At 43.9% G+C, this 144,179-nt stretch overlaps 1 protein-coding gene across 1 annotated transcript; it reads left to right on the top strand.

Moving 5' to 3' along the window:
- The first annotated feature begins 88,456 nt into the window (after positions 1-88,456).
- On the top strand, positions 88,457-136,884 carry pax4 (paired box 4). The gene is made up of 6 exons (XM_060903504.1): positions 88,457-88,595; positions 88,742-88,807; positions 106,346-106,476; positions 107,072-107,287; positions 107,682-107,751; positions 136,655-136,884. Exons 1-6 carry the CDS (start codon positions 88,457-88,459, stop codon positions 136,882-136,884), a joined length of 852 nt encoding a protein of 283 aa, XP_060759487.1.
- The last annotated feature ends 7,295 nt before the right edge of the window (positions 136,885-144,179 follow it).

Genomic DNA, 144,179 nt, shown 5'->3' with positions numbered 1-144,179 from the left:
ATTTTTGTCTCATTTGTTTAACTGGGTTCTCTTTATCTACTTTTAGGACTTATGTGAAAATCTGATGTTTTAGGTCATATTTATGCAGAAATATAGAAAATTCTAAAGGGTTCACAAACTTTCAAGCACCGCCGTAAGTATGAAAAACGAGAATGTTCTGCGAGCAATAGGCTGAAGCACACTATCGCTAAAAGGAGCTGTGTTGGGCTGGAACGGTGGGTTAAATAGCCGCTCACATTAGCGCAGAGAGCTTTCACACTGTCCGCGGTCTCAAAAGTAGCCGGTCACCGGTGGCAAATCGCCGTCTGTGGCTTGTTATGCCGCCGGCTATTGTCAGTTGAGTCACAAAATTTAATATTAAATATTTCTGACGGCAAAAAAAGTTGTGAACGTAAATTACATCCACTATGTCATGTATGTCCGTTGCCGCGTCAACTTTGTTTACATCCTCGACAAGAGTGCAGCCATTACTGCCCTGTGTTGCCAGATTGGGCGATTTTAAGTGCATTTTGGCGGGTTTTGAACATATTTTGGGCTGTAAAACATCAGCAGTATTTTTTTTTACTTAATACAAGAAATTAATGGCTGCCAACGTTTTTGCCAAAATGGTATTTTATTTTCCATTGTTTAGGCAGCTTCAGCATCATACTGTGAGATTCTGTTCAAATTGTTTTTTTTCTTCTATGAAGCCTGAGCCATTTATTTTATTAGTTTATAATTATTGTTTAATTTAGTCTTCAGGAGAGACTGCCTGCACACAGTACTAGTATTAATAGTTTTTTTTTTTCTTACATGAAAGCTGAGGCATTTATATTATATTTTAAGGTAACTTCATGTTGTGCTGTGAGGTTCTCTGCACTTTAAGTTTTGAACCAACAGGTGCATTTGGATAAGTAAAGCCTATTTTTCTGCATGTTTGTAGTCCTGGTAATCTTTTATATTGGTAAAGTTGTTTATAGGACCATTTCTCAGTGTCTTTTGTTTTTTTAATCAATAGTTTTTCAGTAATAACTTAATATTTAACATTATCACTCAATTTTAAACACCCCCCCCCCCCCCCCCCCCCCCCATGGGCTGCCCCCAATTTCTGTGGGAAACACTGGCATGCGTAACAACGCTAATCAAGCTTAAGCTAGACGACCCGCCTCAAATACCCGTCCCGGGTAAATGTTATCCCAATTTTAGACGACCTGTTCCAAACCATCCCGCCCCATGAAAAATTCGTACTTGCATCTCTCTCTCTCATATATATATATATCCCTGCACGCTTTGTGTGCATTATGTCTGCCACTGGCAGACATTTTACCATTTTGCACCCTGCTGTAAATTATTTGTACCCTGCTATTCTCCCAAACTTTGAAGCCCCTGCACTGTAGACAATCTTAGCGTGCACATTACATGTCGTCAACGTTACCATGACATGGAGCGCATGAGTCCAGTCAGCGTATTCAGCTTTCTAACAGTGCTCTTTTTATATATATATATATATATATATATATATATATATATATATATATATATATATATATATAAAATTCTCTCCCCAATGGTGTGTCTTTCCTGGCTTTATTATTTAGTTTTTATTAATTTTGCATTCATATTTTGCAATGATTTTACACCTCTGTCTCAAATGGCCCCTATTTGCTCCGCTACTGCTTAAAAACCTGCTGTCTCTCTTGTATACCTCTCGCAAGGTATGACTTGATTTCATTGGTAAATCGCTTACAATGTTCACCTGTTGATAGAGAACTTCAGATAGTATTTCCAGCACTCACTCTTTTTCTTTTCTGTTCAATTCTTTAGCATATCAAGGCAGAGCTACCCAGAAGAAAATGCCCTGGCAGCAGAAAGAGGTACAGGCGGTGGAAAGGCATATGAAGCGCTTCATCACATCTTGCATTGTACCAGCAAAGAGCGACTGTATGAAGTGTTTGAATGCTGAGCCAGAAGCTCTTAAGAACCGAGAGTGGCAACACGTGAAATTCTACATTTACAACTGCATTACATCCTACAAAAGGAAAATGCAATGCAAATAGTGTGAAGATTACCAACTTTATGGTATGGCAGTTTTTGTTCACTTTCATATGCCTCTGCAAAATCCACATTGAAGGATGCCTTTGTATTTCATAAAGGGAATGCCCTTTTTGTTTACATGTTAACTGAGTGAACAGAGTTATGTATTTGTTTACACTAGTGTCAGTAAAGACACACTGAATATTGTTTTTACATTTTTCATAAGTGACTTTCCTTTTTTAAACTCAGGTAGTTAAACATTCAGAAGATTGATGTTACCTCAACTTCAATTGTTCATGTTTGTAAAGTTAAACACATTAAAAGTTGACATGAGCAATACAAATTTGACTTGAATGCATTTGATAGTACTGTGTTATGTGTATTGTGACTGCAATTAGTGTGCCTAAATCATATTATTTTGGAAAACACATGATGAGTAGATGTAATTTCATGTATTGTAAGTCAAATTCTACCTTTCTGTGTGCAAATTATTTTGACCCAATTGTGTCAGGAGTCCAGCTCAGACTGATTATTGGGATTTAACTTGGTGATAGATACACTTAGGTAGCATAAATCATATATTTCTGGAATGCTCATCATCAGTAGATGTGAGTTAATGCATCATGAGTCATGCTACACCTTTCTGTGTGCAAATTATCTTGATTCAACTGTGGCAGATATTCATTGTAACTAAGGGATACATACATCTAGGTAGCATAAACCATATATTTCTGGAATACTCATGATGAGATGTGAGTTAATGTATCATAAATTATACTCCAGCATTCTATATGGCAAATACCTCCATTCACCTATGTTGGGTGTTTGTTGGAAATTGTCAAGCACAGCTCAGAGTCAGTGTTTATTAGGCTGTACTTTTGGGATGGATGCACGAAGGTGACCTAAATCATATATTTTTGAAAAGCGTAAAATGAGGAGATGTGATTTAATGTATCATAAGTCGTGCTACACCTTTTCTGTGTGCAAATTATCTTGATTCAATTGCATCGGGCGCCATTGCAGACTCAGAAACACAGGTCAGAGTCAGTGGTTATTTGTGTATAACTTAGGGAAAGATATACAATTTGGTAGCATACATATATTTTTGAAAAACTCATGATTAGATGTGATTTAATGTATCATAAGTCATGCTACACCTTTCTGTATCCAAATTATCTTGATTCAATTATGACGGGTATTCATTGCAGACTCACAAGCCCAGCTCAAAGTCAGTGATTATTGGGGTTTAACTTGGTGATAGATACACTTAGGTAGCATAAATCATATACTTCTGGAATTCCTATCATCAGTAGATGTGAGTTAATGTATCATAAGTCATACTCCACCTTTCTGTCTGGCAAATACCTCCATTCACCTATGTTGGGCGAAAATTGTCAAACACAGCTCAGAGTCAGTGTTTATTAGGCTGTACTTTTGGGGTGGATGCACTAAGGTAGCCTAAATCATACATTTTTGAAAAGCTCATAATGAGATGTGATTTAATGTATTGTAAGTTATGCTACACCTTTCTGCATGCAAATTGTCTTGATTCAGTTGTGTTGCGTGCCATTGCAGACTCTCAGACGCTGGTCAGAGTTATTTGTTATTTGGTTGTAACTCAGGGATAGATATATTTAGGTAGCCTAATTGATGTATTTTTGTAAAGCTCATGAGTAGATGTGATTTAATGCATCCTAAGTCATAATACACCTTTCTGCATGCAAAGTATCTTAATTCTCTTTTAACAAACATGGATGATGAAAATTTGAAGACAAAAATGGCATCATAGCAGTAACTGATTCAGTTACAGTTCTTGTTGGCCAATGCAGAGTGGCTGATCATGATTAAAAACATGAAAAAGAGCTGTAATGGTGTTAAAATAAAGAATGAACAGCTCCAAGAGTGGAAAGTTTCAAAGTTGTGGACTTTCACTTTAGATGATATCCAGTCAATAATTAACAAACCATTTACTGTTTTATCTATGTACACTTCAATACTAAGAAAGAAAGAAAGAATTAAACATAATTTATTCTATATTGTTATAGGACTGTATGCACAGCACTAGGTCCCCACTAATCACAATCACATCAGTGTGAATTATGGAAATTATATGTTAATGAGGTCCCCATGAGTCACGTTTATCCGTCATTTCACAGGTCCCCATTGAACACATTAGAAACATTACTTCATCAATTCAAATATTTAAAGTTGTGTATAAGCTAACAAAGCTTTGGATAGTCTACCTGATTTTTTTTCAGACCTCCAGGACCTTTAGAAATGGTGGTCCCCGCAAGTGATGTTCAAAAAGTCAGTCCCCATAAAACATATTAACCAGTATGTGTGTGTGTATGAGAGAGAGAGAGAGACTGGGAGGGAGTCATTCATTCATTCATTCATTTATTTATTTATTTATTCGAATACTCCCTGCAGCAGCGGCTCTCATCAAGGCATGAGGCACGGAGCGGAGCTCGCCTCGGGGGGTATGGGGGGAATAACGTCCCCTGGCTGGGAGCTGATGGGCCCTGGCAGTGCTGGTTTGTTCGGGAGAGGGCAGGGGTCGCTGGCTGCCAAGTCTGGGGAGGCTGGGACCTAGGGTTAGGGTTAGGTGAATTACGTCCTGAGGTGCGGAGCTAGCCTGCCCAGGGAGCAGTCTTTCGTTCGGGAGAGGGCAGAGGCTGCTGGCTGCCAAGTCTGGGGAGGCTGGGACCTCCCCTGCCCGAGTTACAAGCGTGCAAAGTCGGGCTGGAGCCGCCATTAGAAACAAAACTGATGCGGAGCACCGCACCATGCCTCGGGGCGAATTACGTCCCATGGCGCGGAGCTAGCCCGCCCTGGGAGCACTCTTTCGTTTGGGAGAGGGCAGAGGCCGCTGGCTGCCAAGTCTGGGGAGGCTGGGACCTCCCCTGCCCGAGTTACGAGCGTGCAAAGTCGGGCTGGAGCCGCCATTAGAAACGAAACTGATGCGGAGCACCGCACCACGCCTCGGGGCGAATTATGTCTCTCTCCTCACGCTTACTTCCCATGGGTGGTCACAAGCCAAGGTGGGCGAGGCCATGAATACTAATTTTCGAAGTGACGTAACTTCATATGGCTTTTCCTGATCCGCTCGCTTTTCCAACTATTTTCTTTCATAAGCTAATACAGGGAATGGGAGTAGAATTACATTTTCACATGCAGCATGCGTATGCAACTCGGAGTGAACTATGGTATTTCAGAAAGAGCCAGTATTAAACGTTTTTGGTGGAAGGGCACCTTTAATCTTTTATGTCGGCTTTTCCACTGTGTGAGACTGAAAATGTGTACTTGCAGTGTGTGCAGAATGCAGTACTTTCATAGCCGGCTACTTCACAAAGAAATGGATGAGTCTTCTGGAGGTGTTTAGAAAAGTCTGACTTTCTCTTTGGCATGATAGTGTCAGTAACGGCTCAGAGAACACAAGGTTAGAGTGGCATTCAAACATGGCCGCTCTGAACTACAACACCCAAGAACCACAGCGCCCTCTGTCATCTGACTATTAAATCACACCATCTGCAGGTCATGTCACAATCAACCACTCACCTACTGTATATAAACCCCACTATCCAACCAGCCTGTTGCGAAGTACCATTTGGTGTTCTTTCCCACTCGTGCCAAGCCATTTGTTTTCTGATAGCCCTTCCAGTTTATTGAGCTGGTTCATTTCTGTTTCTTCTCTACCTCCTCCTTTCATTCTTTCTACACTGCCCTGTTTGTTGATCACCTGACCCTTGCTAGTTTACTGACATTGCTTCCTGAATGCTGATTTGGATACCTCTGACAGTTTGCACGACCCCAGTCTCCCCTGCGTCTGCATCTGTAAGTGCCTGCACTCTAACAGGATACTTCGCCACAGCATGGATGCAGCAGAGGAGGCAAAGCAAACTGCTCTCAACACATAAGGATGCCTGTTGGGGGAACAACAGCAAATGCTGTGTAACTTAAGCACCAAGATGGCTCAGCTTACTGCTTTTGTGATGCAGGCCCTCTCATCACATGTCCCCACTCCTCCCACAGCTCATTCCGCTACCTGAAAAGGTTTTGGGCGAAGTTTCTCAATGCAGAGGATTTCTCCTCCAATGCTCCCTGTATTATTACCTCACTTTCTGGCATCTCCGAAGGTCAGAAGATTGCCAAGTTTATCTCTTTCCTCACAGGCAAGGCACTCAAGTGGGCATGCGCAGTATGGGAGCGCAGTGGCGAGCCCACCACCTCTTACAGCTGTTTCTTAGAGTTGTTCAAGAGAGTGCTTTATCATGAGGCCGAGGGAATTGAGATCAGTAAGAATCTCCTATCCATAAAACTGGGGGACTGCAGAGTAGCTGACTATGCACTGGACTTTCTCGCACACACCGCCAGCAGCGGATGGAATGAACTAGCAATCAAAGTTACATTTCACCAAGGACTACAAGCTGAAATATTGAGCAAATTGGCATGTCATGATGAACACTTGTCCCTCTATGCCCTCATCGACCTTGCCATTTGCTTAGATCATCTCATTGCCAACTGTTCATCTTTGGCATCTTCCGCCCCTCCTCTTCAGGTCATAGGTACATCTGTACCCATCGAAGTACCTTGCACTAAGTTACAGCAGTCAGAGCCAGAGAGGAGGAGAAGAGAGTGGTTATGCTTTTATTGTGGCAATCCCAGTCACATTATCACCCAATGCCCGGTTCATCCACCCAGAGGAGCTCCAGAGTGTCTTGAGAACAAATCTCCCAGCCCGGTGAGTTCCACTTTTAACTCCACGAATCACTCTCTGAAATTACTGGTCCTCTTGAAACTACCACATGTTCTCTCTGCACTCATAGACTCAGGGGCAGAAGGGAATCTCATTAACTGCACAGTCATCAAGAAATTTAACCTGGGCACCAAAACCTTGCCAAGATCCATCAATGGGGGCCCAATTGGAGATGCACTCATCACAGCACATACAACTCCTCTCCAAATACAGATGGGTCAAATGTAAAGCATGTGGTCTACCTCCTCACTGCCCATATGATTGCGCCATACACCTCCTCCCAGGCACCACACCACCTTGTGGCAGAATCTACCCACTTTCCCAAAAAGAACATTCAGCAATGGAGGAGTATGTTCTGGAGGCCCTGAAACAGGGCTATATTAGACCATCCACATCCCCTGCATCTGCCAGATTCTTCTTTGTGGAAAAGAACGGAAGGGGCCTCAGGCCATGCATCAATTACAGAGGACTCAACCAGATCACTGTAAAACATCCTTACCCATTGCCACTCGTGCCATCTGCCCTAGAGCAGCTAAGATCCACAAAGGTCTTTTCTAAATTAGACCTTTGCAGTGCATACAACCTGGTCTGCATCAGGGAGGGAGATGAGTGGAAAACGGTGTTCAGTATCGCAACAGGCCACTTTGAATACCTGGCAATGCCTTCTGGACTTTCTTCAGCACCAAGTGTTTTTCAGTGTCTGATTAATGATGTATTGAGGGATATGTTGGGGAGACTCATTATAGCATACATAGATGAAATCCTGATCTACTCCCCAGATATGGACAGTCATCAGACTCATGTGAGGTCTGTGCTTACCCATCTGCTTGAGAATCACCTCTTTGTCAAAGCTGAAAAATGTGAATTTCACATTAATCAAATCTCATTCTTGGCCTATGTAATCAACTCCAAGGGAGTAAGCATGGACCAACCTAAGGTGGCCACAGTCACATCATGGCCAACCTCAACATCAGTCAAAGAACTACAATGCTTCCTTGGTTTCACCAATTTCTACAGAAGCGTCATCAGAGGTTTCAGGACCATTGCCAGCCCATTGACCTCCCTGCTAAAAAATGGACCACATTGGCTTAATTGGAGTCCAGCAGCAGACAACAAGCTCAAGTCAGCTTTTACCTCTGTCCCAATTCTACAACATCCAGATCCCACCAAACCATTCATTGTGGAGATTGATGCATCTGAGACTGGCATAGGAGGGGTTTTGTCACAGCATCATGGGGAAAAGAACAAGCTACACCCAGTGGCCTTCTTTTCTAAGAAACTCACACCAGCCAAAAGAAATTATGACATTGGGAACCATGAACTCTTAGCCATCAAACTGGCACTTGAAGAGTGGAGACACTGGCTGGAGGGTGCCACACAGTCTTTTACAATTCTCACAGACCACAAGAACTTAGAATATCTGAAGACTGCCAAACAACTGAATCTACACCAAGCCAGGTGGGCCCTATTCTTCACATGATTCTAGTTTACCATATCGTACCATCCCAGCTCCAAGAATACCAAGGCAGACGCCCTCTCTTGTATCCACAATGCCTCATCCCACAGCGCTGAACTCACACCCATCCTACCCACTGAGTGCTTTGTACAGGTTATCTCTTGGGACATCAATAAGGGCATTCAGTAGTCTCAGACCCAGAATCCACCTGAAAACTGCTCCTCAGGACTCCTCTATGTCCCACCAGAGATCAAGGGTAGACTCCAGTGGTGGCTGGTGAAAAAAAAATATTGGTGGGGCTGGTGTGCCAATAGATTTCCCTGCCTAGTCCAGTATAAGCATTCAAATGAACAGTCAGAAAATGACAATTCCACAATAATAATTTAATTTCCTTTTCAAAATCAGCAGTTTCATAGATAAAGTAAATTAACAATTTACAGCTATATTAGGATCCATTTATGCTTTGGAAAGAAACGGTATCAAATACAATACAATACTCAAATACCTCTTCATTGTGCCTTCTTACAGCAATACAGTGCCCATCGTCTAGCTGTGCTGCTATGCTAATCCTTCCGAGCACAGCTAGCTTTATGCAGTTTTTCATGTGAACTCTTGATCTTTCATGCTCCTTGATGCATTCGGAGAGGTGCTTTAAGTCAGTTTGTCCAGACTGTGTCCATGTCAGATCACACCTGTCACTTTTGAAAAGGATGCAGGGGAAACAAAAAAGGGCATTGGCTGTTCCATGGCCTGTCAGCCACAACTTACGCTGGAACCAACTCCTCCTGCAAAAAGTCCTGTTGTAGGCTTTAACTTTCTCATTGGTTGGCTGGGTGATGTTTATTTCGGGCTTGTCGGGTCCCAGCTCCTTAACGTGGATTTTTTCCACCATCGTCCTTCTCGCAAAAGGGTAGTTCAACAAAGATCTCACCGAACTTGGTGGAAGCTGCCCCTCAACTGTCATTGTCACCATCATCTCTCTGACTGACTGACCTGAGACCTCAAGTTTATCACCATAGCAATCCAAAACTTTCCCACATTTTCTGTAGCAGGGGCAAAATTTCCAGTGCCCCAAAACCATTAAATTCGGTGATGCTGATTGGCCAAATATTTATTATTTTTCCCTAGCAACCATACACAATTGGTTATTTTGCTGCATTTCTGGGGCGCTTTGACGAGCGCCCAAGAAGAGAAATGATACGAGTCTGTTGGTGGAAATTCAATGTTGAATGACAGTCAGTTGGTGGAAATGTTGTTTAAATAATTCAGATTGTATGTAGGCATACATTATTAAGTAAAACTGACATTGATAATAAAATTTGAAAAAAAATATATATATGTTTTATTTTTTTTCCCCTCCACATCTGGGAGGGCGGCGCCCGAGCGCCCCCTATGAGCCAGCCACCACTAGTAGACTCATCACCTGGGTCCACTCCTCACCCACCACAGGTCACCCTGGCAGTCAGCGCACTTATCAGCTAATAAGGAACAAATACTGGTGGGAAAACATATCAGACATAAACCATTTTGTGTCCTCAAGTGTGCCCAAGCCAAGGAAAGTTATGTCCTCCCCAAGTGCCTCAGAGACCCTGGTTGCACATAGCAATAGACTTCATCACCGATTTACCACCCTCTCAAGGCAACACTGTCATCATGGTAGTCATAGATCATTTTTCCAAAGCACTTTGACTCACCCCTTTACCAGGTCTACCTACGTACAGCCTTCCAAACAGCTGAACAGTTGTTCAACCACTATTTTGGTATTCCTGAAGATATCATAAGTGACTGGGGTCCCCAATTCATCTACTGATTATGAACTAATTTTATGAACAGAATCGGCATATCCATAAGTCTTACATCCGGATATCATCCACAATCTAATGGGCAGGTGGAGTGTGCAAATCAAGAAATAGGATGTTTTCTATGTATTTTCTGCATGAGAAATCAAAGGGACTGGGCACAGTTTCTCCCATGGGCCGAGTATGCACAGAACTCTCTCAAGCACTCTGCCACACTATTAACACCATTCCAGTGCATGCTCGGCTACCAACCCCCCGTTTCCATGGGACAACACGACTTCTCAACTACCAGTAGTAGATACATGGTTTAAGAAACATCAATATGTGTCGGAGGAAATACATCAAAGACTTGAACAAATAAATACCAAGTATGCAGACAAACATAGAGGCAAGAATCCAGAATACACCCCAGGAGATCAGGTATGGGTCTCCACAAAGGACCTCAGAGAACTGAACAATTGTAAGAAATTACAAGCACGATACATCGGCCCTTACAAGGTGATATGCAGAATCAATGAATTTTCATATAAACTAGAACTCCCACCACACAGCAGAATGGCACCAACATTTCATGTATCCTGCCCGAAGCCTGCCATACAGGGTCCCCTAGCTGCAGAAAGACACCCCCCCCAGACTCTGAGGAAGAACCCATCTACCAGGTAAAGAAGATTCTAAACTCTCGCCGCAGGCAAGGTCAGCTGAAATACCTGGTGGATTGGGAGGGCTACAGCCCAAAAGAACATAGCTGGGTAAACCACAAGGACATACTAGACCCACTATTCACACCAGTGTTGTTTTCATTAACAATGACGAAATGATTTCATTAACGCACCTTTTTTCATGACTAAAACGAGACAGTGATGAGCTAAACATAACTCTTTGATCACGAAAATATAACGAGACATATCTGTTGTTTTCATTGACGAGACAAGACAAAAATGTTAGTGGGTTGTATACTGTGGCAGTGGGGGCGTGGTCAAGCGTCGGTCTGTTACCGCGGGGCGGAGTCAGGGAAGGTAAGTGGCAGAATCACTACACCTGATGTGAATTAACCTATGTTTGTGTGTCTTCCCAGCAACCACGCCCTATATAAGGAGAGAGAGGGCAGAGGAAGGGAGCTCTCTCCCGCACCAGAAGACTTGTTGTGTGTTTGTGTGCGCGTGTGCGACTGGGAGAGTGTGAAGTTAAAGCTGAAAAGCAAAAATTAAAGAGTTTTGGAGCTCAGTTCTGGCCTGCCGTACTTCTGTGCTCCACCCACCCACTCTGACCTCTACAGTGGTGCCGGAACCCGGGAACGAGCACAGAAGAGAACAGCCCCATGGAGTCCTCCCCTTCGCAGACCTGATCCACGCCCTCACCACGGCCCAACAGAGCCAGCACCAGGTGCTGCTCGCCCTCCGAAAGGAGCAAGAACAGTGGTTCGAGGCCCTGGTGCTGGCGCAACAGGAAGATCGTCAGGCGTTCCGGCACCTCCGGGAGCCACCATCTCCACCACTGCCGGTCCACTCCACCTCACCCTGACGAAGATGGGCCAGCACGACGACCCCGAGGCCTTCCTCACGCTATTTGAACAAGCAACAGAAGCCTCGGGGTGGCCGGTGGAACAGCGCTCAGCGCGCCTCCTCCCCCTGGCCGCACTACAGCTCCCCGCTGACAGCCGGCTAGTCTACGCGGACCTGCACCGGGCCGTCCTCCAGCAGGGTGCACCCCCGAACAACATCGTCAGGGCTTCTGCGCCTAGAGGAGGTCAGCCGCCCGTTCGCGTTTGGCCAGCAACTCCGGGACGCTTGTAGGCGGTGGCTGAGGGCTGACAACCGCGACGCCGAGGGAGTCGTCGACCTGGTGGCACTGGAGCAGTTCATCACACAACTTCCCAAAGGAACGGCGGAGTGGGTCCAGTGCCATCGCCCGGCATCGCTGGATCGGGCCATTGAGTTGGCGGAGGATCATTTAGCGGCTGTTCCCGCGGCAGGATCACAGATCCCCTCTTCACTTCTCTCTCTCTCTCTCTCTCTCCCCCCTCCCCTTCTGTGTCTCGTCCTCGCCCCATTCCCCCTCCGTGGAGGTGGGGGCCAGCTCCCTCACAGCCGGTCTGCCGCACCTGCGGTGTCCTCCCATTTCCCACTTCTGTGTCTGTCTCTCCCCCCCTCAGGTGAGTGAGCCCCAGAGTACTGGTGCAGAGAGAAAACCCGGGCCGGTTTGCTGGTGCTGCGGGGAGCTGGGCCACCTCCAACAGCAGTGCTCGGTGATGGAAGTGGGCGCGGTGGTTCGGATCCCCGACGTGCCAGGAGCCGCCCACCATCGGGCCGGAGTGTATCACATACCGGTGAGTATCCAAGGGGATACATATCAGGCTTTGGTGGACTCTGGCTGCAATCAGACCTCAATTCACCAAAGCCTGGTGCAAGACAAGGTATTGGGGGGAGCACAGAGGGTGAAGGTTCGGGGCATTAATGAGTCATTTAGTAAAGAGTGGGTCCTGCCATAGTTCAGCAAGGGGAGGTCCCGGTGTCGCTTTGGTGGGAGCAGCTGTCACAGAGCCATCTACGTCATCTCCGCGTCAGAGTGAGGAGCCGCCGGCTCCTCCTCCCTCTCTCAGGGAATCCCTCGCAGATTTCCTGTTAGAGCAGTTGCGAGACAAGACTCTGCGGCATGCGTTTGACCAAGTGAAAGTAATCGATGGTCAAACGCTCCAGCCAAACGCCACCCCGTCCTTCCCTTATTTTTCGATTATGAAGAATAGATTATACCGAGTGATGCAGGACACTCAAACTAAAGAACAAATCATGCAGCTCTTGATTCCAAAAAAGCCACCGGGAATTGGTATTCCAGGCGGCTCACTTTAATCCCATGGCTGGACACTTAGGGCAGGATAAAACACTAGCCCAAATAATCGCCCGGTTTTATTGGCCAGAGATTCGCGGCGATGTCCGTAGGTGGTGTGATATCCCGAGAGGCTGCGTCGTCGAGGGGTGCTACGTCACACGCAGATGGCTCCAACTTCTGGCAGCTATAACTCCATCTGGTGGTGGAGTTAGGAACTGCACCCCTCAGCACACAACACGGCAGCACACCTGTGGCCAATGAGGGCCTAATGCTCAAGAGGGCTTTGTGAGAGCTCAAAAGCTCTCAGTGTGAAGGTGGCGGGGAGAGGAGCGAGGTTCATGGACTCCTGTTGCTGAGTGGAACCTGCTGGGCAGAGTATTTGTTGGAAAGCTCACCTGGACTTCTTACCTGAAGGATTTTGCACTGAAATACTTTCCTGTGTTATGGACGCCTGCTACTGGGCTGCCATCGGGCTAAAGACCACAGGGATTGTTAACTGGACTCAAAGTAAGGCAGAAGATTTTGTTTGTTCTGGGAAAAGGATATTGGACTGAAGGAAACCTGCATATAATTTCGTTGTTCTAAAGCTAGAGACATTATTTGAGTTTGACTTTTGGGAATCCATTTTCGTTTGACCATTGGACTTTGAGATACCTTTATGTTTAACTTCCTGGCATACCATTAAAAATCTTGATTTATTTTAACCTTTTGTGTCCTTGCACTGATTGAAGGGTCCCGCCGAGAGTCAGCCCACCTCTCGTGATATCACATATGGTGGAGAATGCGGGCATTTCAATCATCGATAATAGTGCATGTACGAGGAGGACACTGAACATTTGATTGCTCAATTTTCCCAATTAACCATAGGCCCTCTGCACAACAAGATGGAGGAAATTTTGAAGGCTCTTATTGCAGGCCAGCAAGCCCAAATGCAGGTGAGCGCGGCCCTCCTGGAGGAACAAAGAAAAGCCAACCAACTGAAGGCAGAGGAATTGCAACTACAGAAGAAGATGGTGGTTCGGAGCGCTGGCCCAATAAAGGCAAGTGATTTCATCGCCAAAATGGGGGTTACAGATGATATTGAGGCATACTTGCACACCTTTGAAGCCATGGCCACTAGGGAAGGGTGGCCCAAGGCGCAGTGGGTTGGACTGTTGGCCCCATTCTTGTCGGGAGAATCGTTGAGCGCTGTCCGGGACCTACCCCCTGACAAGACCATGAACTATGATGCACTAAAGACTGAGATCCTCAGCAGACATGGGCTCACCAAGTTCGGTATGGCTCAACGCTTCCACAGCTGGACCTTCCAAGCAGACCAGGCTCCCCGTGTGCAGATGCACAAACTTTCCAGAATCGCAAGGAGATGGCTGGAACCTGAGAAAACTACAGCGGCTGCAGTAGTGGAGGCCATTGTCGTGGATCACTACATTCGAGCCCTGCCATATGAGGTGAAGCGCTTCATCAGCCAACAAGCCCTAACCACAGCTGAACGGACTGTTGAAGTGGTGGAAAAGTACCAGGCCACAACAGAAATGCCCCGTGCTTCCAGGAAGGACCCCAGAACTGCGCCCCCACTGCCGATAGAGGGAGGCTGCCCCAAAAACCCCAAGGGGTCCAGCCCAGCCACAGCAGGACCTGGCTATGCTCCAGGGGGAGCCAGAAGCCAGCCGGGTCCGGTTAGGATTCCCTGTGATGGTGACACCCAACAATGCTTCTGGTGTGGGGGCAGGGGACACATGTCTTGGCAGTGCAGGAAACCGGTGGACGAGCCTATGCCCACTGCAGGGTCCTCCAGCTCACCCTCTGCCCAGCTGTTTGCATCACTCGTCGGGGCTGCAGACGGGCCCCCAGATTGACCCCCCACCTGCCCAGTGATGGTGAATTGCTGTGATGTCGAGGCATTGTTAGATTCGGGTAGTCGGGTCACCTTGGTGCGTAAGGACCTGGTGGATCCATCGTGGCTGAACACGGACAAAGTTCTCCCAGTTTCCTGCGTCCATGGGGACACCAAAGAGTACCCCACCGCGGAACTCAAAATGACCACCACCAGGGGGACTATACACACGAGGGTGGGAGTAGTTGATTCCCTCCCAGTTCCTGTTCTGATTGGGTGAGATTGCCCAACCTTCCACCTGCTGTGGAGAGAGGCCCAGCAGAGGCCAGCCTGGGTACCCCACAATCAGAGAGGTAAGACTCCTCCTGGAGCCACACAAGCGCAACCCGCACAACCCTGCACCCCTGCTTTTGCCCTCGCAGGGATGACAGACACCCAGGCTGACACAGAGACTGGCCCGGAGACTGGAGAAGAGAATGGGGCCCCGGAAAGCCCTCTAAGCTCTGACAAGGAAGATGCCCCAGGCATTGAGGAGCTTCCCCCTCTCACAGGCCAGTATAGCACTGTCCAGTTGCAGGATCCCACACTTGCAAATGCCATAAGAAATGTGCAGGTGCTAGAGGGTGTGCTGGTAGGGGGTAGAGCAAGCCCTACATACCCCCATTTCGCCATTATACAGGGCCTACTGTATCAGGTGGTGAAGAAAGATGACAAAGTGCTTGAACAGCTCCTTGTACCACAACCCCACCGGGCGACTGTGCTCAATCTGGCACACACACATCCCCTGGGGGCCCACCTAGGTGGAGAAACGAAAGAAAGGATCTTACAGCGTTTCTTCTGGCCGGGAGTGCACAAGGAAACAGAGAATTACTGCCGTAGTTGCCCAGAATGCCAGAAGGTGGCGCCCAAACCTCCATACCATAACCAACTCATCCCCTTGCCAATTATCGAAACACCTTTTGAGAGGATTGGACTGGATATAGTTGGGCCTTTACCAAAAAGCTCCAGGGGGCATCAGTACATTCTGGTCATCCTGGACTATGCGACCCGGTACCCTGAGGTCATCCCCCTGAGGAAGGCTATCTCTAAACAGATAGCCAAGGAGCTGTTCCTCCTCTCCACCAGTCCGGGGATTCCGAAGGAAATACTGACGGATCAGGGCACTCCATTTATGTCCAGGGTGATGAAAGAACTGTGTGCCCTGTTGAGAATCAAACAGTTGCGAACATCCGTCTAGCACCCCCAGACAGACGGCTTGGTAGAGCGGTTTAACCGGACTCTGAAGTCCAAGCTGAGGAAGGCGACAGAAGAGGATGGGCGGAACTGGGACCAGCTGCTGCCATACCTGCTGTTTGCAGTACGATAGTGTGGCAGCGGGGGCATGGTCAAGCGCCGGTCTGTGACAGGAGGGCGGAGCCAGGGAAGGTGAGTGGCAGAGTCACTACACCTGACGGTAATTAACCTGTGTTTGTGTGTCTTCCCAGTAACCGCGCCCTATTTAAGGAGGCAGAGGGAGAGCAGAGGGGATGCTCTTCCCCGGACGAGAACACAGTGTGTGTGTGTGTGTGTGTTTCTCTCCAGTGTTTATTGTTAGACTGAAAAGTGTGGCAATAAAGCCTTCTAGTCACCTTAATCTCTGTCCTGCCGTCCTCTGTGCTCCACCCACACCTAAGGGACATTCTACAGTGGTGCCGAAACACAGGACAAAGGTGGAGCACCAACCCAGCAGCCCCATGGAATCCTCCCCGTTCGCCGACCTGGTCCACGCCCTTGCCACGGCTCAGCAAAGCCAGCACCAGGTGCTCGTCACTCTCCGAAAGGAACAAGAGCGGCGCTTCGAAGCCCTGGTGCTGGCCCAGCAGGAAGATCGCGAGGCATTCCGGCATCTCCTCGCGTCAGCGGGGTCCACCAGCGCCCCGGCCGCGGGCCCGTCTCCCCTCACTGTCACCAAGATGGGCCCGCAGGACGACCCCGAGGCGTTCCTCACATTGTTTGAACAGGTCGCCGAAGCCTCGGGGTGGCCGATGGAGCAGCACGCGGTGCGCCTCCTCCCCCTCCTGACGGGAGAGGCGCAGCTGGCCGGGCTACAGCTCCCCGCCGACCGCCGGCTGGCCTACGCGGACCTCCGCCGGGCCGTCCTCCAGCGTGTGGGGCACACACCAGAACAACAGCGCCAGCGCTTCTGCGCGCTGTGATTGGAGGAAGTCGGCTGGCCGTTTGCGTTCGGCCAGCAGCTCCGGGATGCCTGCTGGTGGTGGCTGAGGGCCAACGATCGCGACGCTGAGGGAATCGTCGATCAGGTGGTGTCGGAACAGTTCATCGCCCGCTTACCAGCAGGAACCGCGGAGTGGGTCCAGTGCCACCACCCGGCGTCACTGGATCAGGCAGTCGGACTGGCGGAGGATCATTTGACGGCTGTTCCGGCGGCAGAACAGCTGACGACGTCTTCTCTCCTCTTCTCTCTCTCTTTCTCCCCTCCCTTCTGTGTCCCATCCTCGCCCCATTCCCCCACCACGGAGACGGGGGCCGGCTCCACCCCAGCCGGCCCACTGCACCCGTGGTGCCCTCCCGTTTCTCCCTTCTGTGTCTGTCTCTCCCCCCACTCAGGTGGGTGAGCCCCAGAGCACCGGTGCAGAGGGAAAGCCCGGGCCGGTTTGCTGGCACTGCGGGGAGCCGGGCCACCTGCAACAACAGTGCACAGCAATGGAGGTGGGCACGGTGGTATGGATCCCTGATGCGCCAGAGGCCGCCCTCGATCGGGCCGGAGCGTATCGCATACCGGTGAGTGTCCAAGGGGCTACATATCAGGCATTGGTGGATTCTGGTTGCAATCAGACCTCGATCCGCCAAAGCCTGGTGCAAGACGAGGCATTGGGGGGAGCACAGGGGGTGAAGGTGTTGTGTGTGCACGGGGATGTTCACAGCTACCCTTTGGTGTCGGTCCACATATTTTTCAGAGGGGAAAAATCTATAGTGAAGGTGGCGGTTAATCCTCGCCTTACCCACTCTTTAATTTGGGGGACTGATTGGCCGGGATTTCAGGATTTCATGACGCACTTAGTCAAGAGTGGGTCCTGCCATTTAATGGGGGGAGGTCCCGGGGTCGCTTTGGCGGGAGCAGCTGTCACAGAGCCGTCTACGTCATCTCCGCGACAGAGTGAGGAGCCGCTGGCTCCTCCTCTTTCTGTTGGGGAATCCCTCGCGGAGTTCCCATTAGAACAATCACGAGACGAGACTCTGCGGCATGCGTTTGACCAAGTGAGAGTAATCGATGGTCAAACGCTCCAGCCGAACGCCACCCCGTCCTTCCCCTATTTCTCTATTATGAAGGATAGATTATACCGAGTGACGCAGGACACTCAGACGAAAGAGCGAGTCACGCAGCTTTTAATTCCAAAGAGCCACCGGGAATTGGTATTCCAGGCGGCTCACTTTAATCCCATGGCTGGACACCTAGGGCAGGATAAGACACTAGCCCGAATAATGGCCTGATTCTATTGGCCGGGGATTCGCGGCGATGTCCGTAGGTGGTGTACAGCGTGCCGCGAATGCCGATTAGTAAATCCAGCGGCCATTCCAAGAGCGCCTTTGCACCCTCTACCTCTAATCAAGACCCCGTTCGAAAGAATTGGGATGGATCTCGTCGGGCCATTAGATCGGTCAGCACGAGGGTACCGCTTTATATTAGTCCTGGTGGACTATGCAACGTGATACCCGGAAGCAGTGCCTCTGCGCAATATCTCCACACGCAGTATTGCGGAGGCACTCTTCCGCGTCATCTCCCGAGTTGGAATCCCGAAAGAGATTCTGACTGATCAAGGCACTACATTTATGTCACGGACACTGCGCGAACTGTATGGGTTATTGGGGATTAAGCCGATCTGCACCAGTGTGTATCACCCACAAACGGACGGTTTAGTAGAACGGTTCAACCGCACCCTCAAGAATATTATTAAAAAATTCGTAAGTGAGGACGCACGTAATTGGGATAAGTGGCTCGAGCCCTTGCTGTTCTCAGTGCGAGAGGTCCCCCAAGCCTCCATGGGGTTCTCCCCGTTCGAATTGTTATATGGGCGTAAGCCGCGCGGCATCCTAGACGTGCTGTGGGAAAATTGGGAGGAGGGACCTTCACAAAGTAAAAACGAAATCCAATACGTTATGGACCTGCACGCAAAACTCCACACTCTCACCCACCTAACTCAGGAGAATTTGCGGCAGGCCCAGGAACAGCAAGCCTGCCTGTACAACAAGGGTACGCGCCTTAGAGAGTTCACTCCGGGAGATAAGGTACTCGTACTGTTGCCCACGTCAAGCTCCAAATTGATCGCCAAGTGGCAAGGACCCTTTGAGGTCACACGGCGAGTCGGGGACGTCGACTATGAGGTGAGGCGAACGGACAGGGGTGGGGCGCTACAGATTTACCACCTCAATCTGCTTAAACTCTGGAACGAGGAGGTCCCCGTGGCATTGGTGTTGGTAGTTCCGGAGAAGGCGGAGCTGGGGCCGGAGGTTCAAATAGGGACATTGGTATCACGTACCTCTCCGGTCCCCTGTGGAGACCACCTCTCCCCGACCCAACTCATGGAGGTCGCCCAGTTGCAGGCCAAGTTTTCGGATGTGTTCTCGCCCCTGCCCGGTCGCACTAACCTCATAGAGCACCACATAGAGAAGCCCCCGGGGGTGGTAGTGCGTAGCCACCCTTACAGGCTACCCGAACACAAAAAAAAGGTGGTTCGGGAAGAACTTCAGACCATGCTCGAAATGGGCATCGTCGAGGAGTCCCACAGTGACTGGAGCAGCCCAGTGGTCTTGGTCCCCAAGGCCGACGGGTCGGTCCAGTTCTGTGTAGACTATAGAAAAGTCAACGCGGTGTCTAAATTCGACGCGTACCCAATGCCTCGTATTGATGAACTGCTCGATCGACTAGGCACGGCTCGCTTTTATTCGACACTGGATTTGACGAAGGGATATTGGCAGATCCCCTTGACTCCACTATCCCGGGAAAAACGGCCTTTTCCACTCCGTTCGGCTTACACCAATTCGTCACACTTCTTTTGGGCTGTTTGGGGCGCCCGCTATGTTTCAGCGGCTGATGGACAGGGTCCTCCGGCCCCACGCCACCTACGCGGCCACATATCTGGACGATATAATCGTTTATAGTAGCGACTGGCAGCGGCACTTGCAACACCTGAGGGCCGTCCTTAGGTCGCTGAGGCGGGCGGGTCTCACTGCCAACCCGAAGAAGTGTGCGATTGGGCGGGTGGAAGTACGGTATCTGGGCTTCCACTTGGGCAATGGGCAGGTGCGTCCCCAAATTAATAAGACAGCAGCGATTGCGGCCTGCCCGAGGCCCAAGACCAAAAAGGGGGTGAGACAGTTCCTGGGGCTGGCTGGCTACTATCGTAGGTTTATACCTAATTATTCGGACGTCACCAGCCCGCTGACTGACCTCACTAAAAAGGGGGCACCAGATCCGGTCCAGTGGACAGAGCAGTGCCAGCGGGCTTTCTCTGAGGTAAAGGCTGCACTGTGTGGGGGGCCACTATTACACTCCCCTGACTTTTCTCTCCCTTTTGTGTTGCAGACCGACGCGTTGGACAGAGGGCTGGGGGCAGTGTTGTTCCAGGAGGTGGAGGGGGAGGACCGCCCCATCCTGTACATTAGCAGGAAGCTGTCGGTGCGTGAGGGGCGCTACAGCACTATTGAAAAAGAATGTCTGGCGATCAAGTGGGCGGTCCTCACCCTCCGTTACTACCTGCTGGGGCGCTCTTTCACCCTCTGTTCAGACCACGCGCCTCTCCAGTGGCTCCACCGCATGAAAGATGCCAACGCGCGGATCACCCGTTGGTATCTGGCACTCCAACCTTTCAATTTCAAGGTGGTCCACAGGCTGGGGGCGCAGATGGTCATGGCGGACTTCCTCTCCCGCCAAGGAGGGGGGGAGTCGGCTGCGGGCCAGATGGCTGCCCGGCCTGATTCGGGCGGTGGGGGTATGTGGCAGCGGGGGCGTGGTCAAGCGCCGGTCTGTGACAGGAGGGCGGAGCCAGGGAAGGTGAGTGGCAGAATCACTACACCTGACGGTAATTAACCTGTGTTTGTGTGTCTTCCCAGTAACCGCGCCCTATTTAAGGAGGCAGAGGGAGAGCAGAGGGGACGCTCTTCCCCGGACGAGAACACAGTGTGTGTGTGTGTGTGTGTGTGTGTGTGTGTGTGTGTGTTTCTCTCCAGTGTTTATTGTTAGACTGAAAAGTGTGGCAATAAAGCCTTCTAGTCACCTTAATCTCTGTCCTGCAGTCCTCTGTGCTCCACCCACACCTAAGGGACATTGTACAGAGAGGTACCCCAATCTTCTACTGGCTTTTCACCTTTTGAACTATTGCTTTCTTACAGACCCAGAGGGCTGCTGGACATTGCCAAGGAGGCTTGGGAGGAGCAACCCTGCAGACAGCGGACCCTGATTGAGCATGTCGGGGCCATGAAGGAGAGAATGAGGGCCGTCTACCCGATAGTGCGTGAACACATGGAGACTGCTCAATGGCAACAGCAGGCCTCCTATAACCGACCTGCCCAGCCGAGAGAGTTTAAGCCGGGGGACAGAGTGCTAGTCCTGGTGCCAACCGTGGAGTGTAAGTTCCTGGCAACCTGGCAAGGACCGTATGAGGTCATTGAGTGGGTAGGAGAAGTGAATTATAAGGTGAGACAGCCTGATAAAAGAAAACCTGAGCAAATATATCACGTTAACCTCTTGAAAAAATGGCACGCCAGGGAGGCATTGTTCAGTTGTTTGCCCCCGACAGAGTCCAAAGAACCTGCCAGAGAGGAGGTTCAGGTGGGGCCGGGCCTATCCCCACACCAGTGACAGATGACCCTAGAGCTGGTGGACCGCAACCGAGATGTCTTCTCCTCACTCCCTGGGCACACAGAGGTGGTCCAACATGAGATCCGCACCGTCCCGGGCTGAACAGTGACCCAGCATCCCTATAGTGTGCCGGAGGCTCGCAAGGTGGCTATCCAGGAGGAGGTGAGAAAGATGCTAGAGCTGGGAGTCATCGAAGAGTCCAAAAGTGCCTGGGCAAGCCCCATCGTCCTGGTTCCCAAACCAGACGGGTCGGTGAGATTTTGCAATGATTATAGCAAATTGAATGAGGTGTCAGAGTTTGATTCATACCTCATGCCCTGTGTTGATGACTTAGTAGACTCCTTAGGACACGCCCGGTTCCTCACCACTCTGGACCTTACCAAAGACTACTGGCAGGTGCCCCTGACCCCGGCGTCAAAAGAGAAGACGGCCTTTGCCACACCAGAGGGTCTCTACCAGTACACACAGCTCCCATTTGGTCTGCATGGAGCGCCGGCCACGTTCCAGCGCTTAATGGATCGGGTCCTGGCTCCCCACAAGAGGTATGCAGCAGCATTTTTAGATGATGTGGTCATTCAAAGTCCGGATTGGGACAGTCATTTACCCCATGTACAAGCTGTGCTTGATTCCCTCAGAGATGCAGGCTTGACGGCAAACCCAAAAAAATGCAGACTGGCTTTTAGTGAAACCAATTACCTGGGGTACACCCTTGGCCGGGGACTAGTCAAGCCCCAGGAAGCGAAGCTGCGGGCCATACAGGACTGCCGCAACCCCTCACCAAGAAGCAGGTGAGGTAGTTTTTGGGCCTAGCCGTCTACTACTGGCAGTTTATTGCCAATTTTGCCTTCATCGCTGCACCCCTGACAGATCTGACCACCAAACGGCACTCAAGGATGGTGAAGTGGAATCCCGCAGCAGAAGCAGCCTTCACCAACCTGAAGCAGGCTCTCTGCTCCAGTCTGGTTCTGGTAGCACCCAACTTCAAGAGGGAGTTCATGGTGCAAACAGACGCTTCAGAGGTGGGGCTGGGGGCTGTACTCGCGCAAGTACATGAAGGTGAGGAACATCCCATCCTGTATTTAAGCAGAAAGCTACTCCCCAGAGAGAAGAACTATTCTACGGTTGAAAAAGAGTGTCTCACCATTACCTGGGCCCTGGAATCCCTGCGCTATTACCTCCTGGGCTGGCGGTTCACGGTGATCTCGGACCACGCCCCTCTGCAGTGGATGGCCAAGAACAAAGAGACCAACAGTAGGGTTACCAGATGGTTTTTAAGCTTACAAGTGTTTAACTTCTCTGTTGTTCACAGGGCTGGCAGGCGCCATGGCAACGCGGACGCCCTGTCCCGGCGAGATGTCCGCTTCGCAAGCTTCAGCCCGACGAGGACGTCTGTCCCGAAGGGGGGGATATGTGATATCCCGAGAGGCTGCGTCGTCGAGGGGTGCTACGTCACACGCAGATGGCTCCAACTTCTGGCAGCTATAACTCCATCTGGTGGTGGAGTTAGGAACTGCACCCCTCAGCACACAACACGGCAGCACACCTGTGGCCAATGAGGGCCTAATGCGCAAGAGGGCTTTGTGAGAGCTCAAAAGCTCTCAGTGTGAAGGTGGAGGGGAGAGGAGCGAGGTTCATGGACTCCCGTTGCTGAGTGGAACCTGCTGGGCGGAGTATTTGTTGGAAAGCTCACCTGGACTTCTTACCTGAAGGATTTTGCACTGAAATACTTCCCTGTGTTACGGACGCCTGCTACTGGGCTGCCATCAGGCTAAAGACCACAGGGATTGTTAACTGGACTCAAAGTAAGGCAGAAGATTTTGTTTGTTCTGGGAAAAGGATATTGGACTGAAGGAAACCTGCATATAATTTCGTTGTTCTAAAGCTAGAGACATTATTTGAGTTTGACTTTTGGGAATCCATTTTCGTTTGACCATTGGACTTTGAGATACCTTTATGTTTAACTTCCTGGCATACCATTAAAAATCTTGATTTATTTTAACCTTTTGTGTCCTTGCACTGATTGAAGGGTCCCGCCGAGAGTCAGCCCGCCTCTCGTGATATCACAGTGGTGTACAGTGTGCCGTGAATGCCAGTTAGTAAATCTAGCGGCCATCCCAAAAGCGCCTTTGCGCCCTCTACCATTAATCGAGACCCCGTTCGAAAGAATTGAGATGGAGCTCTTCGGGCCATTAGATCGGTCAACATGAGGGTACCGCTTTATATTAGTTCTGGTGGACTATGCAACGCGATACCTGGAAGTAGTGCCTCTTCGCAATATCTCAGCACACAGTATTGCGGAAGCACTCTTCCGCGTCATCTCCCGAGTTGGAATCCCGAAAGAGATTCTGACTGATCAAGGCACCTCGTTTATGTCACGAACACTGAACGAACTGTATGGGTTATTAGGTATTAAGCCAGTCCGCACCAGCGTTTATCACCCACGAACGGACGGTTTAGTTGAACGATTCACTCGCACCCTCAAAAATATAATTAAGAAATTCGTAAGCAAGGACGCACGTAATTGGGATAAATGGCTCGAACCCTTGTTGTTTGCAGTGCAAGAGGTCTCACAAGCCTCCACGGGGTTCTCCCCGTTCGAATTGTTATATGGGCATAAGCCGCGCAGCATTTTAGACGTGCTGTGAGAAAATTGGGAGGAGGGACCTTCACCAAGTAAAAATGAAATTCAATACATTATTGACCTGCGCGCAAAACTCCACACAATCACACACCTAACCCAGGAGAATTTGCGTCAGGCCCAAGAATGGCAAACCCGCCTGTATGACAAGGGTACGCGCCTTAGGGAGTTTGCACCGGGAGATAAAGTACTCGTACTGTTGCCCACATCGAGCTCCAAATTAATTGCCAAGTGGCAAGGACCCTTTAAGGTCACACGGCGAGTCGGGGACGTCGACTACAAGGTGAGGGGAATGGACAGGGGTGGGGTGCTACAGATTTACCACCTCAATCTACTCAAACTCTGGAACGAGGAGGTCCCCGTGGCATTGGTGTCGGTGGTTCTGGAGAAGGCGGAGCTGGGGCCGGAGGTTCAAAAGGGAGTATTGGCATTGCATACCTCGCCGGTCCCCTGTGGAGACCACCTCTCCCCGACCCAACTCGCGGAGGTTGCCAAGTTGCAGACCGAGTTTTCGGACGTGTTCTCGCCCCTGCCCGGCCGCACCAACCTCATAGAGCACCACATTGAGATACCCCCACGGGTGGTAGTGCGTAGCCGCCCTTACAGGCTACCCGAACACAAGAAAAAAGTGGTTCGGGAAGAACTCGAGGCCATGCTGGAAATGGGCATCGTCGAGGAGTCCCACAGCGACTGGAGCAGCCCGGTGGTCTTGGTACCCAAGGTCGACGGGTCGGTCCGGTTCTGTGTAGACTATAGAAAAGTCAACGCGGTGTCTAAATTTGACGTGTACCCAATGCCTCGTATTGATGAGTTGCTCGATCGACTAGGCACAGCTCACTTTTACTCGACACTGGATTTGACAAAGGGTTATTGGCAGATCCCCTTGACTCCATTATCCCAAGAAAAAACGGCCTTTTCCACACTGTTCGGCTTACACCAGTTTGTCACACTTCCTTTTGGGCTGTTTGGGGCGCCCGCTACGTTTCAGTGGCTGATGGATAGGGTCCTCCGCCCCCACGCCACCTATGCTGCCACATATCTGGACGATATAATCGTTTATAGTAACGACTGGCAGCGGCACTTGCATACCTGAGGGCCGTCCTTAGGTCGCTGAGGCGGGCGGGTCTCACAGCCAACCCGAAGAAGTGTGCGACTGGGCGGGTGGAAGTACGGTATCTGGGCTTCCACTTGGGCAATGGGCAGGTGCGTCCCCAAATTAACAAGACTGCAGCGATTGCGGCCTGCCCGAGGCCCAAGACCAAAAAGGGGGTGAGAAAGTTCATGGGGCTGGCTGGCTATTATCGTAGGTTTATACCTAATTATTTGGAAGTCACCAGCCTGCTGACTGATCTCACCAAAAAGGGGGCACCAGATCCAGTCCAGTGGACAGAGCAATGCCAGCGGGCTTTTTCTGAGGTGAAGGCTACACTGTGTGGGGGGCCACTGTTACACTCCCCTGACTTTTCTCTCCCTTTTATATTGCAGATGGATGCATCGGACAGAGGGTTGGGGGCTGTTTTGTCCCAGGAGGTGGAGGGGGAGGATCGCCCAGTGCTGTACATTAGTCGGAAGCTGTCAGTGCATGAGGGGCGCTACAGCACCATAGAGAAGGAGTGCCTGGCCATCAAGTGGGCGGTCCTCGCCCTCCGTTACTACCTGCTGGGATGCACTGTCACCCTCTGTTCGGACCACGCGCCCCTCCAGTGGCTCCACCGCATGAAAGATGCCAACGCGCGGATCACCCGTTGGTATCTGGCACTCCAACCCTTTAACTTCAAGGTGGTCCACAGGCTGGGAGCTCAGATGGTCGTGGCGGACTTCCTCTCCCGTCAAGGGGGGGGAGTCGGCTGCGGGCCGGACGGCTGCCCGACCTGAGTCGGGCGGTGGGGGTATGTGGCAGTGGGGGCGTGGTCAAGCATCGGTCTGTGACCGGAGGGCGGAGTCAGGGAAGGTAAGTGGCAGAATCACTACACCTGATGTGAATTAACCTGTGTTTGTGTGTCTTCCCAGCAACCACGCCCTATATAAGGAGAGAGAGGGCAGAGGAAGGGAGCTCTCTCCCACACCAGAAGACTTGTTGTGCGTGTATGTGTGTGTGTGTGCACGCATGCGACTGGGAGAGTGTGAAGTTAAAGCTGAAAAGCAAAAATAAAGTTTTGGAACTCAGTTCTGGCCTGCCATACTTCTGTGCTCCACCCGCCCACTCTGACCTCTACATATGCACACTAGACAGCGTTTATTTAGAGAGCATGCACACTAGACAGCATTTATGTAGAGAGCATGCACACTAGACAACGTTTATGTAGAGAGCATGCACACTAGACAGCGTTTATGTAGAGAGCATGCACAATAGACAGCGTTTATATAGAGAGTATATACACTAGACAGCGTTTATGTAGACAGCATGCACATTAGACAGCGTTTATGTAGAGTATACACACTAGAAAGCGTTTATTTAGAAAGTATACACACTAGACAGCGTTTATGTAGAGAGCATGCACACTAGGCAGTGTTTATGTAGAGTATACACACTAGACAGCGTTTATGTAGAGAGCATACACACTAGATAGCGTTTATGTAGCGAGCATACACACTAGACAGCATTTATGTAGAGAGCATGCACACTAGGCAGTGTTAATGTAGAGTATACACACTAGACAGCGTTTATGTAGAGAGCATAGACACTAGATAGCGTTTATGTAGAGAGCATGCACACTAGGCAGTGTTTATGTAGAGAGTATACACACTAGACAGCATTTATGTAGAGAGCATACACACTAGACAGCGTTTATGTAGAGAGCATACACACTAGACAGCGTTTATGCAGAGAGCATGCACAGTAGACAGCGTTTATATAGAGAGCATACACGCTAGACAGCATTAATGTACAGAGCATGCACACTCGAGAGCGGTTATGTAGAGAGCATGCACACTAGGCAGCGTTTATGTAGAGAGCATACACACTAGACAGCGTTTATGTAGAGAGCATACACACTAGGCAGTGTTTATGTAGAGTATACACACTAGACAGCGTTTATGTAGAGAGCATACACACTAGATAGCGTTTATGTAGAGAGCATACACACTAGACAGCGTTTATGTAGAGAGCATAGACACTAGATAACGTTTATGTAGAGAGCATACACACTAGACAGCGTTTATGTAGAGAGCATGCACACTAGGCAGTGTTTATGTAGAGTATACACACTAGACAGCATTTATGTAGAGAGCATACACACTAGACAGCGTTTATGTAGAGAGCATACACACTAGACAGCGTTTATGCAGAGAGCATACACACTAGACAGCATTTATATAGAGAGCATACACGCTAGACAGCATTTATATAGAGAGCATACACGCTAGACAGCATTAATGTACAGAGCATGCACACTCGAGAGCGGTTATGTAGAGAGCATGCACACTAGGCAGCGTTTATGTAGAGAGCATACACACTAGACAGCATTTATGTAGAGAGCATACACACTAGACAGCGTTTATGTAGAGAGCATACACAATAGACAGCGTTTATGTAGACAGCATGCACATTACACAGCATTTATGTAGAGAGCATACACACTATACAGCATTTATGTAGAGAGCATACACACTAGACAGCGTTTATGTAGAGAGCATACACACTAGACAGCATTTATGTAGAGAGCATACACACTAGACAGCGTTTATGTAGAGAGCATACACACTAGACAGCGTTTATGTAGAGAGCATACACACTAGACAGCGTTTATGCAGAGAGCATACACACTAGGCAGCATTTATATAGAGAGCATACACGCTAGACAGCATTAATGTACAGAGCATGCACACTCGAGAGCGGTTATGTAGAGAGCATGCACACTAGGCAGCGTTTATGTAGAGAGCATACACACTAGACAGCGTTTATGTAGAGAGCATACACACTAGGCAGCGTTTATGTAGAGAGCATGCACACTAGACAGCATTTATGTAGAGAGCATACACACTAGACAGCGTTTATGTAGAGAGCATACACACTAGGCAGTGTTTATGTAGAGTATACACACTAGACAGCGTTTATGTAGAGAGCATACACACTAGACAGCGTTTATGTAGAAAGTATACACACTAGACAGCGTTTATGTAGAGAGCATGCACACTAGGCAGCGTTTATGTAGAGAGCATGCACACTAGACAGCATTTATGTAGAGAGCATACACACTAGACAGCGTTTATGTAGAGAGCATACACACTAGACAGCGTTTATATAGAGAGCATACACGCTAGACAGCATTAATGTACAGAGCATGCACACTCGAGAGCGGTTATGTAGAGAGCATGCACATTAGACAGCGTTTATGTAGAGAGCATACACACTAGACAGCATTTATGTAGAGAGCATGCACACTAGACAGCATTTATGTAGAGAGCATACACACTAGACAGCGTTTATGCAGAGAGCATACACACTAGACAGCATTTATATAGAGAGCATACACGCTAGACAGCATTAATGTACAAAGCATGCACACTCGAGAGCGGTTATGTAGAGAGCATGCACACTAGGCAGCGTTTATGTAGAGAGCATACACACTAGACAGCATTTATGTAGAGAGCATACACACTAGACAGCGTTTATGTAGAGAGCATGCACACTAGACAGCATTTATATAGAGAGCATACACGCTAGACAGCATTAATGTACAGAGCATGCACACTCGAGAGCGGTTATGTAGAGAGCATGCACATTAGACAGCGTTTATGTAGAGAGCATACACACTAGACAGCATTTATGTAGAGAGCATACACACTAGACAGCGTTTATGTAGAGAGCATACACACTAGACAGCGTTTATGTAGAGAGCATACACACTAGACAGCGTTTATGTAGAGAGCATACACACTAGACAGCGTTTATGTAGAGAGCATGCACACTAGACAGCGTTTATGTAGAGAGCATACACACTAGACAGCGTTTATGTAGAGAGCATACACACTAGACAGCGTTTATGTAGAGAGCATACACACTAGACAGCGTTTATGTAGAGAGCATACACACTAGACAGCGTTTATGTAGAAAGTATACACACTAGACAGCGTTTATGTAGAGAGCATGCACACTAGGCAGCGTTTATGTAGAGAGCATGCACACTAGGCAGTGTTTATGTAGAAAGTATACACACTAGACAGCGTTTATGTAGAGAGCATGCACACTAGGCAGTGTTTATGTAGAGCATACACACTAGACAGCGTTTATGTAGAGAGCATAGACACTAGATAGCGTTTATGTAGAGAGTATACACACTAGACAGCGTTTATGTAGAGAGCATACACACGACAGGGTTTATGTAGAGAGCATACACACTAGACAGCGTTTATGTAGAGAGCATACACACTAGACAGTGTTTATGTAGAAAGTATACACACTAGACAGCGTTTATGTAGAGAGCATGCACACTAGGCAGTGTTTATGTAGAGCATACACACTAGACAGCGTTTATGTAGAGAGCATAGACACTAGATAGCGTTTATGTAGAGAGCATACACACTAGACAGCGTTTATTTAGAGAGCATGCACACTAGGCAGTGTTTATGTAGAGTATACACACGAGACAGCATTTATGTAGAGAGCATACACACTAGACAGCGTTTATGTAGAGAGCATACACACTAGACAGCGTTTATGCAGAGAGCATACACACTAGACAGCATTTATATAGAGAGCATACACGCTAGACAGCATTAATGTACAAAGCATGCACACTCGAGAGCGGTTATGTAGAGAGCATGCACACTAGGCAGCGTTTATGTAGAGAGCATACACACTAGACAGCATTTATGTAGAGAGCATACACACTAGACAGCGTTTATGTAGAGAGCATACACACTAGACAGCGTTTATGTAGACAGCATGCACATTACACAGCGTTTATGTAGAGAGCATACACACTAGACAGCGTTTATGTAGAGAGCATGCACACTAGACAGCGTTTATGTAGACAGCATGCACATTACACAGCATTTATGTAGAGAGCATACACACTAGACAGCGTTTATGTAGAAAGCATACACACTAGACAGCGTTTATGTCGAGAGCATACACACTAGACAGCGTTTATGTAGAGAGCATACACACTAGACAGCGTTTATGTAGAAAGCATACACACTAGACAGCGTTTATGTAGAGAGCATGCACACTAGGCAGTGTTTATGTAGAGTATACACACTAGACAGCGTTTATGTAGAGAGCATACACACTAGACAGCGTTTATGTAGAGAGCATACACACTAGACAGCGTTTATGTAGAGAGCATACACACTAGACAGTGTTTATGTAGAAAGTATACACACTAGACAGCGTTTATGTAGAGAGCATGCACACTAGGCAGTGTTTATGTAGAGTATACACACTAGACAGCGTTTATGTAGAGAGCATACACACTAGATAGCGTTTATGTAGAGAGCATACACACTAGACAGCGTTTATGTAGAAAGCATAGACACTAGATAGCGTTTATGTAGAGAGCATACACACTAGACAGCGTTTATGTAGAGAGCAGGCACACTAGACAGCGTTTATGTAGAAAGTATACACACTAGACAGCATTTATGCAGAGAGCATGCACACTAGACAGCGTTTATATAGAGAGCATACACGCTAGACAGCATTAATGTACAGAGCATGCACACTCGAGAGCGGTTATGTAGAGAGCATGCACACTAGGCAGCGTTTATGCAGAGAGCATACACACTAGACAGCGTTCATGTAGAGAGCATACACACTAGACAGCGTTTATGTAGAGAGCATACACACTAGACAGCGTTTATGTAGAGAGCATACACACTAGACAGCGTTTATGTAGAGAGCATACACACTAGACAGCGTTTATGTAGAGAGCATACACACTAGACAGCGTTTATGTAGAAAGTATACACACTAGACTGCGTTTATGTAGAGAGCATGCACACTAGGCAGTGTTTATGTAGAGTATACACACTAGACAGCGTTTATGCAGAGAGCATACACACTAGACAGCGTTTATGTAGAGAGCATACACACTAGACAGCATTTATGTAGAGAGCATACACACTAGACAGCGTTTATGTAGAGAGCATACACACTAGACAGCGTTTATGTAGAGAGCATACACACTAGACAGTGTTTATGTAGAAAGTATACACACTAGACAGCGTTTATGTAGAGAGCATGCACACTAGGCAGTGTTTATGTAGAGCATACACACTAGACAGCGTTTATGTAGAGAGCATAGACACTACATAGCGTTTATGTAGAGAGTATACACACTAGACAGCGTTTATGTAGAGAGCATACACACTAGACAGGGTTTATGTAGAGAGCATACACACTAGACAGCGTTTATGTAGAGAGCATACACACTAGACAGTGTTTATGTAGAAAGTATACACACTAGACAGCGTTTATGTAGAGAGCATGCACACTAGGCAGTGTTTATGTAGAGCATACACACTAGACAGCGTTTATGTAGAGAGCATAGACACTAGATAGCGTTTATGTAGAGAGCATACACACTAGACAGCGTTTATGTAGAGAGCATGCACACTAGGCAGTGTTTATGTAGAGTATACACACTAGACAGCATTTATGTAGAGAGCATACACACTAGACAGCGTTTATGTAGAGAGCATACACACTAGACAGCGTTTATGCAGAGAGCATACACACTAGACAGCATTTATATAGAGAGTATACACGCTAGACAGCATTAATGTACAGAGCATGCACACTCGAGAGCGGTTATGTAGAGAGCATGCACACTAGGCAGCGTTTATGTAGAGAGCATACACACTAGACAGCATTTATGTAGAGAGCATACACACTAGACAGCGTTTATGTAGAGAGCATACACACTAGACAGCGTTTATGTAGACAGCATGCACATTACACAGCGTTTATGTAGAGAGCATACACACTAGACAGCATTTATGTAGAGAGCATACACACTAGACAGCGTTTATGTAGAGAGCATACACACTAGACAGCGTTTATGTAGAGAGCATACACACTAGACAGCGTATATGTAGAGAGCATACACACTAGACAGCGTTTATGTAGAAAGTATACACACTAGACAGCGTTTATGTAGAGAGCATGCACACTAGGCAGTGTTTATGTAGAGAGCATGCACACTAGGCAGTGTTTATGTAGAGTATACACACTAGACAGCGTTTATGTAGAGAGCATACACACTAGACAGGGTTTATGTAGAGAGCATACACACTAGACAGTGTTTATGTAGAGAGCATACACACTAGACAGTGTTTATGTAGAAAGTATACACACTAGACAGCGTTTATGTAGAGAGCATGCACACTAGGCAGTGTTTATGTAGAGTATACACACTAGACAGCGTTTATGCAGAGAGCATACACACTAGACAGCGTTTATGTAGAGTATACACACTAGACAGCATTTATGTAGAGAGCATACACACTAGACAGCGTTTATGTAGAGAGCATACACACTAGACAGCGTTTATGCAGAGAGCATACACACTAGACAGCATTTATATAGAGAGCATACACGCTAGACAGCATTAATGTACAAAGCATGCACACTCGAGAGCGGTTATGTAGAGAGCATGCACACTAGGCAGCGTTTATGTAGAGAGCATACACACTAGACAGCATTTATGTAGAGAGCATACACACTAGACAGCGTTTATGTAGAGAGCATACACACTAGACAGCGTTTATGTAGACAGCATGCACATTACACAGCGTTTATGTAGAGAGCATACACACTAGACAGCGTTTATGTAGAGAGCATGCACACTAGACAGCGTTTATGTAGACAGCATGCACATTACACAGCATTTATGTAGAGAGCATACACACTAGACAGCGTTTATGTAGAAAGCATACACACTAGACAGCGTTTATGTCGAGAGCATACACACTAGACAGCGTTTATGTAGAGAGCATACACACTAGACAGCGTTTATGTAGAAAGCATACACACTAGACAGCGTTTATGTAGAGAGCATGCACACTAGGCAGTGTTTATGTAGAGTATACACACTAGACAGCGTTTATGTAGAGAGCATACACACTAGACAGCGTTTATGTAGAGAGCATACACACTAGACAGCGTTTATGTAGAGAGCATACACACTAGACAGTGTTTATGTAGAAAGTATACACACTAGACAGCGTTTATGTAGAGAGCATGCACACTAGGCAGTGTTTATGTAGAGTATACACACTAGACAGCGTTTATGTAGAGAGCATACACACTAGATAGCGTTTATGTAGAGAGCATACACACTAGACAGCGTTTATGTAGAGAGCATAGACACTAGATAGCGTTTATGTAGAGAGCATACACACTAGACAGCGTTTATGTAGAGAGCAGGCACACTAGACAGCGTTTATGTAGAAAGTATACACACTAGACAGCATTTATGCAGAGAGCATGCACACTAGACAGCGTTTATATAGAGAGCATACACGCTAGACAGCATTAATGTACAGAGCATGCACACTCGAGAGCGGTTATGTAGAGAGCATGCACACTAGGCAGCGTTTATGCAGAGAGCATACACACTAGACAGCGTTCATGTAGAGAGCATACACACTAGACAGCGTTTATGTAGAGAGCATACACACTAGACAGCGTTTATGTAGAGAGCATACACACTAGACAGCGTTTATGTAGAGAGCATACACACTAGACAGCGTTTATGTAGAGAGCATACACACTAGACAGCGTTTATGTAGAAAGTATACACACTAGACTGCGTTTATGTAGAGAGCATGCACACTAGGCAGTGTTTATGTAGAGTATACACACTAGACAGCGTTTATGCAGAGAGCATACACACTAGACAGCGTTTATGTAGAGAGCATACACACTAGACAGCATTTATGTAGAGAGCATACACACTAGACAGCGTTTATGTAGAGAGCATACACACTAGACAGCGTTTATGTAGAGAGCATACACACTAGACAGTGTTTATGTAGAAAGTATACACACTAGACAGCGTTTATGTAGAGAGCATGCACACTAGGCAGTGTTTATGTAGAGCATACACACTAGACAGCGTTTATGTAGAGAGCATAGACACTACATAGCGTTTATGTAGAGAGTATACACACTAGACAGCGTTTATGTAGAGAGCATACACACTAGACAGGGTTTATGTAGAGAGCATACACACTAGACAGCGTTTATGTAGAGAGCATACACACTAGACAGTGTTTATGTAGAAAGTATACACACTAGACAGCGTTTATGTAGAGAGCATGCACACTAGGCAGTGTTTATGTAGAGCATACACACTAGACAGCGTTTATGTAGAGAGCATAGACACTAGATAGCGTTTATGTAGAGAGCATACACACTAGACAGCGTTTATGTAGAGAGCATGCACACTAGGCAGTGTTTATGTAGTGTATACACACTAGACAGCATTTATGTAGAGAGCATACACACTAGACAGTGTTTATGTAGAAAGTATACACACTAGACAGCGTTTATGTAGAGAGCATGCACACTAGGCAGTGTTTATGTAGAGCATACACACTAGACAGCGTTTATGTAGAGAGCATAGACACTAGATAGCGTTTATGTAGAGAGCATACACACTAGACAGCGTTTATTTAGAGAGCATGCACACTAGGCAGTGTTTATGTAGAGTATACACACTAGACAGCATTTATGTAGAGAGCATACACACTAGACAGCGTTTATGTAGAGAGCATACACACTAGACAGCGTTTATGCAGAGAGCATACACACTAGACAGCATTTATATAGAGAGCATACACGCTAGACAGCATTAATGTACAAAGCATGCACACTCGAGAGCGGTTATGTAGAGAGCATGCACACTAGGCAGCGTTTATGTAGAGAGCATACACACTAGACAGCATTTATGTAGAGAGCATACACACTAGACAGCGTTTATGTAGAGAGCATACACACTAGACAGCGTTTATGTAGACAGCATGCACATTACACAGCGTTTATGTAGAGAGCATACACACTAGACAGCGTTTATGTAGAGAGCATGCACACTAGACAGCGTTTATGTAGACAGCATGCACATTACACAGCATTTATGTAGAGAGCATACACACTAGACAGCGTTTATGTAGAAAGCATACACACTAGACAGCGTTTATGTCGAGAGCATACACACTAGACAGCGTTTATGTAGAGAGCATACACACTAGACAGCGTTTATGTAGAAAGCATACACACTAGACAGCGTTTATGTAGAGAGCATGCACACTAGGCAGTGTTTATGTAGAGTATACACACTAGACAGCGTTTATGTAGAGAGCATACACACTAGACAGCGTTTATGTAGAGAGCATACACACTAGACAGCGTTTATGTAGAGAGCATACACACTAGACAGTGTTTATGTAGAAAGTATACACACTAGACAGCGTTTATGTAGAGAGCATGCACACTAGGCAGTGTTTATGTAGAGTATACACACTAGACAGCGTTTATGTAGAGAGCATACACACTAGATAGCGTTTATGTAGAGAGCATACACACTAGACAGCGTTTATGTAGAAAGCATAGACACTAGATAGCGTTTATGTAGAGAGCATACACACTAGACAGCGTTTATGTAGAGAGCAGGCACACTAGACAGCGTTTATGTAGAAAGTATACACACTAGACAGCATTTATGCAGAGAGCATGCACACTAGACAGCGTTTATATAGAGAGCATACACGCTAGACAGCATTAATGTACAGAGCATGCACACTCGAGAGCGGTTATGTAGAGAGCATGCACACTAGGCAGCGTTTATGCAGAGAGCATACACACTAGACAGCGTTCATGTAGAGAGCATACACACTAGACAGCGTTTATGTAGAGAGCATACACACTAGACAGCGTTTATGTAGAGAGCATACACACTAGACAGCGTTTATGTAGAGAGCATACACACTAGACAGCGTTTATGTAGAGAGCATACACACTAGACAGCGTTTATGTAGAAAGTATACACACTAGACTGCGTTTATGTAGAGAGCATGCACACTAGGCAGTGTTTATGTAGAGTATACACACTAGACAGCGTTTATGCAGAGAGCATACACACTAGACAGCGTTTATGTAGAGAGCATACACACTAGACAGCATTTATGTAGAGAGCATACACACTAGACAGCGTTTATGTAGAGAGCATACACACTAGACAGCGTTTATGTAGAGAGCATACACACTAGACAGTGTTTATGTAGAAAGTATACACACTAGACAGCGTTTATGTAGAGAGCATGCACACTAGGCAGTGTTTATGTAGAGCATACACACTAGACAGCGTTTATGTAGAGAGCATAGACACTACATAGCGTTTATGTAGAGAGTATACACACTAGACAGCGTTTATGTAGAGAGCATACACACTAGACAGGGTTTATGTAGAGAGCATACACACTAGACAGCGTTTATGTAGAGAGCATACACACTAGACAGTGTTTATGTAGAAAGTATACACACTAGACAGCGTTTATGTAGAGAGCATGCACACTAGGCAGTGTTTATGTAGAGCATACACACTAGACAGCGTTTATGTAGAGAGCATAGACACTAGATAGCGTTTATGTAGAGAGCATACACACTAGACAGCGTTTATGTAGAGAGCATGCACACTAGGCAGTGTTTATGTAGAGTATACACACTAGACAGCATTTATGTAGAGAGCATACACACTAGACAGCGTTTATGTAGAGAGCATACACACTAGACAGCGTTTATGCAGAGAGCATACACACTAGACAGCATTTATATAGAGAGTATACACGCTAGACAGCATTAATGTACAGAGCATGCACACTCGAGAGCGGTTATGTAGAGAGCATGCACACTAGGCAGCGTTTATGTAGAGAGCATACACACTAGACAGCATTTATGTAGAGAGCATACACACTAGACAGCGTTTATGTAGAGAGCATACACACTAGACAGCGTTTATGTAGACAGCATGCACATTACACAGCGTTTATGTAGAGAGCATACACACTAGACAGCATTTATGTAGAGAGCATACACACTAGACAGCGTTTATGTAGAGAGCATACACACTAGACAGCGTTTATGTAGAGAGCATACACACTAGACAGCGTATATGTAGAGAGCATACACACTAGACAGCGTTTATGTAGAAAGTATACACACTAGACAGCGTTTATGTAGAGAGCATGCACACTAGGCAGTGTTTATGTAGAGAGCATGCACACTAGGCAGTGTTTATGTAGAGTATACACACTAGACAGCGTTTATGTAGAGAGCATACACACTAGACAGGGTTTATGTAGAGAGCATACACACTAGACAGTGTTTATGTAGAGAGCATACACACTAGACAGTGTTTATGTAGAAAGTATACACACTAGACAGCGTTTATGTAGAGAGCATGCACACTAGGCAGTGTTTATGTAGAGTATACACACTAGACAGCGTTTATGCAGAGAGCATACACACTAGACAGCGTTTATGTAGAGTATACACACTAGACAGCATTTATGTAGAGAGCATACACACTAGACAGCGTTTATGTAGAGAGCATACACACTAGACAGCGTTTATGCAGAGAGCATACACACTAGACAGCATTTATATAGAGAGCATACACGCTAGACAGCATTAATGTACAAAGCATGCACACTCGAGAGCGGTTATGTAGAGAGCATGCACACTAGGCAGCGTTTATGTAGAGAGCATACACACTAGACAGCATTTATGTAGAGAGCATACACACTAGACAGCGTTTATGTAGAGAGCATACACACTAGACAGCGTTTATGTAGACAGCATGCACATTACACAGCGTTTATGTAGAGAGCATACACACTAGACAGCGTTTATGTAGAGAGCATGCACACTAGACAGCGTTTATGTAGACAGCATGCACATTACACAGCATTTATGTAGAGAGCATACACACTAGACAGCGTTTATGTAGAAAGCATACACACTAGACAGCGTTTATGTCGAGAGCATACACACTAGACAGCGTTTATGTAGAGAGCATACACACTAGACAGCGTTTATGTAGAAAGCATACACACTAGACAGCGTTTATGTAGAGAGCATGCACACTAGGCAGTGTTTATGTAGAGTATACACACTAGACAGCGTTTATGTAGAGAGCATACACACTAGACAGCGTTTATGTAGAGAGCATACACACTAGACAGCGTTTATGTAGAGAGCATACACACTAGACAGTGTTTATGTAGAAAGTATACACACTAGACAGCGTTTATGTAGAGAGCATGCACACTAGGCAGTGTTTATGTAGAGTATACACACTAGACAGCGTTTATGTAGAGAGCATACACACTAGATAGCGTTTATGTAGAGAGCATACACACTAGACAGCGTTTATGTAGAGAGCATAGACACTAGATAGCGTTTATGTAGAGAGCATACACACTAGACAGCGTTTATGTAGAGAGCAGGCACACTAGACAGCGTTTATGTAGAAAGTATACACACTAGACAGCATTTATGCAGAGAGCATGCACACTAGACAGCGTTTATATAGAGAGCATACACGCTAGACAGCATTAATGTACAGAGCATGCACACTCGAGAGCGGTTATGTAGAGAGCATGCACACTAGGCAGCGTTTATGCAGAGAGCATACACACTAGACAGCGTTCATGTAGAGAGCATACACACTAGACAGCGTTTATGTAGAGAGCATACACACTAGACAGCGTTTATGTAGAGAGCATACACACTAGACAGCGTTTATGTAGAGAGCATACACACTAGACAGCGTTTATGTAGAGAGCATACACACTAGACAGCGTTTATGTAGAAAGTATACACACTAGACTGCGTTTATGTAGAGAGCATGCACACTAGGCAGTGTTTATGTAGAGTATACACACTAGACAGCGTTTATGCAGAGAGCATACACACTAGACAGCGTTTATGTAGAGAGCATACACACTAGACAGCATTTATGTAGAGAGCATACACACTAGACAGCGTTTATGTAGAGAGCATACACACTAGACAGCGTTTATGTAGAGAGCATACACACTAGACAGTGTTTATGTAGAAAGTATACACACTAGACAGCGTTTATGTAGAGAGCATGCACACTAGGCAGTGTTTATGTAGAGCATACACACTAGACAGCGTTTATGTAGAGAGCATAGACACTACATAGCGTTTATGTAGAGAGTATACACACTAGACAGCGTTTATGTAGAGAGCATACACACTAGACAGGGTTTATGTAGAGAGCATACACACTAGACAGCGTTTATGTAGAGAGCATACACACTAGACAGTGTTTATGTAGAAAGTATACACACTAGACAGCGTTTATGTAGAGAGCATGCACACTAGGCAGTGTTTATGTAGAGCATACACACTAGACAGCGTTTATGTAGAGAGCATAGACACTAGATAGCGTTTATGTAGAGAGCATACACACTAGACAGCGTTTATGTAGAGAGCATGCACACTAGGCAGTGTTTATGTAGTGTATACACACTAGACAGCATTTATGTAGAGAGCATACACACTAGACAGCGTTTATGTAGAGAGCATACACACTAGACAGCGTTTATGCAGAGAGCATACACACTAGACAGCATTTATATAGAGAGTATACACGCTAGACAGCATTAATGTACAGAGCATGCACACTCGAGAGCGGTTATGTAGAGAGCATGCACACTAGGCAGCGTTTATGTAGAGAGCATACACACTAGACAGCATTTATGTAGAGAGCATACACACTAGACAGCGTTTATGTAGAGAGCATACACACTAGACAGCGTTTATGTAGACAGCATGCACATTACACAGCGTTTATGTAGAGAGCATACACACTAGACAGCATTTATGTAGAGAGCATACACACTAGACAGCGTTTATGTAGAGAGCATACACACTAGACAGCGTTTATGTAGAGAGCATACACACTAGACAGCGTATATGTAGAGAGCATACACACTAGACAGCGTTTATGTAGAGAGCATACACACTAGACAGCGTTTATGTAGAGAGCATGCACACTAGGCAGTGTTTATGTAGAGAGCATGCACACTAGGCAGTGTTTATGTAGAGTATACACACTAGACAGCGTTTATGTAGAGAGCATACACACTAGACAGGGTTTATGTAGAGAGCATACACACTAGACAGTGTTTATGTAGAGAGCATACACACTAGACAGTGTTTATGTAGAAAGTATACACACTAGACAGCGTTTATGTAGAGAGCATGCACACTAGGCAGTGTTTATGTAGAGTATACACACTAGACAGCGTTTATGCAGAGAGCATACACACTAGACAGCGTTTATGTAGAGAGCATACACACTAGACAGCGTTTATGTAGACAGCATGCACATTACACAGCATTTATGTAGAGAGCATACACACTAGACAGCGTTTATGTAGAAAGCATACACACTAGACAGCGTTTATGTCGAGAGCATACACACTAGACAGCGTTTATGTAGAGAGCATACACACTAGACAGCGTTTATGTAGAAAGCATACACACTAGACAGCGTTTATGTAGAGAGCATGCACACTAGGCAGTGTTTATGTAGAGTATACACACTAGACAGCGTTTATGTAGAGAGCATACACACTAGACAGCGTTTATGTAGAGAGCATACACACTAGACAGCGTTTATGTAGAGAGCATACACACTAGACAGTGTTTATGTAGAAAGTATACACACTAGACAGCGTTTATGTAGAGAGCATGCACACTAGGCAGTGTTTATGTAGAGTATACACAATAGACAGCGTTTATGTAGAGAGCATACACACTAGATAGCGTTTATGTAGAGAGCATACACACTAGACAGCGTTTATGTAGAGAGCATAGACACTAGATAGCGTTTATGTAGAGAGCATACACACTAGACAGCGTTTATGTAGAGAGCAGGCACACTAGACAGCGTTTATGTAGAAAGTATACACACTAGACAGCATTTATGCAGAGAGCATGCACACTAGACAGCGTTTATATAGAGAGCATACACGCTAGACAGCATTAATGTACAGAGCATGCACACTCGAGAGCGGTTATGTAGAGAGCATGCACACTAGGCAGCGTTTATGCAGAGAGCATACACACTAGACAGCGTTCATGTAGAGAGCATACACACTAGACAGCGTTTATGTAGAGAGCATACACACTAGACAGCGTTTATGTAGAGAGCATACACACTAGACAGCGTTTATGTAGAGAGCATACACACTAGACAGCGTTTATGTAGAGAGCATACACACTAGACAGCGTTTATGTAGAAAGTATACACACTAGACTGCGTTTATGTAGAGAGCATGCACACTAGGCAGTGTTTATGTAGAGTATACACACTAGACAGCGTTTATGCAGAGAGCATACACACTAGACAGCGTTTATGTAGAGAGCATACACACTAGACAGCATTTATGTAGAGAGCATACACACTAGACAGCGTTTATGTAGAGAGCATACACACTAGACAGCGTTTATGTAGAGAGCATACACACTAGACAGTGTTTATGTAGAAAGTATACACACTAGACAGCGTTTATGTAGAGAGCATGCACACTAGGCAGTGTTTATGTAGAGCATACACACTAGACAGCGTTTATGTAGAGAGCATAGACACTACATAGCGTTTATGTAGAGAGTATACACACTAGACAGCGTTTATGTAGAGAGCATACACACTAGACAGGGTTTATGTAGAGAGCATACACACTAGACAGCGTTTATGTAGAGAGCATACACACTAGACAGTGTTTATGTAGAAAGTATACACACTAGACAGCGTTTATGTAGAGAGCATGCACACTAGGCAGTGTTTATGTAGAGCATACACACTAGACAGCGTTTATGTAGAGAGCATAGACACTAGATAGCGTTTATGTAGAGAGCATACACACTAGACAGCGTTTATGTAGAGAGCATGCACACTAGGCAGTGTTTATGTAGAGTATACACACTAGACAGCATTTATGTAGAGAGCATACACACTAGACAGCGTTTATGTAGAGAGCATACACACTAGACAGCGTTTATGCAGAGAGCATACACACTAGACAGCATTTATATAGAGAGCATACACGCTAGACAGCATTAATGTACAGAGCATGCACACTCGAGAGCGGTTATGTAGAGAGCATGCACACTAGGCAGCGTTTATGTAGAGAGCATACACACTAGACAGCATTTATGTAGAGAGCATACACACTAAACAGCGTTTATGTAGAGAGCATACACACTAGACAGCGTTTATGTAGACAGCATGCACATTACACAGCGTTTATGTAGAGAGCATACACACTAGACAGCATTTATGTAGAGAGCATACACACTAGACAGCGTTTATGTAGAGAGCATACACACTAGACAGCGTTTATGTAGAGAGCATACACACTAGACAGCGTTTATGTAGAGAGCATACACACTAGACAGCGTTTATGTAGAAAGTATACACACTAGACAGCGTTTATGCAGAGAGCATGCACACTAGGCAGTGTTTATGTAGAGAGCATGCACACTAGGCAGTGTTTATGTAGAGTATACACACTAGACAGCGTTTATGTAGAGAGCATACACACTAGACAGGGTTTATGTAGAGAGCATACGCACTAGACAGTGTTTATGTAGAGAGCATACACACTAGACAGTGTTTATGTAGAAAGTATACACACTAGACAGCGTTTATGTAGAGAGCATGCACACTAGGCAGTGTTTATGTAGAGTATACACACTAGACAGCGTTTATGTAGAGAGCATACACACTAGACAGCGTTTATGCAGAGAGCATACACACTAGACAGCGTTTATGTAGAGAGCATACACACTAGACAGCGTTTATGTAGAGAGCATACACACTAGACAGCGTTTATGTAGAGAGCATACACACTAGACAGCGTTTATGTAGCGAGCATACACACTAGACAGCGTTTATGTAGAGAGCATACACACTAGACAGCGTTTATGTAGAGAGCATACACACTAGACAGCGTTTATGTAGAGAGCATACACACTATACAGCGTTTATGCAGAGAGCATACACACTAGACATCGTTTATGTAGAGAGCATACACACTAGACAGCGTTTATGTAGAGAGCATACACACTAGACAGCGTTTATGTAGAGAGCATACACACTAGACAGCGTTTATGTAGCGAGCATACACACTAGACAGCGTTTATGTAGAGAGCATACACACTAGACAGCGTTTATGTAGAGAGCATACACACTAGACAGCGTTTATGTAGAGAGCATACACACTAGACAGCGTTTATGTAGAGAGCATACACACTAGACAGCGTTTATGTAGAGAGCATGCACACTAGGCAGTGTTTATGTAGAGTATACACACTAGACAGCGTTTATGTAGAGAGCATACACACTAGACAGCGTTTATGTAGAGAGCATACACACTAGACAGCGTTTATGTAGAGAGCATACACACTAGACAGTGTTTATGTAGAAAGTATACACACTAGACAGCGTTTATGTAGAAAGTATACACACTAGACAGCGTTTATTTAGAGAGCATGCACACTAGACAGCGTTTATGTAGAGAGCATACACACTAGACAGTGTTTATGTAGAAAGTATACACACTAGACAGTGTTTATGTAGAAAGTATACACACTAGACAGCGTTTATGTAGAGAGCATGCACACTAGACAGCGTTTATGTAGAGAGCATACACACTAGACAGCGTTTATGTAGAAAGTATACACACTAGATAGCGTTTATGTAGAGAGCATGCACACTAGACAGCGTTTATGTAGAGAGCATACACACTAGACAGTGTTTATGTAGAGAGCATACACACTAGACAGTGTTTATGTAGAAAGTATACACACTAGACAGCGTTTATGTAGAGAGCATACACACTAGACAGTGTTTATGTAGAAAGCATACACACTAGACAGCGTTTATGTAGAGAGCATACACACTAGACAGTGTTTATGTAGAGAGCATACACACTAGACAGTGTTTATGTAGAAAGTATACACACTAGACAGCGTTTATGTAGAGAGCATACACACTAGACAGCGTTTATGTAGAAAGCATACACACTAGACAGCGTTTATGTAGAGAGCATGCACACTAGGCAGTGTTTATGTAGAGTATACACACTAGACAGCGTTTATGTAGAAAGCATGCACACTAGACAGCGTTTATGTAGAGAGCATACACACTAGACAGTGTTTATGTAGAAAGTATACACACTAGACAGCGTTTATGTAGAGAGCATACACACTAGACAGCGTTTATGTAGAAAGCATACACACTAGACAGCGTTTATGTAGAGAGCATGCACACAAGGCAGTGTTTATGTAGAGTATACACACTAGACAGCGTTTATGTAGAGAGCATACACACCAGACAGCGTTTATGTAGAGAGCATACACACTAGACAGCGTTTATGTAGAGAGCATACACACTAGACAGTGTTTATGTAGAAAGTATACACACTAGACAGCGTTTATGTAGAGAGCATGCACACTAGGCAGTGTTTATGTAGAGTATACACACTAGACAGTGTTTATGTAGAAAGTATACACACTAGACAGCGTTTATGTAGAGAGCATGCACACTAGGCAGTGTTTATGTAGAGTATACACACTAGACAGCGTTTATGTAGAGAGCATACACACTAGACAGCGTTTATGCAGAGAGCATACACACTAGACAGCGTTTATGTAGAGAGCATACACACTAGACAGCGTTTATGTAGAGAGCATACACACTAAACAGCGTTTATGTAGAGAGCATACACACTAGACAGCGTTTATGTAGCGAGCATACACACTAGACAGCGTTTATGTAGAGAGCATACACACTAGACAGCGTTTATGTAGAGAGCATACACACTAGACAGCGTTTATGCAGAGAGCATACACACTAGACAGCGTTTATGTAGAGAGCATACACACTAGACAGCGTTTATGTAGAGAGCATACACACTAGACAGCGTTTATGTAGAGAGCATACACACTAGACAGCGTTTATGTAGCGAGCATACACACTAGACAGCGTTTATGTAGAGAGCATACACACTAGACAGCGTTTATGTAGAGAGCATACACACTAGACAGCGTTTATGTAGAGAGCATACACACTAGACAGCGTTTATGTAGAGAGCATACACACTAGACAGCGTTTATGTAGAGAGCATGCACACTAGGCAGTGTTTATGTAGAGTATACACACTAGACAGCGTTTATGTAGAGAGCATACACACTAGACAGCGTTTATGTAGAGAGCATACACACTAGACAGCGTTTATGTAGAGAGCATACACACTAGACAGTGTTTATGTAGAAAGTATACACACTAGACAGCGTTTATTTAGAGAGCATGCACACTAGACAGCGTTTATGTAGAGAGCATACACACTAGACAGTGTTTATGTAGAAAGTATACACACTAGACAGTGTTTATGTAGAAAGTATACACACTAGACAGCGTTTATGTAGAGAGCATGCACACTAGACAGCGTTTATGTAGAGAGCATACACACTAGACAGTGTTTATGTAGAAAGTATACACACTAGATAGCGTTTATGTAGAGAGCATACACACTAGACAGCGTTTATGTAGAAAGCATACACACTAGACAGCGTTTATGTAGAGAGCATACACACTAGACAGTGTTTATGTAGAGAGCATACACACTAGACAGTGTTTATGTAGAAAGTATACACACTAGACAGCGTTTATGTAGAGAGCATACACACTAGACAGCGTTTATGTAGAAAGCATACACACTAGACAGCGTTTATGTAGAGAGCATGCACACTAGGCAGTGTTTATGTAGAGTATACACACTAGACAGCGTTTATGTAGAAAGCATGCACACTAGACAGCGTTTATGTAGAGAGCATACACACTAGACAGTGTTTATGTAGAAAGTATACACACTAGACAGCGTTTATGTAGAGAGCATACACACTAGACAGCGTTTATGTAGAAAGCATACACACTAGACAGCGTTTATGTAGAGAGCATGCACACAAGGCAGTGTTTATGTAGAGTATACACACTAGACAGCGTTTATGTAGAGAGCATACACACCAGACAGCGTTTATGTAGAGAGCATACACACTAGACAGCGTTTATGTAGAGAGCATACACACTAGACAGTGTTTATGTAGAAAGTATACACACTAGACAGCGTTTATGTAGAGAGCATGCACACTAGGCAGTGTTTATGTAGAGTATACACACTAGACAGCGTTTATGTAGAGAGCATACACACTAGATAGCGTTTATGTAGAGAGCATACACACTAGACAGCGTTTATGTAGAGAGCATAGACACTAGATAGCGTTTATGTAGAGAGCATACACACTAGACAGCATTTATGTAGAGAGCATACACACTAGACAGCGTTTATGTAGAAAGTATACACACTAGACAGCATTTATGCAGAGAGCATGCACACTAGACAGCGTTTATATAGAGAGCATACACGCTAGACAGCATTAATGTACAGAGCATGCACACTCGAGAGCGGTTATGTAGAGAGCATGCACACTAGGCAGCGTTTATGTAGAGAGCATACACACTAGACAGCGTTTATGTAGAGAGCATACACACTAGACAGCGTTTATGTAGAGAGCATACACACTAGACAGCGTTTATGTAGAGAGCATACACACTAGACAGCGTTTATGTAGAAAGTATACACACTAGGCAGCATTTATGTAGAGAGCATGCACACTAGGCAGTGTTTATGTAGAGTATACACACTAGACAGCGTTTATGCAGAGAGCATACACACTAGACAGCGTTTATGGAGAGAGCATACACACTAGACAGCATTTATGTAGAGAGCATACACACTAGACAGCGTTTATGTAGAGAGCATACACACTAGACAGTGTTTATGTAGAAAGTATACACACTAGACAGCGTTTATGTAGAGAGCATGCACACTATACAGCGTTTATGTAGAGAGCATACACACTAGACAGTGTTTATGTAGAAAGTATACACACTAGATAGCGTTTATGTAGAGAGCATACACACTAGACAGCGTTTATGTAGAAAGCATACACACTAGACAGCGTTTATGTAGAGAGCATACACACTAGACAGTGTTTATGTAGAGAGCATACACACTAGACAGTGTTTATGTAGAAAGTATACACACTAGACAGCGTTTATGTAGAGAGCATACACACTAGACAGCGTTTATGTAGAAAGCATACACACTAGACAGCGTTTATGTAGAGAGCATGCACACTAGGCAGTGTTTATGTAGAGTATACACACTAGACAGCGTTTATGTAGAAAGCATGCACACTAGACAGCGTTTATGTAGAGAGCATACACACTAGACAGTGTTTATGTAGAAAGTATACACACTAGACAGCGTTTATGTAGAGAGCATACACACTAGACAGCGTTTATGTAGAAAGCATACACACTAGACAGCGTTTATGTAGAGAGCATGCACACAAGGCAGTGTTTATGTAGAGTATACACACTAGACAGCGTTTATGTAGAGAGCATACACACCAGACAGCGTTTATGTAGAGAGCATACACACTAGACAGCGTTTATGTAGAGAGCATACACACTAGACAGTGTTTATGTAGAAAGTATACACACTAGACAGCGTTTATGTAGAGAGCATGCACACTAGGCAGTGTTTATGTAGAGTATACACACTAGACAGCGTTTATGTAGAGAGCATACACACTAGATAGCGTTTATGTAGAGAGCATACACACTAGACAGCGTTTATGTAGAGAGCATAGACACTAGATAGCGTTTATGTAGAGAGCATACACACTAGACAGCATTTATGTAGAGAGCATACACACTAGACAGCGTTTATGTAGAAAGTATACACACTAGACAGCATTTATGCAGAGAGCATGCACACTAGACAGCGTTTATATAGAGAGCATACACGCTAGACAGCATTAATGTACAGAGCATGCACACTCGAGAGCGGTTATGTAGAGAGCATGCACACTAGGCAGCGTTTATGTAGAGAGCATACACACTAGACAGCGTTTATGTAGAGAGCATACACACTAGACAGCGTTTATGTAGAGAGCATACACACTAGACAGCGTTTATGTAGAGAGCATACACACTAGACAGCGTTTATGTAGAAAGTATACACACTAGGCAGCATTTATGTAGAGAGCATGCACACTAGGCAGTGTTTATGTAGAGTATACACACTAGACAGCGTTTATGCAGAGAGCATACACACTAGACAGCGTTTATGGAGAGAGCATACACACTAGACAGCATTTATGTAGAGAGCATACACACTAGACAGCGTTTATGTAGAGAGCATACACACTAGACAGCGTTTATGTAGAGAGCATACACACTAGACAGTGTTTATGTAGAAAGTATACACACTAGACAGCGTTTATGTAGAGAGCATGCACACTAGGCAGTGTTTATGTAGAGTATACACACTAGACAGCGTTTATGTAGAGAGCATACACACTAGACAGCGTTTATGTAGAGAGCATACACACTAGACAGCGTTTATGTCGAGAGCATGCACACTAGATAGCGTTTATGTAGAGAGCATGCACACTAGACAGCGTTTATGTAGAGAGCATGCACATTAGACAGCGTTTATGTAGAAAGCATACACACTAGACAGCGTTTATGTAGAGAGCATACACACTAGTCAGCGTTTATGTAGAGAGCATACACACTAGACAGCGTTTATGTAGAGAGCATACACACTAGACAGTGTTTATGTAGAAAGTATACACACTAGACAGCGTTTATGTAGACAGCATGCACACTAGGCAGTGTTTATGTAGAGTATACACACTAGACAGCGTTTATGTAGAGAGCATACACACTAGATAGCGTTTATGTAGAGAGCATACACACTAGACAGCGTTTATGTAGAGAGCATAGACACTAGATAGCGTTTATGTAGAGAGCATACACACTAGACAGCGTTTATGTTGAGAGCATGCACACTAGACAGCGTTTATGTTGAAAGTATACACACTAGACAGCATTTATGCAGAGAGCATGCACACTAGACAGCGTTTATATAGAGAGCATACACGCTAGACAGCATTAATGTACAGAGCATGCACACTCGAGAGCGGTTATGTAGAGAGCATGCACACTAGGCTGCGTTTATGCAGAGAGCATACACACTAGACAGCGTTTATGTAGAGAGCATACACACTATACAGCGTTTATGTAGAGAGCATACACACTAGACAGCGTTTATGTAGAGAGCATACACACTAGACAGCGTTTATGTAGAGAGCATACACACTAGACAGCGTTTATGTAGAGAGCATACACACTAGACAGCGTTTATGTAGAAAGTCTACACACTAGACAGCGTTTATGTAGAGAGCATGCACACTAGGCAGTGTTTATGTAGAGTATACACACTAGACAGCATTTATGCAGAGAGCATACACACTAGACAGCGTTTATGTAGAGAGCATACACACTAGACAGCATTTATGTAGAGAGCATACACACTAGACAGCGTTTATGTAGAGAGCATACACACTAGACAGAGTTTATGTAGAGAGCATACACACTAGACAGTGTTTATGTAGAAAGTATACACACTAGACAGCGTTTATGTAGAGAGCATGCACACTAGGCAGTGTTTATGTAGAGTATACACACTAGACAGCATTTATGTAGAGAGCATACACACTAGACAGTGTTTATGTAGAGAGCATGCACACTAGATAGCGTTTATGTAGAGAGCATGCACACTAGACAGCATGCACATTAGACAGCATTTATGTAGAGAGCATGCACACTAGACAGCATTTATGTAGAGAGCATGCACACTAGAGAGCATTTATATAGAGAGCATGCACACTAGAGAGCGTTTATGTAGAAAGCATACATGCTAGACAGCATTTATGAAGAGAGCATGCACACCAGAGAGCATTTATGTAGTGAGCATGCACACTAGACAGCATTTATGTAGAGAGCATACACACTAGACAGCGTTTATGTCGAGAGCATGCACACTAGATAGCGTTTATGTAGAGAGCATGCACACTAGACAGCATGCACATTAGACAGCATTTATGTAGAGAGCATGCACACTAGACAGCATTTATGTAGAGAGTATACACACTAGACAGCGTTTATGTAGAGAGCATACACACTAGATAGCGTTTATGTAGAGAGCATACACACTAGACAGCGTTTATGTACAGAGCATACACACTAGACAGCGTTTATGTAGAGAGCATACACACTAGACAGTGTTTATGTAGAAAGTATACACACTAGACAGCGTTTATGTAGAGAGCATGCACACTAGGCAGTGTTTATGTAGAGCATACACACTAGACAGCGTTTATGTAGAGAGCATAGACACTACATAGCGTTTATGTAGAGAGTATACACACTAGACAGCGTTTATGTAGAGAGCATACACACTAGACAGGGTTTATGTAGAGAGCATACACACTAGACAGCGTTTATGTAGAGAGCATACACACTAGACAGTGTTTATGTAGAAAGTATACACACTAGACAGCGTTTATGTAGAGAGCATGCACACTAGGCAGTGTTTATGTAGAGCATACACACTAGACAGCGTTTATGTAGAGAGCATAGACACTAGATAGCGTTTATGTAGAGAGCATACACACTAGACAGCGTTTATGTAGAGAGCATACACACTAGACAGCATTTATATAGAGAGCATACACACTAGACAGCGTTTATGTAGAGAGCATGCACACTAGGCAGTGTTTATGTAGAGTATACACACTAGACAGCATTTATGTAGAGAGCATACACACTAGACAGCGTTTATGTAGAGAGCATACACACTAGACAGCGTTTATGCAGAGAGCATACACACTAGACAGCATTTATATAGAGAGCATACACGCTAGACAGCATTAATGTACAGAGCATGCACACTCGAGAGCGGTTATGTAGAGAGCATGCACACTAGGCAGCGTTTATGTAGAGAGCATACACACTAGACAGCATTTATGTAGAGAGCATACACACTAGACAGCGTTTATGTAGAGAGCATACACACTAGACAGCGTTTATGTAGACAGCATGCACATTACACAGCGTTTATGTAGAGAGCATACACACTAGACAGCATTTATGTAGAGAGCATACACACTAGACAGCGTTTATGTAGAGAGCATACACACTAGACAGCGTTTATGTAGAGAGCATACACACTAGACAGCGTTTATGTAGAGAGCATACACACTAGACAGCGTTTATGTAGAGAGCATACACACTAGACAGCGTTTATGTAGAAAGTATACACACTAGACAGCGTTTATGTAGAGAGCATGCACACTAGGCAGTGTTTATGTAGAGAGCATTCACACTAGGCAGTGTTTATGTAGAGTATACACACTAGACAGCGTTTATGTAGAGAGCATACACACTAGACAGGGTTTATGTAGAGAGCATACGCACTAGACAGTGTTTATGTAGAGAGCATACACACTAGACAGTGTTTATGTAGAAAGTATACACACTAGACAGCGTTTATGTAGAGAGCATGCACACTAGGCAGTGTTTATGTAGAGTATACACACTAGACAGCGTTTATGTAGAGAGCATACACACCAGACAGCGTTTATGTAGAGAGCATACACACTAGACAGCGTTTATGTAGAGAGCATACACACTAGACAGTGTTTATGTAGAAAGTATACACACTAGACAGCGTTTATGTAGAGAGCATGCACACTAGGCAGTGTTTATGTAGAGTATACACACTAGACAGCGTTTATGTAGAGAGCATACACACTAGATAGCGTTTATGTAGAGAGCATACACACTAGACAGCGTTTATGTAGAGAGCATAGACACTAGATAGCGTTTATGTAGAGAGCATACACACTAGACAGCATTTATGTAGAGAGCATACACACTAGACAGCGTTTATGTAGAAAGTATACACACTAGACAGCATTTATGCAGAGAGCATGCACACTAGACAGCGTTTATATAGAGAGCATACACGCTAGACAGCATTAATGTACAGAGCATGCACACTCGAGAGCGGTTATGTAGAGAGCATGCACACTAGGCAGCGTTTATGTAGAGAGCATACACACTAGACAGCGTTTATGTAGAGAGCATACACACTAGACAGCGTTTATGTAGAGAGCATACACACTAGACAGCGTTTATGTAGAGAGCATACACACTAGACAGCGTTTATGTAGAAAGTATACACACTAGACAGCATTTATGTAGAGAGCATGCACACTAGGCAGTGTTTATGTAGAGTATACACACTAGACAGCGTTTATGCAGAGAGCATACACACTAGACAGCGTTTATGGAGAGAGCATACACACTAGACAGCATTTATGTAGAGAGCATACACACTAGACAGCGTTTATGTAGAGAGCATACACACTAGACAGCGTTTATGTAGAGAGCATACACACTAGACAGTGTTTATGTAGAAAGTATACACACTAGACAGCGTTTATGTAGAGAGCATGCACACTAGGCAGTGTTTATGTAGAGTATACACACTAGACAGCGTTTATGTAGAGAGCATACACACTAGACAGCGTTTATGTAGAGAGCATACACACTAGACAGCGTTTATGTCGAGAGCATGCACACTAGATAGCGTTTATGTAGAGAGCATGCACACTAGACAGCGTTTATGTAGAGAGCATGCACATTAGACAGCGTTTATGTAGAAAGCATACACACTAGACAGCGTTTATGTAGAGAGCATACACACTAGTCAGCGTTTATGTAGAGAGCATACACACTAGACAGCGTTTATGTAGAGAGCATACACACTAGACAGTGTTTATGTAGAAAGTATACACACTAGACAGCGTTTATGTAGACAGCATGCACACTAGGCAGTGTTTATGTAGAGTATACACACGAGACAGCGTTTATGTAGAGAGCATACACACTAGATAGCGTTTATGTAGAGAGCATACACACTAGACAGCGTTTATGTAGAGAGCATAGACACTAGATAGCGTTTATGTAGAGAGCATACACACTAGACAGCGTTTATGTAGAGAGCATGCACACTAGACAGCGTTTATGTTGAAAGTATACACACTAGACAGCATTTATGCAGAGAGCATGCACACTAGACAGCGTTTATATAGAGAGCATACACGCTAGACAGCATTAATGTACAGAGCATGCACACTCGAGAGCGGTTATGTAGAGAGCATGCACACTAGGCTGCGTTTATGCAGAGAGCATACACACTAGACAGCGTTTATGTAGAGAGCATACACACTATACAGCGTTTATGTAGAGAGCATACACACTAGACAGCGTTTATGTAGAGAGCATACACACTAGACAGCGTTTATGTAGAGAGCATACACACTAGACAGCGTTTATGTAGAGAGCATACACACTAGACAGCGTTTATGTAGAAAGTCTACACACTAGACAGCGTTTATGTAGAGAGCATGCACACTAGGCAGTGTTTATGTAGAGTATACACACTAGACAGCATTTATGCAGAGAGCATACACACTAGACAGCGTTTATGTAGAGAGCATACACACTAGACAGCATTTATGTAGAGAGCATACACACTAGACAGCGTTTATGTAGAGAGCATACACACTAGACAGAGTTTATGTAGAGAGCATACACACTAGACAGTGTTTATGTAGAAAGTATACACACTAGACAGCGTTTATGTAGAGAGCATGCACACTAGGCAGTGTTTATGTAGAGTATACACACTAGACAGCATTTATGTAGAGAGCATACACACTAGACAGTGTTTATGTAGAGAGCATGCACACTAGATAGCGTTTATGTAGAGAGCATGCACACTAGACAGCATGCACATTAGACAGCATTTATGTAGAGAGCATGCACACTAGACAGCATTTATGTAGAGAGCATGCACACTAGAGAGCATTTATATAGAGAGCATGCACACTAGAGAGCGTTTATGTAGAAAGCATACATGCTAGACAGCATTTATGAAGAGAGCATGCACACCAGAGAGCATTTATGTAGTGAGCATGCACACTAGACAGCATTTATGTAGAGAGCATACACACTAGACAGCGTTTATGTCGAGAGCATGCACACTAGATAGCGTTTATGTAGAGAGCATGCACACTAGACAGCATGCACATTAGACAGCATTTATGTAGAGAGCATGCACACTAGACAGCATTTATGTAGAGAGTATACACACTAGACAGCGTTTATGTAGAGAGCATACACACTAGATAGCGTTTATGTAGAGAGCATACACACTAGACAGCGTTTATGTACAGAGCATACACACTAGACAGCGTTTATGTAGAGAGCATACACACTAGACAGTGTTTATGTAGAAAGTATACACACTAGACAGCGTTTATGTAGAGAGCATGCACACTAGGCAGTGTTTATGTAGAGCATACACACTAGACAGCGTTTATGTAGAGAGCATAGACACTACATAGCGTTTATGTAGAGAGTATACACACTAGACAGCGTTTATGTAGAGAGCATACACACTAGACAGGGTTTATGTAGAGAGCATACACACTAGACAGCGTTTATGTAGAGAGCATACACACTAGACAGTGTTTATGTAGAAAGTATACACACTAGACAGCGTTTATGTAGAGAGCATGCACACTAGGCAGTGTTTATGTAGAGCATACACACTAGACAGCGTTTATGTAGAGAGCATAGACACTAGATAGCGTTTATGTAGAGAGCATACACACTAGACAGCGTTTATGTAGAGAGCATGCACACTAGGCAGTGTTTATGTAGAGTATACACACTAGACAGCATTTATGTAGAGAGCATACACACTAGACAGCGTTTATGTAGAGAGCATACACACTAGACAGCGTTTATGCAGAGAGCATACACACTAGACAGCATTTATATAGAGAGCATACACGCTAGACAGCATTAATGTACAGAGCATGCACACTCGAGAGCGGTTATGTAGAGAGCATGCACACTAGGCAGCGTTTATGTAGAGAGCATACACACTAGACAGCATTTATGTAGAGAGCATACACACTAGACAGCGTTTATGTAGAGAGCATACACACTAGACAGCGTTTATGTAGACAGCATGCACATTACACAGCGTTTATGTAGAGAGCATACACACTAGACAGCATTTATGTAGAGAGCATACACACTAGACAGCGTTTATGTAGAGAGCATACACACTAGACAGCGTTTATGTAGAGAGCATACACACTAGACAGCGTTTATGTAGAGAGCATACACACTAGACAGCGTTTATGTAGAAAGTATACACACTAGACAGCGTTTATGTAGAGAGCATGCACACTAGGCAGTGTTTATGTAGAGAGCATTCACACTAGGCAGTGTTTATGTAGAGTATACACACTAGACAGCGTTTATGTAGAGAGCATACACACTAGACAGGGTTTATGTAGAGAGCATACGCACTAGACAGTGTTTATGTAGAGAGCATACACACTAGACAGTGTTTATGTAGAAAGTATACACACTAGACAGCGTTTATGTAGAGAGCATGCACACTAGGCAGTGTTTATGTAGAGTATACACACTAGACAGCGTTTATGTAGAGAGCATACACACTAGACAGCGTTTATGCAGAGAGCATACACACTAGACAGCGTTTATGTAGAGAGCATACACACTAGACAGCGTTTATGTAGAGAGCATACACACTAGACAGCGTTTATGTAGAGAGCATACACACTAGACAGCGTTTATGTAGCGAGCATACACACTAGACAGCGTTTATGTAGAGAGCATACACACTAGACAGCGTTTATGTAGAGAGCATACACACTAGACAGCGTTTATGTAGAGAGCATACACACTAGACAGCGTTTATGTAGAGAGCATACACACTAGACAGCGTTTATGTAGAGAGCATGCACACTAGGCAGTGTTTATGTAGAGTATACACACTAGACAGCGTTTATGTAGAGAGCATACACACTAGACAGCGTTTATGTAGAGAGCATACACACTAGACAGCGTTTATGTAGAGAGCATACACACTAGACAGTGTTTATGTAGAAAGTATACACACTAGACAGCGTTTATGTAGAAAGTATACACACTAGACAGCGTTTATTTAGAGAGCATGCACACTAGACAGCGTTTATGTAGAGAGAATACACACTAGACAGTGTTTATGTAGAAAGTATACACACTAGACAGTGTTTATGTAGAAAGTATACACACTAGACAGCGTTTATGTAGAGAGCATGCACACTAGACAGCGTTTATGTAGAGAGCATACACACTAGACAGTGTTTATGTAGAAAGTATACACACTAGATAGCGTTTATGTAGAGAGCATGCACACTAGACAGCGTTTATGTAGAGAGCATACACACTAGACAGTGTTTATGTAGAGAGCATACACACTAGACAGTGTTTATGTAGAAAGTATACACACTAGACAGCGTTTATGTAGAGAGCATACACACTAGACAGCGTTTATGTAGAAAGCATACACACTAGACAGCGTTTATGTAGAGAGCATACACACTAGACAGTGTTTATGTAGAGAGCATACACACTAGACAGTGTTTATGTAGAAAGTATACACACTAGACAGCGTTTATGTAGAGAGCATACACACTAGACAGCGTTTATGTAGAAAGCATACACACTAGACAGCGTTTATGTAGAGAGCATGCACACTAGGCAGTGTTTATGTAGAGTATACACACTAGACAGCGTTTATGTAGAAAGCATGCACACTAGACAGCGTTTATGTAGAGAGCATACACACTAGACAGTGTTTATGTAGAAAGTATACACACTAGACAGCGTTTATGTAGAGAGCATACACACTAGACAGCGTTTATGTAGAAAGCATACACACTAGACAGCGTTTATGTAGAGAGCATGCACACAAGGCAGTGTTTATGTAGAGTATACACACTAGACAGCGTTTATGTAGAGAGCATACACACCAGACAGCGTTTATGTAGAGAGCATACACACTAGACAGCGTTTATGTAGAGAGCATACACACTAGACAGTGTTTATGTAGAAAGTATACACACTAGACAGCGTTTATGTAGAGAGCATGCACACTAGGCAGTGTTTATGTAGAGTATACACACTAGACAGCGTTTATGTAGAGAGCATACACACTAGATAGCGTTTATGTAGAGAGCATACACACTAGACAGCGTTTATGTAGAGAGCATAGACACTAGATAGCGTTTATGTAGAGAGCATACACACTAGACAGCATTTATGTAGAGAGCATACACACTAGACAGCGTTTATGTAGAAAGTATACACACTAGACAGCATTTATGCAGAGAGCATGCACACTAGACAGCGTTTATATAGAGAGCATACACGCTAGACAGCATTAATGTACAGAGCATGCACACTCGAGAGCGGTTATGTAGAGAGCATGCACACTAGGCAGCGTTTATGTAGAGAGCATACACACTAGACAGCGTTTATGTAGAGAGCATACACACTAGACAGCGTTTATGTAGAGAGCATACACACTAGACAGCGTTTATGTAGAGAGCATACACACTAGACAGCGTTTATGTAGAAAGTATACACACTAGACAGCATTTATGTAGAGAGCATGCACACTAGGCAGTGTTTATGTAGAGTATACACACTAGACAGCGTTTATGCAGAGAGCATACACACTAGACAGCGTTTATGGAGAGAGCATACACACTAGACAGCATTTATGTAGAGAGCATACACACTAGACAGCGTTTATGTAGAGAGCATACACACTAGACAGCGTTTATGTAGAGAGCATACACACTAGACAGTGTTTATGTAGAAAGTATACACACTAGACAGCGTTTATGTAGAGAGCATGCACACTAGGCAGTGTTTATGTAGAGTATACACACTAGACAGCGTTTATGTAGAGAGCATACACACTAGACAGCGTTTATGTAGAGAGCATACACACTAGACAGCGTTTATGTCGAGAGCATGCACACTAGATAGCGTTTATATAGAGAGCATGCACACTAGACAGCGTTTATGTAGAGAGCATGCACATTAGACAGCGTTTATGTAGAAAGCATACACACTAGACAGCGTTTATGTAGAGAGCATACACACTAGTCAGCGTTTATGTAGAGAGCATACACACTAGACAGCGTTTATGTAGAGAGCATACACACTAGACAGTGTTTATGTAGAAAGTATACACACTAGACAGCGTTTATGTAGACAGCATGCACACTAGGCAGTGTTTATGTAGAGTATACACACTAGACAGCGTTTATGTAGAGAGCATACACACTAGATAGCGTTTATGTAGAGAGCATACACACTAGACAGCGTTTATGTAGAGAGCATAGACACTAGATAGCGTTTATGTAGAGAGCATACACACTAGACAGCGTTTATGTAGAGAGCATGCACACTAGACAGCGTTTATGTAGAAAGTATACACACTAGACAGCATTTATGCAGAGAGCATGCACACTAGACAGCGTTTATATAGAGAGCATACACGCTAGACAGCATTAATGTACAGAGCATGCACACTCGAGAGCGGTTATGTAGAGAGCATGCACACTAGGCTGCGTTTATGCAGAGAGCATACACACTAGACAGCGTTTATGTAGAGAGCATACACACTATACAGCGTTTATGTAGAGAGCATACACACTAGACAGCGTTTATGTAGAGAGCATACACACTAGACAGCGTTTATGTAGAGAGCATACACACTAGACAGCGTTTATGTAGAGAGCATACACACTAGACAGCGTTTATGTAGAAAGTCTACACACTAGACAGCGTTTATGTAGAGAGCATGCACACTAGGCAGTGTTTATGTAGAGTATACACACTAGACAGCATTTATGCAGAGAGCATACACACTAGACAGCGTTTATGTAGAGAGCATACACACTAGACAGCATTTATGTAGAGAGCATACACACTAGACAGCGTTTATGTAGAGAGCATACACACTAGACAGCGTTTATGTAGAGAGCATACACACTAGACAGTGTTTATGTAGAAAGTATACACACTAGACAGCGTTTATGTAGAGAGCATACACACTAGACAGCGTTTATGTAGAGAGCATACACACTAGACAGTGTTTATGTAGAAAGTATACACACTAGACAGTGTTTATGTAGAAAGTATACACACTAGACAGCGTTTATGTAGAGAGCATACACACTAGACAGCGTTTATGTAGAAAGCATACACACTAGACAGCGTTTATGTAGAGAGCATGCACACTAGGCAGTGTTTATGTCGAGTATACACACTAGACAGCATTTATGTAGAGAGCATACACACTAGACAGTGTTTATGTAGAGAGCATGCACACTAGATAGCGTTTATGTAGAGAGCATGCACACTAGACAGCATGCACATTAGACAGCATTTATGTAGAGAGCATGCACACTAGACAGCATTTATGTAGAGAGCATGCACACTAGAGAGCATTTATATAGAGAGCATGCACACTAGAGAGCGTTTATGTAGAAAGCATACATGCTAGACAGCATTTATGAAGAGAGCATGCACACCAGAGAGCATTTATGTAGTGAGCATGCACACTAGACAGCATTTATGTAGAGAGCATACACACTAGACAGCGTTTATGTCGAGAGCATGCACACTAGATAGCGTTTATGTAGAGAGCATGCACACTAGACAGCATGCACATTAGACAGCATTTATGTAGAGAGCATGCACACTAGACAGCATTTATGTAGAGAGCATGCACACTAGACAGCATTTATGTAGAGAGCATGCACACTAGAGAGCATTTATATAGAGAGCATGCACACTAGAGAGCGTTTATGTAGAAAGCATACATGCTAGACAGCATTTATGAAGAGAGAGCATGCACACCAGAGAGCGTTTATGTAGTGAGCATGCACACTAGACAGCATTTATGTAGAGAGCATACACACTAGACAGCGTTTATGTAGAGAGCATACACCCTAGACAGTGTTTATGTAGAGAGCATACACACTAGACAGCGTTTATGTAGATAGTATACACACTAGACAGCATTTATGTAGAGAGCATGCACACTGGGCAGTGTTTATGTAGAGTATACACACTAGACAGCGTTTATGTAGAGAGCATAGACACTAGATAGCGTTTATATAGAGAGCATGCACACTAGACAGCATTTATGTAGAGAGCATACACACTAGACAGCGTTTATGTAGAGAGCATACACCCTAGACAGTGTTTATGTAGAGAGCATACACACTAGACAGCGTTTATGTAGAGAGTATACACACTAGACAGCATTTATGTAGAGAGCATGCACACTGGGCAGTGTTTATGTAGAGTATACACACTAGACAGCGTTTATGTAGAGAGCATAGACACTAGATAGCGTTTATATAGAGAGCATGCACACTAGAGAGCGTTTATGTAGAAAGCATACATGCTAGACAGCATTTATGAAGAGAGAGCATGCACACCAGAGAGCGTTTATGTAGTGAGCATGCACACTAGACAGCATTTATGTAGAGAGCATACACACTAGACAGCGTTTATGTAGAGAGCATACACCCTAGACAGTGTTTATGTAGAGAGCATACACACTAGACAGCGTTTATGTAGAGAGTATACACACTAGACAGCATTTATGTAGAGAGCATGCACACTGGGCAGTGTTTATGTAGAGTATACACACTAGACAGCGTTTATGTAGAGAGCATAGACACTAGATAGCGTTTATGTAGAGAGCATACACACTAGACAGCGTTTATGTAGAGAGCATACACACTAGACAGCATTTCTATAGAGAGCATACACGCTAGACAGCATTAATGTACAGAGCATGCACACTCGAGAGCGGTTATGTAGAGAGCATGCACACTAGGCAGCGTTTATTTAGAGAGCATGCACACTAGACAGCATGCACATTAGACAGCATTTATGTAGAGAGCATGCACACTAGACAGCGTTTATGTAGAGAGCATACACACTAGGCAGTGTTTATGTAGAGTAAACACACTAGACAGCGTTTATGTAGAGAGCATACACACTAGATAGCGTTCATGTAGAGAGCATACACACTAGACAGCGTTTATGTAGAGAGCATAGACACTAGATAGCGTTTATGTAGAGAGCATACACACTAGACAGCGTTTATGTAGAGAGCATGCACACTAGGCAGTGTTTATGTAGAGTATACACACTAGACAGCATTTATGTAGAGAGCATACACACTAGACAGCGTTTATGTAGAGAGCATACACACTAGACAGCGTTTATGCAGAGAGCATACACACTAGACAGCATTTATATAGAGAGCATACATGCTAGACAGCATTAATGTACAGAGCATGCACACTCGAGAGCGGTTATGTAGAGAGCATGCACACTCGGCAGCGTTTATGTAGAGAGCATACACACTAGACAGCATTTATGTAGAGAGCATACACACTAGACAGCGTTTATGTAGAGAGCATACACACTAGACAGCGTTTATGTAGAGAGCATGCACATTAGACAGCGTTTATGTAGAGAGCATACACACTAGACAGCATTTATGTAGAGAGCATACACACTAGACAGTGTTTATGTAGAAAGTATACACACTAGACAGCGTGTATGTAGACAGCATGCACACTAGGCAGTGTTTATGTAGAGTATACACACTAGACAGCGTTTATGTAGAGAGCATACACACTAGACAGTGTTTATGTAGAAAGTATACACACTAGACAGCGTTTATGTAGACAGCATGCACACTAGGCAGTGTTTATGTAGAGTATACACACTAGACAGCGTTTATGTAGAGAGCATACACACTAGATAGCGTTTATGTAGAGAGCATACACACTAGACAGCGTTTATGTAGAGAGCATACACACTAGATAGCGTTTATGTAGAGAGCATACACACTAGACAGCGTTTATGTAGAGAGCATAGACACTAGATAGCGTTTATGTAGAGAGCATACACACTATACAGCGTTTATGTAGAGAGCATACACACTAGACAGCGTTTATGTAGAGAGCATACACACTAGACAGCGTTTATGTAGAGAGCATACACACTAGACAGCGTTTATGTAGAGAGCATACACACTAGACAGCGTTTATGTAGAAAGTCTACACACTAGACAGCGTTTATGTAGAGAGCATGCACACTAGGCAGTGTTTATGTAGAGTATACACACTAGACAGCATTTATGCAGAGAGCATACACACTAGACAGCGTTTATGTAGAGAGCCTACACACTAGACAGCATTTATGTAGAGAGCATACACACTAGACAGCGTTTATGTAGAGAGCATACACACTAGACAGCGTTTATGTAGAGAGCATACACACTAGACAGTGTTTATGTAGAAAGTATACACACTAGACAGCGTTTATGTAGAGAGCATGCACACTAGGCAGTGTTTATGTAGAGTATACACACTAGACAGCGTTTATGTAGAGAGCATACACACTAGACAGTGTTTATGTAGAGAGCATGCACACTAGATAGCGTTTATGTAGAGAGCATGCACACTAGACAGCATGCACATTAGACAGCATTTATGTAGAGAGCATGCACACTAGACAGCATTTATGTAGAGAGCATGCACACTAGAGAGCATTTATATAGAGAGCATGCACACTAGAGAGCGTTTATGTAGAAAGCATACATGCTAGACAGCATTTATGAAGAGAGCATGCACACCAGAGAGCATTTATGTAGTGAGCATGCACACTAGACAGCATTTATGTAGAGAGCATACACACTAGACAGCGTTTATGTCGAGAGCATGCACACTAGATAGCGTTTATGTAGAGAGCATGCACACTAGACAGCATGCACATTAGACAGCATTTATGTAGAGAGCATGCACACTAGACAGCATTTATGTAGAGAGCATGCACACTAGACAGCATTTATGTAGAGAGCATGCACACTAGAGAGCATTTATATAGAGAGCATGCACACTAGAGAGCGTTTATGTAGAAAGCATACATGCTAGACAGCATTTATGAAGAGAGAGCATGCACACCAGAGAGCGTTTATGTAGTGAGCATGCACACTAGACAGCATTTATGTAGAGAGCATACACACTAGACAGCGTTTATGTAGAGAGCATACACCCTAGACAGTGTTTATGTAGAGAGCATACACACTAGACAGCGTTTATGTAGAGAGTATACACACTAGACAGCATTTATGTAGAGAGCATGCACACTGGGCAGTGTTTATGTAGAGTATACACACTAGACAGCGTTTATGTAGAGAGCATAGACACTAGATAGCGTTTATATAGAGAGCATGCACACTAGAGAGCGTTTATGTAGAAAGCATACATGCTAGACAGCATTTATGAAGAGAGAGCATGCACACCAGAGAGCGTTTATGTAGTGAGCATGCACACTAGACAGCATTTATGTAGAGAGCATACACACTAGACAGCGTTTATGTAGAGAGCATACACCCTAGACAGTGTTTATGTAGAGAGCATACACACTAGACAGCGTTTATGTAGAGAGTATACACACTAGACAGCATTTATGTAGAGAGCATGCACACTGGGCAGTGTTTATGTAGAGTATACACACTAGACAGCGTTTATGTAGAGAGCATAGACACTAGATAGCGTTTATGTAGAGAGCATACACACTAGACAGCGTTTATGTAGAGAGCATACACACTAGACAGCATTTATATAGAGAGCATACACGCTAGACAGCATTAATGTACAGAGCATGCACACTCGAGAGCGGTTATGTAGAGAGCATGCACACTAGGCAGCGTTTATTTAGAGAGCATGCACACTAGACAGCATGCACATTAGACAGCATTTATGTAGAGAGCATGCACACTAGACAGCGTTTATGTAGAGAGCATACACACTAGGCAGTGTTTATGTAGAGTAAACACACTAGACAGCGTTTATGTAGAGAGCATACACACTAGATAGCGTTTATGTAGAGAGCATACACACTAGACAGCGTTTATGTAGAGAGCATAGACACTAGATAGCGTTTATGTAGAGAGCATACACACTAGACAGCGTTTATGTAGAGAGCATGCACACAAGGCAGTGTTTATGTAGAGTATACACACTAGACAGCATTTATGTAGAGAGCATACACACTAGACAGCGTTTATGTAGAGAGCATACACACTAGACAGCGTTTATGCAGAGAGCATACACACTAGACAGCATTTATATAGAGAGCATACATGCTAGACAGCATTAATGTACAGAGCATGCACACTCGAGAGCGGTTATGTAGAGAGCATGCACACTCGGCAGCGTTTATGTAGAGAGCATACACACTAGACAGCATTTATGTAGAGAGCATACACACTAGACAGCGTTTATGTAGAGAGCATACACACTAGACAGCGTTTATGTAGAGAGCATGCACATTAGACAGCGTTTATGTAGAGAGCATACACACTAGACAGCATTTATGTAGAGAGCATACACACTAGACAGCGTTTATGTCGAGAGCATACACACTAGACAGCGTTTATGTAGAGAGCATACACACTAGACAGCGTTTATGTAGAGAGCATACACACCAGACAGCGTTTATGTAGAAAGTATACACACTAAACAGCGTTTATGTAGAGAGCATGCACACTAGGCAGCGTTTATGTAGAGAGCATGCACACTAGGCAGTGTTCATGTAGAGTATACACACTAGACAGCGTTTATGTAGAGAGCATACACACTAGACAGGGTTTATGTAGAGAGCATACACACTAGACAGCGTTTATGTAGATAGCATACACACTAGACAGTGTTTATGTAGAAAGTATACACACTAGACAGTGTTTATGTAGAGTATACACACTAGACAGCGTTTATGTAGAGAGCATACACACTAGACAGCGTTTATGTAGAGAGCATACACACTAGACAGCGTTTATGTAGAGAGCATACACACTAGACAGCGTTTATGTAGCGAGCATACACACTAGACAGCGTTTATGTAGAGAGCATACACACTAGACAGCGTTTATGTAGAGAGCATACACACTAGACAGCGTTTATGTAGAGAGCATACACACTAGACAGCGTTTATGTAGAGAGCATGCACACTAGGCAGTGTTTATGTAGAGTATACACACTAGACAGCGTTTATGTAGAGAGCATACACACTAGACAGCGTTTATGTAGAGAGCATACACACTAGACAGCGTTTATGTAGAGAGCATACACACTAGACAGTGTTTATGTTGAAAGTATACACACTAGACAGCGTTTATGTAGAAAGTATACACACTAGACAGCGTTTATGTAGAGAGCATGCACACTAGACAGCGTTTATGTAGAGAGCATACACACTAGACAGTGTTTATGTAGAAAGTATACACACTAGACAGTGTTTATGTAGAAAGTATACACACTAGACAGCGTTTATGTAGAGAGCATGCACACTAGACAGCGTTTATGTAGAGAGCATACACACTAGACAGTGTTTATGTAGAAAGTATACACACTAGACAGCGTTTATGTAGAGAGCATACACACTAGACAGCGTTTATGTAGAGAGCATACACACTAGACAGTGTTTATGTAGAAAGTATACACACTAGACAGTGTTTATGTAGAAAGTATACACACTAGACAGCGTTTATGTAGAGAGCATACACACTAGACAGCGTTTATGTAGAAAGCATACACACTAGACAGCGTTTATGTAGAGCATGCACACTAGGCAGTGTTTATGTCGAGTATACACACTAGACAGCGTTTCTGTAGAGAGCATACACACTAGACAGCGTTTATGTAGAGAGCATACACACTAGACAGCGTTTATGTAGAGAGCATACACACTAGACAGTGTTTATGTAGAAATTATACACACTAGACAGCGTTTCTGTAGAGAGCATGCACACTAGGCAGTGTTTATGTAGAGTATACACACTAGACAGCGTTTATGTAGAGAGCATACACACTAGATAGCGTTTATGTAGAGAGCATACACACTAGACAGCGTTTATGTAGAGAGCATAGACACTAGATAGCGTTTATGTAGAGAGCATACACACTAGACAGCGTTTATGTAGAGAGCATGCACACTAGACAGCCTTTATGTAGAAAGTATACACACTAGACAGCATTTATGCAGAGAGCATGCACACTAGACAGCGTTTATATAGAGAGCATACACGCTAGACAGCATTAATGTACAGAGCATGCACACTCGAGAGCGGTTATGTAGAGAGCATGCACACTAGGCAGCGTTTATGTAGAGAGCATACACACTAGACAGCGTTTATGTAGAGAGCATACACACTAGACAGCGTTTATGTAGAGAGCATACACACTAGACAGCGTTTATGTAGAGAGCATACACCCTTGACAGCGTTTATGTAGAGAGCATACACACTAGACAGCGTTTATGTAGAGAGCATACACGCTAGACAGCGTTTATGTAGAGAGCATACACGCTAGACAGCGTTTATGTAGAGAGCAAACACGCTAGACAGCGTTTATGTAGAGAGCATACACGCTAGACAGCGTTCATGTAGAGAGCATACACGCTAGACAGCGTTTATGTAGAGAGCATGCACACTAGACAGCATTTATGTAGAGAGCATACACACTAGACAGCGTTTATGTAGAGAGCATACACACTAGACAGTGTTTATGTAGAAAGTATACACACTAGACAGCGTTTATGTAGAGAGCATGCACACTAGGCAGTGTTTATGTAGAGTATACACACTAGACAGCGTTTATGTAGAGAGCATACACACTAGACAGCGTTTATGTAGAGAGCATACACACTAGACAGCGTTTATGTCGAGAGCATGCACACTAGATAGCGTTTATGTAGAGAACATGCACACTAGACAGCGTTTATGTAGAGAGCATACACACTAGACAGTGTTTATGTAGAAAGTATACACACTAGACAGTGTTTATGTAGAAAGTATACACACTAGACAGCGTTTATGTAGAGAGCATACACACTAGACAGCGTTTATGTAGAGTATACACACTAGACAGCGTTTATGTAGAGTATACACACTAGACAGCGTTTATGTAGAGAGCATACACACTAGACAGTGTTTATGTAGAGTATACACACTAGACAGCGTTTATGTAGAGAGCATACACACTAGACAGCGTTTATGTAGAGAGCATACACACTAGACAGCGTTTATGTCGAGAGCATGCACACTAGATAGCGTTTATGTAGAGAGCATGCACACTAGACAGCATGCACATTACACAGCATTTATGTAGAGAGCATGCACACTAGACAGCATTTATGTAGAGAGCATACATGCTAGACAGCATTTATGAAGCGAGCATGCACACTAGAGACCATTTATATAGAGAGCATGCACACTAGAGAGCGTTTATGTAGAAAGCATACATGCTAGACAGCATTTATGAAGAGAGCATGCACACCAGAGAGCATTTATGTAGTGAGCATACACACTAGACAGCGTTTATGTAGAGAGCATGCACACTAGATAGCGTTTATGTAGACAGCATGCACACTAGAGAGCATTTATGTAGAGAGCATACACCCTAGACAGTGTTTATGTAGAGAGCATACACACTAGACAGCGTTTATGTAGAGAGTATACACACTAGACAGCGTTTATGTAGAGAGCATACACCCTTGACAGCGTTTATGTAGAGAGCATACACACTAGACAGCGTTTATGTAGAGAGCATACACGCTAGACAGCGTTTATGTAGAGAGCATACACACTAGACAGTGTTTATGTAGAAAGTATACACACTAGACAGCGTTTATGTAGAGAGCATGCACACTAGGCAGTGTTTATGTAGAGTATACACACTAGACAGCGTTTATGTAGAGAGCATACACACTAGACAGCGTTTATGTAGAGAGCATACACACTAGATAGCGTTTATGTAGAGAGCATACACACTAGACAGCGTTTATGTAGAGAGCATAGACACTAGATAGCGTTTATGTAGAGAGCATACACACTAGACAGCGTTTATGTAGAGAGCATGCACACTAGACAGCGTTTATGTAGAAAGTATACACACTAGACAGCATTTATGCAGAGAGCATGCACACTAGACAGCGTTTATATAGAGAGCATACACGCTAGACAGCATTAATGTACAGAGCATGCACACTCGAGAGCGTTTATGTAGAGAGCATGCACACTAGGCAGCGTTTATGTAGAGAGCATACACACTAGACAGCGTTTATGTAGAGAGCATACACACTAGACAGCGTTTATGTAGAGAGCATACACACTAGACAGCATTTATGTAGAGAGCATACACACTAGACAGCGTTTATGTAGAGAGCATACACACTAGACAGAGTTTATGTAGAGAGCATACACACTAGACAGCGTTTATGTAGAAAGTATACACACTAGACAGCGTTTATGTAGAGAGCATGCACACTAGGCAGTGTTTATGTAGAGTATACACACTAGACAGCGTTTATGTAGAGAGCATACACACTATACAGCGTTTATGTAGAGAGCATGCACACTAGACAGCATGCACATTACACAGCATTTATGTAGAGAGCATGCACACTAGACAGCATTTATGTAGAGAGCATGCACACTAGACAGCGTTTATGTAGAGAGCATACACACTAGACAGCATTTATGTAGAGAGCATGCACACTAGACAGCGTTTATGTAGAGAGCATGCACACTAGACAGCATTTATGTAGAGAGCATGCACACTAGACAGCGTTTATGTAGAGAGCATGCACACTAGACAGCATGCACATTACACAGCATTTATGTAGAGAGCATACACACTAGACAGCGTTTATGTAGAGAGCATACACACTAGACAGCGTTTATGTAGAGAGCATACACACTAGACAGCATTTATGTAGAGAGCATACACACTAGACAGCGTTTATGTAGAGAGCATACACACTAGACAGAGTTTATGTAGAGAGCATACACACTAGACAGCGTTTATGTAGAAAGTATACACACTAGACAGCGTTTATGTAGAGAGCATGCACACTAGGCAGTGTTTATGTAGAGTATACACACTAGACAGCGTTTATGTCGAGAGCATGCACACTAGATAGCGTTTATGTAGAGAGCATGCACACTAGACAGCATGCACATTACACAGCATTTATGTAGAGAGCATGCACACTAGACAGCATTTATGTAGAGAGCATGCACACTAGACAGCATTTATGTAGAGAGCATGCACACTAGAGAGCATTTATATAGAGAGCATGCACACTAGAGAGCGTTTATGTAGAAAGCATACATGCTAGACAGCATTTATGAAGAGAGCATGCACACCAGAGAGCATTTATGTAGTGAGCATGCACACTAGACAGCATTTATGTAGAGAGCATACACACTAGACAGCGTTTATGTCGAGAGCATGCACACTAGATAGCGTTTATGTAGAGAGCATGCACACTAGAGAGCATTTATGTAGAGAGCATACACCCTAGACAGTGTTTATGTAGAGAGCATACACACTAGACAGCGTTTATGTAGAGAGTATACACACTAGACAGCATTTATGTAGAGAGCATGCACACTAGAGAGCGTTTATGTAGAGATATGTCTGTGAAGATTCTCAATCATCCAGGTCATAGTAAACTGTGGGTGGTAGAAATGGGCAACTGGACTTGCTTGAAAATTCTTGAAAACGTTTCACCTCTCGTCCAAAAGGCTTCCTCAGTTCTGTCTGACTAATAGGGGGTATCAGATATTTTTTATAAAAATATCTGATACTCCCTATTAGTCAGACAGAACTGAGGAAGCCTTTTGGACAAGAGGTGAAACGTTTTCAACAATTTTCAAGCAAGTCCAGTTGCCCATTTCTACCACCCACAGTTTATGTAGAGAGCATACACACTAGACAGCGTTTATGTAGAGAGCATACACCCTTGACAGCGTTTATGTAGAGAGCATACACACTAGACAGCGTTTATGTAGAGAGCATACACGCTAGACAGCGTTTATGTAGAGAGCATACACGCTAGACAGCGTTTATGTAGAGAGCAAACACGCTAGACAGCGTTTATGTAGAGAGCATACACGCTAGACAGCGTTCATGTAGAGAGCATACACGCTAGACAGCGTTTATGTAGAGAGCATGCACACTAGACAGCATTTATGTAGAGAGCATACACACTAGACAGCGTTTATGTAGAGAGCATACACGCTAGACAGCATTTATGTAGAGAGCATGCACACTAGAGAGCATTTATGTAGAGGGCATGCACACTAGACAGTATTTATGTAGAGAGCATGCACACTAGACAGCATTTATGTAGAGAGCATACACACTAGACAGCGTTTATGTAGAGAGCATACACGCTAGACAGCATTTATGTAGAGAGCATGCACACTAGAGAGCATTTATGTAGAGGGCATGCACACTAGACAGTATTTATGTAGAGAGCATACACACTAGACAGCATTTATGTAGAGAGCATGCACACTAGAGAGCGTTTATGTAGAGGGCATGCACACTAGACAGCATTTATGTAGAGAGCATGCACACTAGACAGCGTTTATGTAGAGAGCATGCACACTAGACAGCGTTTATGTAGAGAGCATGCACACTAGAGAGCATTCATGTAGAGAGCATGCACACTAGACAGCGTTTATGTAGAGAGCATGCACAATAGACAGTGTTTATGTAGAGACCATGCACACTAGACAGCGTTTATGTAGAGAGTATGTTATGCACAACCTGTCAACCTTGATTACAATTTCCTATCTCTGTATTGGCCTAATTTAATGTTTTAAAGTAATTATTTTTTCGACTAAAATGAATGACTAAAACTGGACTAAAACCCTTTTAGTTTTCATCGACTAAAACTAGACCAAAACTATCAAGGATGGAATTGACTAAAATGTGACTAAAACTAATATGCATTTCATCCAAAAGACTGACTAAAACTAAATAAAAAATAGCTGCCAAAAACAACACTGATTCACACAAGAATTCCACAGCCAACACCCAGACAAGCCAGCACCCAGAGAAAGGGGACGGCCCAGAAAATCAATAGCTCCCAGAGGGAGCTCCTTGGGAGGGGTGTTCTGTCAGTAATGGCTCAGAGAACAACAAGGTTAGCACAGCATTCAAACATGGCCGCTCTGAACTACAAACACCCAAGAACCACAGCACCCTCTGTTACCTGACGATAAATCACACCACCTGCAGGTCATGTCACAATCACCCACTCACCTATATAAGCCCCACTCTCCAACCAGCCCATTCCAAAGTATTGTTTGGTGTTCTTTCCATCTCACACTGAGCCATTCTTTTCTGATCGCCTTTCCAGTTTATTGACCTCATTTCCATTCCTTCTCTACCTCCTCTTTTTGTTCTTTCTATGCTGCCCTGTTTGTTGATTGCCCGACCCTCGCTAGTTTACTGACATTGCTTCCTGAATGCTGATTTGGATACCTCTGACAGTTTGTATGACCCTGGTCTCCCCTGTGCCTGTATCTGTAAGTGGCTGCAGTCTGACAGACAGCAAACCTTTACTGACAGATTCTATCAGACAAAGCCACAAGCACCATAGCAAGAGCCACTGATTGGGGTAGGGAATAGTCAGTGGGATAGAACATCATAAGCATATATGTGAGCATGGACAAAAAATAAAATAATAATAAGAAGTATAATAATAATAATAATAATAATAATCACCCTGTGATGACCTGGCGACTTGTCCAGGGTGTACCCCACCTTTCGCCTGTAGTCAGCTGGGATAGGCTCCAGCTTGCCTGCGACCCTGTAGAACAGGTTAAAGTGTCTAGAGATAATGAGATGAGAATAATAATAATAATAATAATAATGTGGTGAAAACCAGGACAATTTGTTGGTGAATGTTGAAAACCAGGACATTTTAGTGTTTTACAGATATTTGTTGGGACTTGGGACACCCAGCTCAAAACCGGAACAGTCCTGGACCAACTGGGACATCTGGTCACCATGACAATATAACTGTATCAAAGCATCAATTAGAATGTTTTACTCACCTAAAAGAAACTGAATTACTTTCATTAATCTTTGCATCAAAAGCCTCAACTTGTGTACTAGATCCCTTACCTACACATCTATTCAAACAGATAATACCTGAAGTAATTGAACCACTTCTAAAAATAATAAATTATTCTCTTAGGATTGGCTATGTACCCAAATCCTTTAAACTAGCAGTTATCAAACCCCTGATTTAAAAAAAACCTGACCTTGATCCCTGTCAGTGGTCCAATTATCGGCCAATATCAAACCTCCCCTTTATCTCCAAGGTCCTTGAAAAAGCTGTGGAACAGCAGTTATGCTCATATTTGCATAGGAATAACATCCATGAAATGTATCAGTCAGGATTTAGACCTCATCATAGCACAGAGACAGCTTTGGTTAAAGTAGTAAATGACCTACTGTTGGCGTCTGATCAGGGCTGTGTCTCGCTGCTTGTGTTGCTTGACCTTAGTGCAGCATTTGATACCATTGATCATTCCATTCTTCTGGATCAACTAGAAAATGTTGTGGGAGTTAAGGGAACGGCCCTCTCCTGGCTCAGGTCTTATTTAACTGATCGCTATCAGCATGTTGATATAAATGGTGATATTTCTAGACGTACTGAGGTAAAGTTTGGTGTTCCACAAGGTTCTGTCTTGGGTCCACTGCTTTTTTTCTTTATATAGGTTACCTCTGGGTGATATTATTCATAAACATTGTATTAGTTTCCACTGTTATGCTGATGACACACAGTTGTATGTTTTTGCAAAACCTGATGAGAGACACCAGCTTAATAGAATTGAGGAATGTGTAAAGGACATTAGACACTGGATGCTTATTAATTTCCTTCTGCTTAACTCTGACAAAACTGAAGTACTTGTACTAGGACCACATGCAGCTAGAAGTAAGTTTTCTGATTACACAGTAACTCTGGATGGCCTTTCTGTTTCTTCATGTGTAGCAGTAAAAGACCTCGGAGTGATTATTGACCCCAGTCTTTCATTCAAAACTCACATTGATAACATCACCCAGATAGCTTTCTTTCATCTCAGAAATATTGCTAAAATAAGAAATTTCATGTCACTACATGATGCGGAAAAACTAGTTCATGCTTTCGTTACCTCCAGGTTGGATTATTGTAATGCCTTACTATCTGGATGTTCCAATAAGTGCATAAACAAGCTCCAGTTAGTTCAAAATGCAGCAGCAACAGCCCTTACTAGAACTAGAAAATATGACCACATCACCCCTGTCTGGATGGAGTCTCATCGCATCGCTCTTGTGGAGGGCGGCCCCATGTGGACAGTTGGGGGTCGCATCTGGAGGACGCTCTGGACTCTTGCAGTGGTGCTTTTGTGGCTGGGGACTGCAGTTGACTTGCTGACTTTAGGACTGCAGTTGACTTGCTGACTTTAGGACTGCAGTTGACTTGCTGACTTTGGGATTGCAGTTGTCGTGAACAGTTTTGCACGCAGGTTTCCATCGGCGGGGGGGTTTATAGCATCAACGAAGCTGACTTTGTTAAAACTGTTAATATTATAGTCATGCTGCCTGTTGTTGCCCAAATGAGGATGGGTTCCCTTTTGAGTCTGGTTCCTCTCAAGTTTTCTTCCTCATGTCATGTGAGGGAGTTTTTCCTTGCCAATGTTGCCACAGGCTTGCTCATTAGGGATAGATTAGGGATAAAATTAGCTCATGTTTTAAGTCATTCAAAATGTGTAAAGCTGCTTTGCGACAATGTTTGTTGTTAAAAGTGCTATACAAATAAACTTGACTTGACATATAGATCCAGAATGGTAAGAGATGGAGAATGATGTTTAGTGAGCAAAAGTTGCACCCTGCTGCCTTTAAAGGAACAGTCCACCGTACTTCCATAATGAAATATGTTCTTTTCTGAATTGAGACGAGCTTATTCGTACCTCTCTGAGCTTTGCGTGACCTCCCAGTCAGTCAGACGTGCTGTTACTCCCGTTTACTCCTGTTAGCAATGTAGCTAGGCTCAGTATGGCCAATGGTATTTTTTGGGGCATATTGCACCTTCTGCGCACTTCGACAGTGCATTGATACCGTCACTCCTGAGTGAAGGTATCAATGCGCTGTCGAAGCGCGCAGAAGGTGTTAGTATGCCTGTCATTATAGTGCAGACTTTCCATAGCATAGAAAATCGCCACATTTCAATTTTTTTAACTGAACTTTGTTTCATGTCACTGGTCATATAAACCTATGTAAACAGGAAAAACGTGGAAGAGTTTGGTCGCATCTAACTACAGCCCCCAAAAATAGCGTTGGCCATACTGAGCCTAGCTACATTGCTAACAGGAGTAAACAGGAGTAACAGCGCGTCTGACTGACTGGGAGGTCGCGCAAAGCTCAGAGAGGTATGGATAAGCTCATCTCAATTCAGAAAAGAACATATTTCATTATGGAAGTACGGTGGACTGTTCCTTTAACAAAATTTAAAAAAATCATGAAAATTGAGTTATAAGCGACTGAAAAAAAATCCTATTTTTCATGGATCATTCTGGATCAGTGATCCGGATCACCACTAAAAGACATAGCAACATAATTCAGCCCAGAGGTATTCTTCATGTGAAATTTGATGATGATTGGTTGAAAATTGAGGGAGAAATAGCATCCTAAAAATGTTAGGAGAATAATAAGAAGAAAACAAGAGGAAGAAGAAGAAAGATCTTTGGTGAGAGTAACAGTTTGCACCAGGGCTGCTACGACAAATTAACAAAAAGTGGACACCACGTGGAACTGTTACAAGTCAAGTCAAGTTTATTTGTATAGCACTTTTAACAATAAACATTGTCGCAAAGCAGCTTGACAAAATTTGAATGACTTAAAACATGAGCAAATTTTATCCCTAATCTATGCCCAATGAGCAAGCCTGTGGCAATGGTGACAAGGAAAAACTCCCTCAGATGACATGAGGAAGAAACCTTGAGAGGAATCAGACTCAAAAGGGAACCCATCCTCATCTGGGCAACAACAGACAACATGACTATAACATTAACAGTTTTAACATGAAGTCAGTTTCGTTGATGTTATAAACTCTTCATTGATGGAAACTTGAGTGCAAAACTGTTCATGACAACTGCAGTCCTAACTTTAGCAAGTCAACTGTAGTCCTCAGCCATAAAAGCATTACTGTAAGTGTCCAGAGCATCTTCAAAGTAAGACTTTCAACTGTCCATATTGTCCTCCACAGGAGCGATGTGATGACTCCAGCCAGACATAGGGCATCAGGATGGATCAGGCAGGTCCGAGGAGCAGAAGAGATCAGCATCTCGATCTCAGGATTGATATGTAACTCAGAGGGACAGATTGGGGGGGACGGGGGGAAAGAGGGAGAAAACAGAGGTTGTTAGGTATGCCCAATGTCACCTGAATAAGTAGGAACAGTATACATATTGCACTGAATACAAGCAGGGACTCCGGCAACTAACTATGACAGCATAACTAAAAGGGGAGAGCCAGAAGGTAACACAGGCATGAGGGTAGCCTGGGCCCGCCCATCCTAAGTGTGACACAACACGAGGGCCTGTTGCGAGCTTAGTCTGGCAAGGCAAGCTATCTCCAGCTCTTCCAAGCTCCCGAAAAATCGGGAGCCAATCAACTTTGAGCATCTCCAACGGCCCTGGGTAGAGGCGTGTTCAAGGCAGTGACGTAGTAGAACTGCGACCGGAAGCCATAGATTGTTTACAGAATCTATGCCGGAAGCGCTTCATTCACTAGAAACATTACGAACATGGAGCAGCGGCAAGCCTTTGACACAGCGGTAGATGCTGTATTGAAAGCATTCAACGGGAAGTTCTCATTGAAAACGGAGCAAAGAGCAGCCCTGGAGGTATTTATCTTCTTCCTGTTACTCAAGCAGTTTCCATCACGTCACATACGTCAGAGGAAAGAGTGATGTGATTGGTTTAAGCTTCGTCACAGCCTTTTCTGGCTTCGACCAGAAGCAAACTGAGGCATTTCAGGGAGGCGGGTCAACCATGCCTTAGGGAAACAGTTGGGCTTAATATCTTTGCCAGACCAAATGCTTGCAGAGCTTTGAAGTCGTGTTAGCCAGACTAGCATGAGGGAGCACCGGGACATAAAGCAGCCAGCCACTACACCGTCAACAAACTTGAGTGAGCAAGTGAGTGGGGGACTGACAGCATCCATACATCCCAGTTTACCAAAACACACTATGCCTGAGGACCCTCCAGATCTCCTTTACCTCATAAACACCATTAACAAAAGGCTTGACGAAACAGATATGTTTTCAGCCTCGATTTAAACGCTGAGACTGTGTCTGATTCCCAAACATTACTTGGAAGGCTGTTCCATAACTGTGGGGCTTTGTAAGAAAAGGCTCTGCCCCCTGATGCAGCCTTCACTATACGAGGTACCAGCAGATAGCCTGCACCTTTTGATCTAAGTAGGCATGGTGGGTTATAAAGGACCAGAAGTTCACTCAGGTACTGTGGCACGAGACCATTCAGCGCTTTAAAGGTCAATAGTAGTATTTTATAATCAATACGAAATTTGATTGGGAGCCAATGCAATGTGGATAAGACAGGGGTGGTCATATTTTCTAGTTCTAGTAAGGACTCTTGCTGCTGCATTTTGAACTAACTGGAGCTTGTTTATGCACTTATTGGAACATCCAGACAGCAAGGCATTACAATAATCCAACCTGGAGGTGACAAAAGCATGAACTAGTTTTTCTGTGTTGTGTAATGCCATTAAATGCCTTATCTTAGCAATATTTCTGAGATGAAAGAAAGCTATCCAGGTGATGTTATCAGTGTGAGTTTTGAATGAAAGACTGGGGTCAAAAATCACTCCAAGGTCTTTTACTGCTGCATGTGAAGAAACAGAAAGGCCATCCAGAGTTACTATGCAATCAGAAAACTTACTTCTAGCTGCATGTGGTCCTAGTCCAAGTACTTCTGTCTTGTCAGAGTTAAGCAGAAGGAAGTTAATAAGCATCCAGTGTCTAATGTCCTTTACACATTCCTCAATTCTATTAATTATTAATTCTATTCTCTCATCTGGTTTTGCAGAAACATACAACTGTGTATCATCAGCATAACAGTGGAAACTAATACAATGTTTATGAATAATATCACCCAGTGGTAACATGTATATAACAAAAAAAGCAGTGGACCCAAGACAGAATCTTGTGGAACACCAAACTTTACCTCAGTACGTCTAGAAATATCACCATTTACATCAACATACTGATAGTGATCAGTTAAATAAGACCTGAGCCAGGAGAGGGCCATTCCCTTAACTCCCACAACATTTTCTAGTCTATCCAGAAGAATGGAATGATCAATGGTATCAAATGCTGCACTAAGATCAAGCAACACAAGCAGCGAGACACAGCCCTGATCAGACGCCAACAGTAGGTCATTTACTACTTTAACCAGAGCTGTCTCTGTGCTATGATGAGGTCTAAATCCTGACTGATACATTTCATGGATGTTATTCCTATGTAAATATGAGCATAACTGCTGTGCCACAGCTTTTTCAAGGATCTTGGAGATAAAGGGGAGGTTTGATATTGGCCGATAATTGGACAGCTGACAGAGATCAAGGTCAGGTTTTTTAATCAGGGGTTTGATAACTGCTAGTTTAAAGGATTTGCATACATAGCCGATCCTAAGAGAAGAATTTATTATTTTTAGAAGTGGTTCAATTACTCCAGGCACTATCTGTTTGAATAGATGTGTTGGTAAGGGATCTAGTACACACATTGAGGCTTCTGATGCAAAGATTAATGAAAGTAATTCAATTTCTCTAAGGGGAGTAAAACATTCTAATTGCTGATCTGATACAGAGGTGCCCTTCCGTTTCTTACTTCCATGTCTGTGTCTTCTCCCCCTCAGGTGAGTGAGCTCCGAAACACCAGTGCAGAGGGAGAGCCTGGGCCAGTATGCTAGTGCTGCGGGGAGCCAGGGCTCCTCCAGTATCAGTGCTCGGTGATGGAGATTGGCGCAGTGGTCCGGATCCCCGACATGCCAGGGATCGCCCTTGATCGGGCCGGAGCGTATCGCATACCGGTGAGTATCCAAAGGGATATGTATCAGGCTTTGGTGGACTCCGGCTGTAATCAGACCTCAATCCACCAAAGCCTGGTGCAAGATGAGGCATTGGGGAGAGCACAATTGGTGAAGGTGTTGTGTGTGCACAGGGATGTTCACAACTACCCTTTAGTGTCGGTCCACATTCTATTTCGAGGGGAGAAATTTAGAGTAAAGGCAGTGGTTAATCCCCACCTTACCCACTCGATAATTTTGGGGACTGATTGGCCAGGATTTAGGGAATTAATGTCACATTTAGTGAAGAGTGGGGCCTGCCATAATTTAGCGGGGGGAGGTCCCGGTGTGGCATTGGCAGGAGCAGCTGTCACAGAGCCGTCTACGTCATCACTGCGTCAGAGTGAGGAGCAGCAGGCTCCTCCTCCCTCTCTCGGGGAATCCCTTGTGGATTTCCCATTAGAGCAGTCACGAGATGAGACTCTGCGGTATGCGTTTGACCAAGTGAGAGTAATCAAACGCTCCAACCAAATGCCACTCCATCCTTCCCCTATTTTTCCATGATTAAGGATAGCTTATACCAAGTGACGCAGGACACTCAGACTAAGGAACCAATAATGCAGCTTTTAATCCCAAAGAGCCACTGGGAATTTATATTCCAGGTGGCTCACTTTAATCCCATGGCCGGACACTTGGGGCAGGATAAGACACTAGCCTGAATAATGGCCAGGGATTTGCAGCGATGTCCGTAGGTGGTGTATGGCGTGCCGCGAATGCCAGTTAGTAAATCCTGCAGCCATTCCAAAAGCACCTTTGCACCCTCTGCCATTAATCGAGACCCTGTTCGAAAGAATTGGGATGGATCTCGTCGGGCCATTAGATCAGTCAACACGAGGATATCCCTTTATTTTAGTCCTGGTGGACTATGCAACGTGATATCCGGAAGCAGTGCCTCTTCGCAATATCTCAGCACTTAGTATTACAGAAGTGCTCTTCCGCGTCATCTCCCGGGTCAGAATCCCCAAAGAAATTCTGACTGATTAAGGCACTGTGTTTTTGTCACGCACACTGCGCAAACTGTATGGGTTACTGGGAATTAAGCCTATCTGCACCAGCGTGTATCACCCACAAATGGATGGCTTAGGTGAAAGGTTCAATCACACCCTCAAGAACATCTCATCTCATCTCATTATCTCTAGCCGCTTTATCCTTCTACAGGGTTGCAGGCAAGCTGGAGCCTATCCCAGCTGACTACGGGCGAAAGGCGGGGTACACCCTGGACAAGTCGCCAGGTCATCACAGGGCTGACACATAGACACAGACAACCATTCACACTCACATTCACACCTACGGTCAATTTAGAGTCACCAGTTAACCTAACCTGCATGTCTTTGGACTGTGGGGGAAACCGGAGCACCCAGAGGAAACCCACGCGGACACGGGGAGAACATGCAAACTCTGCACAGAAAGGCCCTCGCCGGCCACGGGGCTCGAACCCAGCCCTTCTTGCTGTGAGGCGACAGCGCTAACCACTACACCTCTGTGCTGCCCCCTCAAGAACATAATTCGGAAATTTGTAAGTGAGGACGCATGCAACTGGGATAAATGGCTCGAGCCCCTATTATTCGCAGTGTGAGAGGTCCCATAAGCCTCCATGGGGTTCTCCCCGTTCTAATTATTATACGGGCGTAAGCCACGTGGCATTCTAGATGTGCTGCATGAAAATTGGGAGGAGGGACCTTCAACAAGTAAAAATGAAATTCAATATGTTATCGACCTGCGCGCCAAACTCCACACACTCACGCACCTAACCCAGGGGAATTTGCGGCAGGCCCAAGAATGTCAAGTCCGTCTGTACAACAGGGGTATGCACCTTAGGGAATTCACACCGGGAGATAAAGTACTCGTGTTGTTGCCCACGTCGAGCTCCAAATTGATCGCCAGGTGGCAAGGACCTTTTGAGGTCACACAGCGAGACGGGGATGTCGACTATGAGGTGCAGTGAACAGACAGGGGTGGGGCGTTACAGATTTACCACCTGAATCTGTTAAAACTTTGGAACGAGGAGGTCCCTGTGGTGTTGGTGTCGGTGGTTCCAGAGAAGGCGGAGCTGGGGCCAGAGGTTCAAAAAGGAAAATTGACATCACCCACCGCTCCGGTCCTCTGTGGAGACCACCTCTCCCTGACCCGACTCACGGAGGTCGCCCAGTTGCAGACAGAATTTTCTGACGTATTCTCGCTCCTGCCCAGCCGCACCCAACTCATAGAACACCACATTGAGACGCCCCTGGGGGTGGTAGTGTGCAGCCACCCTTACAGACTGCCTGAACCCAAAAAAAATTGGTTCGGGAAGAACTCGAGGCCATGCTCGAAATGGGCATCATCAAGGAGTCCCACAGTGACTGGAGCAGCCCGGTAGTCTTGGTTCCCAAGGCCGACGGGTCGGTCCGGTTCTGTGTGGACTATAGAAAAGTCAACGCAGTGTCTAAATTCGATGCATACCCAATGCCTTGTATTGACGAGTTGCTTGATCAACTAGGCACAGCTCATTTTTATTCAACACTGGATTTGACAAAGGGATATTGGCAGATCCCCTTGACTCCATTATCCTGAGAGAAAACGGCCTTTTCCACACCATCCATTTGGCTTACACCAGTTCGTCACACTTCCTTTTGGGCTGTTTGGGGCGCCCGCTATGTTCCAGTGGCTTATGGATAGGGTCCTCCACCCCCACACCACCTATGCGGCCACATACTTGGACGACATCATTAGTTATAGTAATGACTGGCCGCGACACCTAAAACACCTAAGGGCCGTCCTTAGGTCGCTGAGGTGAGCGGGTCTCACAGCCAACCCGAATAAGTGTGCGATTGGGCGGGTGGAAGTACGGTATCTGGGTTTCCACTTGGGCAATGGGCAGGTGCGTCCCCAAATTAATAAGACAGCAGAGATTGAGGCCCAAGACCAAATAGGGTGTGAGACAGTTCCTGGGGCTGGCTGGCTTCTATCGTAGGTTTATACCTAATTATTCGGACGTCACCAGCCTGCTGACTGATCTCACTAAAAAGGGGGCGCCAGATCTGGTCCAGTGGATGGAGCAATGCCAGTGGGCTTTCTCTGAGGTAAAGGCTGCACTGTGTGGGGGGGCCACTGTTACACTCCCCTGACTTTTCTCTCCCCTTTGTTTTGCAGATGGACGCGTCGGACAGAGGGCTGGGGGCTGTCCAGGAGGGGGAGGATTGTCCAGTGCTGTACATCAGCCGGAAGCTGTCGGTGCATGAGGGCCAGTACAGCACCATCGAAAAGGAGTGCCTCGCCATCAAGTGGGCGGTCCTTGCCCTCCGCTACTACCTACTGGGACGCCCTTTCACCCTCTGTTCAGACCACGCGCCCCTCCAGTGGCTCCACTGGAAGGATGCCAACGCGCGGATCACCCGTTGGTATCTGGCACTGCAGCCATGCATGAGGGCCAGTACAGCACCATCGAAAAGGAGTGCCTCGCCATCAAGTGGGCGGTCCTTGCCCTCCGCTACTACCTACTGGGACGCCCTTTCACCCTCTGTTCAGACCACGCGCCCCTCCAGTGGCTCCACTGGAAGGATGCCAACGCGCGGATCACCCGTTGGTATCTGGCACTGCAGCCATTTAAGTTCAAGATGGTCCACAGGCCAGGGGCGCAGATGGTCATGGCGGATTTCCTCTCCCATCGGGGAGGGGGGGGAGAGTCAGCTGCAGGCTGGATGGCTCCCCGGCCTGACCGCGCCGTATAAAAGGAGCGGGAGAGCAGAGAAAGGGAGCTCTCTCCTGACCAGAATGTATGTGTGTGCGTGTGTGAGAGTGTGAATGAGCTGAAAAGCCACATATACCACAGAAAATAAAAGTTTCTGAGAACTCAGTTCTGGCCTGCCATGTTTCTGTGCTCCACCCCCCTGCTCTGGTCTTACAAAACCAAAATACATGCCTGCAAAAAACTGTAGCTGCAAGCATCTTCTGGATTTTAATGTCATTTGATGACTATCCAAACCCAGGTCAAACATTTCTGTCCACTTCAACTACTTGTAAACCCTTTGGTTGAAAAAACGGTGAAAACCTCTGGTGTCAATTTTACTAAATCCAATATTTAAGTGAAGATAATTCTTCACCATCCATCCATACGATAGAAAAATCAATTTACTTAAGAAAATTTTATGAATACATTTTACCATTTCAGTCACGCTCCCAGGCTCACCTAACACAGGACTCAGGACTCCACTTCCCACAATCCCCCTCACACACCTGTCACTACCACATGCACTCCATCAGCCAACCCGGAGCCACTTCTTAGGAGTGGCTCCCCCAAGTTCTAATTATCATCACCTGTACCTCTTTGTTTATATCTGTATTTATACCCCTCTGTTGGTTTTACCGTACCCTTTGCATAGTATTGCCTCCACATTTTCATGAGCCTACTGAGCTTTTCTATTTCCGATTGCATTCCTGTGTATGACCCTTTTTGCCTTCCGGTTTCTTCCTGTTTCGCCGAGCCCTTGTGTTTGTTTGCTCATCTCTCTCGCTTCCTGGTTTCTCAATCCTCACCTGTTTTTCGACTCTGATTTGCCTAGGCCTTGTGTTTATCTTGACTGGGTTTTTCTGATTCCCGGTTCTTGGACTATTGCCCATTTCCTGACCATGATTTTTTCCTGACATTTTTTTTGGTTTCCATTTCCGGTTGAGAGTACGTCGTGCGCATTCTGACTGCCGCTTCTCACCAGAGCTTTTTTTTTTATTTTATTTTTATTTTCTTTCTTTTTCAATTTTCATTTTATTTTTTTTTCTGTGTGTTTGTGTAGTTTGATGTTTGTTTGAGTGTTTTGTCCGCCGGTTGTGGTGTAGCTCCGGACCCAGTTTTGGGCGTTGGTTCCCTCTAGGCCTTGGTTCGCTGTGGGTGATGCCTGCGCTCCCAGCTGTGGACTGCAGTGAGCTCGCTGCTCATTTAACATTCGTGGTTGTCCAGTGCTCTGCGCTTTAATGCTTGGCATGATGTTCCGAGCCATGTTGCTCAGTGGCGTCACGGCGGCTGTGCAGGTGGTTTGGGACACACCAGCGCTCTGCGTGGCGGAGCTTCTGTGCTCGCTTTGTGGATCCATGGCGTGGTGTTTGAGCAATGTGGCTGACGGCGTTATGGCGGCTGTGCTGGAGATGTGGGACTCGTTTTCATGTGCCTTTTGGTGGGACTGTGGCTGCTACACCACTGGAATTACATCCTGACTCCTACTTGGTGGTCTTTTTATTTTTTATTATTTATTTATTTATTTATTTATTATTTTTTTTTTTTTATTGCTATTATTTTTTCCTTTGTCTATAATTGTAAAGCGTCCTTGGGTTTCTTGAAAGGCGCTATATAAGTTGAACTTATTATTATTATTATTATTATTATTATTATTATTATTTATGATTTGTCCAGCCCTCGTTACTGTGTTAGATTTCTAGGTATTGACTTGGCCTGGCTTTTGTACATTGTCTTCTCTCACTGTGTTCATTAAAGCATTGAGTTTTATTTTTAATCCGCGAGCGTCTGGTTTGTCACAGCCGCGTTACAGAATACTGTGCCGACATGCAGACGGTGGATTAGATGGAGGTGCAGGTGACACTTAGCAGCCAAGGACAAATGCTTGGAAAACATCACCAGCGTTTTGACTCCGTGACTCAGTCCATCCAAAATCTTATGCAGCAGCAGGGGGAGCAGCATAAACAATTAATGCAGATTGTTGAAAGCATGAAAGAAATTACTACCCAACTCCAATGACTCAGCTTCCCCGGTACACCTATGGTCATTAACCAGGCTGCTCCCCCCACGGCAGGTTCCAGTCTGTTTATTGTCAGCAAGCCGGATAAATTTGATGGCTCACCTAATCAGTGTAAGGGGTTTTTGTTACAATGTTCAATATTTTTTGCAACCCCCCGAGTTCGGACAAGGCTCGTATTTCTTTTATGATTTCTCACCTTATGGGCAAGGCCTTAGATTGGGCTACCGCAGTCTGGCCCATGGTCCAGTCTGACACTTACGACAATTTCATTAAAGAATTTAAAGCAGTTTTCAATCACTCCAATGAGGGCCACTCTCAAGGGGAATTACTCACCCATTTACATCAGGGTAATCACTCAGTGTCTGACCATGCTTTGGAATTTCGCACTCTTGCAGCTGGGAGTGGTTGGAATGAGCCGGCATTACTGGTGACATTTTGCAACGATTTGAACTCCGACACACTAGCGGAAATGGCATGCAAGGACAATGGCCTTTCACTAGAGAAGCTGATTTCCCTAGTCATTCGCCTAGACCAACTGAAGCATGGGAGAGGTCTGCATAAATCCCCTATGGCTCCAGCTGCTGCACTGACTCCTCGTTGCCCATGCCCACTACTGACCCAGACTCATAAGGAGCCAGAATCCCCTGAACCTATGCAGTGTGACTCATTCCGTTTGTCTGCGGAGGAGAAGCAACAACGTCTCCATGAGGGGCTGTATCTCTATTGCAGAGCTGAGGGTCACCTTCTACATGACTGTCAAATCCATCGACACAGTACTTTGGCACCAACTCTGGGAAAGCGTGTGGAGCCTGCTCCATGCGTTAATGTGGTGAGTGCACCCACTAAGGGGTTGGTCTCCAAGTCCTTCCTCCTGCCTGTGACAGTTAACTGCCCTCAGTCTGTCTGTGTGTTTTCAGCATTAATTGATTCTGGAGCTGAGGGGGACTTTATCCACGCCGAGCTGGTGGAGCAACTCCAGATTCCCATGGAGCCACTGGAGACGCCACTGAGACTGATTGCCGTCGATGGAGATCCCGTGGGAGAAGGACTTGTTAACCGGGTCATGAAACCCATTACTATGACTGTCAGTGCTTTGCATTCTGAAGAGATTCCTTTTTTTGTACTAAATACTTGAGTATGCCATTATTTTAGGTTTGCCCTGGCTCAAAAAACAGAACCCCGTCATCTCCTGGTCTGACAAAGAAATACTCTCGTGGTCTAGTTACTGTTATGATCATTGTCTCATGCTTCCCGCAGCCCAAGTGTTGTCTATGACTATAGAAAGCCCCAATGACAATGTCATAGTTTCCGTGCCCCCTGAATACAGTGACCTGTTAGACGTATTTAGTAAGAAAAGTGCTACCAAACTTCCCACTCACAGAGAATATGACTGTTCCATTGAGTTACTAGATGATGCTTTCCCACCTAAAGCTAGGATTTACCCACTTACTCAGACAGAGGCGAGAGCTATGGAGGAGTACATTCAGAAGGCCTTACGACAGGGTTTCATCCGTCCTTCTACTTCCCCCGCAGCTGCAGGGTTCTTTTTTGTCAACAAGAAAGATGAGGGACTTCGGCCCTGCATTGACTATTGTGGGTTAAATCAAATCACGAAACCTTATTCCTACCCATTGCCCTTAGTCCCCATAGTGCTTGAACAACTTCATAGAGCATTAATATTTACAAAACTCGACTTAAGCATATATAACCTAGTCCATATAAAGGAAGGTGACGAATGGAAAACAGCATTTCTTACCACTAGGGGGCACTGAGTATTTGGTAATGCTCTTCAGGTTGTGCAATGCCCCGTCCGTATTCCAGACTTTCATAAATTATGTACTCTGGGATATGCTTGGCAAATATGTCATTGCTTATGTCGACGATACTTTGATCTACTCCCTGAATCTTGAAACTCCTATTTGTCATGTCCATTCCATCCTTACACGTCTGCTTGAGAATCAGCTGTATATTAAAGAAGAGAAATGTGAGTTTCATCTCCCTTCTACTTCCTTCCTAGGTTGTCATCAGTCCAGAAGGTGCCGTTATGGACAATCAGAAAGTGAAAGCTGTAACGAATTGGCCCGTCCCTACATCTATAAAGGAGCTCCAAAGATTTCTTGGGTTTGCTAATTTCTACCGTTGTTTCATTCGCAATTTCAGTAGTCTAACAGCTCCCCTTACCACCTTATTGAAAGGACCGGCCAAGAGACGCTTATGGAACCCCTGGGTGCAGGAGGCATTCGAATCCCTCAAGGTAGCCTTCACCTCTGCCCCCATTCTGAAGCATCCTGATCACACTCAGCCTTTCTTGGTGGAGGTGGATGCCTCCGAGGTAGGCACTGGGGTGGTGCTGTCCCAGCGCATAGGTGACCCAACTACATCCAATCGCCTTCTACTCCCACAAAATGGCCCCTGCCGAACGTAATTACAGTATCGGATAGAGATACTGTAGGGATAAAGAATTGCTGGCCATGAAACTAGCTTTCGAAGAATGGCACCATTGGCTAGAGGGAGCTACGCATCCCTTCCTCGAGTTAACAGATCATACAAATCTAGAATATTTACAGTCAGCTAAATGGCTCAACCCCCGTCAGGCTCGGTGGTCTCTATTCTTTTCCCAGTTTGATTTTTCCATCTCTTATCGCCCCAGATCCTGTAATACTAAAGCAGATGCTCTGTCTCGCATATATCCCAGTCCCGAATCGTCCCCGGAGGCAGTCAATGTATTACCCCCATCAGTTGTAGTCGCCCCCATTAGATGGGAAATAGATGAAGAGATCGACTGAGAACTATCTGTCACTCCTGCCCCTGAATCTTGCCCCATAGGAAGTAAATATGTACCCACTCAATGCAGGGATAAGCTGATTACATGGGCCTACTCCTCTCTGTCGTCCGGCCATCCAGGAAAGACACGTACTCACCAGTTATTGTCTGGCAGATATTGGTGGGAGAATATGCTATCAGATATCCATAGGTTTGTCTCCTCTTGCACCATCTGTTCTAAATGCAAAACACCCAAAACTCTCCCTGCTGGTAAACTCATGCCCTTGCCTGTCCCTTCCCATCCATGGTCACATGTAGCAGTAGACTTTGTCACTGACCTGCCCCCCTCACAGAATTATACGGTCATTCTGACTGTCAAGTTATCTTAGGTTTTACTCAGTTCTTGCCCAGACTTGAAAAGAGCCTGGTCTGAAGGACGCAAAGGGACAACTCAAATCTTCCTTTACTTGTAGTTTATTGAGGTTTTCAGTTTTGTTTTCCAGGTAGATTTAGCAGATGATCAGTAGATAGTTGATAGATAGTGGCTTTAGATAGGTAGTAGTTAGCTTAGGTTGAACTTAGGTTGATAATATTTAAAGTAAACAAAAGAATACATTGCATTACTTTAAACTTGAACTAAACACATCATAGCTATTACTGTAAGCACTGTAGTTCAATAAGCAAACAAAGCAACTGAGTTTAAGAAGACAACTTCTTCCATGCAAAATTAGAATATCATATATCCAGTTTACATATATGCAGCATACACTATTACTATATACTATTTCATTTAAACATAAGCATTAGGTGATTCCCTACAAACACAAACCATGTCTTTACCCTTTCATACAATATAAATTGAGCCACTACTTGATGTAACGTTGCATTCAGACAATTCAAATTGCATCAACATCAAACTAAACATTTTAGTCCCATAAATAGGCAAGCAACTGAATCTCATTAGACAGGCTGCAAGTCTGAATTAACATGATTAAATACTGAAACAATCACAATTTTTACATTTCAAACTTAATTTTAACATTTAAATTAATATTACAAATGTCCATTTCCCTACAAGTTGCTTCTTGACCGTGAGCTGAGTAATCTTCTGTGTTTTCGCTGTGTTCACAAACTTTTTCCCCCATGCAGGTGTGCAGGTGCAGGCTGCTACAGGAAGTTCAAGGTGATCTCTGGCTACTAACACACACTGATTCTCTCTCTGCCCCCTGTAGGTTTGGAGGTTTGAAGCTGAGACGCGAGTGAATGTTTTTGAATGATTCCATGAATTGAAGTTTAAGTGAATGAGTTTTCAGTTTGTTTTCAATGTGCTTTGAGTTGACGCGACGCTGACCATTGTTGATAGGTTCTCACATGGAGTTAGATTTATTCCCTTTGTTAGCCATTAGCCTTTCAGACAGCTGAAACCCTTTTTAATTTTGTGTTCCATATGTTTGGTATCCCAGAGGATATAGTGTCTGATCGAGGGCCCCAATTCACCTCGCAAGTATGGTCTGCTTTCTTTGAGAGGCTGGGAGTTAACGTCAGCCTCACCTCCAGTTACCATCCCCAGACTAATGGTCAATGTGAGAGGGTTAACCAAGAACTGAGAAAGTTTTTGAGACTGTACTGTCATGAGAACCAAGCCGACTGGTCCAACTATTTGACCTGGGCCGAAATGGCCCAAAACTCATTAATTAGCTCTGCTACGGGTCTCACACCTGTTCAGTGCATGCTGGGTTACCAACCCCCCTTAATGGCATGGTCTGCAACGCCCTCTGACAACCCGACCATGGACAGTTGGATGCAACGGAGCGAGCAGGTCTGGGAACAGACCCACCAGCAGATCGAGGACGCCCTCCGCCGACACAAGAGGACACCCCTACCTACCTCCCTGGGGACCGAGTGTGGCTGTCGACCTGGGACTTCAGGTTTCCTGAGGGAGGTAGAAAATTATTACCCAAATACATAGGTCTGTTTAAAATTCTCCAGCAAATTAATTAAGTTTCGTACAAATTGGATCTGCCTGGGCATTACCGTGTTTTGAATTCTTTTCATGTATCTCTCTTAAAACCAGTTGTCTCAGGTCCGTTGGACAAGGCCACACCCGATGTCATGCCCCCACCTACGGTGGATGTAGAAGGTACCCCGGTGTATACTGTCCACTGGTTGCTGGATTCCAGAAGAAGAGGCGGGGCTCTGCAGTACCTTGTGGACTGGGAGGGCTATGGTCCCGAGGAACTTAGCTGGGTTCCTGTAAGAGATATCCTGGATCCAGGGCTGGTGGAGGAGTTCCATCAGCGTCATCCAGAGAAGCCTGCACCTTGGCCTAGGGGCTGTCCCAGGCACCATGGATCCAGCCCTCCCAATTTCGTATTGATTATAAAATACTACTATTGACCTTTAAAGCACTAAATGGTCTCGCACCACAGTACCTGAGTGAACTTCTGCTCCTCTATGACCCGCCACGCCTACTTAGATCAAAAGGTGCAGGCTATCTGCAGGTGCCTCGTATAGTGAAGACTACATCAGGGGGCAGAGCCTTTTCTTACAAAGCCCCACAGTTATGGAACAGCCTTCCAAGTAATGTTTGGGAATCAGACACAGTCTCAGTGTTTAAGTCTAGCCTGAAAACATATCTGTTTAGTCAAGCCTTTTGTTAATGGTGTTTATGAGGTAAAGGTGTAGATCTGGAGGGTCCTCAGACATAGAGTGTTTTGGTAAACTGGGATGTATGGATGCTGTCAGTCCCCACTTGCTTGCTCACTCAAGTTTGTTGACAGTGTAGTGGCTGGCTGCTTTATGTCCTGGGGCTCCCTCATGCCTGTGTTACCTTCTGGCTCTCCCCTTTTAGTTATGCTGTCATAGTTAGTTGCTGGAGTCCCTGCTTGTACTCGGTGCAATATGTATACTGTTCCTACTTATTCAGGTGACATTGGGCATACCTAACAACCTGTGTTTTCTCTCCCTCTCTCTCTCTCCCCCCCCCCAAGTCTGTCCCTCTGAGTTACATGGAGTCAACAGGAAATCTTTTGGTGGAGAGTGTGGATACCTCAACTGGCTCTCGTAACCTCCAGGGAATTGGACATCAGACATTCTGTCGCATGTCCCAGACCCAGTGAAATGTAACTGAATTGTCTTGGCCAGCCCTAAGGGTCCCATCTGCATCCCATCATTGCTGAGGAGTGTGCTCCCATCACCCAAAGCTAGTCAGGACTGAAGGAAAGATGGATGGCACTAAATACAGGGCGGTTCTGGAAGAAAATCTGTTTGAGTCGGTCAGAGGTTTGAGACTGGGATGAAGGTTCACATTCCAGCAGGACAATGACCCTAAATGTACTGCTAAAGCTACACTGTAATGGTTTAAAGGGAAACATTTAAATGTCTTAGAATGGCCTAATCAAAACCCAGACCTGAATCCAACTGAGAATCTGTGGCATAAGTTGAAGATTGCTGTACACCAACATAACCCATCTAACTTGAAAGAGTTGGAGCAGTTTTGCCTTGAGGAATGGTCAAAAATCCCAGTGGCTAGATGTGCTAAGCTAATAAACACAGAAAAAATGGAAAGAATATGGCACCACTACAAAATTGACAAGAGAAGACCACCCACCACCTTGCACAGTGGTGTAGTGGTTAGCACAGTTGCCTCACACACAAGAAGGTTCTGGGTTTGAACCCAGTGGCAGGCGAGGGCCTTTCTATGTGGAGTTTGCATGTTCTCCCCATGTCTGTGTGGGTTTCCTCTGGATGCTCTGTGTTAGGACTGGGGACTGTCTTGGCCTCTAGAGGCTGCTGTTATTGCTTTATCTTGTCATGTTTGTTTTGGCCTCTAGAGGCCGCCACCGCTTCTGTGTTTTGTGTTTGTGTTGATTGCCTGTTTCCATGTGCCTTTTACCCCCACCTGTTCTTTATTTCCTGCCCCACCCAGTTTCTTAATTTTCCTGTGTATAAATACTTCCTCAGTTTGGTCCCTAGTCATGGAGTCTTTGTGCTGTTATGTTATCACTGGAGACCTCTGTTCTGTGTTCCTTGCCTTTGTCTTTGTGGTCTTTTGTACTTTGCTTTCTTGTGGACTTTTTGGACTTTGTATTTACCATTTTGGATCTTCTGAGCATTTGGATTTTTGCCTTTTCTTTTCTTATTTTTTGGCTTTTTGTTTTGACTTTGAACTTTTGGATTTTTTATTTTTTCCCGTATATCTTCTGAGCGTTTGGATTATACTTTTTTTGCCTTGGATTTTTTGCATTGTAAATAAACTGTTTTTTCTACTCTACTTTCACCTCACTCCTCTGCACTTGAGTCATTCCCCTGGTGGCCTAGTGGGGGTTTGCTGGATTACTACACCAGCAACCCGGGTTCGATTCCCAACAAAACCCTAACAGAAAGACTTCGTCATGACCGACTCAGCAGAGGCTGCTTCAACTGTCTACCCAGTCAACCTTCAGGGAATTATGGCAGCTTTGGCATGCTTCGGAACAACCATGGACACTCATGGACGAACACTTGCAAGCCAACATGAGGCCCTTGCTTGCCACGAGGTACTGCTTCAGCAAATTGGGAAAGCCCTGGCACAGTTGACTCCTATGCCTGCATTGCCTCCTCCTGACCTTCCCCCTGTTCCTGCTCCACCATCTGTTCCTGCTTCAGTGCCTTCTGCCATGCTGTCTACGTCACCTCGTGAACCCTGCCTTCCTGCACCACAGAGGTATGGTGGCAAGCACGGGGAGTGCCGGGAGTTCCTTACCCAGTGCCAACTCACCTTTGAGCTCCAGCCTTCAACCTACACTACGGATTGCCGCAAGATCGCATATGTGATAACCTTGTTAGCTGATAAGGCACGAGCTTGGCCAACAGCTGTCTGGCAGAGACAGGGACCCGAGTGCTCTGACTTCAAGCTGTTTACAGAGGAGATGCTTTGGGTCTTCGATCAGGCAGACATCAGTAAAGATACAGCCAGGAAGCTCATGTCCATCCGGCAGGAAGGAAGCGTTGCAGACTACGCCATCTCGTTCCGGATGCTCGCAGCAGTCAGTGGATGGAACGAGACTGCCCTGGTTTCAGCCTTCCACCATGGTCTGTCTGGCCTCTATCGGATGCCCAAGTGACCTCGAAACACTGATTTCATATGCCATTCATCTTGACAACAGGATTAGAGAGCGCCGCCAAGTCCTGAGCCTCCCCGGCCTCACTGCCTCAACATGGAACCCGTCTACCTCCTCCAGTGACTGTCTGGAGCCCATGCAAGTTGGTCGTACTCATCTCTCCGCATCTGAGAGGGAACTCAGAAGGAGGGACAAGTGCTGCATCTACTGTGGCAAGCCTGGCCATTTCCAAGCATCATGTCCCAAGCTCTCGGGAAAAGGACCGCCCCGTCCAGCTGAGGGAGGGTTGTGATGGGGCCTACCCTCTCTCCCAAACTCCCTGGCCAAGGAGTCTACATCCCGGTCTCCATCTCCTGGGGTAAGTCCGTCCACTCTTGCCAGGCCTTGTTAGACTCCTGGGTGGCGGGAAACTTTATGGATGTCTACTTTGCCCGAAGAATCAATGTCCCTACTGCACCTCTTGAAGTCCTGCTGTCTGTGTCTGCTCTGGATGGCCAAGCTTTAGGTGATGGAAGAGTCACCCAAGTAACTTCTCCAGTCTTTCTCCAGTCTCAAGGTCACAAAGAAGAAATATCCCTGCACCTGATTCATTCACCAGAGTTCCCAGTTATTCTAGGCCTTCCTTGGCTTACCCACCACAACCCTCGCATAGACTGGGTAACAAGCCAGGTTGTGGAATGGGGTCCTGCATGCTATGCCTCTTGTCTGCTCTCTAGCTCTCCTGTGTCTCCTGCCGAGCCTCCTGATCTCACTGAGTTATCTCAAGTTCCCACAGAGTACTGGGATCTGAAAGAAGTTTTTAGCAAGAGCAGGGCTGCCGTTCTTCCTCCGCACCATGCCTACGACTGTGCCATCGACTTGCTCCCTGGGACTACCCCTCCTCGTGGCAGACTGTTTTCCTTCTCTCAGCCAGAATGCAAGGCCATGGAGGAGTACATCAAGGACGCCCTGGCCTCTGGGTTCATTCGACCCTCCACCTCACCCGCTGGTGCTGGCTTCTTCTTTGTTGGCAAGAAGGATGGGGGGCTCCGGCCATGTATTGATTACAGAGGCCTTAACAAGATCACTGTGCGCAACCGCTATCCCCTTCCACTGATGTCCACAGCGTTCGACCTGCTCCAAGGCGCCACTGTCTTCACCAAGTTGGACTTATGGAACGCATACCACCTCATCCGTATCCGACAGGGAGACGAGTGGAAGACTGCCTTTAACACCCCGTCAGGGCACTATGAGTTTCAAGTTATGCCCTTCGGACTCACCAACACACCAGCAGTTTTTCAGGCCCTTATCAATGACGTCTTGAGGGACATGATTAACCAGTACGTTTTCGTCTACCTCAACAACATCTTGATATTTTCCAAGACCTTACAGGAGCACCGCCACCATGTCCGCCAAGTCCTCCAGAGGCTACTACAGAACAATCTGTTTGCTAAGGCCCAGAAATGCAAGTTTCATGTCCCCGAGGTCTCCTTCCTGGGTTTTATTGTATGGACGGGACAACTCCAAATGGACCCAGCCAAGACCGTGGCCGTCCGGGACTGGCCTACTCCCAAGTCCGTTAAAGAAGCTCAACGGTTCTTAGGATTCGCTAACTTCTACCGCAAGTTTGTCAGGAACTTCAGTTCTGTAGCAGCACCCATATCAGACCTCACCAAAAAGACTGGTGGATCTTATGTCTGGTCTCCTCAGGCGGAAAAGGCGTTCAAGGACCTCAAGCACCGCTTTTGCACGGCACCCATTCTGGTCCTCCCGGACACTTCCCAACCGTTCATCGTGGAGGTGGATGCCTCAGACAGTGGTGTCGGTGCGGTTCTCTCTCAATGCTCAGAAGGAAAGCTGCACCCCTGCGCATACTTCTCCCACCACCTGAGCCCTGCGGAGTCCCGGTATGATGTGGGGGATCGAGAACTGCTAGCGGTTAAACTGGCCCTTGAGGAGTGGAGGCACTGGCTGGAGGGAGCGCAACATCCATTCCTGGTTTGGATGGACCACAAGAACCTGGAGTACCTCCAGCAAGCCAAGAGACTGAACCCACGACACGCTAGGTGGGCCTTGTTTTTCAGTTGATTCGACTTCACCCTATCGTACCGCCCCGGCTCTAAGAACACCAAACCTGACGTGCTTTCCAGGCTGTTCTCTGCCACCAACAGGGAGAGTGAAGTTGGGCCTATTATCCCTGTGTCCCGGATTGTGGCCCCTGTCCGCTGGGGTGTCGAGGAGGTCGTCCGACGAGCTCAATGCCAGGACCCCGGTCCTGGGACGGGGCCACTGGGCCTCTTGTACGTCCCTCGTCAAGCCCGGGCCAAGGTTCTCCAGTGGGGTCACTCATCCCCTCTCACCGCCCACCCGGGAGCTCAGAGGACTCTGGACTTCTTGAAAAGACGCTTCTGGTGGCCGAGCATGGAGAAGGAAGTGAGGTCATTCGTCCTGTCCTGTGATGTGTGCACCAGAACCAAGAACCCACGACAGCATCCCCAGGGCCTCCTGCATCCTCTGCCTATTCCCCGGTGTCCCTGGTCCCATGTGGCGGTTGACTTCATCACGGGCCTTCCAGACTCTCAAGGTAACACTGTCATTTTGGTCATAGTTGACAGATTCTCTAAGGCCTGCCGCTTCATACCACTGTGCAAGCTCCCTTCTGCCCTTGAAGCCAGGGCTTTGAACCAGAATTTTTTTCCTATTGGTTCGTTCCGAACAGAAACGGAATTTTAATGTTTCCGGTTTTGGGTTCCACCATTAAATAGACATTCCCGAACTGGTTAGAACAAAAAAATTTCATTCCCGGAACAGTTAATTACGTTCCCTGTCAGCTGTTTAACAAATGGCTATAAAATTATGTCTCTGTCTCATCCAGCTTAAGCCAAATGTAGGCTAATTCTATTACAACCTTCATTAAATAAGACAAGAAATAATTCAAAACAATTATTATTTCAAATGTTGGCGATTTGGATTCTCAGTATGTCTTCCCATCTACATAAACAGAAAAAGTGCCAAAAATAAAATAATTCGTTTAGTGTGTTACCAAAGGCTAGTCAGGCCCTATGCACTGATAGGCTAACAGAGGTTAACGTCATTTAATGTTCGCGAGCCTCTCATTAACGTGGACAAATATATTGATATCGTGTTTGAAATTGACGTTTTTGAATAACGATAGACTGCAATATTTACCTCTTATTTAAGATGTGGAGACGTGATAGTAGTCCACCCTCCCGCTCTCTCCATTCAGTCAGCAAACGTCACACAGGAAGTGAACCCCAGCGGGTCATAGAAACTTGCGCAGGAGAAGAATGACTTTTTTATTTGTAGGCTACGGAAACTTTGAGGAATTAAATAAAAAACGGTATTAACTGGTTACCATTATTTTTAATAAGCGTTTCTGTTCTGGAACATAAAAAATAATAAAGTTTCTGGTTTCATTTCTGTTCCATGTGAAATAGAAAAAGTTCCCGGTTTTCATTTTCGTTCCTTGAACCGGTTCAAAGCCCTGCTTGAAACAGCTGAACTTATATTTACTCATGTCTTCCGAGTCTTTGGTCTCCCACAGGACATCGTCTCAGACCGGGGGCCTCAGTTCTCCTCCCGAGTGTGGCGCGGGTTCTGCAAGCTCATCAGGGCCACTGCCAGCCTCTCCTCTGGGTTCCACCCCCAGTCCAATGGCGAGATGGAGAGGCTCAACCAGGACCTGGAAACCACCCTGTGAGGCCTGGTGATGGATAACCCGACATCATGGAGCACCTGGCTGCCATGGGCGGAGTACGCCCACAACACCCTGCAGTCATCGGCCACCAGGTTGTCGCCATTCCAGTGCCAATTCGGGTTTCAGCCACCTCTGTTTCCGGACCAGGAGGAGGATGCTGGGGTGCCCTCGGTCAACCAGTACATGAGACGGTGTCGCAAGACCTGGAACAAGGTCAGGAGGACCCTCATCCAGACTTCCAGGGCCAACCAGACTCAGGCCAACCGCCATAGAAGGCCTGTCCACGTTTTCCACCCTGGGCAGCGGGTTTGGCTGTCTGCCAAGGACCTTCCACTGCAGGTGGAGAACCACAAGCTTGCTCCTCGCTACATTGGCCCCTTCAAGGTTGTGCGCAGGGTGAATCCTGTCGCCTACCAGCTCCAGTTGCCCCAGACTCTAAGGATCAACCCCACATTCCATGTTTCCCTGTTGCGGCCCATACTGTCATCCACGTATGCCCCTGCCCCTAGGAATCCCCCGCCCCCCTGCATCTTCCAGGGTCAGACTGTGTTCACTGTGTGCCGCCTGCTTGACTCCCACCGGGTCCGCGGTGGGCTCCAATATCTAGTGAACTGGGAGGGCTATGGCCCTGAGGAGCTCTGCTGGGTTCCCGCTCAGGACGTGTTAGACAAGGAACTGTGTCGGGACTTCCATTTGGCCCATCCGGATCGCCCTGGGAACGTCAGGAGATGCTCCTTGGGGGGGGGTCCTGTTAGGACTGGGGACTGTCTTGGCCTCTAGAGGCCACTGTTATTGCTTTATCTTGTCATGTTTGTTTTGGCCTCTAGAGGCCGCCACCGCTTCTGTGTTTTGTGTTTGTGTTGATTGCCTGTTTCCATGTGCCTTTTACCCCCACCTGTTCTTTATTTCCTGCCCCGCCCAGTTTCTTAATTTCCCTGTGTATAAATACTTTCTCAGTTTGGTCCCTAGTCACGGAGTCTTTGTGCTGTTATGTTATCACTAGAGACCTCTGTTCCGTGTTCCTTGCCGTTGTCTTTGTGGTCTTTTGTACTTTGCTTTCTTGTGGACTTTTTGGACTTTGTATTTACCATTTTGGATCTTCTGAGCGTTTGGATTTTTGCCTTTTCTTTTCTTATTTTTTGGCTTTTTGTTTTGACTTTGAACTTTTGGATTTTTTATTTTTTCCCATATATCTTCTGAGCGTTTGGATTATACTTTTTTTTTTGCCTTGGATTTTTTGCATTGTAAATAAACTGTTTTTTCTACTCTACTTTCACCTCACTCCTCTGCACTTGAGTCATTCCCCTGGTGGCCTAGTGGGGGTTTGCTGGGTTACTACACCAGTGACCTGGGTTTCATTCCTAGCAAAACCCTAACACTCTGGTTTCCCCCACAATCCAAAGACATGCAGTTAGGTTGATGTGGGGCAGCCTTGGACTGAGTTGCCCTTGAGCAAGGTACCTGACCCCAGACCGCTCCCTGGGCACTTTGGTGTGGCTGCCCACTGCTCTGAGTGTGTGTGTTCACTGCTTCAGATGGGTTAAATGCAGAGGATGAATTTCACTGTGCTTGAAGTGTGCATGTGATGAATAAAGGTTTCTTTCTTTTTTTTCTACCCCAAGAGACTTGCAGCTGTAATTGTGGATCTACAAAGTATTGGCTTTAGGGAGGGTGAATACCTATGCACACACCAGATTCCTGTTTTTTCATCTTCATTATTGTTTGTGTCACAATAAAACAACAATTTTCACCTTTAAAGTGGTAGGCATGGTGTAAATTAAATGGTGTTAACCCCACAAAAATCCATTTTAATTCCAGTTTGTAATGCAACAAAACAGGACAAACACCAAGGGGGATGAATACTTTTGCAAGACTCTATGTGTGTGTATATAAGCACTGTTGCCTCACAGCAAGAAGGTTCTGGGTTCGAGCCCAGGGCCCTATGGGGTCCTTTCTGTGTGGAGTTTGCACATTCTCCCCATGTCTGCGTGGGTTTCCTCCAGGTGCTCCGGTTTCCCCCACAGTCCAAAGACATGCAGGTTAGGCTAATTGGTGGCTCTAAATTGACTGGAGGTGTGAGTGTGAATGGTTATTCGTCTCTGTGTGTCAGCTCTGCAACTTGCCCTGGGTGTACCCCGCCTTTCACCCATAGTTAGCTGGGATAGGCTCCAGCTTGCCTGCAACCCTGTAGAACAGGATAAAGCGGCTAGAGATAATGAGATGAGATGATATATATGGATGGAACATGTAGTATTAAACAATAATAAATATCATCACCACAGCAATAATAATGATGGAATTGGCATACATTCCATATTTATTATCAAATATAGTTGAATTATTTTATAATAATATGATCATTGTTTCTGTTTGTTTTTCCTCATCTCTTGTCAGTATGTTTTCCAAAAAGAAATCAGTTCCCTGCAAAAATCAGGGTTTGGATTAATTAAGGAAATAATCCACCTTTAGTTATATGCAGTCGATACTAAATCCATGCTATAAGAGCCAACATCAGCTTGTCTTAACTAATTAATTACAGATTAATCATTCTTATAATCACTCACCAGCAAGTAACAAGAATGGAGGCAATAAATTCAATCTGGGCAAGAGTTCAGCCATGATCAGTGTGAATCATCAAATACAGACATTCCCAATGTTTTGTGTGTGTGTGTGTGTGTGTGTGTGTGTGAAAATACCTCTATTCTGCATTCTATTTTTTTATTTTATACAATTTCATTACAAATGATATTACTGACAACAGCTTGAGTGCAAAGTAGAATCTTTAAAATAGTTACATGATTTTCAGTTTTAGTTCCGGGCGGCACGGTGGTGTAGTGGTTAGCGCTGTCACCTCACAGCAAGAAGGTCCGGGTTCGAGCCCCGTAGCCGGCGAGGGCCTTTCTGTGCGGAGTTTGCATGTTCTCCCCGTGTCCGCGTGGGTTTCCTCCGGGTGCTCCGGTTTCCCCCACAGTCCAAAGACATGCAGGTTAGGTTAACTGGTGACTGTGAGTGTGAATGGTTGTCTGTGTCTATGTGTCAGCCCTGTGATGACCTGGCGACTTGTCCAGGGTGTACCCCGCCTTTCGCCCGTAGTCAGCTGGGATAGGCTCCAGCTTGCCTGCGACCCTGTAGAACAGGATAAAGCGGCTAGAGATGATGAGATGAGTATTTGTTCCGCCCCTTTATAGCTTTAATGACAGTGTGAACTCGAGCTGCATGATTCCACAAGTGTGTTATGATGTTATGATTTTAAATCAAATCCATCAGTGTGTCGTCTGATCACACGTTTCAGCAGGAGAGATTAGATACGAGGAAAATCTTATCTTTAATACAAAGCAGTTTATATGATCAGTATCACACATTTGCTCGCGTTTACATAGGGAACTAGAAATATAGTGCAGAATCCTAAATATGATAGTAATATGTTTTTCCTTGCTTGTTTGCTTGCTTCAAGGCTGTTTCAATTAAAGGAAGCCGTCGCATCAAATATCCAGACTAATCCATTTTTACGCTGAGGGAATTTGTTACTGTGGGACAACGTTCAATTTTGGTTGAAAAAAAATGAAAGATCTTCCTTTGTTTATTGTTTTCGGCTCCAACACAATCAGACTCTGCACGCAGAGAGCTGAGAGCTGTGCTGTAAAACAGCTGGAGCCAACAAAAGCGCACGCACACAAAACAGCTGGAGCCAAAAATGCTCCAGAGAAACTGTTTGTTTCAAAAATGAAGTGTTTCTGTTCAGTCACTTGGTTTGTGTTTATTGTTATGAGTCGACTAATATATTATTATTATTATTATTATTATTATCTTAATAACAAGGAAAGAACTCCAATGTCCTTGTTATTCATCTGGAGGAATGAAGACTGCAAACGCGCACAGTGTTGGTTCAGGGACATCACCGTGATGTAGAGATAAGTTGAAGAAGTCACAAAATATTGTGGTAGAGCTATTATTAAATATTAGTTTATCACAATGTTTCCTCTTAGTCTTTGCAGTTGTGGCATAGTGGCTCGGGATTAGCTAAACTGTATAAATTATGTTAAAAAATAATATCGCCGAACCATATAAACTCCATCATATGCTCCTGGTTTTGTTTTTGTTTTTTCTTATCCACATATGATTCATTTAAGAGCAACCATGTGCTCATTTAAAAATGTGAAATTTTGCTTTAAGACTTATTAGGTTTGCACTTTACTTTTCTTATGTTTTCTTATGTTGATACCATAAGTACATTTCGAAAACGTTAGCCTTGTGTAGACCTATGATGAGAATGTATTGATGTTTAGCTCTATGTGTGTTTATAGGACTACATTTAAAACGTGTCTATAATATTGTGACAATTAGTTTTACCTAACAGTGTTTGTATGGAATGCAATTCTACTTTATTGAGACAGAAAAGCAGAAAAAAAATAATTAATATTTAAAGCATACATCCCTGCAGACATCTGATAAACAGTTTCAGTATGGGATTTATATAAATTCAAACTCGTTAACAACTATAACATCTATAATAATATTTTGTATGAAACTTGAGACTGTACCTCGTGTTTCAGATGCATGCAGTATTCAACACTTTATGAAACATCATCCAAAGGTAATGACTCAGACGCCTTCAAGAAGAGCAAGCGCTCTTTATATCTAACACCTTCCAGCTTTATGTGTGTGAATAAAGTGTGCTTGATATTCTGATGATTCATTAGACTATAATTAGACGTTGAGTTAATGGCTTTGCTATCTGAAACGTGTCGTTCTTGAGAAAGCATCCATGAATGCGGAAGATGCTCGTGCGCATTTGGGTAGCTCTCTGTGCCCGTTTACGCAAAGGAAATGCAATGGTTTTAGGGCAGTTACTAACCCCCTGGAGTTAAAAACAAATTCCTTAAGCATAATATAATATAACATTTCTGATTTTGGAACAAATAGAGATCTTTGTTCTTGACAAGACCGCATCGTTTTCAGTGATCCAAACCGAATTGCGCAATTAGAAACTCTTCGTGCTTTTAGCTCCCTGCAGTTTTTATAAACTTCTTTGTTAAAATACTCAATACAGTAAGCAATCTCTGTGGAAGCTGGTTAACGTAACACAGTATATTTAATTACTTTGTGTTTTCTTCTCGTCGTCAAGGACATTCTGGCGTTCAGAATAGTTTCCCTTTGCCATATAATCTAAAGTGTTCAGACTGACACATATTACACTGCTGGATGCTGGGGTTAATATGTAATTTGGGCCATATGGCATTTTAAATTTCTCCCTTTATTTCCAACGTCTTCGCTTTGCTTAGACTGACCTAATGATGCCCAATTAGTCATTAAACTTGACCAAATACGAGGCACGCGTGGCTTCCACCTCGCTAATATTTACTCTCTAAATATTTCCTTTGAAACGTTTACTGCACATTGTATCTGCTGGTTGGACATCTGTGAGCTTTTTATGAATAAAGCCGCAACTGATCCGCATTTGCACCATCCGGCTCTATTTGCTCATCCTTGAAAGAAAATATAATAAAAGAGGCTCTATGATGGACCTGTGATTTATCAAAAGCACTTTGCCATATGGTTGACATCAGAACAGATTTTTCAATGTTTGTTTAAAATGAAGCGTCGCTATAACCTTCATGAGAATGCGCCATGCACACACACACACACACACACACACACACACACACACACACACACACACACACACACACGAGCGTTTTGTGCGAAAGACACGTTCACTCGTGTTCAACACAATGTGAAACTGTAAAACAAACAAACAAACAAACAAATAAACAAACATGGTTTAAATCCGTTTGGAGAATTTGAGACATTTTTTGACATTTTTTTTTTCTCTTAACAGGAGCTGTGTGGTGAAGAGTCCAAGTTTCAAGTGCAGTGTGCGTGTGGGGGTGATATGAACCTGTTATTTGAATTGTATAAATTAACTCATCACTGATCTGTGACTGCTGGGGAAAATGTAATTTAATCCTCTACAGAAGAGCTACACTGCATTCTTTTACCTATTATACATGAAACAGAACATTCTACTGATTCCCTGTGATTATAGACCACTGAAGCCACAGAATGCACCATTGTTTATGCATCTTTACCTATTCATCACATGGATTCATTGCACCTATATAGTTTACATGTTCATGATCGGGGGGGGGGGGGGGGGGGACGTGTAAAATTTGCTAAGAGGTTGTACGTAATGTTTGCGTTTCTGCTCCACCACTTCAATAAGACGCGCTGTAGTGAAGAGGGAGCGCGCTCACAGTGCCAAAGTGAGTAAAAGGAAGCGCGCACACAGTGCCATTAAGGTGAAGAAGAGCCAGTGCGCACACAGTGCCAAGGTGAGGAAGAGGCAGCGCGCACACAGTGCCAAATTGAAGAAGAGGGAGCGCGCACACAGTGCCAACCTGAAGAACAGGGAGCGCGCACACAGTGCCAACCTGAAGAACAGGGAGCGCGCACGCAGTGCCAAGGTGAAGAAGAGTTCAACTCCGCGTTCAGTGTTCAACGAACACGCGCACAACATAGACGTTCTCACAAGAAGAGAAATATTGCCAAGGTAAGAAATTATGCCAGCATTTCTGTAAACAATTTATGTCACTTACATTATGTGTTTAATTTCAATGGCACTAATAAGCGCAAATAAATAAGGCTTGAAATGTATGCATGAATACAGGCAGCTGCATCCATGCGGAAAACAGTCGGGATGTGCGGTATAAATATGACTCAGGCAAACGAAGGTTAGTGACTCGACTTTTCTTATAAATCTGCAACCCCAAATCAGAAAAAGTTGGGATGGTATGTTGGAAATGAAATTAAAACTGAAAACAATGATGTGTAAATAATCTTTGACCTGTATTGCACTCAAAACAATACAATAGCACATTATTTGATGTTTTAATTCGTAAATTTTATTGTTTTTGTTTGTTTTTTTGGGGGGTTGTTTGTTTGTTTTTCAAAATAAACACTTTTTCAATTTTGATTCTTGCAGCGCATTTCAAAAAAGTTGGGACAGAAAAGCATTTACCACTTTATAATGCATAGCTGCCCACCACGGGCAGCTATGCATTATAGAGCTATAGAGGGGGGGGACGGGGGTGAATTCGTCCCACCCAGATTTAAATTCACCTCTTCGGTCCCCCCCACTTATAGGGAGGAAAAAACGTCTATGCTGTCTTTCTTTGCATAAGGCAAACCTCACGGAAAAATCAAAAGACTAATTACCATTCGGTTTATTGAGGTGCACAGCAGTACATACATAGTTGCAACTGCGCAGACTGCACAGGTTGCGAGCTCGAGCTTGGTTGCTATGGTTACCCACAACAAGTTTGACAGGCATATCGGGGACAGCTCCTCCTAGTTCAGGACCCCAACACGGCATGATGAAGGGTGCCAAAAGGCAGAAAACGATTGCATCGTTAAAAAAAAAAAAAGACTGTAAGTAAACTGGGACTTACTTTATCATATCACCTTGCAATTTTTTGATAGTCTGTTCAAAGTAATGTTGTAGTGAAAGTAAAATCGTACGGAGTAGAGAAGCCTTTCTGGTAGCCTCCTTCTTTCGGTGGTAGCCTGTAGATACAGTGCTCAGAAGGCAGTTTTAATGTTTAATCTGGCGTTCCCTGCCATAATTTCAGCGAGCATATTGTTTCATAAGGAAACTTTGAGAAGAGTTGTTGACTGACTGCCGCTCACGCAACACACAGGCATAGTTAGAAAGTCAGGATGCACTGGTTTACACTTTACACACACACACGTAGCCCAGCCTCTCGCTATGTTTAACAGTTGGAACTTAGCGGTTTTAAAACTAGTTTTGCAGTTTTGCAATTTCTGTGCGTGATGATAATGTGTAAACTTTGGATTTCCATAGGCTATGTTAAAATGTTATTATTGTCCTGGCCTGCAGGTAGTTCCTGGTGATGGCAATGAGGGAGGTGAAATAACATGTATACACACTACCGTTCAAAAGTTCGGGGTCACCCAGACAATTTTGTGTTTTCCATGAAAAGTCACACTTTTATTTACCACCATAAGTTGTAAAATGAATAGAAAATATAGTCAAGACATTTTTCTGGCCATTTTGAGCATTTAATCGACCCCACAAATGTGATGCTCCAGAAACTCAATCTGCTCAAAGGAAGGTCAGTTTTATAGCTTCTCTAAAGAGCTAAACTGTTTTCAGCTGTGCTAACATGATTGTATAAGGGTTTTCTAATCATCCATTAGCCTTCTGAGGCAATGAGCAAACACATTGTACCATTAGAACACTGGAGTGATAGTTGCTGGAAATGGGCCTCTATACACCTATATTGCACCAAAAACCAGACATTTGCAGCTAGAATAGTCATTTACCACATTAGCAATGTATAGAGTGTATTTCTGATTAGTTTAAAGTGATCTTCATTGAAAAGAACAGTGCTTTTCTTTCAAAAATAAGGACATTTCAAAGTGACCCCAAACTTTTGAACGGTAGTGTGTGTGTTTATATATATATATACACACACACACACACACATTATATATATATATATATATATATATATATATATATATATATATATATATATATATATATATATATACACAAAATGGAATCATTTGCTGACAGCTCAGTCCCCCCCAGTTCAAAAATCCTATCTGCGCCTCTGCTGCCCACTGCTCTGGGTATGTGTGTGTGCTCATTCCTCACTTGGGTGTGTGCATGCGTGTGTTCACTGCTTCAAATGGGTTAAATGCAGAGGACTAATTTCACTGTGCTTGAGTGTACATGTGACAAATAAAGGCTTCTTCTTCTTCTTCTAAAAGATGTTTAGGGACTGAAGACACCAAGTGATGAAATGTTTCAGGTGTTACTTTGTCTCATTCTTCCTGCAAACAGATCTTAAGGTGTGCAACAGTATGGGGTCATACCACTGTCTTATTTTTCATTTCTAAATTCTCCACACATTTTCTATTGGAGACAGAAGAGACACACCCTCTTCCTCCACAGCCATGCCTTCATAATGTGTGAATGTGGTTTTGTATTGTCTTATTGAAATCTCCCTGGAAAATATGTCATCCTGAAGGCAGCATGTGTTGCTCCAAAATCTCAGTGTACTTTTCTGTATTAAAGCTGCCATCAAAGAAGTGTAAATTATTTTTACCAAGGGCACTGACACAGCCCCATACCATGACACACCCTGGCTTTTGGACTTGTTCCTGGTAACAGTCTGGACAGTCCTTTTCATCTTTGGTCCAGAGCACACGGCATCTATTTCTTCCAAAAACACCTGGAATAGAAGAAGAAGAAACCTTTATTTGTCACATGCACACTTCAAGCACAGTGAAATTCATCCTCTGCATTTAACCCATCTGAAGCAGTGAACACACACACACACACACACACACACACACACACACTCAGAGCAGTGGGCAGCCACACCAGAGCGCCCAGGGAGCAGTCAGGGGTTAGGTACCTTGCTCAAGGGCACCTCAGCCCAAGGCCACCCCACATCAACCTAACTGCATGTCTTTGGATTGTGGGGGAAACCAGAGCACCTGGAGGAAACCCACACAGACATGGGGAGAACATGCAAACTCCACACAGAAAGGCCCTCGCCAGCCGTTGGGTTCAAACCCAGAACCTTCTTGCTGTGAGGCAACCGTGCTAACCACTACACCACCGTGCCGCCCTACTGATTCAATACTGATTCATCTGAACACAATACACATTTCCACTGTGTGATGATCCATCCCAGATCCCTCCCAGCCCAGATAAGTCAATGGCACTTCTGGACACAGTTAACATAAGGCTTCCTTTTTGCACAGTAAAGTTTTAACTGGCATTTGTGGATGTAACTCTGTATTGTAGCTTGACAAAGGTTTGCCAAAGTAATCCCGAGCCCATATGGTTCTATCAGCTATAGATGAATGACGGTTCTTGATGGAGTGCTGTCTGAGGGATCAGAGATCACAGCTTCCGCCCTTTCCCTTTACGCACCTAAATTCCTCCAGATTCCTTGAATCATTTAATGATATTATACACCATAGAAGGTGAAATATTAAATTCTTTCTGTGGGTGGTAAAAGAGAGCAACTGGACTTGCTTGAAGATTCTTGAAGACATTTCACCTCTCATCCTAAAGTCTTCTTCAGTTCTGTCTGACTAGGGAGTATCAGGTATTTATTCTCTCATGGATGAAAGGCAATCCTAAAGTGTCGTTGAGTCATCCTGTTGGTGTGGGTCACTGGGGGCTGGGTGTGAACAGCCTAGAGAGTCATTGGGGTGATCAGTGGGTTGTTGGTTCTCTCTGTCCTCCTGTGAGTCACTGAAAACAGCTGGGTTTTGGTGTGCATTCAGTTGTCTGGGAAGTGTGCCAAGTACTGCATTGTAGGTGGCTGATAAATGGTGTCTTAGACCACCACCTCTGTTCAGTGATGGCCGTTCCAGGTTGACAAACAAAACAGGAGGACAGAGACCTGTCCTGGATGTATATTAAAATATGAAAGGAAGTTGACCAACAAAATATGAAACATCTTGGGTTCATTCTGTCTGTAATGAAAAACATGTCAAAGTACATTTAGAAAATACCATTTTTTTATTATTTGCATTTTCAATACCATCCCAGCTTTTTTTCTGATTTGGAGTTGTAATTTTATATAGGTACAACCAAAACATTCTATACTCAGTGCTACTTATGTTAATGTAGCTTAGTTTTCTCCTTTGTGTTTTTGATTTAAGTGACAAATAAAATTACTTTGTTAAATTCAAACATAATGAGGTATTGCGAATTAATTAATATTTGTGCTTTTAATGAGCATTGTATGTTAATGTGTATTTGTTTCTGCCTGGGTTTATGTGAACACCACAGTTGATGATTCAGGTTTGGGGGATTTTTTTCCCCCCCCAGAAGAAGGCAGCTTGAATCAGCTTGGAGGACGGTTTGTGAATGGCCGTCCCCTGCCTGCACATAAGAGGAAGCTGATAATAGAGCTGGCATCAGAGGGTGTGCGCCCATGTGACATCTCTAGGATTCTCAAGGTAGCAGGACCACTCACAGATCAAATATGTTACTTATTCTCAAAGGAAAAAACCTAGTTGTGCATTAAGATAGTGGTTTTGAATAAACTCCTACAGTGCACATTAAATAGAGCTTGGGATTTGTGCTCCATAGTCACTAGTGGGGACATCTGAATATTTCAGATCTTACCTAAGTAAGATAATCATTAATTAGCAATCACTTTATACAGTTCTGGAAAATGGCAAGTGAGTTGAAGCAGGGAAAATGTAAAAAAGTGAAGTACATGGATCCTCTGAAACTGAAAGCCTGTATGTGTTTATTCCACAGCAGGGTTTCTGCATTGAAAATGCACCTACCTGTACACTCAAAAAAATAAAACATTGAATTTACTTAACCGAGTTATGGCAACCGGGCCCACAAAACTGTGTTAATTTAGATGTATTGAATACAGTTATGTTTTGAATAACTCAACATAACTGTATTCAATACATCTAAATTAACACAGTTTCGTGGGACTGGTTGCCATAACTCGGTTAAGTAAATCCAATGTTTTTTGTTTTTTTTTTTGAGTGTAGGAATGATTATAAAATATCAAAATGGCAATGTATTGTGCAGGTGTCAAGTGGATGCATCAGTAAGATCTTACGCTGGTACCGATGCACTGGACTCTGGGTTCCCAAAACCACTGGTGGCAGCAGACCAAGACTCCTTACACCTGATGTGATCTCTGCTATAGCACAGTACAAGCGTACCAGTCCAACACTTACTGCATGGGAGATCCGTGAAAAGCTTTCATTAGAGCAAGTGTGCAGAGCTGACAAAGTTCCTAGTGTGAGGCCAGTTCTTATGATGCTTTTCTATAAACCTAATGCAAAATGTATGGATTGACTGATGAGCACAGTAAGATCACCATGCTGAAAAAGCACAGTGGTGTTCATTTAAGTCCAGCTTTAATTCAGCACTGGTGATTTTACTGTCTGGTATATACAAACCATATCTTATGGAAATTTTGTAGGAATTTAATTATCAGGAACAATTTGTATTTTAATTGTATACATTAAAATGAATTAGGGCTGCACATGCTAACTCATCATCTAATGTGATCCATTTATTTTACTTGACATTTAATCTTAAAAAAAAAACAGAAACTTCAATGTTGAAAGAATTTTGATGTAACTGAGAAAATCTGAATTTCTGAATTGCTTACTCTTCCATACTCATCCAGGTGTCTTCGATTAACCGCATTCTGAAGAAGATACAAGATGACTGGCACACAGAAAAACCCATATATGAAGGTAATAAATTAAGGACAATATGCAGACCTGCAGATAATGACAATAACCATTTCAACTCATCAGTTTATGAGTATATTTTTATTCTAGGCGGCATGGTGGTGTAGTGGTTAGCACTGTTGCCTTACAGCAAGAATGTCCTGGGTTTGAGCCCAGCAGCCAACGAGGGCCTTTCTGTGTGGAGTTTGCATGTTCTCCCTGTGTCTGCATGCATTTCCTCTGGGTGCTCTGGTTTCCCCCACAGTCCAAAGGTATGCAGGTTAGGCTAATTGGTGGCTCTAAATTTACCATAGGTGTGAGTGTGAATGGTTGTTTGTCTCTATGGCTACGTTTACATTACGTCGAATCAGCGGATCATCAGATTAACGTTCTTAAAACGATTCGCGTTGACACTAAAACCGTTAGCCGTGCACACAGCAACACCAATACGCGGATACGCTCGGCTCCGCAGGCATCCTGCGCTCCAAATCACTCCGCCCTGAACAGCGAGTGCCCTCTGGAGGGTGCGCACTCCGGCCCTGCGCAGCTCACAGAGCGCGCGAGTGAAGTGCACAAGCCACGATTCGGGACTGAGCCGCTGTGTGTGAGATCCCAGCGCATATCACTTATTACTTGCAAGTGGAAGGATGGCAAGCCTAAAGACAATCATAACTACACAATGGGCAGTATTTGCATCAGTATTTGCAGTATTTTCATACTTTTATACTCTTTAATGAAAGGTGATACAAGGCGGAAGTCTGTGCCGTTTTTCAGCAGTCGCGTCACATGACCAACGCCAGCGAATCAGGAAGGTGGATGTCACAGTGACGTTGTCCAATGAGACGCCAGCTAGAGCTCAGCACAGCGTATTCGCGTATTCTCAATGTTTACACAGCACCGGAGCTGATACGATCTAGATTGAATACGTGGACGCTGGCGGATTCCCGTTTCCCCGCTTTTTCAGGGGGGTTAATGTAAACGGACAGTGCATCCGCGAAGAAAACGAGACAGATACGGTCTAGTGTAAACGTAGCCTATGTGTCAGCCCTTTGATGACATGGCGAATTGTCCAGGGTGTACCATGCCTCTCACCCATAGTCAGCTGGGAGAGGTTCCAGCTTGCCTGTGACCCAACACAGGATAAGCAGCTACAGATAATGGATGGATTTTTACTCTAAATAACAATGATTGAAATGTATTGCATGTGACTCCAACTTTGTGGTAACAATTTTAGGGAAGGGTCCATATGTGGGTGTGATGATCAGGTGTGCACATACTTTTGGTTATCCAGAGTACATATAAAACAGAAGTGAGCATGGTCTATATCAGCAATGTTTTTTTTGTTGGCTTGTTTGTTTATTTGTATAAATATTTCACTATATCCTGGAAATCCTGGAAAGCAATGAAAAAATATCGCTATTGGGGAAATATGTAATTTTTCATTCATAAATTGTAACCATTATATTTATATCTTTATTTGCTTTTTTTAAATATATAAAAATTTTATCAAGTCATGAACAGATGTTCTGTGTGTGGAACCTTCCGAAAAATTTTCTACCTTCTATCTAGTGTGACTGAGTAACAATTGTATGTTTCACAACACCGTCTTTCCCAAACTGTTAGTGGTTATAGTTGACATTTCACCAGACTTACTTTAGATTTTGGGTTTGTAACATTTCAGAAAGTTCAGAAGAACTCACTGGACATATCAGAATCTTCTATAAAACTGGACACACTCAGAGTGCTTCTGTGGTTCTTTAAGCAGCATTTCATTATAATGATTCGATAATTTCCTTCAATGATTTTCTGTTAATAATAACGGAGAATGGTCAATTCAGAACAACAAAAATCATGCACAATAAACATATAAATGAATGTTTTTAAAATTAAGGAATTGTATGATCATTTTTGAAGATCTTAGCAGAAAGGTGCAGCTCTGTGCAGCAGCAGCTCTACAAATAAAAATATTTATGTTGTTTGTAGAGAAATATGGTAGAATTATGGTTTTATTTTGGAGCTCAGCAAGGCCTTGTTTATGTCGGGCTACTGGAGCAAACTACTGGGAAAAAAATGTCTGAACATTTTGAGATAGTTTCAGTCTTTCTGTGTGTGTTTTCTGAAGTGCAGTTAATATGAGAAATTAGCTGAAACCTGGCAACATCCCAACAAGCTCACACAAACTTTTGAGTTTCATCCTGTGGAACTCCCAATGCACACACCTAGTCTGCATTACTGTAGAAATAAATAAATAAAATTACCGTGCCTTTAGGGGTACAATGGCTTGTCACTGGGGTGATACCCTCTAAGGTACTTATTTGTACTATTTATATGCTGCTTGGGAACATATATGTATGTTTTTGCCCCTAAAAAGGTACACATAGATACCTTGAGGTCCAATAATGAGTCCTAGGGGGTACATTTGTGAAGATTGTACCTTGGAGGACAGAAATAGACTCATTTTTGACAGTGTATGGGAACCCTCATCATGGAATATGTAAATACCATTTATTATACAATTTGTACAAATGGGAGATACACTGTTCAGTTTTATCCCAATCTAAACTCTGCCCTACTGAGCTCTAAAATAAAACTATATCATACTTTCTACTGTATTTATGTACAAACAAAAGAATAATGCTTACATATTTTAAGCAATTGCTTCATATAGCTCTCACAGATTGCAGATTGTGCACAAAGCTGAATGTCTTTGCTTGCACTCCAAAAAAGTATAATTTAATTAATGTTTTAAAATGTATATTGGGCGGCACGGTGGTGTAGTGGTTAGCGCTGTCGCCTCACAGCAAGAAGGTCCTGGGTTCGAGCCCCGGGGCCGGCGAGGGCCTTTCTGTGTGGAGTTTGCATGTTCTCCCCGTGTCCACGTGGGTTTCCTCCGGGTGCTCCGGTTTCCCCCACAGTCCAAAGACATGCAGGTTAGGTTAACTGGTGACTCTAAATTGACCGTAGGTGTGAATGTGAGTGTGAATGGTTGTCTGTGTCTATGTGTCAGCCCTGTGATGACCTGGCGACTTGTCCAGGGTGTACCCCGCCTTTCGCCCATAGTCAGCTGGGATAGGCTCCAGCTTGCCTGCGACCCTGTAGAAGGATAAAGTGGCTAGAGATAATGAGATGAGATGAAAATGTATATTGTATGACCATGGCACATGATTTTATCAGTCTTAAATGACCATTCTCCAATATTGGAAAATGTTTGTGTAAATAAGGTAAAATATTATTAGATTGTTGTAAACTGTAAGCCTAAATAACAGGTTTTTTTTTTTTTAATTTGGGGAAGAAATCAATGTTTTGAAACAGTATGCTTGCTTACTCAGGTATAATAAATAGAAGATATAAATCTTGTTAGTTCCACATAAATATGAACAAATATTTATTTATTCATGAATAACACATGAACAAATTAATGTTCTGCAAATTGGCATTTGTCGTAATAATTACCTCTGCCAACTTCGTTGGAGGAGGTTGTGTTTTCGCATCCATTTGTTTGTTTTCCGGTTCTCAATGTAACTCAAAAAGTATTGAATAGATTTTGATGAAATTTTGAGGAAAGGTTCGTCATAGGCCAAGGAACAATTGATTAGATTTGGATGCAAATCTGGATACATAATAAAATAAACATCTGGATATTCTAATATGTTTCTTGGCAGAGGTATGCATTCTACCGAGTGCCCTTCTAGTTTGTGAATGAAAATGTCTTTTTTTTTAGTGGCCCTGTTTTTCACCATTTTCTCGTGTTTCCAGGGAATTGTGGTAAATTAAAGAAAAAATCCCACTTCTGGTTTACAGCAGAATATGAAACAGGTATTAATATTTGAGCATAAGTAATGGCATTGGCCCTTACATCTAATATAATATTTGAATACACATTATACATATATAGAATATATAGAAGGTACACTATATGGCCAAAAGTATATGAAAACCTGATCATCACACTTGTCTGAGGGTCTTCCACAAACTGTTGTCACAAAGTTGAAAACATGCTATTGTATAGAATGTCTTTGTGTACTGTAACATTACAATTTCCCTTCACTGGAACTAAGAGGCCCAAACCTGTTCCAGCATGACAGTGCTCCTGTGCACAAAGTGAGCTCCATGAAGATATGAATAGGCAATCTTGTAGAAAGCTTTCCCCGAAAAGTGGAGGATTGTATACCAGCAAAGGGTTCTTTGGAATGGGATGTTCTGGAATCTGGAATGAGATTTTGGACTTTGTTCCACTCCTCAATGCATAATTTCCTTTATATTCCTTTATATTGTACAACCCCAATTCCAAAAAAGTTGGGACAAAGTACAAATTGAAAATAAAAACGGAATGCAATAATTTACAAATCTCAAAAACTGATATTGTATTCACAATAGAACATAGACAACATATCTAATGTCGAAAGTGAGACATTTTGAAATTTCATGCCAAATATTGGCTCATTTGAAATTTCATGACAGCAACACATCTCAAAAAAGTTGGGCCAGGGGCAATAAGAGGCTGGAAAAGTTAAAGGTACAAAAAAGGAACAGCTGGAGGACCAAATTGCAACTCATTAGGTCAATTGGTTATAGGTCATTAACATGACTGGGTATAAAAAGAGCATTTTGGAGTGGCAGCGGCTCTCAGAAGTAAGGATGGGAAGAGGATTACCAATCCCCCTAATTCTGCGCCGACAAATAGTGGAGCAATATCAGAAAGGAGTTTGACAGTGTGAAATTGCAAAGAGTTTGAACATATCATCATCTACAGTGCATAATATCATCAAAAGATTCAGAGAATCTGGAAGAATATCTGTGCATAAGGGTCAAGGCCAGAAAACCATACTGGGTGCCCGTGATCTTCGGGCCCTTAGACGGCACTGCATCACATACAGGCATGCTTCTGTATTGGAAATCATAAAATGGGCTCAGGAATATTTCCAGAGAACATTATCTGTGAACACAATTCACCGTGCCATCCACTGTTTCCAGCTAAAACTCTATAGTTCAAAGAAGAAGCCGTATCTAAACATGATCCAGAAGCACAGACGTCTTCTCTGGGTCAAGGCTCATTTAAAATGGACTGTGGCAAAGTGGAAAACCGTTCTGTGGTCAGGCGAATCAAAATTTGAAGTTCTTTATGGAAATCAGGGACGCCGTGTCATTCGGACTAAAGAGGAGAAGGACGACCCAAGTTATCAGCGCTCAGTTCAGAAGCCTGCATCTCTGATGGTGTGGGGTTGCATTAGTGCGTGTGGCATGGGCAGCTTACACATCTGGAAAGACACCATCAATGCTGAAAGGTATATCCAGGTTCTAGAGCAACATATTCTCCCATCCAGACGACGTCTCCTTCAGGGAAGACCTTGCATTTTCCAACATGACAATGCCAAACCACATACTGCATCAATTACAGCATCATGGCTGCATAGAAGAAGGGTCCGGGTACTGAACTGGCCAGCCTGCAGTCCAGATCTTTCACCCATAGAAAACATTTGGTGCATCATAAAACGGAAGATACGACAAAAAAGACCTAAGACAGTTGACCAACTAGAATCCTACATTAGACAAGAATGGGTTAACATTCCTATCCCTAAACTTGAGCAACTTGTCTCCTCAGTCCCCAGATGTTTACAGACTGTTGTAAAGAGAAAAGGGTAAACATGGCCTTGTCCCAACTTTTTTTGAGATGTGTTGTTGTCATGAAATTTAAAATCACCTAATTTTTCTCTTTAAATTATACATTTTCTCAGTTTAAACATTTGATATGTCATCTATGTTCTATTCTGAATAAAATATGGAATTTTGAAACTTCCACATCATTGCATTCCATTTTTATTTACAATTTGTACTTTGTCCCAACTTTTTTGGAATCGGGGTTGTATGTTTTTTGTAAGTGGAATTGCAGACCACATGTTTTCAGTGGAATTAAAGAGACTGAGATTGTCATTTCAAAGGAGTGATGTTTTCAAACCAGTTCTACATTGATTTTAATTTTGTATATTTGGTTCATCATTGGGCAGCAGAGTGGTGCAGTGGTTAGCACTGTCACCTCACAGCAAGAAGGTTCTGCATTCGAACCTCACAGCTGACCGGGGTCTTTCTGTGTGGAGTTTGCATTGTTTCCTCTGAGTGCTCTGTTTTCTTCCCACAGTCAAAAACATGAGAATTAGGTCAACTGGCTACTCTAAATTGCCCATAGGTATGAATTGTTGTTCGTCTTGGTATTAGCCCTGTGAGAGATTAGCAACCTGCCAAGGGTGAACCTCTCACCCAAAGTCAGCTGAGATTGGCTCCAGCTTCCTCCATGACCCTGATTGCTAAGCAGTATTAGCCTGGGCCCGCTCATCCTAAGTGTGACGCAACACGAGGGCCTGTTGCGAGCTTAGCCTGGCAAGGCAAGCTATCTCCAGCTCTTCCAAGCTCCCGAAAAATCGGGAGCCAATCAACTTTGAGCATCTCCAACGGCCCTGGGTAGAGGCGTGTTCAAGGCACTGACGTAGTAGAACTGCGACCGGAAGCCATAGATTGTTTACAGAATCTATGCCGGAAGTGCTTCATTCACTAGAAACATTACGAACATGGAGCAAGTTCTCATTGAAAACAGAGCAAAGAGCAGCCCTGGAGGTATTTATTGAAAGGAAGGACGTTTTCGCCTTGCTCCCGACCGGCTTTGGTAAGAGTTTAATCTACCAGTTAGCCCCGTCACGTCACATACGTCAGAGGAAAGAGTGATGTGATTGGTTTAAGCTTCGTCACAGCCTTTTCTGGCTTTGACCAGTAGCAAACTGAGGCATTTCAGGGAGGCGGGTCAACCACGCACTTTGGGAAACGGTTGGGCTTAATATCTTTGCCAGACCAAATGCTCGCAGAGCTTTGAAGTCGCGTTAGCCAGACTAAAGCAGTATAGCCAATGGATGGATGGATGGCTCATCATCTTGTTGACAGTAGGTGGCATTGTGGTACAGCGGGTAGCATTGCCACCTCACAGCACCAGACTCCCTGTTTTGAGCCTTAGCTTGGGTTACTCTCTGTGTGGGGTTTTGCATGTTCTTCCTCTGTTTATGTTGTAGATGTTTTTTTTTCTGGGTTGTCCGGTTTCTTCCCACAAGGTTGTGGAAAAGCTTTATCTATTGCCCTGTCTGAATCTTCTGTCAGAGGCAACCACAGTTAGGACTGAAAAATCTTGGTACCTGGGAAAGTTGAAGATGTCATCAATCTTCACAAAAGGACCTGAACCACAAAACAGCCCTGAAGTATCACTGATTCACCACCAGTTTGTACAAGGTGCTTTTCCTTGTATGCAGTCCTCATTTGTCACCAATGTTGATGTTGGGAATAACCAAGCACTGCATCATGTGAGATGCTCTCAGGAATGGCTTCTTTCTTGCAATGCTTTCAAACTGATTATTTCTTTTTAATGAAAGTGGCATTTAACAGTTGATTGTGAAACCTGTCAATCATAAGAATCAGCTGTGCAATTCTAAATCTGTTTTTCCAATGGTTGATACAAAGTTGGAAGCGTACCATTTTCTAAAACATCTGTGTATGCTGTAGTGTTAACATTTCCCTTCACTGAGGCATATCCTAAACAGCTCCAGACCATTGTTCATCCTCAACAGTACAGTACTGTTGGCACTACAGTATGTACTAAGTAGCTAAGTAGCTTTTTCCTGGCATCCACCAAACCCAGATTCATCCATCAGACTGCCATATAGTGAAGCATGATTCATCACCACAGAGAAGACATTTCCACGGCTCCAGAATCCAGTGGCAGCATGCTTTACACCACTCCAGCCCACACTTGCCATTATGGATAGTGATCTTAGGTTTGTGTGGATCTGCTTGCCATGGAAATCCATTTCATGAAGCTCCTGATGTACAACTCTTGTGCTGATGTTGCTTCCTGAGGCATTTTGGAACTCTGTAGTGAGTGATGCAATGGCATGGATTCACATTTTCAGAATCTCTGCCAAAGGCTCTTTGAAAAATGTACACATTCTAGATTCCTATGGTCAGTTAGAATGAGAAAGTGGGTTTAAACTCCTTCTACCCAATGTCTCCATTCTCCAAGAGCCCATTTTATTGGCAGGAGTTCTCGTTTTTGTATGTTGTAGGTTTGTTCAGCAGGGCTAAGCTTTCTGGAAAATAATACACAAGGATGTGCACTGGATGTACAAAGTCTACACACCCATGTTAGAAATTCCTAAATGTTTGGGTTTGTTTTTGTGATGAAAAAAATAACCCAAGATAAATTGTGTCAGATATTTTACCACCTTCAGTGTGATATAGCAGCCAACAAAATTCAAGTGAGCAGCAACTAGAAAATCTTTAGGGGAGAAAAAAATGGTAACCTGATTATAGTATGTAAACTGGTTATAGTACACCATAGTAAACCGGTTGCATAAATGTGCACATCCTTTTTTTTAATGGGGCATGTGGCTGTGCACGGAATTAACATCAATTAATGTCAATCACATTCAAACTCATGTTAAAAACTAATTACCATACATGTGTTATCAGTGAATTGATTCTGATGAACCCCAAATAAAGATCAAATGTTTTGTAGAATTTTCTTGACATCTTCTTGACTTCATCCAACTGCTGAAGCCATGGAGCTCATGAAGCTTCAAGGAGCTTACAAAGCATGTACAGGATCTCATTGTTGATCAGGAGAGGGGTACAAAAGGCTTTCCAGAATATTAGGTTACCGTGAAGGCCATCATCAACAAGTGGAGAAAATGGGGCACCACAGTGATATTACCAAGAACAGGACATCCTTAAAGGACCTACAGGAATTTCTGGCAAGTACTAGTCACTTCCTGTATGTGATAATCGCTCAGCTTCTTCATGTCTGGGCTATGGGGTAGGGTGGCTAGATGTAAACCTCTCTCATTTAGTGAGGCATGATGAAGTGTGGTTGTGGCAGCATCCTGCTATGTGGCTGTCTCTCTTCAGTTCTAGTCAAGAAGGACTCATGGATAGCAAATACCAATCTATTTTGGTACAAAAGCTGCAGGCCTGTTGCACAAAAGCTGCTGCTGATGAAGAAAATGATCAACTTACAGCATACCAATGACCCAAAGCACAAATCAAATCAACAAAATAATGGCTTCAGAAGAAGAAGATCAATATTTTTTGAGTGATCCAGTCAAAGCCCAGATTTAAATCTATTTGAAATCATGTGGAATGAATTAAAGAGACACAGGAAATCTCTTCATAATTTGATCTGGAGCAATTTTTGCAAGTAACAGTGGAATGAAATTCCAAATCAAGATGTGCTAAGTTAATAGACTCTTACCCAAAAAGACTGAGTGCTGTATTAAAAGCAAAAGGTTTTTTTTTAAGTATCTCATCTATCTTGACACCGTTTAGCCAAGAACATAACATAACAAAAGGGACGGTTGATAAAAATTTACATTTATGAAGATTCAGAGACAGGTGATTGCCCATGAGATTCTCTAGTGCTTGATAGAAACATTCCCTGAAGCTAATCTTCATCCATTATCCATAACTGCTTATCCTGTGCAGGGTCACGGGCAAGCTGGAGCCCATCCCAGCTGACTATGGGCAAGAAGCAGGGTACATCCTCCACACAGAAAGGCCCTCTTCAGCAACTGGGCTCGAACCTAGGACCTTCTTGCTGTGAGGCAACAGTGCTAACCACTACACCACCATGCTACCTGAAGCTAATCTCTGAAGATAAATACAAGAATGTTGATTACAAATCAGTTTAGCATTTTTCTCAGTACCTTGTTGACTAGGGCCTGGATGACTGAAGGAGCATTGGCTAGACCAGAGGGCACCAGAAGTTATTCAGCTCTCAATGTGTATGGAACAACAGGGGGGAAAATGACAGGTTTCATGGCACTGAGAACTCCTAAGACATAATTTTCTCCATTAGTCCAGGAAATAGTGGGATTATGGGTGATCGACCAAGCACAATGAAATTATGAGTAAATTTTTTACGATAAATATGAGTGAGAGAGATAGTGTTTGTGTGACTTGAACCACTCTCTAATTAGTTACTTCTGTGTCAGTAAAGTTCCCTGCTGCTCCTAAATCAATGATGGCTGTAAAATATTGGGATTGTGAGCATCATTCAAGGTATACTGTCAGTGAGCAGATTTCTCCTTATCTGAGAGCTTGACATGACCTCCATACTTTCCTCTTCATCTTGCTCAGGAGGTGATCTAGCATTTTAATGTGATTTCTAGGGCACTGTACACAAAGTTGATTATCAGTGTGGATGGCCAGCTGGATAAACTACAATTCCTGTCCAAACTGAGAGTAGGAGAGTTGAAATGTTGACTAATACCCCTTTTCCACCAAATCAGTTCCAGGGCTGGTTCGGGGCCAGTGCTGGTGCTGGTTCACAACTCGTTCAACTTGCGAGCCAGCTGAGAACCAGTTTGCTTTTCCATAGCTTGCGGTGCTAAGGGAAGCCACGTCATTACATTGCTGTATACGTCAGTTACGTCGTTGTATACGTCATTACGTCGCTGTATACGTCAGTTACGTCGCTACGTTTGCATAAACCTTGGCGTGAATATCAAAGCAAAAACAACACGGAAGAAGCAGCAGCAGCAACAACAATAATAATAATGGATGACTTCGCGTTTGTACAGCTGCTGCTTCTCGTCACTTAAAAATGGCGATCTTTCGCAGTCTTGTTATTGTTGTTGGTCTTAACAACTCCGCCCCCCCGCTGACATAAGCAGTTCTTTCCTCTGGCCCAGCAAAGAGTTGGTGCTAGCCTGGAACCGGTTTTTCTGGCCCAGAGCCAGTTCTTTGTCAGTGAAAACAGAAAACCCAGTTCCAAACTAAGCACTGGCCCCGAACCAGCCCTGGAACTGCTTTGGTGGAAAAGGGGCATAAGAGGTGTAGTTAGCCATGGCACAGTCTCTCACTTTTCCAGGAGAGAACATGATCTTATCAAGTCTCTGGTATAAAGTGGGGGAGAATTTGAAAATAGAAGAAAACATTGCATCAAAAATACCTTCCACTGGAGAGTTATCATATTTCTCTGGATGCACAGTGCAAGGTTTGTGTGTATCATACCTCTGGGTTATCACTCTGCATTCTGTCTGCAGATATGATATCCAAGGCAAAACTGACACTGATCAATTCCACTCTAATCTCTAACCTCTCTAACTTCTGCTGGATCCACAGGTTTCTTTCAGGCCTTTCTTTAACAATGAAAACTCAGACAAAGTGTGTGGATTCTTGTGCAGAAGGTTTAATATCAATTCAAATATCCACAACAAGTACATAATCGAAATAACAGAGTTGAAAGAACATTCTTAGGTTGAAACACCAGTGATGGTTGTAATTCAGGCAGAAAAGGTAATCCAATAATCAAAGTCAAAGAAGCAGAGCAAGAGTTATACATGATAATGGCAATACAATGCAAATGGCTCAGAACTTACTAAGCCAAAGCATCTGCTACATCTAAAGAATGGGTCAAGGTAGAGCCTGCCACAGATGTTGGTGCACTTCTTTTGCACCTAGTGTTGGCAGCCATTGCAGAAGATGGTATTACATTATACCCCTTTCCTGCAGACAGCACATGCATATTTGCCAGAGTCTCTCAGGGTGTTAAGGCTTGGGCTGGGTATTATCACCTTTGTTTTGGCCATGTTCACTCTCAGACCTCTTGTTTCTACACCATTCTTCCAAAGGGGGACCTTTTCTGTGAGTTCATATAGCGTCTCAGCAGTGATTATAAGATCATCTGCATATAACATCTCCCAGGGACTACTGATGGAGAGATCCTGAGACAGAGCTTCAAGGACAATGATAAATAGCAAAGGGCTCAGGAAAGCCTTGGTGAACTCCAACTTTCACTTCAAAATCATCACTGAAAGAGTTGTTGATGTAGACCCTGCTCTTAGCATCATTACATATTGCTTGGACTGTTCTTATTATCTACTCAGGGATTCCCAAACACCTCATGGCCTACCACAGAACTTTGCGAGGCACACGATCAAAGGCCTTTTCCAGGTCAACAAAAGCGACTTATAGGTTTCTATCCTTAGCCAAATATTTTTCCTGTAGCTGCCTCACAATGAAGATAGCATCACTTGTTCCTCTACCTTGGACAAAACCAAACTGCATCTCATCTATGTCCATGATACCGTGTCTTCCATAGGTGCTAAAGGAAAGCAACTGAACTTGCTTGAAATCCAAAAGACTTCTTCAGTTCTGTCTGACCAGTGGGAAGTTTCAGGTATTTATCCTCTAGTGGACCAAAAGCAACCCTAAGGAGAGTCATTGGCGGCGGTGTTCAGACGGCTCTTTTGCTTGTCCACCATTATCTGGATTTTGCATCATATATGAACTCTGGCTGTTTATTTCGAGGATCTATCTTAAATAAGTATGCTGATGGCTCAAAATTCATCATCCTAACAGATAAGGAATGCTTTTTGTGGTGTTATTCGAGGGACCTGAAATGGATGATTTTAAATTTCCGCTAAAGCACCATCTTCTAAGCTTTGACATCTGTGGAAATAACTTCCGTATTTTGCTATCTATTCTTCTTGCTGGAGATGTCAGCATCAACCCAGGACCTCCTAAAAACCAATTAAAGGGGAAACAAGGTACAGTTCCAGCTAAATGCCTTGTCATCAACGCTCGAAGTCTTGTAAGCAAGCATTTAAGCGAAGGTAAACAAATCTGTCATCTAGCTCGCTTTCAGGAGTTAGTTTACTCTGAGCTTGCTGACATTGTTTGGGTAACTGAGACATGGCTTAAGGACAACATCAATAACTCAGAAATCCTGCCATGGGGCTATACAATATTTCAAAAAGACCGGATTTTACGCGGTGGTGGAGTTTTACTTGCAATAAATTCAAGCTCTTTCCCAATAGTGCAGGAAATTAACTTCAATATGGATCTTGAACTTGTCACTGTGGAACTGGCATCAAGCTCGAACCTAAAATATTTAATCTGTTGCTGTTACAAGTCCCAACATAATGCTAACAGACAGTGGATGGATAAATTTAATATATTTCTAGCAAATTCATGTTCTGGATATTCAAATATATTAATATGTGGCAACTTCAATTTCCCTAAAGTCCATTGGGATTCACCAGAATTTACTATAGGTGTTGATGAAGTCTTATTTACTGAATTGTTGAACGATTATCATCTTACTCAACTCAACACCTTTCCCACAAGAGAAGCGAATATTCTAGACCTTGTTCTTACCAATGCTCCAAATCATATTACAAATTTATCAGTTTTCAGCCCAGAACAGAGCAGACTAATAACGGACCATTCAGTAGTTGTTTTCGACCTTAAGATGTCAATCAAAGCAGTGCCGCAGCTCAAGAGAGCAGTGTACAGCTATAGTAGAGGCGATTTTGATGGACTTTGCACTGCTTTGGAAGCAATTGATCTATCGAATGCTATCAACTCTGAGTCCGACATTAACATCTGTTGGATAAAATGGAAAGATATGTTCCTCGTGGCAGTTCAGGACTATATACCAACAAAAAAGATTAAAGGCAGGAACAACCCTCCTTGGATTGCTGGCGATATCATTCATGCCATAAAGAAAAAGGAAGCTGTTCATCGGAAACTAAAGGTCTTGCCGACTGACGCGATGGAAAAGAAATTCAAAGAAATGCGGGCCAATATTAAATCACTGGTTCGTGATAGTCGTGCTATGTTTTATGATTCTTTAGATACTGACTTTGTAAACAACCCTAAAAGATTCTGGTCACTCTTCAGATTGAACGACAAGCAATCTAGTGTTCCTGACAAGTTATCAATGGGTTTACAGGAAGGATTAGATTCAGCTGCTGCTCGCAATGCTTCCACACCTCGTGACATTGCAGAACTTTTTAACATCTATGGCCAAGTTTACTTTAGACCATATCTGTCTCGTTTTCTTCGCGGATGCACTGTCCGTTTACATTAAAACGCCTGGAAACGCCGGGAAACAGGAATCCGCCAGGGTCCACGTATTCAATCTAGATCGTGTCTGGTCCGGTGCTGTGTAAACATTGAGAATACATGGATACGCTGTGCTGAGCTCTAGCTGGCGTCGTCATTGGACAACGTCACTGTGACATCCACCTTCCTGATTCGCTGGCGTTGGTCATGTGACACGACTGCTGAAAAACGGCACGGACTTCCGCCTTGTATCACCTTTCATTAAAGAGTATAAAAGTATGAAAATACTGCAAATACTGATGCAAATACTGCCCATTGTGTAGTTATGATTGTCTTTAGGCTTGCCATCCTTCCACTTGCAAGTGGTAAGTGACGCGCATGCCCGATATGCACTGGGATCACACACACAGCGGCTCAGTCCCAAATCACTGCTCGTGCGCTTCACTCACGCGCTCTGTGAGCTGCGCAGGGCCGGAGTGCGCACCCTCCAGAGGGCACTCACTGTTCAGGGCGGAGTGATTTGGAGCGCAGGATGCCTACGGAGCCAAGCGTATCCGTGTATTGGCGTTGCTGTGTGCACGCGAATCGTGTATTGGCGTTGCTGTGTGCACGCTAATCGTTTTAAAAACATTAATCTGATGATCCACTGATATGGTCTAATGTAAACCCCACCTATTTTATGTCTGTGTTCAATGACACTGACTTGAACATGACGATCACAGACCCTCCTGTAACTGCAATTAGCCTAAGCCCCACTCTGTCAAACCTACAGCTCTCCACTGAGGAAGTACTAAAGGCACTACAATTGCTCGACGTTAACAAAGCAACCGGACCAGATACTATCCCAGCTAGGTTACTCAAGGACACTGCTCTGCAAATAGCACTATCGTTGTGTCTCTTATTCAACAAGTCTCTTGCATGCGGATCACTCCCAGATGAGTGGAAGCTTGCCAATATAATGCCCATATTTAAAAAGGGTGATAAGAGTTTTGTTGAGAACTACCGTCCTGTCTCGCTACTCTGCATTGTGTCTAAGGTTCTTGAAAGATGTGTGCTTAGCAACTTACGTGACCATTTGTTGCAGTTGATTAATTCATCTCAGCACGGGTTCATCCCAGGCCGCTTGTGTACTACCCAGCTTGTGGAGGTATTGAGGTTTTTCACCCACGTGATCAAGTCATGTGATGCATCGTTAGGCTGCCATTTTGGACGTCACGGCTCGAATCAGTTTGAATGTGAGGAAGGCGACAAACGAAAAACATAAAAGAAAAAGGAGCAAGATGCAGAAAACACCTTCACTATCCAGCAACGTAGGGCATTTACAGGGTGAGCAGAGGGAGAGGTATTTGCAAAAATTGAGGTTAGCAGGCTTAGAGAACGACGTTTACCTGCTTCCACCAGGATTGTTCACTGATGTACGGAAGTACACGAAGCCCTCGTCTTTACCTGACTTCGGCCCACATGATCTGTATACCTATGTCGTTAAAAACCCATCGCCATACACAGGTATTGATCTGAAAGCGTATAAGAGTTTGGATGCCTACAAATATTTTGTGTCAGGCTGGGTAACATGCCTACATCAGTGGGTCGTCCCTGGAGCCGGTGGTCGCCATCTTATTACAGCTAAGGTTTGTTCACATTTTCATTTACTTTCGGTCCTCAGGATAAACAAAATGTTATTAAATGTCATTGAAATAACTTCTTAGTCTGTTGAGACATGGCCCGTTATAAATTTGCTGTTACCAGGCAATGACCAAGAACTGTATTATTAGGGTCAGTGTCTGTGTTGTAGCAGTGTACTAGCAGCTAGCTGTTAGCACTAGCTAATGTCAACAACATAGTAGCTAGTATGTTACTGTAGCAATGTTTACGTTCAGTCATTTGGATGACTGTTAAAACCTTTCAGTCTCAATTTTTTCCTTTACTGTATTTACTAGCCGGAGCACGCTGCTTAATTTGAGGGGGAGCAAGCCGGAGCGCGCTCCGGAACCTCGGCCGGAGCACTCCGGGAGCAAGCCGGAGCGCGCTGCTTAATTTGAGGGGGAACAAGCCGGAGCGCGCTCCGGCAGCTATTTACACTGGATCCGGTGTAAATAGCTGCTGGATCATAATTACAGTAAACTAGTAAATACAGTAAAGGAAAACTTGAGACTGAAAGGTTTTAACAGTCATCCAAATGACTGAACGTAAAAATTGCTACAGTAACATACTAGCTACTATGTTGTTGACATTAGCTAGCTTGACCTTCAAAATGGCGGACACCGGGGCATCACGTGACCCTGTGACGTCAGGTGAAATACCTCAATTGGACCACATTGGCTCCTTACTGGATGATGGCAAACAAACTGATATTGTCTTTATGGACATGTCTAAGGCGTTTGATAAAGTAAACCATGTTGCTCTTATTAATAAACTCAAGGGTTTCCATATTTCTGGGATGCTCCTTGAATGGTTCAGATCATACCTACACAGCCACCACCGGCGTATGACCATCCTTGGGACAACTAGTTCAGAAAAATGTGTCGTCTCAGGAGTTCCACAGGGATCAATCTTGGGGCCTATTCTTTTCTTGTTGTACATTAACGACCTCCCAGACATCGTTGATAATTGTCAAATATCTTCTTTTGCTGATGATACCAAAATTTACTGGTGTATCAACTCCGTTACGGATGCTGTTCTCTTGCAAACTGACCTTGACAATCTTGTCTCTTGGTCTTCTACCAATGGCCTCACTTTCAACCAAGCCAAGTGCAAGTGTCTGCGAGTCACAAGGAAAATTAAACCCATCCTCCATCCATACAGGATCAAGGGAGACGCCCTGGACACTCCCATAGCTGAAAAAGACCTCAGAATCTGGGTATCAAACAATCTCACCTGGACTAAGCACATACTGGATAGATGTGCCAAGGCCAATAAACTACTGGGGTTCTTACGAAGAAGTGCAGTTGAAATCACAAGCACAAGGACTCGTCGCGCCCTATATCTTGCTGTGGTTCGCCCTATCCTTGGTTATGCAAGTCATATTTGGTGTCCTCAGACCATTGAGCTGATCAAGCATATTGAGAGGATCCAAAGACGGGCTTCAAAATTCATATTAAATCTTCCCTTCCTCTGTTGTGAGTCATACACAGACAGGCTTACCACATTAGAGCTGATGCCAATTTCATACTGGCATGAATACATGGACCTTGTCTTCTTCTTTAAAGCTACAAATGGCCTTGTTCAGTTGTCTGCTGATGTGCTACCATCCCCTGATATTCCTAGATGAGTGACAAGATCTTCGTCCAACACAAACACGATTCTCTTTCGGTTACCCAAATGTAGGACTGCAACTTTTCAACGGTCCTATCTTGTCTGAGTTACACGTGTCTGGAATTGTCTACCACCTAACTTAAGATGCAAGAACTTAAACCTGCTGCAATTTAAAACATTACTTAAGAAATATTACAACCCCGATTCCAAAAAAGTTGGGACAAAATACAAATTGTTAATAAAAACGGAATGCAATGATGTGGAAGTTTCAAAATTCCATATTTTATTCAGAATAGAACATAGATGACATTTCAAATGTTTAAACTGAGAAAATGTATAATTTAAAGAGAAAAATTAGGTGATTTTAAATTTCATGACAACAACACATCTCAAAAAAGTTGGGACAAGGCCATGTTTACCACTGTGAGACATCCCCTTTTCTCTTTACAACAGTCTGTAAACGTCTGGGGACTGAGGAGACAAGTTGCTCAAGTTTAGGGATAGGAACGTTAACCCATTCTTGTCTAATGTAGGATTCTAGTTGCTCAACTGTCTTAGGTCTTTTTTGTCATATCTTCCGTTTTATGATGCGCCAAATGTTTTCTATGGGTGAAAGATCTGGATTGCAGGCTGGCCAGTTCAGTATCTGGACCCTTCTTCTACGCAGCCATGATGCTGTAATTGATGCAGTATGTGGTTTGGCATTGTCATGTTGGAAAATGCAAGGTCTTCCCTGAAAGAGACGTCGTCTGGACGGGAGCATATGTTGCTCTGGAACCTGGATATACCTTTCAGCATTGATGGTGTCTTTCCAGATGTGTAAGCTGCCCATGCCACACGCACTAATGCAACCCCATACCATCAGAGATGCAGGCTTCTGAACTGAGCGCTGATAACAACTTGGGTCGTCCTTCTCCTCTCTAGTCCAGATGACACGACGTCCCTGATTTCCATAAAGAACTTCAAATTTTGATTCATCTGACCACAGAACAGTTTTCCACTTTGCCACAGTCCATTTTAAATGAGCCTTAGCCCAGAGAAGACGTCTGCGCTTCTGGATCATGTTTAGATACGGCTTCTTCTTTGAACTATAGAGTTTTAGCTGGCAACGGCGGATGGCATGGTGAATTGTGTTCACAGATAATGTTCTCTGGAAATATTCCTGAGCCCATTTTGTGATTTCCAATACAAAAGCATGGCTGTATGTGATGCCACATACAGCATGCATTTTGTGATTTCCAATACAAAAGCATGCCTGTATGTGATGCAGTGCTGTCTAAGGGCCTGAAGATCACGGGCACCCAGTATGGTTTTCCGGCCTTGACCCTTACGCACAGAGATTCTTCCAGATTCTCTGAATCTTTTGATGATATTATGCACTGTAGATGATGATATGTTCAAACTCTTTGCAATTTTACCCTGTCGAACTCCTTTCTGATATTGCTCCACTATTTGTCGGCGCAGAATTAGGGGGATTGGTGATCCTCTTCCCATCTTTACTTCTGAGAGCCGCTGCCACTCCAAGATGCTCTTTTTATACCCAGTCATGTTAATGGCCTATTGCCAATTGACCTAATGAGTTGCAATTTGGTCCTCCAGCTGTTCCTTTTTTGTACCTTTAACTTTTCCAGCCTCTTATTGCCCTTGTCCCAACTTTTTTGAGATGTGTTGCTGTCATGAAATTTCAAATGAGCCAATATTTCGCATGAAATTTCAAAATGTCTCACTTTCAACATTTGATATGTTGTCTATGTTCTATTGTGAATACAATATCAGTTTTTGAGATTTGTAAATTATTGCATTCTGTTTTTATTTACAATTTGTACTTTGTCCCAACTTTTTTGGAATTGGGGTTGTAGAATGACGCTCTTTCCAATTACAATTATGAGGATCCACGTCAATTTGTTTGAAATGTAATACTGCAAGAAGTCTAGCGAGCCAAATCACCTGCTGCTATTAATGTTGTATTTTTGTATTCTTACTGTAGTATACTTTTATTGTTTTTCTGGGCCCACAGTAATTGGTTTTTACTGTTGTGGTGTCCCTGCCTATCCATTATTGTATTTATCAGGTGAAGCTAGCTAAATAAATAAATAAATAAGGTCACATGGGTTGTTGACCCTCTCAGCCATCCTGTAGGTTATTAGGGTCACTGGAGGCCGGGAGTGAATGGCGTTGGCAGGCTAGAGGGTCATTAGGGTGGATCTGTGGGTCGTTGGCTATTTCTGCCATCATGTGAGTCATTTAAGTCAGCTATGTCTTGGTGTGGATGTGTATTCAGTTGTCTGGGGAGTGTGCCAAGGATTGCATTGTAGGTGGCTGATAAATGGTGTCAATGCTGTTCAGTGATGGTTGTTCCAGGTTGACGAAGATAGTTTCTTTTACTCCTTTTTCAAGCTATTGGTCTTCTCTGGTTAAAATATGTATATTGCAGTCCTGAAACAACTGTCCTTTGTTATTGAGATGAAGATAGACTGCAGAGTCCTGGCCTGAGGAACTGGCTCTCCTGTGTTGAGCCATGTCCTTGTGAAGTGGTTGTTTCTTTTCCCCAATGTACAGGTCTGTGCATTCCTCACTTGATTGAATTGCATATACTATGTTGTCCTGTTTGTGTCTGGGTATTCTGTCCTTAGGGTGGACCAATTTCTGCCTCAGAGTGTTACTGGGTCTGAAGTGTACAGGGATGTTGTGTTTGTGGAAGATCCTCCTGAGTTTCTCAGATAGTCCAGAAATGTAGAGAATGACAATGTTTTTGCATTTGTTGCTGTTTTCTTCCCTGTCTGTTATGTTTCTTTTCCTGATCTTGACAAAAGCCCAGTTGGGATACCTGCACTTCGAAGTGCTTCGTTGATGTGTTTTTGCTCCTTCTCTTTTCCCTCTACCATTGTAGGGATGTTCTGAGCCCTGTGATGTAAGGTCCTAATAACCCGCAATTTGTGTTCCAGTGGGTGGTGAGAGTTAAACAGTAGGTACTGGTCTGTGTGGGGGGGTTTCTGGTAGACCTCAAACAAGACAAAAGCCTTAGCATCGAGGTCTACTGGAAACCCACACAGAGATGAGCCTTTCTTCTCTTACAGCATAACTGACTGTCTCATCCCACCGCCATGTCTGCTTCCTCCACTTGCTTTTCTTTGTAGATCCACACACTTTATCAGCTGCTGTTAGCAGGCTGCTTTTCAGGGGTTGCCAGGGTTCCTCAACCAACATGGAGTGACTGTCTTGCAGCTCAGTTTCCACTGTTTCTAGTGTTTCTTCACCACAGGATCTCTTAGCCTCCAGGTATGGAACTTGAGGGTAAAAGTTTTCTTACATGACTTGCCAGTCTTGAGAGTAAGATCACAGATGAGCAATTTATGCTGTGGTGCACATTCCTCCCAGGAAGGACCTTGGTGTTGGTGACAAGTCGAAATTCACAGCATCTTACAAGAATGTAATTGACGTGGGTGAAGGAGCCTGCTAACTAGTAGGTGACCAAATGGTTTACTCTCTTTTTGAAGAAAGAGTTACAAATGATGAGCTCATTAGCCACAGAGAATTTGAGCAGCCTTTCCCCTTCAAAGTTGTGGTTGCCATAGCCAAACCCACCATGAATACTTCCAATATGGCCACTGAAATCGAAGTGGAGCAAAGTCTCAGAGATCCCAATCTTGGACACAGTACAGTGAAGCAGTTCATAAAAAGTGTCTTTGGCCCTGTTATCTAGCCCTATTTGTGGGGCATGTATTGAGAGGATGGTTAAGATGTTAACCATGTTGATCTTGATAAGGAATGTTCTATCAGATATATGCTTGATTTCAAGCACACACTCCACCCACTTCTCTGCCAGGAGAAAACTAACACCACCAATACTTATCCAGAAGAACTTATACCTGGAGTCTTTTCCTCTAATCATACCATACCACAATCGATCCACCCCTCCATCTTGTCTCTTGGAGACAACAGAGATTGATTTTCCTTCTAAAAATAGTCTCAACCACCTCACTACCTCCGCCTCTCATAGTACCAACATTCAACGTTGATACCCAAAACATTTGACGTAGTTGCTTGATGATGATCTGGCGGTGCCCACATCCGACACCCACCCCACCTTTGACTACAATCCTATCTCTAGGAGTCCTGTTCTCATTAACATTTCTACAGACTACTACCATGACTTTAATGAGGCAAGGTTTTACAGATGGATGCCCTTCCTAATGCCAACCTAGAACTCACAGCATCTAGGGAGCTAGGTTCCAAAGGTTGCTACCCACCAGGGGGCCAAAATGAGCAAACCAAAAGATGAAAGGAAAATGCACACAAGGAGACAGTGCATGGAATCAAAACCAAGAAGAGCAACAGCAACAACTGTTTTAAGGTGCTAGTAGCCTGCCTTTCGCCCCTTCTCCTGTTGGTACGAAATGGTTCTGCCACGTGTAGGCCAGGAGTTGGACTTGGTTGTCAAAGGCTATATTTTGTGCTGAGACACTGGGTCATTTTATCGGCTGAGAGGGCAAAACCTCACAACCACCCTGGCGATAACAACCTTTAAAACCAATATGAGCATTTTCCATTCTATTTAAAAAAAAACCAAGAAGATAGAGTCATCTATATCCCCCACCCTATATACCAACTATATACCAAGTCTCAAGATATTATTTGTCACATTTTTCAAGTTCTGCTGTAGGAATCCAACCCTACCTCTTTACACTGACCTCAGCAGCCCATGACATAAGCCCACCAGACCTTTGGTCCAGGTGAGATAAAAATGAAAATTTCTCACATTGCTTAATATTAAAAGGCACATATACTTAATCAACACATATACCAACTTTCAAGACCATATCACTCATAGTTTTCAAGTTCTGCTCCGGAAACAAAACCTACCTCTAAGACTAACCTGAGAGACTAAAGGCCAATTTATGCTGACAATGCAGTCCTCGCAGATGGCATCGCAGATGGCGTCTGCGTAGCCCCCCCCTTCGCAGACGCTCTGTGCGCACCTCCCAAAAATTGTGACCACCGCAGAAGCCTCGCAGACAGCGTCGCAGACAAGAGGGCTCTGAATGGTCCACTCTACATCCGCTGTACACGCACTTCCGCTTCCCTACTTTCCCGGTTTGGTTTGTTTTCACTACCGCCATTTTTAAAAACACGAGCGAAGATGGAGCAGCACGAAGAGCGGTTGATCGAGGAAGTGAGGAAGTACGTACATCTATACGACTCCAGTTCTAGTCATTATAAGTAACCGGAGGATAAACACTCCACTATCCACACCCACCAACTACTCCTAGCGATTTCGCGACTTCGTGCCCCCTTGCGTTGTGGCGGTGAATAACATCGCGCATGCCTATTACTCCCCGCTCAACGATAAATTACAACTGTCTGCGAAAAGCTATCTGCGAAAGCCTTGTCGCAAGAGCATGCAGAGGCCCTAAGTCTGAAATTGTTTTCATGCAAACATGAAAAATTTTAATTTCTCAAATTTCTTAGTATGAAAAGGCACATCACCAAGTTTCAAATCTGTATCATGAATGGTTTTGGATATATGCTCCGGAAATTAAAATTGCTCTTAGAAACTAAGTCAAAATCTAATTTTATGTAAAAATTTGAAAAAAAAATTTTTTCAAAAATCCAAAATAGCAAAATGCACCATTGTACTTGTTGCCTGATATGTATGCAAAGTTTCATGAAGATATCTTCAGTAGTTTTAAAGATATGGCCTGGAAACAAAAACGTGACCGGACGGACAGCCAGATGGATGAACGGACAGAACACATTTCTAAAAGGCACATCTACATCACCTTGTTAACATGTATACCAAGTTTCAAATTCGTATCATGAATAGTTTTGGATATATGCTCTGGAAATGAACATTGCTCTTAGAAACTAAGTCAAAATCTATTTTTTATGCAAAAATTTAAAAAATACTTTTTTTCAAAAATCCAAAATAGCAAAAGGCACCAGTTCACATGTTGCTTGATATGTATACAAAGTTTCATGAAGATATCTTCAGTAGTTTTAAAGATATGGCCTGGAAACAAAAATGTGACCAGACGGACGGACAGCCAGACTGACAGACGGATGGACAGATGGATGGATGGACAGACTGTCAGATGGACAGAACCCGTTTCTATATCCCCCACTAAACTTTGTTTGGTTTCTCAGTTTCAGTGTTTGATATGTTGCCTTTGTACTATTTTCAATGAAATATAGGGTTTCCATGATTTGCAAATCATCACATTCTGTTTTTATTTGCAGTTTACATGTCCCAACTTGGGCGGCACGGTGGTGTAGTGGTTAGCGCTGTCGCCTCACAGCAAGAAGGTCCTGGGTTCGAGCCCCGGGGCCGGCGAGGGCCTTTCTGTGCGGAGTTTGCATGTTCTCCCCGTGTCTGCGTGGGTTTCCTCCGGGTGCTCCGGTTTCCCCCACAGTCCAAAGACATGCAGGTTAAGTTAACTGGTGACTCTAAATTGACCGTAGGTGTGAATGTGAGTGTGAATGGTTGTCTGTGTCTATGTGTCAGCCCTGTGATGACCTGGCGACTTGTCCAGGGTGTACCCTGCCTTTCGCCCGTAGTCAGCTGGGATAGGCTCCAGCTTGCCTGCGACCCTGTGGAAGGATAAAGCGGCTAGAGATGATGAGATGAGATGAGATGTCCCAACTTTTTGGAAACAAAGTTGTAATTAAACATGATAAAAAATGGTGTAATCTGACACGTGCCAAAAAACACATGCCTTGAGGGCTATGTTATTCCAGTTTTGAATTAGGGTTTAGAGAGCTCTGTGAAGGGGCCCACTATACACCATAAAGGGTTTCAAAAACACAAGTGCTGAAGAGTCTCTAACATGAACACTAGTTGTATAAGAAATTGTGCTACTTTGAACCCCAGATAACCACCAGTGTTGGTGAAATCTACCTATATACCTTCTTGTGTGTATGCACATGTATACTGGAAACTTCCAACAAAGTGATGTATAATGTATGTACAAGTATTTGCAGTAAATGCCACTGTCATGCAGCCAGTTTTCCCTGCAACATTCTCACCTAGTTCTTGCTGGTCAGAGCTGGTTCTCAATGACAAAGAGCCAGGGTGGTATTTTACACTTCCTACTCATGCACAGGTAGTAGCAGTGCAAAATTCCTATAACAGCAAACCTCTAAGTAAAACCCATGAGAAGCATGAGAAGGAGATGCTATTTGCACAGTGGCATGTCACTGAAGGGGCTGGGTGACTAGTCTATCTATAGGCCATGGTGATGGTGTCTTCTAAGCCAGCCTTAGAAGGGAGCTCCAACATTTCCAACAAGGCAGATTCTGAAAGGCAGTTGATACGAGGATCAAATTGGCTGCCATCTGGTCAAAATAGTTCTGTAGGGTGCATAATGTGGACAACAAGGAACACTCTGTAGGCTTGCCTTCACAGAAGGCTGCAAACATTCTGAGTTTAATCACATGGTCAGCCCAGAGTCATTTGTCCACCAACAAGCAAGGGAAGCTTTATACCAGAGTATGGAGTTCTTCCACTGTTTTTGCTGCAGTGATCGCTCACCAAAAGGCTGTTTTCACACCCAGCTTATTCAGCATCTTGTATAGATTCATAAGGAAAATGCTTAAGGGACTCCTGTACATCATCCTACACTGGACTCTTGGGGAATTGTGGTCAATGGAATCTCCACATCCTTTTAAGAAAGGCCATAATAGATTTGTAAGCCCACAGAGCACTACCATCTGGTTCCAGTCCTTGGTTGGCAAGTAAGTCCAATGGGCAAAACATAGAGACACAGGTGACATGGCTAAGTATGCCAAATCTCTCTGTACATTTGCAGACAGTAGAGGTCCTTGGGGAAGCCACCACATGTAGTAACTACTTGTGAAAGCAGCAATGGAAAATAAGATCTTGCCATGTCTGGGCTACACACTCAAAAAAATAAAACATTGGATTTACTTAACCAAGTTATGGCAACCGGTCCCACGAAACTGTGTTAATTTAGATGTATTGAATACAGTTATGTTTTGAATAACTCAACATAACTGTATTCAATACATATAAATTAACACAGTTTTGTGGGACTGGTTGCCATAACCCAGTTAAGTAAATCCAATGTTTTTTTTTTTTTGAGTGCATGCAGGTCTCTGTGGCCGAGTTGTTCAATTCTGTGTGAGGTAGTGAGGATCAGTCATTAAAGGAGGAAATAAGTAAATGTGTGTAGTGCATGGTGAGGTCAGTTGTAGGAGAGTTCATCCTATTCCAGGTGGCTATCTGGCCTTGCCAGATACAATTGGCAATTGCCATTCCTACAGTGTTGGCGGCATCATGCTGTGTGGGTACCTGTATTTCTCAGTGGCAGGAATGGGGAGACTGCTCAGAATTAACGTAATGTATAAGATGTATGACAAATGCAGCCAAATACAGAGAGGTCCTTGAAGAAATTCTGCTCAATAATGTACAAGCTCGGATTTGGGTCAAGGCTCACCATTCAGCATGAAAATAACCATAAGTATACAGGTAAGACAAGGCTGCAGTGGCTTTGCAAATGTTCTTGAATGTTCCAACCAAAGCCCAGATATGAAACCCATAGAATATCCATGGAGAGACATGAAGATAGCAGTTTACACACTCTCTCCATCCAATCTGACTGAGTCTGATCAGATCTGCCAGTTAGAATGGGGGGAAGTTGCCCAAATCCAGGTGTGCAAAGCTTGCAGAGGCTCGAAGTTGTAATTGTTGCCAAAGATGCTTATACAAAGTACTGAATCTGAATACATATTTACATAAAAGAGCTTAGTTTTGATTTTAAATGCATTTACATTTCTAAAAACATTTTTGCATTGTCATTATTGATTATTTCGAAGACTATTGTGAAGACTAAAAGCAATAAAATCAATTGAATCTGTTTTAAATTAAGTCTATAACACAGTAAAATGTGCAAAAACTGAAGGTGTCTAAACATTTTCTGAACCCATATAATAAGCATAGCAGACAGAAAGCAAGGGACATTTGGAAAACAAGAGAAACCACCATCCTTCTGAACAAAGAGATGTGTTGAGTAGAACCCCTTGTCTGAACTGTGCAGTCTATCTTTCTGACTATATGCCTGTCCAAGAGATTCTTCATCAGTCAGAGCAACAACTTGAAGTCTAATACTAACAAGTTTGTGAGCCCCAATAAATTTTGGGGCCATTGGCCTAAATGAAGTTTGTTTCCCTAGACCCTAGAATGGGCAATGTTTTCAGCCCTAAAGCATCCCATGCCAGTCACTGCTCTTCATTATTGTGTTCTGAGGGATGATGTATGGTCGGGCCTGGCACGATGGGCGGGCCTTTGGGGGCCGGGCCTGCCTATTTAGTCACGTAGGCCCACCCTGTCATAGGCTAGGGCCAACAGCTTAACACAATATTTAAAATAAATAAATAAATCGCAGGCTACTACAATTAAATGCTTTTCTTTTTTTTTAAAAAAGGGCATAATATTAAAGAAAAATCCTTAATTTAAAATGTGTATACATGACACACTGTTTTCTTAACGTTTCGGCCTGCGCCCATCTCGTCAGCCCTGCGCTGTCATGCACTTGGCGTTTGATTTGCAAACTAAGCACTGGAGGTAAGAAACTGGTTTTGACGTTTCAGTTAACCTACAAAACACATCTGTATTAAAGATTGTCATGCTTCACAAAACTAGATTTGAGACATAAAACTTTTAATGCGCATGGTTTCACTTAGAAGGGATTCAGTGACTGCAGTTAGGCTTTGTGCAGGGAGGATGAGTGTGATGTAATCTTCTGTTGCGCACTCTTAATTGTAAATATCAATCTTAATTTGCTGTCAACATTGATCACAATCATCTGTTTGCGCATTCAGTGTTGGGTATTCGGAACGAGTTTACAACATGACTCGTGCGCAAACGGAATACTGCCAATATTCCGTATGAAACAGAATATTCCCTTCAAATGCGCTCAGTGACAGACAATATATAGCAGCGGAACAGGGTGTCTGAAGAGCTCAAAATACACCATTTTAGAGTGGGGTTTTTTTTTTCAAAAATTTATTCCGGGGGAGCATGCCCCCGGACCCCCCTAGTAAAATTGGGTTCACCGATGCGTGCCCACCCCCAGCCAGTGCAATGCCCGGCTACTAGACCGCTTCTGCCACCGGGTCTGTGTATGGTAGTTATTGGGAGCACTGTATAGCAAGGTGCTGACCAGCTTGCCAACAGAGGAGGGGTTGCATTACTTATTTGTATTATTTGACCAGTAATTTTACAAAGTAGTCTAGTTAACAGGGCGGCACGGTGGTGTAGTGGTTAGCGCTGTCACCTCACAGCAAGAAGGTCCGGGTTCGAGCCCCGTGGCCGGCGAGGGCCTTTCTGTGCAGAGTTTGCATGTTCTCCCCGTGTCCGCGTGGGTTTCCTCCGGGTGCTCCGGTTTCCCCCACAGTCCAAAGACATGCAGGTTAGGTTAACTGGTGACTCTAAATTGACCGTAGGTGTGAGTGTGAATGGTTGTCTGTGTCTATGTGTCAGCCCTGTGATGACCTGGCAACTTGTCCAGGGTGTACCCCGCCTTTTGCCCGTAGTCAGCTGGGATAGGCTCCAGCTTGCCTGCGACCCTGTAGAAGGATAAAGCGGCTAGAGATAATGAGATGAGATGAGATGAGATGAGTCTAGTTAACAAGTTGACTAGTCATTTTTTTCCATAGTTAAAGCAAGAACAGTTTCAGGACATCCATACATTCAGGCTATTGTATTTCTGCAGCAAAGAAAATGCACTTCCATTAACGGCCAGCACAGGCTACAAATTAAAATACTGCCATCAGTGCTTTTTCAGGCTACATTGTTAACGAGGAAAGTAAATAAATTGTTTCAATAAATGAGCAAAATATTAAATCCATGTGTCATATTACAATATTTTATCAATTCTTAAAATGCAGTTATGTGAACAAGTACTGGCAACTCAGTGTCACGCTAGTGCAGAGAAACGGTGCCTAGCGTGACTTCCAGGTTGCGCTTTCCAATGCATGCTGAACAGCCTACCTCAAACTACAATTCCCACAAACAAGCACATTCGTTGACTGTAATTATGCACACCTGTTTCTTGTTTGTCTCTCAGTCTGTTTATTTATACCCCTGTTTCTATTGCCTTTTTTGTTTTGTGTTTGTCATTATTAATGCCACTTTGCCTAGTCATGTTTATGGTTATCCATTCTCCTCATGTTTTGGTTTTTCATGCTTTTGTGTTTTATTTGTGAGAATCTTTAAAACTCCACGCTTGCATCCATCTCCACAACTCAATCCTTACACTTAGCTGAAATGGTTAATTCTGGAACTAAGGGCATGCTGTGCTGCATGAAAGCTCTTTATAAGTTAATAATGTATGAAGGATACAACATCTACAGCACCATCTGGAAAGTTTTTCTGCCATGGTTCAACTCCAGCTTCAGAAGAGTCTGAAGTCTTGATCAAAGTCTGTTTGAGCCAGTGTACACTGATGATCTGACTCTAAACTAGTTAGTGGGATTGAATTGTGATTTAGTAAAACAAAATAAATAAATAAATAATTTGGCTAATTTATCAATGTATTGTTTTCACTGTTTAAAAAGAAGTTGAGAACATTTTAGAACGTTTTAGTCTGAAAAAATCTATATATAAAGTTTTACAGAAATGACATAGAGTAAAACATACATATTAAATAAAAGCTTTATAGTGACAAGTTGAATACTACACCAATTAACTCCATGGTCTATTCCACAGGTTTGGCAGAGCCACATTACCTGGAAAGCACAAAGTTTCCCCTATTTCTGCCAGCAAATTGTCTCTCAGGGAGAAAGTCACAGCCAGCAGACAGATGTTCAGACAACAGAATGTCAGTGGTTCATCAGATAAGACTTTCTCCTCCTTTGGTTCATAATATTGGAATGCACAGTCACTGCATTTCAGATACGACAGCAGGTTTCCTATTGGCTCATCATAGAAAGGAGGAAGTTACAAATAGATCAACTTATTTTACAGAATGGGCTGCTCATCCTTCATTCACTGGACAGTATATTTGATTGGAGATGACAGAATTAGGTATATGATAAAAGAATTCCAGTTTACATTGGAAAGGTACAAATTCTGTTATGTAATAGCAGAGGGCAGCAGAGCAAATAAGTAACACCTACATTTCAAATAGAGTTTCTAGTCAAATCAGTTGTATTGTAGACCAAAACACATTGACATACACAGGCAGGTAATCTTGTACTTATAGGACCATAATGAAAGAACAAAATAATACAGGAATACAAAGCTCCACTGGACTACATACAATACAATAGTATGAATAGTGTAGTCGCATAATGGTGGTAACAATAAATGCATACATCAATATTGGTAACTACATGTTAATTACACTGAACAACTGAGTAATTGGATGGCATACATTTTATCTGTAAACAGTTAATTTGTGCAATTTATAGTCATCATGGATACCATCAGCAAGGTATGCTTCTCCTTTTGGAAGTACTCCATGAAATATTTAAAAAGTTTGACTGCATAAAAGAATGAAAGATTAAAATACACCAATGGACTTGTGACTTTGTGTGTCTACATATTAATTTAATTTATATAATAAATTTTCTAACTTATAACAATATGCAAGCTGAGAAACAGGCATAACTAATTCTGTACAAAGTATTATGGGTAAAAGAGTCGTTAAATATACAGGAAGAAACTTATTTCTATATAGCTGGGTTTTTTTTTTTTTTTCACATACACATCTGAATTGAAGCAGGGTGACACAGTGGTACAGTGGGTAGCATTGTCAACTCACAGGTACAGGGTCCCTGATTTAATTCTAAGCAAGTTATTGTCTGTGATCTCCCTGGGTATAAATGGTGTTCCTCAGTGTTCTCCAGTTTCATCCCACCTCCTATAAACATGCTAGTAGGTAGACTGACAACTCTAAATTGCCCTCAGATATGAATGAGTGTGCAAATGCATTCCCATCTAGGACATATTTTCTACATTGTGCATAGTGGTCCCAGGATTGACCATTACCCTGATCAGGACAAAGTGGTTAATAAAGCTGAATGAATGGTATGCAAGCTCTTTCACCCTGCACTAAACACGCTTCTTTGGGACAGTTGGGACATGCTCATTGCAAACTGTGCAAGTAGGATGTAGATATTCACCCTCTTTTAAACACTATGTGGTAAAAATGGAAAGACTTGGGCCAATCAATGTCATAGCACTGGCTAATTAAAAGTTATTAAACCTCCAGGAATCCAGGCTGGTTGGTAAAAATAAGAAGCATTAATAGGCTAGCTTTAGAGCCCTGGAGTTTCAATCATTAATACATTTCCTGAATCATTGTTCATTATTTAACCATGTTAAAGCAATCCAAATTCACAATATGCTGAAATTCACTACATGGCCAAAAGTTTGTGCACAGGCACATTCAGTCTGGACCATGTTTGAGCTAGGCTCTTTAGTTTGATTAAAGTTTATTGCTACCATACAAAGACATTCTAGACAATTGTGTGCATCCAATATTGTGGCCACAGTTTTGGGAACACTCACACATGACCCTGATGGTCAGGTGTCTACACACTTTGGGCCATATAGTGTATGTACAACAGCAAGCATATAAGCAAACTGAAAAGTTTGACAATGCCTATATCCAAGATGTCCAACATGCAAGAATGGCCAGTAAGAGGGCTGAGTATCTTTATTACTACAATGCATCATACATGTCCAGGATTTGGTGGTGTAGTAGTTAGCACTGTTGCCTCACAGCAAGAAGATTCTGGGTTCAAGCTCAGTGGCCCCCGGGGGCCTTTCTGTATAGAGTTTACATGTTCTCCCCGTGTCTGTGTGGGTTTCCACCAGGTGCTCCTGTATCCTCCACAGTTCAAAGATATGCAGTTACCGTAGGTTAACATGAGGCGGCCTTGGGCGGAAGTGCCCTTGATCAAGGCACCTAACCCCTAACTGCTCCCCGAGCACTGTAGCATAGCTGCCCACTGCTCTGGTGTGTGTGTGTGTGTGTGTGTGTGTGTGTGTGTGTGTGTGTGTGTGTGTGTGTGTGTGTGTGTGTGTGTGCACTGATTGCTCACTTGTGTGTGCATGCATGTGTTCACTGCTTCAGATGGGTTAAATGCAGAGGATGAATTTCACTGTGCTTGAGTGTGCATGTGACAAAGGCTTCTTCTTCATACATTACTAACCAAACCAATCCCTATTCTAAAAAAGCTGGAACACTGTATAAACCATAAATAGAATGCAGTGATTTGCAAATCCTTTTTGACCTATATTTGATTGAATACAATACCAAGACAAGATATTTAATGTTCAAACTGATAAATGTTATTGTTTTTGTAAATATACACTCATTTTGAATTTGATGTCTGCAACACATTCCAAAAGAGCTGAGACAGGGACGTGTTCACCACTGTGTTATATCACCTTTTCTTTTAATAATACTCAGTAAGCATTTGCAAACTGAGGACACTAATTGTTGAAGTTTTGAAAGTGAATTTCTTTCTCATTCTTGCTTCATATATGACTTCAGTTGCTCAACAGTCCAGGGTCTCTGTTGTCATATTTTGCACTTCATAATGCACCACACATTTTCAATGGAGGCAGGCAGGCCAGTTTAGCACTTGCACTCTGAAGTCATGCTGAAGCCACATTGTTGTAATACATGAAGAATGTGGTTTGGCATTGTCTTGCTGGAATAAGCAAGGATGTCGCTGAAAAAGACATTGTCTGGATGGCAGCATACGTTGGTCCAAAACCTGTATGTACCTTTCAGCATTAATGGAGCCTTCACAGAAGACATGGACACTAATGGCCCTTTTCCACTACCCTTTTTCAGCTCACTTCAGCTCGCTTCAGCTCACTTCAGCCCGACACGGCTCGCGTTTCGACTACCAAAAACCAGCACGACTCAGCTCGCTTCAGCCCTGCTTAGCCCCTAAAACTCGCACCGTTTTGGAGTGGGGCTGAAGCGAGCCAAACCGTGCCGAGTGAGGCTGGGGGCGTGAGCAGACACTCCCCTGTGCACTGATTGGTGAGGAGGAGTGTCCTCACATGCCCACACACGCCCCGCGAGCACGCTGGGATCTGTAAACACCGCAAACCCGGAAGAAGAATAATTACGAATTACGAGAATTTCTGAAGCCTTATGCGCCTCGCCTCATCTATACGCTCTTGCCAGTATCTGTCCGCGTTGTCGGTGACAACAAGCCACAGCACCAAGACCAGCAACACTAACGACTCCATGTCCTCCATGTTTATTGTTTACTATTCGGGTCGTGAGACTACCGCTGAAAAGATCACTGAATCAGTGACATACAGAGCATCGTGGACGAGTTCGCGGAGCGCAAGGCTCGTCGTATGCCCTTCAAATAATGCGCGCAGTAGGCTATTGATGTTTTATTATGAGCCATGTACAGTATGTCGCCTAATGTTTTTTTGTTTCTGAGTTACATGTTCGTTTGAAGGACTTAATGTACAAAATAACATAGTTGCACCCCGTAGTGTTGAAATTGGTAAACACAGTGCATTCAATGAGGTTTGCACCACCCTCCTTTTATTTCTGACTCTTCCTGTCACCGTTGCAACCTCTGAGCGCTCATTCGTATGCCCTTCAAATAATGTGCGCAGTATAGGCTATTGATGTTTTATTATGAGCCATGTACAGTATCCTAATGTTTTTTGTTTCTGAGTTACATGTTCGTTTGAAGGACTTGATGTACTAAATAACATAGTTGCACCCGGTAGTGTTGAAATTGGTAAACACCGCAGTTGCGGACATTTTGTAGCCTAAAATGATATTATGATAAGCTTTAATAAAGGGCCCGGTCATTTGCCCCGCCCCCGGCCCGGCTCTGACTTGTTCCGCCACTGTCACTGATGTCACTGTTTGCGCTGCTTAACGACATCACATAACGTCCACCCACTTTCGCTAACTCCACCCAATGTGTCCACCCACTTCCAGCCAGCACGGTTCAGCGCGGTTGTAGTCGAAATGCAACTCCAACAGCCCCGCTCAGCCCGACTCAGCTCGACTCGGCACGGCATGGCTCAGCCGCGTTTGTAGTGGAAAAGCGGCATAACACACCCCCAAAAGATTTTGAACTTTGAACTTTGTGTTGGTAACAATCTGGACGGTCCTTTTCCTCTTTAGCCTTGAAGACTCAACATCCATGATTTCCAAAAATAATTCAAAATGTGGACTTGTCAGACCACAGCACACTTTTCCACTTTGTGTCAGTCCATCTCCGATGAGCTTGGGCCCAGAGAATTTGACAGCATTTCTGAATCTTGTTGATATTTGTCTTTTGCTTTGCATGGTAGATGTAGCAATGTACTGCATTTACCAACAGCAGTTTTCCAAAGTGTTCTCAAGCCCATGTAGTAATGTCCTTAATTCAATCATTTCACATGTTAATGCAGTGCTGCCTGAGATCAAAGGTCATGGGCATTCACTGTTGTTTTTCAGCCTTGCCCCTTATGTGCAGAGATTTCTCTGGATTCTGTGAATTGTTTGGTGATATTATGGATTGTCGATGGTGAAATCCCTAAATTCTTTGCAATAATGCATTGAGAAATGTAGTTCTTCAACGGTTGGACTATTTGCCTATGCATGTTTTCACAAAGTGGTGAACCTCACCCCATCCTTGCTTGTGATTCATTGAGCCTTTCTAATTACCAAATTTTTTTACTGTTTGCCAGGAGAATGTTCCAAACAAGGTTTGTTTGTTTGTTTGTTTGTTTGTTTGTTTGTTTGTTTGTTTGTTTGTTTGTTTGTTTTAACATTTCACAACTTTCCCAATCTTTTGTTGCCCCTTTCCCAACTTTTGTGGAACATGTTGCAGGCATCAAATTCAGAATGAGTGTATATTAAAAAAATAATGTTTATCAGTTTGAACATTAAATATCTTATCATTGTATTGTATTCAACTGAATATAGGTTGAAAAGGATTTGCAAATAATTGCATTCAGTTTTTATTTACATTTTACACATCGTCACAATTTTTTTGGAATCAGGGTTGTAGCAACCCTACACTGCAGAGAACAGAATACAATGTAATTGGCCAGGTCTGGTACTGGCTTAAAGGTGGAGTACAAGATTTTTTTCAGGAGTATTTTTTACCATATTGCTTGAAAAGCTCCTCACACCCATGTTGCAAGCAGTACAATAGAAGGTTTGACCCAAAAACGAAATATTTTAATCCAGTCTACAGTGTAAAATAAAGGAAAAACGCCATCAAATCCTATCGAGGTAACCACCTCAAAATGATTGGATACTGACACGTCAATCAGACTGAAGCCCGCGACCCCAAACCCCCCCACCCCCCAACCCTCACCGCCCCACCCCCGCCCCTACCCTTGCGCGTACAGTATGCGCAGGGACCACTCCAGCCATTTCAAAGCAACGGATACACAATGTAGGTTTTGCTAAGGCCAAGTTTACATTAGACCGTATCTGTCTCTTTTTCTTCGCGGATGCACTGTCCGTTTACATTAAAACGCCTGGAAACGCCGGGAAACAGGAATCCGCCAGGGTCCACGTATTCAATCCAGATTGTGTCTGATCCGGTGCTGTGTAAACATTGAGAATACGCGGATACGCTGTGCTGAGCTCTAGCTGGCGTCGTCATTGGACAACGTCACTGTGACATCCACCTTCCTGATTCGCTGGCGTTGGTCATGTGACGCGACTGCTGAAAAACGGCGCGGACTTCCGCCTTGTATCACCTTTCATTAAAGAGTATAAAAGTATGAAAATACTGCAAATACTGATGCAAATACTGCCCATTGTGTAGTTATGATGGTCTTTAGGCTTGCCATCCTTCCACTTGCAAGTGGTAAGTGACTTGCGCACAGCGGTTCAGTCCCGAATCACTGCTCGTGCACTACACTCGCGTGCTCTGTGAGCTGCACAGGGCCGGAGTGCGCACCCTCCAGAGGGCACTCGCTGTTCAGGGCGGAGTGATTTGGAGCGCAGCCGCTGAGGAGGAAGCGATGAGCCGCACTGACACATTTCAACTTACGTGCCGAATTAGTCATGTGATTAGTGTATCCGTGTATTGGCGTTGCTGTGTGCATGCGAATCGTGTATTGGCGTTGTTGTGTGCACGCTAATCATTTTTAAAAACGTTAATCTGATGATCCGCTGATACGGTCTAATGTAAACCCCACCTAAGTTAGCATGATTTGCAAAGTTAGCTGACATGGATTGTTGTACTAACGCGTATAGTCGTATTACGTCCTTGATGGTAGTTTTTCCATGGTATTTATTTCATGCATACAAACGATTTGTTAGCTTAGCTGTATGTGGCACAAACGATAACTCTTATTTATTGTTTTCTTAGTTATGAAAGCATGGCACAAGCCAGTTCGACACCAATGAAGCATGGGTTTTTGAAACCACCTCCTCCTCCCGTATCCACTATTCGTTCGGATTCACTCTCAGGCTCTGACCTGTAAGTACCATTATGTTCGCATAAACATGGTTTTGGCAACATGCTTTGGAGGCACGGGTAGGGAGGGGGGTGGAGACACGGGGGGAGGGGGAGGAGGGGTGGAGACGCAGGGGGTGGGAGCATGGCGAGGGCGGGCGTGTTTCTTTTCAAAATATGGCTTGCGGGAACCATTATTCCAAAATCTCGTACTCCACCTTTAAGAAGGATCAATGAAATAGAGTGAAATTCATAGTTTTGTATCTGTCACCAACCATTCAAACTAAATCTTTACAAATGTTTAAAAAAATTATCAGTTATTATTTTATGCTGTTTTCCATTATGGGGTGAAATAATAATAATAATAATAATAATAATAATAATAATAATAATAATAATAATAATCTGCAGTATCCCAGCAACTTTCACAAATATTGTTCTCATGGTTAGTTCTTGGCAACTTACATAAAATAGTAAAGATCCCTAGTCATCAGGAGAAATCCACTCACAGCACAATAATGCAGCACACCAAAGTTCAGCTTGATAGGACTTACAGTACCTGAGAAATAATTATGTAACCCCACCCCTGTGGATGACTGTGTCCTAACCTGAACAAGTTTTGCACAAATCCATCTAAAATTTCACGGATTGTAGCTGTTTGCAAATATTAATCTGCATCCTGTAACAATTGGTTGTGATTTGGTGGCCATGTTTACAAGCCTCAATTTGTTTTCAATCATTTGGAGGATCAGACACTTCTGAATAATTTGACACCAATTTAGTAAAGGTATGGAAAAATCCTGGGACTAGTTTGCAAAAGAAGGCTTTGCATATGATGAAAAGTATCATAAATTTGACTGGGTGGGGCTAAATTGGCAAAATAGCAAATCTTAATGCAG

The sequence above is a fragment of the Neoarius graeffei genome, chromosome 21 (assembly GCF_027579695.1).
Source record: "Neoarius graeffei isolate fNeoGra1 chromosome 21, fNeoGra1.pri, whole genome shotgun sequence".
Classification (NCBI taxonomy): domain Eukaryota; kingdom Metazoa; phylum Chordata; class Actinopteri; order Siluriformes; family Ariidae; genus Neoarius; species Neoarius graeffei.
Note: the sequence above shows the minus strand (reverse complement) of the source record. Positions and strands in the feature narration are given on the sequence as shown.

What these genes read in the sequence shown, in the direction of transcription:
- pax4 (XM_060903504.1), top strand. Translation starts at nt 88,457, where the DNA reads ATGGACAGTTGGATGCAACGGAGCGAGCAGGTCTGGGAACAGACCCAC. An exon ending in ACATCTCTAGGATTCTCAAG is followed by an intron (nt 106,477 to 107,071) that starts GTAGCAGGACCA and finishes TGTATTGTGCAG; the next exon opens with GTGTCAAGTGGATGCATCAG. An exon ending in GAGCTGACAAAGTTCCTAGT is followed by an intron (nt 107,288 to 107,681) that starts GTGAGGCCAGTT and finishes ATACTCATCCAG; the next exon opens with GTGTCTTCGATTAACCGCAT.